Source organism: Papaver somniferum, chromosome 5, assembly GCF_003573695.1.
Source record: "Papaver somniferum cultivar HN1 chromosome 5, ASM357369v1, whole genome shotgun sequence".
Taxonomy (NCBI): Eukaryota; Viridiplantae; Streptophyta; class Magnoliopsida; order Ranunculales; family Papaveraceae; genus Papaver; species Papaver somniferum.
In genome coordinates this window covers 182,996,038-183,140,216 of record NC_039362.1, presented here as the reverse complement: position 1 = coordinate 183,140,216, position 144,179 = coordinate 182,996,038, and the positions used below count along the sequence as shown (strand labels likewise).

The 144,179-nt window shown below is 38.3% G+C and overlaps 4 protein-coding genes and 2 pseudogenes across 6 annotated transcripts; 3 read left to right on the top strand and 3 right to left on the bottom strand.

Annotated features, from left to right (window-relative positions):
• Window positions 1-35,705: 35,705 nt before the first annotated feature.
• LOC113280263 lies at window positions 35,706-39,803 on the bottom strand (annotated as a pseudogene).
• Window positions 39,804-41,510: 1,707 nt separating this feature from the next.
• Window positions 41,511-45,921, top strand: LOC113283880. 2 transcript variants are annotated; one of them, XM_026533262.1, is made up of 7 exons: window positions 41,511-41,875; window positions 43,794-44,128; window positions 44,258-44,475; window positions 44,556-44,589; window positions 44,675-44,743; window positions 44,822-44,878; window positions 45,458-45,921. In XM_026533262.1, exons 1-7 carry the CDS (start codon window positions 41,624-41,626, stop codon window positions 45,789-45,791), a joined length of 1,299 nt encoding a protein of 432 aa, XP_026389047.1. In that variant the 5' UTR covers window positions 41,511-41,623; the 3' UTR covers window positions 45,792-45,921. The 2 variants fall into 2 exon arrangements, with proteins under 2 accessions (XP_026389047.1, XP_026389046.1); XM_026533261.1 differs by having other exon boundaries at window positions 43,785-44,128.
• A 14,158-nt stretch (window positions 45,922-60,079) lies between these two features.
• On the bottom strand, window positions 60,080-79,517 carry LOC113280262 (annotated as a pseudogene).
• A 16,235-nt stretch (window positions 79,518-95,752) lies between these two features.
• LOC113283878 (asparagine--tRNA ligase, cytoplasmic 2-like) lies at window positions 95,753-98,526 on the bottom strand. Its single transcript, XM_026533260.1, has 8 exons — window positions 97,981-98,526; window positions 97,659-97,895; window positions 97,010-97,588; window positions 96,731-96,916; window positions 96,596-96,660; window positions 96,387-96,516; window positions 96,220-96,278; window positions 95,753-96,136 (listed from the first exon to the last, which is right to left on the bottom strand). Exons 1-8 carry the CDS (start codon window positions 98,443-98,445, stop codon window positions 95,953-95,955), a joined length of 1,905 nt encoding a protein of 634 aa, XP_026389045.1. The 5' UTR covers window positions 98,446-98,526; the 3' UTR covers window positions 95,753-95,952.
• Window positions 98,527-98,867: 341 nt separating this feature from the next.
• Window positions 98,868-103,376, top strand: LOC113283877 (30S ribosomal protein S1 homolog). Of its 2 annotated transcripts, XM_026533258.1 has the most exons (10): window positions 98,868-99,225; window positions 99,424-99,583; window positions 100,099-100,160; window positions 100,856-101,015; window positions 101,116-101,236; window positions 101,332-101,413; window positions 101,508-101,611; window positions 102,170-102,248; window positions 102,347-102,397; window positions 102,547-103,376. In XM_026533258.1, exons 1-10 carry the CDS (start codon window positions 98,932-98,934, stop codon window positions 102,628-102,630), a joined length of 1,197 nt encoding a protein of 398 aa, XP_026389043.1. In that variant the 5' UTR covers window positions 98,868-98,931; the 3' UTR covers window positions 102,631-103,376. The 2 variants fall into 2 exon arrangements, with proteins under 2 accessions (XP_026389043.1, XP_026389044.1); XM_026533259.1 differs by lacking the exon at window positions 99,424-99,583 and having other exon boundaries at window positions 99,096-99,225.
• A 13,734-nt stretch (window positions 103,377-117,110) lies between these two features.
• Window positions 117,111-118,461, top strand: LOC113283876 (dCTP pyrophosphatase 1-like). The gene is made up of 2 exons (XM_026533257.1): window positions 117,111-117,433; window positions 117,730-118,461. Exons 1-2 carry the CDS (start codon window positions 117,146-117,148, stop codon window positions 118,063-118,065), a joined length of 624 nt encoding a protein of 207 aa, XP_026389042.1. The 5' UTR covers window positions 117,111-117,145; the 3' UTR covers window positions 118,066-118,461.
• The last annotated feature ends 25,718 nt before the right edge of the window (window positions 118,462-144,179 follow it).

Here is a 144,179-nt window from a genome sequence, read left to right as displayed (position 1 = left end):
TGTCATCCATAAATCCATCTTCAACTGTTAGTCTTGTTTTCTTTCACTTGTTTGTTTTACCTGCATTTTCTGTTTTGCATTTTCTTTACTACTTGCTTCCCCTCCTGCCACTTCTGGCATTTCTTCTACTGTTGCAATTGCTGCTGCAGCACTTGTGCTGCTGTGCTTTCCCTTGCTGCTGCCAATCCACTTCTGTGGCTGTTGCATTGCTGCTGATTGCTTTGCTCTCCAAGGCTCACTTCACAACTGAGTCCAAGGCCCTAAGCCCAATTCACAGTTGAACTGTTGAGCCCAAAGCTCAAATCAGTTCACTGAAACAAAGCCCAGCTTTCAAAGATCAAGCCCAGTTTCTAAAACCAAAGCCCAATTACTGTGAAAGACCATTTCACTGTTAAGGTGAAATTGAGCCCAAAGCTCAATCAAAGGACCAAAGCCCATTTGCACTTCAAAGATAACTGAGCCCAAGCTCAGTTCATTTTATCTTTAACAAACTCACTAAGCCCAATTCATTCAAAGGGCATTCAAACCCATTAGCACTCAAAGCCCAATCTAAGCCAAAAGGCTTCTAAGCCCAAAGCAAACTAGAAACCCAATTAGCTAAAACACTTCCGAAACACACCCGATCTCTGTGGATCGACCCGTACTTGCACGAGCTACAACTGACGACCGTGCACTTGCGGTATTACTGTAGGCCCGTTTTCATTGCATCATTTTTACACACTAGTCCGGACCTGCCAGGTACCCATTAACCTGATAGTAGAGCATATTGCAGATATAGAGAGTTTTTAATTTGGGTTGCAGAGGATAATGAGGTTTCCAGTAGCTATTTGAATGATGAAAGCAGGCCAAATAGAACTATGAAGTGGATGGTCGAGTGTGGGTTTAGTTCTATAGATGTGGAAGAAATAGGTATTGTAATTGCTTAATTTACTCCTAGTTTCATCAGTGAATATTGATTGTGCTGATAGGTTAGTGTTTTTTGTGATAGAATTGTCTCATGTGAAGCATGTGATGTTTAGGATAGCATAATTGTGATATGTGATAACTGTGAGGATTGGTGTATTGTGAGATGTAATAAATATGATTTCACTGAGTTTCTGTTGATTCATTGTGAGAAATTGAGGAAAAGGGGGACTAAAATTTTGTTTCCGGCATGATTTCCGATTGAACTCCGGTCAGAATGAGTCGTTGAGGAGGAAAAAAACCGAAAAAACGGCTAGAAATAGCCGGAGAGAATATAGGAAATGGCTGATTTCAGGACAGCATGAGAGAGAATGAGTGTTGATGGAGAGTTCATGGGGTTTGGTTGGAAGACATTGGAAGATGATGGTCAAAATGTTGTTCATGGTTAAAGTGGCGATGATAATAGTTCTTAATATATCTATGTGAAACATCAAGAACGTGAAAGATATCTCACTAAAAAAAGACTTAGTTTTCTTTTTCTTTTTTAAACCATGGACACGACGAACAACTCAAGAATAGTTGGAAATCAAGTTTAACCAAGATTAACAGAGATTGTTTATTGAAGTTCAAGTTATTTTAAGTTATTAAGGTAGAATAGGATATTATCTAGAAGCATGTTTTTGTTAGGAAGGTTCTGTTTTTGATAGTAGTAGTGTAAGCAGGGCTGTTAAGCCATAGTATTCGATCATCTGAATTTCTTTGCTTAATTGTATTCCTTGTTTTATTTTTTTTATTTCAGCACTTTTGTCTCTTTTGATTTCAGTCTATAAGATTTTATCCCTGGTATCAAAAGCCCCAAGATCTTGGATTATTTTTACGAGGAATATGGCATCTAGAACAGGTTCGATCAAAGTGCCAGTATTTGAAGGAAAGAATTTTGAGCATTGGAGAATTCATTTGGAGAATATATTCGCGTACCAGGAGGCATAAGATATCGTATCCACATGCTAAATGGAATCCACTGAGGGTGTTATGCCCAAGGATGTACAGAAAACGATTTTAGAAAACCGGAAAAGGAATGCTAAATCGACGTATATTCTTCATCAAGGGTACATGATTCAAACCTAGATAGAATCGTGTACATCAAGGAATACGAAAAGTCTTGGGGTGTTTTGTCAAACTATTACAAAGTTTTTGACAAGGTAAAAAAGGTAAGATTGCAGACTCTTAGAGGAAAATATGAACTTCTTCAGATGGAATTGACGGAATCCTTCGCTAATTTTTTTTCCACAGACACTGAGCCTTGTTAATGAGATGCGATCTAACGGTGATAAGATAGATGATCTTTCGATTGTAGAAAAAATTCTTCATAGTTTATCGGATAATTTTGAATCAAAGGTGACGATAATTGAAGAATGTAACACACTTTCTCATATGAATTTTGATGAATTGTTGGGTTCGCTACAAGCTTATGATCAATGGATGAAAGAGAAGTCCATTGTGAAGCCTATTGAAGAAGCACTCTAAAGTCACATGAATTGGAATAATGCAGTTAATTAAGCTTAATTGCAACAGAGGTCAAGGAAGCAAAAACAATAAAAGGAATGTTGACAAGTCTAAAGTTAGATGTTTTAATTGTCAGTGGTTTGGTCATTATCAATCTGAATGTAAATTCCGGAAGAAAGTTAATGCTAACAACAAAGCAAATCTGGTAGAGACTCGAAATAAAGAGTCTGATACTGTATTGTTAGCATGTCATCCCTGATGATGGTGGTTTTAAGCCTAGGGTTAAAACCGTAAAATCCCTCGCCTGATATGACGTCACTCTGTAAGGAAATAAAGGCACGTGTGCTGGACTCTTCACTGGCGTATTATTGATCCGCGCTCAATATATCTCTACCCATAACGTTCTGTAAACTCTGGCACCTCGCCGACACAAAAAATCACTGAGTAATTTCCTGTGCTGTGTTCCCTGGCTGAACCCTTAACATTGGTATGGCATGACGGATTTATGTTCACTCACGGCATAAAAGCATGAACCTTCGAAAAAATAAACAAGAAGTATGGTCACGCCCCCTAGCTGGGCGGCCAACGCTCCAAAGTCGCCCAGCGCGCCAAGAAGCATGGTCATGGACCTAGCTGGCCGACCAACTTACCTTCGGCCAATCAGGTCGCTTCAAAGTCGCCCAGCGCGCCAAGAAGCATGGTCACGTCCCTAGCTGACCTTCCAACTTCCCTTCGTCACTCGAGACTAAAACCTTGGTCTCCTTTGATCAAAGGTCATGCTCCATCTTGGGGTACAAATCCCAGCCGTCCAAGTTTACCGCTAACCGCAAGACTTGCAAAACTGTTGGAACAACGTCAAACCCTAACTGACAGCGCCTCCTCCAGCATGAAGCCATGCCTCGGCCTAGTCCGCATGCCACATGCCACGACTCCGCCAGCCTGCCAAAGCTCCTCCAACATGCCTCCATGACTCGGCCTCGTCCGCATGCCGCATGCCAAGGCTCCGCCAGCTTTCCAGAGCTTCGCCAGCATGCCTCCATTCCTCGGCCTCGTCTGCATGACGCATGCCACGGCTCGCCAGCTTGCCAGAGCTCCGCCAGCATGCTACCATGCCTCGTCCGCATGCCACGGCTCCGCCAGCTTTCCATAGCTCCCCCAACATGCCATCATGCCTCATCCTCGTCCGCATGCCGCATGCCACGGCTCCGTCAGCCTTCCACAGCTCTGTCAGCATGCCCCCATGCCTCGGCCTCGTCCGCATACCGCATGCCATGGCTCCGACAGCTTTCCAGAGATCCGTCAGCATATCGTCATGCCTCGGCCTCGTCTACATGACGCATTCCACGGCTCCGACAACTTCCCAGAGCTCCGCCAGCATGCCTTCATGCCTCGGCCTCGTCTGCATGCCGCATGCCACAGCTCTTCTAGCCTGCCGGACCTCCACCAGCATACCGCCATGCCTCGGCCTCGTCCGCATGCCACGGCTCCGCCATCTTGCCAGAGCTCCGCCAGCATGCCGTCATGCCTCTTCCTCGTCCGCATGTCGCTTACCATGGCTCCGCCAGCCTACCAGAGCTTCTCCAGCATGCCTCCATGCCTCGGCCTCATCCGCATGCCGCATTCCACGGCTCCGCCAGCTTTCCAGAGCTCAGCCAGCATGCCGCCATGCCTTGGCCTCGTCCGCATGTCACATGCCACGACTTAGCCAGCTTGCCAGGGGTCCGCCAGCATGCCGCTAGCGCGACGCCACTCCACTATGCAACAATATGTGGCCGTAATCAAGAGTCATCCTTCTTCTTCACAAGATACGATCTCGGCCGTCAAAGTTCGCCACCGAGCTGGTAAGCTCACGACAACTCTTAGGCGACTAGCCAAAACGAGCCTAGCATCACGCACTAATCACTTACGACAAGCCTCTCGCCTTTGGCTTGTCCCACCTAGCAAAATGCTACACGTTTTCCGAGAAAACACTCAAGACATCAAAACATGTCATAAATTAGGGATGTTCATCAGGGTATTTGTATGGCGGTCTACAACGCGCGACGTGCAATGCGCCCGTTACAAGAAAGTGTCATGAAGGAAGGTAATTAGTGGTGTTAAAAGTAACGGAAAGTCATTGATTCCCGCATGCATAACTCCTGGGAGTTAAACGGCTTTACTCCCCTCATAATGGACGGACGCATGCATAACGTCTGGGGGTTACATGACTTTATCCCCTTCATGATGGACGCATGCATAACATCTGGGGTTACTTTTCTCCACCGCTCAATTTCACAACTTCCCATGAGATCGGTTTTATTTGCGACTTGTATAAATAGGTCTTACCTATTTCTATCAAAGACGAGCCCCTCGGTCAGGAAAAAACTTCATCAAACTCACAAAAACATCTGGCAGCTTTTCTCATTCAGCTAGCCAGTCTATCTTCCTGATACAAGTCGCAAAAGCGTTCTCACTTGACAGAATCAACTATTCTGATCTCATACTTTCTTTGCTTTCCTCCCTAAGACCAACCCTTCTCTTTCACTTTGTGACCGAAGCAAACCTTGAACGGCAATTTTCTTGGTTTAGGCCAGGGTTGTACATATTGATCTATCGAATCAAAAAATACTCCTGTGCAGTACATTGTTGAAGGTTTATATCCATTTCTCACCCACACACACAAAATTACCGAAATCAGCAGAAACAATTTTCACCCATCAACAATTGCCGATGCACAGTGGGAGATTAATCTCTCGGTTACAAGTTCAACTCTCGTTTTCATCATCCTATCAGCAAGCTCCATACCTTGAATCGCACTGTCCGAGAACATAGAAACTTCAGGAGGATCGAGTCTGACTTTACTACGGATTGACATGAAGATGTTCCACCGTTAATAACGAGCTGCTGGGGACTTCTTATCGCAAGAAAGACATTACATAAAATCCGGATTTGCTGCCTGAGAACTCAATTCTGGTAAAAGACCCTAAAACGAGCAAGTTTTCCAGGTGATGTTTACATGGCTTAAGATTTGGATTTTCACATTCTTCATGAAATCCGATGACCCAGCCTTGCCTATCCTTTTCCCTATTATGTAAACTTTACGGTTTCACAACCTTCCTGGAATATTTATGCTACTAGCTCCTTTGCACTTTGGAGAGCCGCCTGTTTTATCTTCAAAATTTTGGACAACCTTCCGATTTCCGCTTCATATTGATTGAACACATTCGCGGAGGGGACTTCGGTTGCCTCAACCTGCAACTTTTGGATCTCGGTGAAACCCTCAACAAATCAGGGAATGTTGAACTCAAAGTTCATGCACATGTCCCGTTGGAACTCCCAACTCGAGATTACATCCTCGGAAACTGTCCGGAGCAGCAACACGCCACCTATCAACACCAGCAACATGGAGAATGTTTCTTCAGGCGTTACACCTTCGGTTACCAGAGCCAGGGCCTCTACTGCAAAAAATGTTCCTTCAGGTGTTGCACCTCCAGTCACCAGAGCCAGGGCCGTAGCTACCTCCAACGTTTCTTCAAACGTGACATCTCCAACCATCACCAGAAGCCGCTCTACTTCAATGTTTTGCTCTAGAAAACGCTTCAACATCCTCTCGATAAGTCGTTCCGTTTCTAAAGCCAGAAGTCGCTCCGTTTCAGCATTCTCTCCATAAACTGCTCCAGGATCTGAAGCCGAAGTTTCAGCGTTTTTCTCCATAAGATTTAGCGTCCTCTCCAAGAGTCGAAGCCGCTTCAACGATATTCCTCCCAGTCAAGTATCATGATCACAACCAACTAAATCAGCGTCATCGTCACCCTTCGAAACAACACCACGGCTCCATCACTCTGTGATCAAAACAGTGCCATCTCTGCGCGTTATACCTCCGAGCGCCCAAGCCGCTTCCGCCACCTCAACGTTTCTTCAAGTATGACAGCTTCGACCGTCACCCAAGCCGCTGCTACTCTACCATCAGGACAAGAAAATGGAGAAGTCAGAAGAAGTCGACCTCCTTTTACTACTGTTGATTTGATGGAAAGACAAAAGGTTCTCGTAAGGCTCAGACAGCATGATTGTAACTCAGAAAGAGATACATATATTCCTCAAGACACTGACGGAGTGCCCACCACAAGAGTCACGTCAACCCCGGATGGAGATGACAAGGAATACTTTTAACAGCCGGCGCACACACTTCAGCAGGACGCACGTTTATAGATGAAGAGACTCGTTTTTCTCTTGAACGCCTGGTAGAGGAGAATCAGCAATCCAGTTTCATAACACGCCAAGATCAGGAACGACCTCTCCAAAAACCGAGGAAAAGAAAATTAAAAACTCTACTGAGTTCACAGAAACCCTCTTCCCGTCGGAAGCTTCATGATTTCCGGGGACTTCGCCCACAAAATCGTTCGGCCTATGATGGAACATTTATGTGAGATTCTATACTTCTCCAAGACACAACGTCAAGACATATTTGCAGCTCTCAACCACACTGCATCAGGATAGCAGCTGTTTCCAGCCATGGAAGCCGATTCCAAACCCCAACCTCTCCTGGGAAGCACGATTAATATGGAATTGGGGACTCCTAACCAGTTTTCGCTTGAAGGGTTTGAGTTTGACAGCACGCTGATTGACGCGAACTCCAATTTCAAAAATTGTAACCTTCAAGGCTCTGAGGGTTGCAAGGGAAAACCAGAAGAAGCGTATTCTTTCCCGTGAGAGAAAAATACGACCTGCCAACCAACACTATTTGTGTCGTCTTCCCATATGCCATGTCATATCAAGTCGTTTGTCGAAGCCAAAGGTTAATAGCGCCCTCACTTGAGTTTCTCCAAGATCCGTTTCGACATTCTCCGACAGCAGGATCCGCTTCAACGTTCGATCCAACAGCGGCTCCGCTTCAACGCTCTCCAACAGCAAGATCCTCTTCAACGTTCGCTCCAACAGCGGCTCCACTTCAACGTTCTACAACAGTGGTCCTCTTCAACGTTCTCCAACAGCAGGATCCGCTTCAATGTTCGCTCCAGTAGCTGCTCCACTTCAACGTTCTCCAACAGCGGCTCCGCTTCAATGTTCTCCAACAGCGGCTCCGCTTCAACGTTCTCCAACAGCATGATCCGCTTCAATGTTCGCTCCAGCAGCCGCTCCGCCTCAACGTTCTCCAACAGCAGGATCCGCTTCAATGTTCGCTCCAGTAGCCGCTCCGCTTCAACGTTCTCCAACAGCGGCTCCGCGTCAATGTTCTCCAACAACGGTCCACTTCAATGTTCTCCAACAGCAGGATCCGCTTCAATGTTCGCTCCAGCAGCCGCTCCGTTTCAACGTTCTTCAACAGCGGCTCTGCTTCAACGTTCGCTCCAGCAGCCGCTCCACTTCAGCGTTCTCTACATAAGCTTCAACGTCCTCTCCAAGAGCCGAAGCCTCTTCAATACTCCTTCCTTCCAAGTTATGGAAAGTTTACTCGCTTACGCATCCAGCCAATCCCTTTGCTTCCATGAATGCCATGCAATTCATGCTGACCTATTTTTGTCTCCACGATAATGTAGTCTATTCGGATCACATCTACTTCCAAGAACTATTGTTTCTCATTTGTCGATACCAGCCAGAGGTTTACCATAACAACATCCACTACAAAGGTAATCCTTACTTTTCCATTTTAGTTTCACATGGAAGAAATAACGAAGTCACCAGTATGGATACAAGATGGCAGTATATTTATCATGGTCAACCCACTGACCATACAAGATAAGAACATGTAAACCATACTTAGGGACTGAGGCTCTACACAGGATCCCTTCACTGTCAAAGCTCAAAAGACACGGTCAACCAAAAGTCATATCCACGACAAGGTCATCCACCCTTCAAATGTGTAGCGTAAGAATATCATCACCCCTCTGTCTAGAAGGCGCCTACAACATTTTACGAGGCCATGGTGGATCCCAAGCCTGCTCAGAGGAAACGACTTCAGAAACTAAAGAAAACTGCGAATGGGGACTGCTCATCACAGTCCATCCGACAACGCAACCACAGTATCCAAGGTTATCCCTGACATGACATTGCCGAGCATATATTTTGTCAGTCCGTCCCAAGAATACGATGGAGTTTGGTAAACTTTGGAATCCACCGGAGAGACACTACAGACGAAGGAACAGATCCAGGCGAGCAACAAAAAACATAAGAGAGTCAATACTTCTTTTCATACGGGCGGAGTATTTAGAGTTTGAAAAGAATGAAAATTCCTTCTTGTTCCATGGATGGGAATAGATGACTGGACGCGACTACACCATCTTGGCCTCGTAACATCTCTCTTGGATTCTTCATGAGTTTATTATCGGGCTGTTTTCACCTCCTAAACGAACTCCAAAACTAAAAATTCCATCTTAGGGAGATAGGAAATACTTTTCCGGTCGAAATAGAGGTGCGAACCGTCAAAATATGAGTTTGTACGAGAATTGTACAACGATTTTAGTAAAGGGGCGCTAATTGGGGTTTCAGCATGCCAAACCCTAATTTAGACCAAGTCGCTTTTAATCCACGGAACTGAAGCCAAGCTCCTTCTCCGTCGCGTCGACCAAGCTCCTTCTCTGTCGCGTCGACCAAGCTCCTTCTCCGTCGCGTCGGCCAAGCTCCTTATCCGCGTCGGCCAAGATCCTTCTACGTCGCGTCGACCAAGCTCCTTCTCCACGTCGGCCAAGCTCCTTCTCCGTCACGTCGGCCAAGCTCCTTCTCCGTCCCATCGGCCAAGCTCCTTCTCCTCGTATCCAAGCTCCTTCTCCGTCGCGTCGACCAAGCTCCTTCTCCTCCGTGTCGGCCAAGCTCCTTCTCCGTCGCTTCGACCATGATCCTTCTCCGCGTTGGCCAAGATCCTTCTCCGCGTCGGCCAAGCTCATTATCCTTCGCGTCGACCAAGCGCCTTATCCTCGTAGGACAAGCTCCTTCTACGCGTCGGTTAAGCTCCTCCTCCGCGTCGGACAGCTAACACCTTCTCCGCGTTGGCCAGCCAGCATCTTCTCCGTCCGCATGCCGCCATGCCACGGCCTCTCCATCATGTCGCGGTTCGCCAACATGCTGCCATGCCACGGCTTCGCCAGCATGCGATGGCTCGCCAACATGCCACCACTCCGCGGACTTTCCAAGTTAACCATGCCGCGACCAAGCCGAGTCAGCCAACATTCCACGGTCGAGTCGCGCTGGAAGATCCACGTCCAAGTCGATGCCAGCTTTTCACTCCCGACGAGTGTCATTCACCTTCCCTAGCCAGCAGCGCTACAAACTACTTCTTAACCAGCACGATGCACTAGTGTCAACACTCTACGGCCAATACAAGCTCATACAAAAGATGCCAACATAAAGATCACGGTTTCTTCGTGTTTTCCTCCAAAGGTTAGTCACACTTCCTCGGCAATTTCTTTACGTCTCGCTCTTTCGATTTTGACGCATGTCTGTCACAATCTCATGCTTACACCGCAACACGAGCCACTGCTACGTGCTAAGCAGGGGAATTAATGTTGATGGTGGTTTTTAGCCTAGGTTTAAAACCGTAAAATCCCTCGCATGATATGACGTCACTCCGTAAGAAAACCAATCCACGTGTGCTGGACTCTCCACTGGCGTATTATTGAGTCGCGCTCAATACCTCTACCCATAACGTTCTGTAAACTCTGGCACCTCGCCGACACAAAAACTCACTGAGTACTTTCTTGTGATGTGTTCCCCGGCTGAACCCTTAACATTGGTATGGCGTGACGGATTTATGTTCACTCACGGCAGAGTAGCATGAACCTCTGAGTAATACGGTTAAGGTCATCGCACTAAATGTTCAGGATAAAAAATAAACAAGAAGCATGGTCACACACCCTAGCTGGCCGGCCAACTTCCCTTCGGCCAATCAGGTCGCTCCAAAATCGCCCAACGCGCCAAGAAGCACGGTCACAGCCCTAGATGGCCGGTCAACTTTCCTTCGGCCAATCAGGTCGCTCCAAAGTCGCCCAGTGCGCCAAGAAGCATGGTCACGGCCCTAGCTGGCCGGCCAAGTTCCCTTCGGCCAATCAGGTCGCTCCAAAGTCGCCCAGCGCCCCAAGAAGCATGGTCACGTCCTTAGCTGGCAGGCCAACTTCCCTTCGTCCAATCAGGTCGCTCCAAAGTCACCCAGCGCTCCAAGAAGCATGGTCAAATCCCTAGCTAGCCGGCCAACTTCGATTCGGCCAATCAGGTCGCCCCAAAACTCTCCCAGCGCGCTAAGAAGCATGGTCACGACCCTAGATGGCCAGCCAACTTCTCTTCGGCCAATCAGGTCGCTCCAAAGTTGCCCAACGTGCCAAGAAGCATGGTCACGGCCCTAGCTGGATGGACAACTTCCCTTCGGCCAATCAAGTCGATCCAAAGTCACCCAACGCACCAAGAAGCATGGTCACGGCCCTAGCTGGCCGACCAACTTCCTTTCGGCCAATTAGGTCGCTCCAAAGTTGCCTAGAGCGCCAAAAAGCATGGTCACGGCCCTAGCTGGCTGGCCAACTTCCCTTCGGCACCCGAGACTAAAATCTTGTCTCCCATGATCAAAGGCCATGCTCTATATTGAGGTACAAATCCCAGTGGTCCAAGTTAACCGCTAACCGCAAGACTTGCGCAAACTCTTGGCCCAATGTCAAATCCTAACTGACCGCGATTCCGCCAGCTTGCCAAAGCTCCGCCAGCATGCCGCCATACCTCGGCCTCGTCGGCATGACGCATGCCACGGCTCTGACAGCCTTCCAGAGCTCCGCCTGCATGCCTCCATGAATCGTCCTCATCCGCATGACGCATGCCACGGCTCTGCCAGCTTTCCAGAGCTCCGCTAGCATGCCGCCATGCCATGGCCTCGTCCGTATGACGCACGCCACGGCTCCGCCAGCTTACCAGAGCTCCGCCAGCATGCCGCCATGCCACGGCTCCGCCAGCATGCCGCCATGCCCCGGCCTCGTCCGCATGGCGCATGCCACAGTTCTGTCAGCCTGCCAGAGCTCCGCCAACATGCTGTCATGCCTCGGCCTCGTCTGCATGCAACGGCTCTGCCAGCTTTCCAGAGCTCAGTCAGCATGCCGCCATGCCTCGGCCTCGTATGCATGCCGCATGCCACGGCTCCGCAAGCTTGTCAGAGCTCCGTCAGCATTCCGCCATGCCTCGGCCTCATCCACATGACGCATGCCACGGCTCTGCCATCCTGCCAGAGCTCCGCCAACATACCTCCATGCCTTGACCTAGTCCGCATGCCACGGCTCCGCCCTCTTTCCAGAGCTCCGCTAGCATACCGCCATACCTCGGCCTCATCCGCATGCTGCATGCCACGGCTCCGCCAGCCTACCATAGATCCGTTAGCATGCCGCCATGCCTCGGCCTCGTCCGCATGCCACGGATCCGCCATCTTGCCAGAGGTCCGCCATCATGCCGCCATGCCTTGGCCTCGTTCGCATGCCGCATTCCACGGCTCCGCAAGCTTTCCAGGGATCCTCCAGCATGTCGTTAGCGCGACGCCACTCCACTATGCAACAAGATGTGGCCGTAATCAAGGGCCATACTTCTTCTTCACAATATACGATCTCGACAGTCAAAGTTCGCCACCGAGCTGGTAAGCTCGCGACAAGTCTTAGGAGAATAGCCAAAAAGAGCCTAGCATCACGCGCTAATCACTTACGGCAAGCCTCTCGACTTTGGATTGTCACACCTAGCAAAATGCTACACGTTTTCCGAAAAAACACTCGAGACATCAAAACATGTCACAAACTTGGGGGTGCTTATCAGGGTATTGGTCTGGCGGTCTACAGCACGCGGCGTGCAATGCCCCCGATACAAGAAAGTGTCGTGAAGGAAGGTAATTAGTGGTAAAAGTAACGGAAAGTCATTGATTCCCGCATGCATAGCACCTGGGAGTTACACGGCTTTACTCCCCTCATAATGGACGGATGTATAACGTATGGGGTTACTTTTCTCCACCACTGAATTTCCCAACTTCCCATGAGATCGGTTTTATTTGCGACTTGTATATATATGTCTCACCTATTTCTACCAAAGATAAGCCTCTCGGTCAGAAAAAAAACTTCATCAAACTCACAAAAACGTCTGGCAGCTTTTCTCATTCATCTAGCCAATATATCTTCCTGATACAAGTCCTAAAAGCGTCCTCACTTCACAGAATCAACTATTCTGATCTCACACTTTCTTTGCTTTCCTCCCTAAGACCAACCCTTCTCCTTCACTTTGTGACCGAAGCAAACCTGGAATGGCCATTTTCTTGGTTTAGGTCAGGGTTGTACAGATTGATCTCTCGAATCAAAAAGTACTCCCGTGCAGTACATTGTTGAAAGTTTAGATCCGTTTCTCACCCACGTATACAAAATTACCGAAATCAGCAGAAACGATTTTCACCCATAAACAATCCCGTAAAAAACAAAGTCATCACATCTGGTTTTTAGACACTGGGTGCAGCAATCACATTTGTGGATAAAAGAAGTTATTTGTTGATTTGGATGAGATAATATATATTCAAAGTGAAATTTGGGAATAATAACACAGTTCCAGTGATGGGAAATGGAAGAATTAGCATCATTTTTAAAGATGGCTCCCAGGCATATATATCGGATGTGTTTTATATTCCTATCTTGCATCAAAATTTGTTATGTATGGGTCAACTTTCTGAAAGATGCTACATTATGAATATTTCTGATGGAATTTATACCATCCACGACCGGAAAAGGGGCCAAATCGTAATGGTAAGAATGACCAAAAATCGTTTATTCCCAGTAAACATTCAGTACCAGAAAGAACAGTGTTATATTTTTGGTGTTCATGATGACTCTTGGTTATGGCACATTAGGTTAGGACATGTTAACTTTAATAGTCTGCAATTACTCGTAAAGAAAGAGATGGTTTCACGCTTGACGATTATTTATTTTCCTGAAGAAAAGTGTGAAGATACTGCATTTTCGGAAAGCAACACTGAGATCCATTTCCCTGTAGGAAAATATATGAGAGCAGAAAAACCATTGGAGCTGATTCATTCTGACTTATGTGGTACAATAGAAGAAATATCTCAAGGTGGTAACAGGTACTTTATTATGTTTATTGATGATTTCAGTAAAAAAAAACTTGGTTTACTTGTTAAAACAGAAAAAAGACGCTTTTGATGCATTCAAAAAATTCAAAAGCGCATGTCGAAAATATGATTGGTAATCGTATTAAGGTGTTTCATACTGATAGAGGTACCAAATACATTATGCTTAATAAATTTATGGAGGTGAAAAGGCGGGGGTATAACAACCACCCAATAATTCGTTCGGCAATATGTATGGACTTGTAGTTGGGTAAAAATTGATCTTGGATAAATCTGGTAAATTGGGTATCCTAGTGAGAAAAGAATCTAAAACCTAAAAAAATGTACTGCACGGGAGTACTTTAGATTCGAGAGATCAATCTGTACAATCCTGGCCTAAACCAAGAAATAGCCTTTCCAGTCTTGCTTCGGTCACAAGATGAAGGAGAAGGGTTGATCTTAGGGAAAGAAGCGAAGAAAGTGTTGAGATCATAATGATGAATTCTATGAAGTATAGTTTTATGACTTGTATCAGAAAGTAAAATTTGCTTGCAAAGTGTAAGTTGTGAATCCTGGATGGTTTCTGAATACTTGTTTTGATAACTGATTATCCTCCTGGTTGAAATAGATTGAAAAAATCTATTTACACAAGTCATATTCGAACAAACTGATCTCGTTGGAAGTGGGAGTTGTGAAGTAGTAGAGATCGTGGGTGAATGATGAAAAACCGTGTATGATGGTTATGGGAAGACTGAGAGGTTTGTATTCCCTCTACTCCTCTACCTGTCACATATCCGCTATTCCATACACTTTCTCTTAATAGACGTGTTGCACGCCGCAATGCTATAAACCGCCAGAAGAAAACCCTTATGAACATCTCCCAGTTGTGACATGTTTGATGTCTCGAGTATTTTGGTAGAAAATAGCACTAATTCATGACTGGCATGATTTATATTACTAAGGATGCCATGTAAAATCCTACTTATATAAAAAAAAATTACCTGGATAAGGCCCATATGTCTCGAGTAAGTCAGGTCATAATAATGGGAATTGCTGCGTGTCAGCTGCCAGGAGTTGTTTGTATAAATTGGGGACGAGATGACCGGTCCTCATAAGAGAAGGACGACGGTAGACATTATGACATCTCATTGGTCAACTCAAGTTAGATCTAATCCGATTAAATCATCTAGCCAAGTTGGATGATTGAGATGATTTGCGGCAGCTTATGTTAATTCGTGAAATTTCGTAATCAGAAAATTCAGATGTGAGACCCGTACTAAAAACTCCTGTAGAATTCTCATACGAACTCGGATTTTGATGATCCGCCCCTCCATTTTTATCAAAATTTTTTTTATCTTTCTACGCGGGAATATTTAGGTTTTGAGCTCGTTTAGGATGTGAAAACATCCCGACAGTAAAACTCAAGAAGAATTCAGGAATCATGCAGTTTACGAGAGTTCTGATTGGCTGGGATAACAGAAGGCCGTCCAGGAACATCATGGAACTTCTTTAGTCACGCCAGGAAGGGTCCAAGCTTTCCAAATCCACCGGTCAAACCACATGACCGTGATCGTTTCTTGCTGGTTTCCCCTTTTCTTCCTGGTTTCCGGTTTTTGGTAAAATTGTATTTCTACTAGCTCCAGGGGCTGGTTTCCTAGCTTTCCTAAGTTTAGTCTCGACCAATAGTGATCGAGATATCTTGCATGCTTCTTTTTGGGCAAAAACGTAATTTTTAAATTGACAAAATGTTAAGTGCATATTTTGCACATATTTAGTGTCAAATTCATGCTAGTAATTGCTTAGTTTCTTGCAAATTATTGTATATTACGTTTGTTTTGTGTTATTTATGTTTTGCTAGGTGAATCATCCAAAAGAAGCGAATATGCACTTAATTTCTCAAAGAAAGAAGTTAGCCGCAAGGGTAGAAGGTTCAAATACCAAGTGGAACTCATCTAAATCGAAGAGTTCTTGATATCATCTCAAAGAGGACGGAAAGGAGAAGCGAACGGCGAAAGCATGGAGTCGTTCCGACGTATGTATGAATATTTTGTGGGCATTTGAAGTAAGCAAAGGTGTTGAATTTCTTAGTGCACGGAATTTATAAAGGCACACACCTCTTTACTCGGGGCTGCCACCAGCATCTTCCTCAGCAAGCCTCACGACCAGTTCTCAGGCAATTCTCATACGGTTAGTTTATATGGATTAATTAAGGTTGACTTAGTTTGAGTGATTCTAGATATCGAATGGAGCAATGGGTTAGATAAAGATGATGGCAGCAATGAAGAGAGAATGGATGATGCTGCCATTGAAGACTGATATGAGAGACTGCTAGCGTTATTGGCTATTTTTATTGGCAGAAATGAAGAAGATGAAGAGCATTTATAATTGCTGCCATTATCGGAGATCAGTGAAGATAAGTCAGGCAAGAATACGGTTCTGTGGTATTGGTTTGAGCTGCAATCAACGAAGATCGATGGCAGTGACGAAGGTAGCTGCTAGTATGGGTTGTTGTTAGCTGAGATGGAGAAGGTAGAGCTTGAGCTTGTTTCCAGGATCAAAGATAGAGTTCGACTAGAGAATACAGAGAGTATCGAGTTGTTGCCAGCAATTGATGGAGTTGATCGAAAGATTATCGATGGCAGTTATCTGAAGAGAGGATGGAATACATCAGTTGGCAGTGAGAATGAATGATGGAACTCAGTTGAGGAGAGAAGCTGATGCTGTGGTGATCGGGATGGAGTTAGAGCTGCCAGATATTAATGAAACTGAATGGTCGATGACGCTGTGAAGGAGAGACTTGGTGACGAATATCAATGATGGAAGTGATGGCGACATGGAAGTGCATGGAAGTGATGGAGTGAGTAACAGCGGGAGATACTCGATTCTGTGTTGGCAGTAATGATGGTGGATCGAAGGAGCTCGAGATGGCAGAGTATGGTATGCTTCCAATTAAACTCGAGTTGAACTGGGAACTGTGGTTGCTGGAGTTATAAGAAATCACGAGTTGGACAGAGCTTGGAATAATGACTGCCATTGATGCAACTGCGAAACAGAGGAGATAAGTGGCTGTGGTGGTTTGCTTCTGATGGAATATGGAGGAGAAAGAATATAGAAGCTGCTGGTGAATGAAGAAGTAATGGCGATCAAGAAGAAGTCTGTGATTGAGCTCGTAGTAATGGAGTTAGTTTTTACGAGAAGGAAGTACACAAGGATAAGTAAAAGGTGTTGGAATTCAGGGATACTTACGGTGTGGTATTCCACCGTATGTAATTACAGTTCAACATACGGTGTGGTACTCAACCGTATAGAACAACTGATGAACATACGGTGATGTTTTCTCACCGTATGCAACTTCAGATGAGCTACGGTGTGCTGGTTCACCGTATGCAACTACAGGCATGGTTACAGTGTGATATTCAAACTGTATTCAGTTCAGGGAGACGTACGTAACAACAAATGAAGTTACAGTACGATATTCTCAATGGACAAAATTCAGGGGAAATGAAGGGTGAAGATTTTGACTGTCAGTCTCAGCCAATGACGAAACGGGCTGGACCTTAACAGCTTTGTTGATGGGCCCATTAGCTGGGGATGAGTTCCTTTGCACGACAATTTATGGAATTGAGTTATTTGGTGCGTTTTTGGCAAGTTGGCATATTATTTCGACCGGGATTCGAGCACCGGCGCAACCATAATTTGGATATCTATATAAGAGATATTTCTATCTTATTAATTTTTTACCAAGCCATTGGAGAGGAGAACTCAAGAGAAAAAATCTAGGGTTTGGAGATATTTCCATCACCGTAACTATTTCTTTACCATTTCATATATGAAACTCATAGGTTTTGGTAGTACCATGAGTAGCTAAACTTCTTAGTGATTGGGGATGAATTCTAAAATCTAGACAGGATATGAGTTATTATATAAATCTATTTTGAAGTTCTTCATATGATTATTGATTGTTTATAATAATTAGAATACTTAAGATTGATTGATGAATTGTTTAGGTGGCCAAGTGAATTAATTTGTTAATTCAATCAAATGCTAGTATTGAGTTAGGAGATAAGTAATAGTCGAATAATTCATACAAAAGTAGAAAACACAAGACCTTGCAGAGGGATTCTGTGTAGCGATTGTGTGTATAAACAACACTAGAAAGTGGACCTTGAGCTAAGAGTCTAACTACTAGGATCAATCTATAATTCACAAAAGATAAAGCATTCAGAAAAATTACACCTTGAGTGAGCTACTACTAGGTGGTTTAGACGAATAGTATCTGGTATTGGAGAGCTTCCGTACGCAGTGATATAAGGGATTTAGGGGATAACACTAAGCTAGATTTTATTCCACGATTGGTAATAATCTGTGATTAATTGTATTAATGGATAAATATAATAACTTGATGACGGTTAAGTAACGAAGAAGGATTCCCTGATTATATTTTTCTCCATTGCTTGCAATCTTAATTACTTTCATTGTTTTTTTATTTTTTTCGTTTCAAAATTCAAAACAATCCCCATTGTGATACTTTTGACAACTAAAACTCCCTGCTCTTCGTGGTAACAAATCTTATTTACTGTTATATTATTCATTAGTAAAGTAGAATATAAATTAATTAATTTGAGCACCTACGACACGCATCAAATTTTGGCGCTGCTGTCGGGGAGCATTCGGTAGCTTTAGTTGTTACTTCCTTTTTTTTATTTTTGTTTTTAGTCTTCTTTTAGTTTTTGATTTAGCTTTTGAGAATTTTGTTTCAAGTACTTAATCCCTGGCACCGAAAGATTGTATTATATGAGGTGCGGAATTCAAACTCGCAGGGGAACAGTACTACAAGCACGTCCACAGTTGCAACCGGGACCTTCTACAGAAAAGATGGTTAATACAGACGACGAGATGGATCCTCCACCTCCGAAGAGGAAGTTAGGAGAGTTGACATCTTCATGCTTAGATTCGCAACCACTATGCATTATAATCAATAACCCAGTGGAGCTGAAGTCGAATCTACTTCATCATCTACCAAAGTTCAAAGGACATCCAGGTGAAAATCCAAATCAACACCTTCAACAGTACCAGAACACGATGACAAGCCTAAGGCATGCAACTGCAGACAGAGATATGGTTATGCTACAAGACTTTCCGTTATCATTCTTAGACTTAGCAGAAGAATGGTTGTATTGTCTTCCTCCAGGGAGTGTTACAACATGGACTTAGATGAAAAAGCTATTTCTGGAGAAATATTTTCCTGATTCCAAAGCGGCATCCATTCGTAAGGAGATTAGTAGCATTCTACAGATGTCTGGGGAGTCTCTATATGAATATTGGGAAAGGTATACGGAGTTGTTGGCAAGCTTCACACACCATAATATATCCCCAATACTTATTATTCAATACTTATACGAAGGATTACTTCCAGAACAGAGGAATCTGATTGATGCAGCTGCCGATGGTTCACTTACTGAGAAGACAATCTCGTAGGCTACCAGTTTGATTGAGAGTATGGCTTATAATTCTCAACAATTCTACACTAGAAACAACTCTAATGTCAGAAGAGTTAGAGAAATGGGGGAGTCTGCACAGTCAGAGCAACGGATGAACAACATAGAGAAGGTAGTACAACGAATGGCAGCAGTGATTATTCCTTCTTACAAAGAAGAGTCTGAACAGGTGAATATTGTGTTCCCTAATCAGATGCCAAGGTATGATCCCTACTCTAATACTTATAATCCAGGTTGTAAAGATCACCCAAATTTCAGTTATGCAACTCAGCATGCTACATCTCTTAATCCATATGGGAGACAAAGTGGTTTTCAACAACCACAGTTCCGACCACAACCTCCACCTCAGCCTCAACAACAGACTCAGAGTTCTAGTTTAGAGGAGATGATGAAAATGATGATGCAAAAGCAATATTTCAATGCTCAGCATCAAGATGCAATCCTGCAGAAATAAGATATGGCTATAAAGGACTTGCAACTTCAAATGGGGAAGTTGGCTATAGACATGAATAAAATAAAGGCACAGAATTCGGCAAAGTTGCCATCACATCCTTTTGTGAATCCAAGAACGAATGTCAATGTTGTAACTCTAAGAAGTGGGAAGCAAACAGAAGATCCTGAACAACAAGAAAAGGTTAGTCACGACTTGGAAGAGGATGTAGAGGTGGAAACCGTTCCAAAGGAAAAGCCAACCTCAACTGGCCAACCTAAGGACACAGTTCCTACTTTTACCACACCACCTCCTTTTCCTAGTCGATTTTCCAAGTCAAATAAGCAAGCTCTAGACAAGGAGATTATGGATATTTTCACCAAGGAGCATATCAACATTCTATTTATTGAGGCCATCAGAACGGTACCCAGGTATGCCAAAGTTTTGAAGGATTTGTGTACAAGGAATGAGAAGTTGATTGCTAACGAGATCACTAAGGTGGGAGAAAGTGCTTCAGCCATGTTGCTAAAGAAGATGCCTGCAAAGTGTAAAGATCCTGGTGGTTTTACAGTACCAATTACTATTGGTGACAGACGGTTCGAGCGTGCTTTGCTTGATTTTGGATCTTCCATAAGCGTGATGTCCGCCGATGTTTATGATTCATTGAATCTTGGACTTTTAAAGGAGACAAAGATTATCATTCAATTAGCTAATAAGTCTAACATATATCCTAAGGTTCTCGTGGAAGACGTGTTGGTGCAAGTGAATGAACTAATTTTTCCGGTTGATTTATTTGTAGTGGATATGCATAATGGGGACAATTGTTCGTCTACTTCATTACTTCTTGGAAGACCATTTATGAAGATTGCTAAGACGAAGATTGATTGTGATACTGGAACACTCACTATGGAGTTTGACAAAGAGGTTATACGCTTCAATATTTTTGAAGCTATGCGTTATCCAAGTGATATCCATTCCGCATTTTCTGTTGATGTTATTAGTTCATTATCAAAACAGATGTTTGATTTGAATAGAGAAGATGAACTTGAATATTATCTACAAAATAGCATTGATTTGGACGTCCATGGCATGCCTAACTTGGACGTTGATATTCTCAAGGAGTTTCTTGAGACATGTGGTGCTTTAACGGCATTACAAGAAGTTAAAACAAGTAATATTTCATATATCTCTTTACCTATAACTGATGAAGTTCCTTTACTTTCTGTTGTGCAGGCACCTAAATTAGAGATGAAACCTTTACCTGATCACTTAAAGCACGCTTACTTGGGTGATGGGGAAGAGCTTACAGTAATTATTGCAAAGAATCTCACGGTTGTACAAGAAGAACGCCTCCTTAGGGTTCTGAGAGCATAAAACGGCTATTGGTTGGACAATGGCTGACATCAAAGGCATTAGTCCCGCCATGTGCATGCATAAAATCCTTATGGAAGATGATATCAAGCAAGTACGTGATGCTCAGCGTAGGATTAATCCCCCAATGATGGAGGTCGTGAAGAAAGAGATCCTCAAATTACTAAGTGTGAGATGATTTACCCAATTTCTGACAGCAAATGGGTTAGTCCAGTGCAAGTAGTGCCTAAGAAATCAGGTGTCACTGTTGTTAGAAATCAAGATGATGAACTTGTTCCAACAAGAGTTCAAACAGGATGGCGAATGTGCATAGACTACAGAAAGCTCAACTCGGCTACCCGCAAGGATCACTTTCCTTTGTCTTTCATTGATCAGATGTTAGAGAGGTTAGCGGGACATTCACATTATTGCTTTTTGGATGGTTATTCGGGCTATAATCAAATTGTTATTGCGCCGGAGGATCAAGAGAAGACTACTTTTACTTGTCCTTTCGGTACATTTTCATATAGAAGAATTCCATTTGGTCTTTGCAATGCGCCTGCCACTTTCCAGAGATGTATGGTTAGTATATTTTTGATTACGTGGAAAACATCATTGAGGTATTTATGGAAGACTTTAGTGCTTATGGTGATTCATTTGATATTTGTTTAAATAATCTTGAACTTGTGCTTAAAAGATGCATAGACACTAATCTTGTTTAAACTGGGAGAAATGCCACTTTATGGTAAACCATGGAATTGTCCTTGGACACATTGTGTCCTCTCAAGAGCTCGAGGTAGACAAGGCAAAGATAGACTTAATTAGGAACTTACAATATCCCACTTCGGTGAGGGAAATTCGCTTGTTTCTTAGTCATGCAGGTTTTTATAGGAGGCTTATCAAATATTTCTCCAAAATCTCAATGCCAATGTGCAAATTGTTGCAAAAGGAGGTTTCCTTTAACTTCGACCAGGAGTGCAAGGATGCCTTTAATAAATTGAAGGAATTGTTGAATATTGCACCAATTGTTAAGTCACCTGACTGGAGTTTGTCGTTCGAGTTAATGTGTGATGCAAATGATTATGCAATCGGAGCTATTTTAGGTCAAAAACTAAACAAGAGGTCACATGTGATTTATTATGAATCAAGGACCCTAAACAATGCTCAAATCAACTATTCTACTACTGAGAAAGAGTTGTTGGATATAATATTTGCATTAGAAAAATTTAGAGCTTATTTGGTAGGTACCAAGGTGATTGTATATTCTGATCATGCAGCACTACAGTACCTATTGAAAAAGAAGGAGGCTAATCCAAGACTCATACTTTGGATTCTTTTGCTACAAAAATTCAATATGGATATTAGAGATAAGAAAGGTGTTGATAATACAGTTGTTGATCATCTTAGTAGACTTGTTGTTTCCGAAGAAGAACTCCCCTTACAGGATCGTTTTCCGGACGAACAACTTTTCTCGATTGAAGAATCAACACCTTGGTATGCTGATATACTGAACTATTTGGTTACAAGGCAAGTACCTAGTACGATGTCTAATTTTCAGAAGCTAAATCTTAAGAAAATAGCCAAGCAGTATGTGTGGTATGATCCCTACTTGTGGAAATATGGTGCTGATCAGATTATCCGCAGGTACGTACCAAACTCTGAATTTCAGACAATTCTATCTTTTTGTCATTCTTATGCTTGTGGTGGTCACTTTGGTGCAAAACGTACCGCTCTCAAATTCCTTGAGAGTGGATTTAATGGCCTATCCTGTTTGAGGATGCATATGTTTTTTGCAAATCTTGTGATAGATTTTAACGAATGGGCAATATAGGTGCTCGAAATCAAATGCCACTCAATCCTATTATCACTTTCGAGATTTTTGATGTGTGGGGCATTGATTTTTTGGGTCCTTTTGTTAATTCGAATGGGAAATTTTATATACTTCTTGTTGTGGGTTATGTCTCTAAATGGGTGGAAGCTAAAGCCACTCCTACTAATGATTCTCAAGTTTTTTGTGAGTTTGTGAAGGAATATATTTTCTGCAGACATGGTATACCACGAGTGGTTATCAGTGATAGAGGCTCGCACTTCAAGAAATCCTTGCATGCTCTCCTCAAGAAGTACAACATTACACACAAGATTGGTACGCCGTATCACCCACAAACTAGTGGGCAAGCTGAAATTTCAAATCGTGAGATTAAGTCCATCCTTGAGAAAACCGTTAACACTACACAAAAGGATTGGAGTTATAGGATTAACGATGCACTTTGGGCGTATATAACAGCATATAAGACACCGATTGGTATGTCTCCATATCGGTTGGTTTATGGAAAAGCTTGTCATCTTCCAGTTGAACTTGGGCATAAGGATTTATGGGAAGTAAAGATGTGCAACATGGAGTATGATAAAGCAGGAAAACATAGGCAACTAAAAATCAATGATCTAGAGGAGATACGTAATGATGCTTATGAGAGTTCTCGTATATACAAGGAAAAGACTAAGCTTTTCCATGACAAGATGATTTCTCAGAAGAATTTTTGTTGTGGGACAGAAAATTCTTTTATCTCGTCTTAAGTTATTTCCTGGTAAGCTATGGTCCAGATGGATTGGACCATATGTTGTTACTAATGTTTATTCTCATGGTGCAGTTGGTATCACTAGTCTTAGAGATGGGACTACTTCTAAGGTCAGCGGCCATAGATTGAAGCCAAACTACGAAAACATCGCTTATGTGAATGTGGATGAGATAGAGATTCGCCATTTTCTCCCTCTGGAGGAGTAATAAGGAGAATGCCAAGTCGGTCTGACGACTTTAAACCAAGCGCTTAATGGGAGGCAACCCATAGGTTTTGTATCTTAAACCCTTCTGTTTTTTTGTTTTTATTGTTTTAGTATCATATTTGTATCCCCATGTTTAATTTCATTGAGTCCGGAATCTATCTTAGAAGAGAATTATGACGAATACCTTTTCGTCAGAAAAATTCAGACTGCACGTAGTTCAGTCCAGAGACCATAACTGTCAGATAGTTTATCGAAAAACTGTGCCCTTTTGAAACTTTGTAGAAAACACGTAAATGAACAACTTTTGTAAGTGAAATTTTTCCAAATTCCTTACCAATTTGCACAATTTTTGCGTTTTATCTGTTGTTACGTCAGAATTCAGATTTTTCAGTTTTACACATTGAGGACAATGTGAAATTTAAGTGTGGGGGAATATTTTGCATACAGATTTTTCACCTTTTTGTACATATTTGAATAAAAAATCTCCAACTTATAGAGATTTTAGAGTCACTAGAAAGCTTCTAGCTATGTTTACATAGAGATTCTGACCGATATAACTGAACTTGGAAGTATTAGGGAACTACGTTCGGATTTCTTACGAATTGGAGTGTTATATAATGGATTTAATCATGCCGGTGATGCAAATTAGGAACAGGGAGAAATGCATTATTAGAGTTGTTGATCAATCATTAGTGGAGACTACCTATTTTCAAATCAACAGAGGCACCATACCAAATTTATTTATAGCTGACTAAAAAGCTTTCTTTTGAATGTGTGTCACCGTATATTAATTCCGGGTAGAATGGTGAGCTACTCTTTTGATCTTTTGAGTGATAATTTTTTCAATCATAAGGGTGACGTCTATAGATGAAAACCACTTTCTTGTAGTTTGATTTGCAGTTAGCACCATTCTCTCTCTCGCCAACAACAGGTCCATAGAAACACATCATCATCAACGAGGGAGTGACCTCAAAATCTACAAGGAAAGCTGAAGACGTTTGAGGTTTACAAGCAATAATACAAGGAAGACCAAATTTCATATCCAAGTAAAGCAACATACGATGAGCAGATTTTTATATACATGTTGAAGACTTACATATAAGGAGCGAAATTCTACATCTAAGCATGAAGACTTAATTACACGAGCGAAGAAAATCAAAAGATGAGTTATTGAAGTTTATGATACGAAGACAATACAAGTTGTGAAGAAAAAAGTGGTAAAGTACTTATTTCATGGCCATGTTAATTTAATTTCATATTTATTGTTTTAGTTTCAATCTCTTCAAATGAAAAAAAAAAAGAAAATATATATATAAAATAAAAAGAAGAGATTTTCATATAGGTTGTTATTTCATCAATAAGGCCATGTGGAAGAAAATATATAAAGAAGTTTCAAGCAACAAGGAATAGAGGAAAAGAGTTACAATTGTTGAAGTTCTACGAAGTTCAAGAGTTTATCATCAGTAGTTGAAGACCGAAGACGAATACTAAGAAGATGAAGAAGACAAGCGGAAGGAAGGAATACGTTTCTATTGAGCAATACTTTTGGAGTAACCGATATTGAGTTTCCATTTCTGGCCAGTAATAGCCAAGGCGTTGAAGACGACGATAGAGCGTTACTACCAATGTTTGTCCGCAAATTTCGCCAGGAACGCGGTTAAGTTGCAACTGTGCTTCTTCATCTCCGAGACATCTTGACAGGAAGCCATCCGGGTTTCGATGGTATAATATACCATGAAGCATGAAGAAATTCAGCAGGTTTTGAGACTGACCTTTCCTTGAGAAAGCGAGCCAATCACAGGTTTCAGTGCCCTTGCTTTGCGAAAGTCATGTTGACTCTATTGTCCTCCTTCGAACTGCAACTTGGATGCTAGTGTGGATAAACAATCGGGGTGCCTGTTGTTGCTGCGGCCAACATGAGTTATGGTTATACCAGCAAAGTAATTTAGCAACCTTTGCGCCTCAGATCTGAACGGGTCCAGTGTTACCTCCTTCGACGCATACACTCCATTCATTTGATTAACTAGTAACTTAGAGTCACCTCTTATTTTCAAGCGTGTGACCCCTTCTTGTTTGGCTAATGACAGTCCTATGAGGAAAGCTTCATACTCTGTTGAATTGTTGGTGCATTGAAAGTCCAGCTTGAAGGAGTGCGATAAGACTTCACCGGTTGGAGGCACTAGGACCACGCCTGCCCCTCATGTGTTATTTCTATCAAAATATAACATCCACGCTTCTTCTTTGACAACAGAGATGTCTGGAAATTCTCCAGGAAGGTCATCGCGTAGTGCAGTAGTGCCTTCCCCATGGAATGCTTCTAGTAAATACGCAACTGCTTATCCTTTGATAGCTCTCGGTGATGCACACGTTATGTCTAACTCTGACATTAGGAGAATCCACTTGTACGACCTTCTCATCAAAACCGGTTTTGAAAGAAAAAACTTCGCGGGATCAGATTTAGATAAAAGTATCACCTTGTTGGATAACAGGTAATGTCTGAACTTCTGAATGGAATAAATTAGGGATAAGCATGCCTTTTCCGCCTTGGGATATCTGAGTTCAACATCTCTCAATATTCGACAGAAATAGTATATAGGATGTTCGATTCCCTCGTCATCTTCCTAGACGAGCAAAGCCCCACCCGCGGTATCACTAAAAGAAATATAGAGGCATAGTGGTCTTCCTTGAACGGGAGACTTCATGACGGATGGAGATGACAATATTCGTTGAATCTTTTGAAACGCTTCTTGTTGTACTGCAGTCCAGACGAAACTTTCACCTTTCTTCAGCAAGGGGTGAATGAAGCAAAGAGCTGAGCTAAACCAAGTATAAAACGTCGAATGTAGTTCACCCTGCCCATGAATCTTTGGATCTCCTTTACAGTTCGCGGTGGCGGCATCGTGAGGATAGCTTGAGTCTTGGATGGGTCCACTTTGATCCCCTCAGTAGTTACCTGGAATCTCAGAAATTTGCCTGAAGAGACTCTGAATGCGCATTTCAAAGGATTCATCTTCAATTTGTGTTCACAGCACCTTTAGAACACTTTCCGTAGGACTCCTGTGTGGTTTGCCTAAGCTTTTGATTTGATTACTATATCATCCACGTAGTCTTCGACTTGCTTATGCATCATGTCGTGGAAGATTTCCGTCATAGCGCGTTGATACGTTGCACCGGCATTTTTTAAACCAAAAGGCATTACAATATAGTAAAAATTTCCAAGAGGAGTTAGAAAATCTTTATTACTTGCGTCATTGATTAAGATTTTTGATTGTCGTTGTTGTAAATAGGATTCGAACTATAACATTTGTGAAGATTAAATTTAAAGGTTTAATAAAATTATATACAAAAAATATTAACAATGGTGAGAGGTACTGGGACTATGAATTTCACCAAATTCCATTCATGTGATTCAAATAATAATTCCATGCAATTATAGTTCAAATATTAAAAATATGGACTCTTATTCTTTGCCAATTTAGATTCTCAAAATATCAGTTATAAATCGTAAGCATGAGACATCAAACATTTAAGCAAGCATGACCCATCAAATAAAATGATAACTAATTAATTCGAATCATAAATCAATTAAAAACAAGTGCAAAATTCATAAAAAGAATTATTAAAATTACTACATGAGTGAAATAGGGCTCCATCCGTCGTCCCAGTGTTGGGATTTAGCTTCTCATATTAATCACTTGCTCAAAATACATGTTTGTTTCTCAAAATTTGATTAAAATGATAAAAAGGAGTAAAACAGTGAATGTACGACCCACAGAAAGCGTCACAAAAAGAACGATAACAGAAAGGTGCTGCTGATTTTGAGACTGCACTGCGACCCTCGATGTGCGTCTTAGACGCTGTTGATTAACGACTGTTTACGCGAGTCTGTTCTTCGTGTTCTTGGTGTTCTTCATCATCAGCAGCAGCAGAAACAGAGTTTGATCAACTCGTGATTTCTTGCTCCTGAGCTATCCTCTCGACCTCCAACTCTCGACACCCCTTCTATGTGATACCAGCAATCTATTTATACTCCTCAGACTCATTTAATCACGCCATAACTCAAGATAATTATCTCTTTACTCGGCTTTGATGAAAAATATTCTGGGAATATTTTCTTCCCTGATTTAGCTTGTCACTCGTTTCTACAGTTGCAAAATCTCCTTATTTATCTTTGTCAAGGTCCAAAGTGTTGCTCGAGTCATCATACATGCGCAGAACACGTTTAAATTCTCCAAAACTCATGCAATCCCGTGAAGTGTTCCTCTCATGCACGTGCTGCCCTGTTTTCTTCTCACGGATTTTTCAGTCAAATTTGACCGACGAAATCAACCTTACCAAGCCTGTTAAGACTAGTCACGTCATCCCAGCAAATTTCAGTCATTGAATCACTCTCTAGCTCGCTAAAAAAATTAAACCAAACTCTGCATGCACGCTGCACATTTTTCCCGCCAAAATGCATTTCGAATTTTTGAGAAGAAGGTGGTCGCCCCTTATCCACTCCTGGGGTCCCTTTAGCACTTGCCTTATGGGATGCAAATAGTAATTTTTTTGGGCGTGAATAGTAATTTTCTGGGGTTTCTACGGAACATTTTTGGGGAGCTTTTAACACTCCTCTGGGGTGTTTCCTGGGTTCCTTTAGTACTTTATCCTGGGGTGTAAAACACCACTTTTCGAGCCAATTTTGCCGCAAGAGCTTATTTTTCCAAAAACATCTACAAAAACATAAAATAACACAATAAGTATTTAATCGAGTCTAACAATACAGAACATTGAGAACAAAATAGACACATAAATGCGTCTATCATTCATGCTCATACATCCTTATCTGATTGTAGTCGTTATATCCATCCATGAAGGAAAACATGTCGTGTCCGCTAGTAGCATCTACTAGCATGTCGATGTTAAGTAGAGGAAAATGGTCTTTGGGGCAGCATTTGTTCAAGTCTCTGTCGAGCAGCACCTGATCTGTCCGTTTTCTTTTTTACGGGACCACATTAGCCAACCAGGTCGGATGATGAATAGGCTTAATGAAGCCGGCAGCTAGCAACTTCTGAATCTCAACCTTGATTTTCTCTTCTACTTCATGCCTGAATTGCCTCGCAAATTTCTTGACCGGCTTGGATCCAGGTATGACATTTAGATGATGGATGACCAATTTTTCATCTAAACCGGGTATTTCTTCATATGTCCAAGTGAATATGTGATGGTATTCTTTGAGAAGTTCTACGAGATTCGTGCGTTAATTCGTACACAAGGTTGAGCTGATGGAGATAGGCCAAGGAGATTCTCATTCCCGATGTTAATAATTTCGAATTCATCAGTTGTGGAGTTGGTGTCATCTTCAGTTGTCATGGAGCATCTAAAACTTCTTTTTGTGGCTCGTTGTTGTAGCATTTCTTTGGACGGAGAGACTGGGTAACAGTCTCCCCAACTAATTGCTAACAACGGCGTCGGTACACGGTTTTCCCTTTCTGGTCACGGCATTCCACGAAATTTCGTTCCCTCTTAGTGTGAGCGTGGGTCGCGGCTTCACATGATGAAGAAGAGTTGGGATGCCTTGTCAGCAAAGATGCATCATGGGGCTTAGCCTTCAATGATGCAAATCGGTCCTCCACATGTATTGACGCCCACGTGGGGAGTGGGATGCAATGAAATTTGTCTGATTTTTCACGCGGAGCTTCTCTTGGTTCGAATAATTCCACTCCGCATATTGGTGCGTAAGGAGACAGTGATGCAGGAATACGAACGACTTCCTTATTCAGCATAGTCTTCAGGCATTAGTGATACGTCGAGGGGATGATCCTATTGTCATGAAGCCATGGTCTCCCCAGTATCATATGGTAGTCCGGCTCCTTTTCTATGACTTCAAATTTCACCTTTGATTGGACGGGCCCTACAGATAAATTCAGATTGACATACCCATATGTGCTGGTTTCCTTCAAAGTCTGTCATCGTGGTAGGCTATCGAACGATCTTGCTTGTGCGAACCTTGGCCGTCCTGAGTGTCTTTAGAGTAATCATATTCGAAGACGCTCCTGTGTCAATGAGGGCCCTCTTGAACTCTGAATCCTTGATGCGTGCACTAACGTGTAGGGCCCGGTTGTGACCTTCTTCCGCCATCATGTCTTCTTCTGTAAACGTAACATTATTCACAGACATCTCTGGTGTTTTTGAGGCTTCTGGATGCAAAGGAGTCAAATGCACGTCCAGGGCTATCTAATTGATTGCAGCAAACGTCTCAGCCCGCTGATTCTTCGAGAGGAGAAAAAGCTCGCATAAACTTTCTACAAGAAAATCCGCTTCCTGGTCCACCGGCCTCTGGTTTATAGTGAAACTATTGACTTGATGAGGATCGTTGTGAGGATCAGTTCCCAGTGTAGAAATCTCCGTGACAGGAGAACCACTCATATATGATGTCATCTTGATGAGGAGATCAAGTATGCCGTTTATTGTTTCTTTGATCAGGTTCATGTTCCTCGTGTGAATCTCCTGCACCCGTGCTAACTCGATCAATGTTGGGATTTTTCCGGTTACACCATCAGATACACCGTTGGGAAGAGGGGTATCTTCGTTGGAGGAATTTCGACCGGGATTTGAAATTGTTTGGGGAGTCCTAAGACCAACCTTTTTAAAATCAGTCAAATTGGATCTGATATTGAAGAAATTTACTTCACAACCGAGAGATTAATCTCCCACTGTGATCGCCTGTTGTTTATGGTTGAAAACAGTTTCTACTGGTTTTGGTAAATTTGGGTGTGTATGGATGAGAAACGAATCTAGACCCTAAACAAATGCACTGCACGGGAGTGCTTTTTGATTCGAGAGATCAATCTATACAACTATGGCCTAAACCAAAAAATGGTCGTTCCAGACTTGCTTCGGTCACAAAGTGAAGGAGATGGGGTTGATCTTAGGGAGGAAAGCGAAGAAGGTGTTGAGATTGTGAAGGTATTGGTTGTTTATGACTTGCATCAGAATATTGAACTGTCTTGCACAATGTAAGCTATCAATTCTGGGTATTTTCTTGATACTGTGACAACACTTGGTTTTTTTCTGTGTTTGAAAATAGGTTGAAGAACCTATTTATACAAGTCATTGAGCGCAACCCTCATCTCGTAGGAAGTGGAGGAAGTGAAGTGATGGAGTAGTGGGATCGTGTAGGATAATGATTGTAACACGATCACGTCTTTTCCCACTTCCATCATCATCGTTAACCGTCCATGCTTCCTGACAGGTTCTCGTGATGAGCGCTTTACACGCTGTAAACCGCCAGACTAATACCCCAGTTTGTGACATGTTTGATGTTTCGAATGAGCGGGTCGAATCGTGGGACCCATCGCAGAAATAACATACGGTCCTATTAAGTTAAATAACTAAGTTATTTAAGGAATCGATATTCATGAAATATCGTGTATTCTCGATGCATGTAATGCATCGTTTTCAAGCAAGCAGCTCGAAACAGTCGATATGCATGAAGCATCGCTGTTTTAAAGCTTGACTGAGTAAGTCGCGGATTAAGCGTTTTAAAATAGCATCACGTCCAACCATCTTCGAGTGATTGTTTGGAGGCCGCATGGGCGAGCCACCATCTGGTCGATCGCTCCATGTGACAGAGTGTCGGGCGATGATCATTGAGGCGTTTCATTGATCGCCTAACTCTTCATCTAAGTCGTCCATCCAAGATGGCAAAGTTGGACGGAAGAGATGATTTACGGAACATATTTGCTGTCGTTGATGAATTTTAGGGTTTTTTAGAGGTGCGCAACATCCCCTCTTTGGCTTGATCCAATTCAAGCATGGCGCTCATTTTGGTGGGACCGACCGGTCATGCATGGAGACGGCCCGTTGTTGTGCATGTATACACCTCTCGGTCCCATGAAGGTTCGACCTATGACACTCAATTTGACTGGAAAAGATGAGTGGTCGTGATCGATTTGCGACAGAAATCCATTGCCGCAAAGGATTAAAGGTCGCGCGACATGCCACCTTTGGGTGTGCGTTTCGAGGCGCCTGGCCATAGTCTGCCTAGGTCGACCGGTCACACGTACAGATGGCCCCACGGTGATCACGTCGACATCCTTGGGACCTCTTGAGTCTATATCTACACCCTTTGTTTAGGCTGGAGAAGATGGATGGACGCGATCGAACTACTACAGATGTGTGTTGCCCTAATTAGGGTTTTGAAACGGTCACACACACGTGACTTTGGCTAAACGATTTAGCAAGTTGTGCTTCTCCTTTGGGGAGATCGATCGTGTGGGGCCCACATTGGGCTGAGGGTGAACATATGTGCACCTTCCTGATGGTCCTGGGTGCGATCTAAGCCATCCATATGTGTTGGCTAAATTGCATGGTTGTGATCGATTTAAGATACTAATGGAATTTCCGCGACCCTTAGAAGCATCATGCCTGTCATGTTTTGAGCAAACGTTTCATTGCTCCATGTATTTGCCATGAGAAAACCAACGTATGTGTTAGCATTTCCCTGATCATTCGCGGGATGATCTAATCCATCCAATCAGGCTGGCGAAGTTGGACGTTTGTGATGATTTTAAGACTGCCTTGAACAGTCTTGCTCGTTCGAGCCTTTCCCAAAGAAACTCGGTCATTCTTCTTTGGGTCGGCGTTTGACAGGCGTTGAGGAGTGTATTGTGGTGTTCGACCGGCTAGGGAATAAGCGGGCCCGCCGTTGGTCATCATGGTGATCGCCTACTCCTGTTAGGGTTCGGCTAGACTGGTTAAATCATGCGGTCAACTTGCGTGGCCGTTATTGTTTCTGAGACTGATACGGACAGTCTAGATTTCCCTTAGAAAATTAAGTATGCTCGATCAGTCTAACCAAAGCGCGATACGAGATTCTCTTTGTTAGAGAATGGTGTATCATGTACGGGTATTTCGTGCACATCTCAATATTGACACTTGGATATTCGTGTTACTCTGCTGAGAGTAAACACTCAGTCGTCATGCCATGCCAATAATGAGAGTACTGCTGAGAATAGCACAGGAAATACTAGGCAAATCATGCATTACTTAATAATGCTAAAAATTCATAGAATATTTGGGATTGTTGCTACATGCACCATTCTGGGTGAATTTTGTATATTTATTGAATTGCTTCGAATAAATAAAGCGGAGAGGTTTTCTGCACTCATCGCTTATTAAACGGCTTTACCCTTTGTAGGATGTCAGCAAATTAAATTTGGTTTTACAATTTTAGTCCTGAACTAAAATTCACCATCAACAGATAGGAACATCTTCAAGGCCGCACATCTAATCCCACCTCCTTTCAAGCCAGTATAATTTTGACGCATTTCTGTTTCCACAAACGAGGAACAAAGCGTCTTCCAATTATTATTTGACTCCCATTCATCTTGGTTGAATGGTGGCGGATCTCCCCTTCCACTTGGAATTCCAACAATGAAATACAAATCAAGGGGAGTAATTCCTATTACAAGTATAATATCACTACGATTAATTCTTTTTATTTATTAATAATTATTTAAAATATTTAATTTAAGTTAAGTTAAAAAAATTTACCAATTTCGAAATCCATAAAATGGAAAGTATGTGTCGTCATCCACCACCTTTGTACCATTGCTTCGGATTTATTTTTGTTATGATTTCTAAGCTTCATTCTATAAAGGACACGCCAAGGATATTTGTCAACCCTTTCTCGGAATGCAGACAGTAGACCATCATAAATAACATTTAATTCTGAAAATCTACCTCTCGTGATATAATAATCCTCATACCGTTCACGATGCCTCGACACATGACCAGGGACTAATAATGGAGCAGCAACTACATTTGGCGAAGCAAACTCTACTTCTCAAGTTTGAGTATAATCTACACTTGTGTGAGGCAACAGTGACGATTCATTATTCCAATCTCTTTTCTTCTTTATTCTACTCGACGCTCTTCTCACTATGCTCATATAGTATAGAAATTTTTGATTTAGAAGAGTTTTTAGAAGAAGGAAATGGAAGTGGTGTGATTGAAAACGAAATCAATAAAAGGAATTTATAGGTGATGAAATTCGAACGTTGGAAATATAGGCGTTAGATAGTCGACCGTTAGAGACATTGTTTCTAACGCCCGAGTCCGAATAACAAGCGCCAGCGTCTGGCATTCAAACTCCCGCGTTTTGTATGATGACGCCGGTGTCACTATTTAAGCCACGCGCCTATTGATCTAACTCGCACTACTTTACCATAGCGGAAAACCTAGTTTGTCCATCCACCCAAATGAACAAAATCTTGTCTTTGTTCCATAGGAATTGTTCTGAGTTTGGAATGCAAAAAAAAAAACAAAAAAAACAAAAAATGAGAATAATTAAAATCATGGAAGTATCATTTGTCTGCTCTTCAAAGGCAGATGTGTTGAGCAAGGAAGTGTCAAACTCATCATTTCACGAATATATTGTCCAAACTACACGATATGTATGCGCCATTTTGACGGGTAGTGTTAAAGATATTTTTTTTTGTTATATATTTCATGTTGGGGTATATATTTAAAAACATAGTTTTGTAATAATATGCCAAAATTAGAGAGATAGTATGGTGGCATTGTTTTGAGCTCACACACTATAGGCATGGGTTTAATTCCCACCCCACACAATTTCACTAGGGTATATACTATTTATACTATATATTATATTACATTAGTCCGGGAGCGGGGCCTTGGGGGTCTTGGGAGGTCTGCTGATCCAGAAACAATTTTTTTTTGCTGTTTTTAACTTAAATTTTCAAAACGTATTAAGATAATTATATCATGATTAATTACAGTTAATGTTGAAATTTTAATACGGCCGTTTTTTTTGCTGTTACAAAGAAATTTAATTGGCATTTAATCGAAAATTAATTTTCCATTAATTCCATTGATTCTTTTTGATTATAAAAACTGGTTTCTGGAAGAAAAGAGATAGAATGTTATTTTTATTTCGTCAAGTTTTTCTGAGCAAGTGTTGTTGAAAGAGTTATTATTGATTCGATTTCTCAGTGCAGAGAAATCGAAAGAGATAAGCTGTTTTATCCCATAGGGTTTCGACAAAAAAACTGACTGCTAGCACAATCAAGAGGCAGAGTCGCGAAACACCTTAAAGATAGCGACCTAGTACGCGACTCAGCGGTTTCTTTGTGTAATTTGATTATAGTGCTTTGTTTCCAACATTTCAGATCTTGTATTCCGAGTTCGTGTGTTATTGTAAGTCAAAATTGTTCATATTCGTAGAGCCTTGGGCCAAGTATTTGTAAATACGGAAAATGGGTCATTTGTCCAAATATTTTTAAAATACGGTTCAAATGAACGAGTGAAAAATAATTTGGGTGAAATGGACAAAATAAAATAGCAAGGATGAAACTAGATTCATCCTGACTTAAATTTAAAAATAGCAAGGATGAAACTGGATGCATCCTGATGTAGATTAAAAATAATAAAAAAAATATTTGAAAATAGGTAGGATGAAACTGATTACATCCTGGCTATTTTTACATTTTTGTCCATTTAAACAGTATCAAAATCTAACTGTTCTTTTCATCCAGAAATTTTTGATTTTGGTGTTTTTAACCAATTTTATGTTGTAAATATAAATACCTACGTAATTGGAGTTGTAAATCATAGATTCACAATCTTCTTAATAATACGAAATAAATGCTTAGTCTTCACATATGTAATTTTGCTTATACCTCCATAACTTATATCATTGGTAAAAAAAATGTGGAGCTTATTTATATGCGAACCGAATGCGATGCACATTCTCAGTTGGATGTATTGCGTCCCAAAATACATATTTGCTCGGGTCCGTGCACGATAATATGCTTTCTGCTCTACATAAAGATGCAAACTCATAGGCACCTGTTGCATAACATCCTTCGTGCGCGTTCTCAAATCCTACCCTAGGGAGGCACCCACCATGCAAATATATATAAAAAAAACAGTTAGCCCAATGTAAACAACCAATCATTTGTAAGATTGTAGTTGACAAATGGAGAATGAGATATTAAAAAGTAAAATTCACCGTATAAATCAGGATTTTGAATAATATCAAGGACAAGATTATATATGTCCACATGAATTAATATGATTCTATCGAGTTACTTATCTAAATTTTGAACCAAAATTTGTAACGTATCATTAAAGTCCTTACAATCTTCATTGGCATCTTGTTTGCACGTTCTTTCTACGAAATTAATTAAAGTCCTTCCTATGGTAGGCAACCGCCAGGAGGAATTCCTGATAATAGTATTTTTCTCGCCCCCAATCCATAAAGGTCAGTAAGGAATGTTTTTGCGATGCCTATGAGAAAGTTTGTGTATTCATCAACCATGAATTGGATCGATCGTCCTGGCACAAAGTAGTAATTCTCTAAGAAATCATTAGTTCCTACACTCACCATATACAAGGATTCTCTTATTGTCTCTATCACCTTATCCTGACCAACAAAGGCTATTAACTTGTCCTGGTAATCTTTGAAGTATTCTAGTTCTTTTGATAGAGGTATACACCCTGCGCATAAAATTTGATATAGTTAAGTATATGTATAACAAGAATAGTTTCTTTCCAAGAAGATCAACTTACAAACACATTAGACTTAGCGGCATCATAACCAGTTCCAACTGAAGCAAAGGTAACTCCGGAAGCAAAATCTTGTATTTCATAAGCCGGATCCAAATATGTTGGTATTAATCTTTTAATCCCTAGTATCTCCGACAGGAAATCAGTAGTTAACCGACTGTTGTATCAGTTACATCGTATATATGAAATTTCCATTAACCTTCCATCACAGATGCTAACCTCTGCATTAGATTATGATCCGCTGAGAATAATCCAGTGGGAGAGTATGAACTAGTTACAGCGCAGTATGTCACCTGGTACACGTCGATTGCGAAGCCTGTAATTGAGAGATACCACATGCACATCTATGGGTTTAATTTCCCAGAGTTATCACGCCTGGCTCATAATTTAAATATCGTTCCTAGCCAACCGCCTCCAAAACATCCATACTTTATGACTTATCCCGCTACATGTGAAAGTTCTTCATCATCTTCGTCAAATATGTCCGAAATTCGTTGGGAGATGTCAAGTATTACTTCACAAGATGAGCCAACCACAATCCCCCATTGTTTCCCAAGCTATGAAACGTGATTATCCTTACTACAACGTGTTTTTCAGTAACGAAGAGTTGAAGAGACAACTTAACGATATGTATCGGCTGAATCGGAAAATGGAGGCTACACACTTGGGTGCGTGTCGGAAATGGAAGACGGAGACAATGTTTGAATTGATTCCAACTGTAAATGATGATGAGCTTTCACAGTCTTCCGATTCTACCAGGAGCAACAAATCATGGCACAAGAGTGATAATGCAGTGGTGGGAGAAACACAAGTACGACACAGTACTTACACCACAAGTACGGTACAGTACTTCACCACAAATTTTGCATGTATCTCAACCTCAAGTAATTCAGCCAGATCCTAGGCGCATTTCATCTTCATTCTCTCCCTACAATCCAAATGATTTTTGTTACATTGTTATACCACCACCACAATAACAAACATCTTATATGCTTGGAATACCAAGTGATTTCCAATCGCCTAGTGTTCTTCAACCAGTTTTTTCCCTTTATGGAAATTTAGAAAATATATTGACAAGTGGGGATATGCCAGGCCTTGGAGAATGGCTGAATCCAGGCCCCGGAGATAACAACTAGTGATGTTAGAGAGATTGCAATTTTAATTCTGCTACATTTGTAATTCTAGTTTTAATCAATTAAAAATACGACAGCTTGGTTAAATGAAATTACGTATGTTTAAATTAAGCGTTTTACTTTAGCTTCACTGAATTACATATATTTATAAAATTAAGAGTTTTACATTAGCTTCACTGATGAGAAGTACTAGATGGAATAACAACTACAAAGAAGGGGTTGAAATTGTTCAACTCCTTAAGGATTTCGAAATATTTTTCGATACGAAAAGCCCCATTTTTCCATATTCGCCATTCAGCCAAAGATCTTGTTACCATCTCAGCATTTGTTTCACCTCTCAGTCTATACAGATTGTCTTGCATAGTTAAAGCTACAAACTCGCTTACTTCTTTCTTAATTATACGAAAACGATTTTCTATTTCGCATATAGCGCGACGAATCGGATTACGGGTGTTACTGCAGAGCCCGTCGTGAATAACCGCCCAGAAATTCACCCATGGATAGTTTTCTGAAGCAAGTTGAGTAAATAAAAAATTATAGTTTCTGCAAATTGATTCATCTTATTCTTCAGTATACGGAGCTCGCCGAACTAATAAGGGCCAAGACATCTTCTTTCGACAAATTTGTTGAACTGAAGAATTGAAGAATCTTTTTTAAATTAGGAGAAGAAGAGTAAACAAGACTAGAGGTGTAGAATGTGTGAATTTGGAATTGAAATGGGGAGTATTTCTAGAACTCAAAATTCTAGCCGTTGGATGACAAGAGTTTTCAGTCGTCCAGAATTAGTCGTTGGCGGTTTTGGATCACACGCTGGAGGATTCACCTCAGACGCTGGCGTGTGAAGGAAAAACTGGCGGTTTTGGATCACACGCCGGCGTGTTTGATATAACTGCCCGGTTTTCCATCAAGCGCTCGTCTGTTCTACTGTGCCTCACTCAACAAACCAACAATTCTGTTGGTTTTCCCATCCGTTTTTCATGTTTGTTGAGTCCATAATGGAAGTAAAATGAACAAACTTCATATTCGCTTAGTTCATAGGAACTTCTCTTAGGCATTTATACTCCGTGGTACTATTGTAAACCAAAATTGTTAATACTAGTGGGCCTAGTATCTGTAAATATAAATACCTACGCAATTGGAGTTGTATATCACAATCTTCTTAATCAATAATACTTCATCTATTAGAGAACCAAAATCGAGTCTTTACACCTGTAATTTATAACCAATACCGATGGTAATTTTCTTTGGAGCTTGTTGCAGTATGTGCGAACATAAGCTGTGATATTGTAGATAACCTACAACCGAGACGCAGTTATATTCAACAGTTTATTGGTCCAAATGCGATACATCTTCTCAGTTGGATGTATTGCGTCCCAAAGTACATATTTGCTCCGGTACGTGCACGATAACATACTTCCAGCTCGACATAAAGATGCAAACTCATATGTTCCTGTTGGCTGTTGCACAGAATCCTTCATGCGCGTTCTCGAATCCTACCCCCACGCAAGCACCCAACATCCATACATATAAGAAAAACAGTTGGCCCAATGTAAATAACTAGTCATTTGTAAAACATTGTAGTTAACAAGTGGAGAATGAGATATTAAAAAGAAGCATTCACCGTATAATTCAGGATTGTGAATAATATCGAGGACACATGATAATATATGTCAACGTAAATTAATATGATTCCACCGAGTTCCTTATTTAAATTCCGCACTAAATTTTGCAACTTATCATTAAAGTCTTTACAAGCTTCGTTTGCATCTTCTTTGCACGTTCTTTCCACGAAATTATTTACAGTCCTTGCTATAGGTAGGCAACCGGCAGGAGGAATTCCTGATAATAGTATTTTTCTCGCCCCCAATCCATAAAGAATGTTCTTGCGATGCCCATGAGAAAGTTTGCGTACTCATCCACCGTGAATTGGATCGATCTTCCTGGCACAAAGTAGTAATTCTCTAAGAAATCATCAGTCCCTACACTCACCATATATAAGGATTCTCTTATCGTCTCCATCGCCTTATCCTGACCAGCAAAGGCACTTAACTTCTTCATATACTCTTTGAAGTATTCTAGTTCTTTTGATAGAGGTATCACACCCCGCGCATAAAATTTGATATAATTAAGTATATGTATAACAAGCATATTTTCTTTCGAATGAGATCAACTTACAAACACATTAGACGTAGCGGCATCATAACCACTTCCAGCTGAAGGAAAAGTAACTCCGGAAGCAAAATCTTGTATATCATAAGCCGGGTCCAAATATGCTGGTATTGATCTTTAATCCCTAGCATCTCCGACAGGAAATCGGTAACCAACCGACCATTACAAAAACGTCCAGTGGGTTTTCCACCTTCAAAATCCTGTCCATACGGTGGAAAATTAGCTCTTACCATGGTGGGGATTTGGTTGGTATTACCCGCATCAACTGAGTCTCCAAATAAATACATGCAGGAAACTTTTTTGCCTCAACGATCTCAACTACGAACAAAGGATGCATGTGAAGAACACACAGTAGGAGACTGCATCGACCCATCGCCTAACTAGAAGATAAAGAAATGATTTTAAATACATGCAGTGGCATTCATTTTGGCTTCCTATATAGGAAAAATCGGAAATACCAATTGACATCCCCACTTGCAAAAACATAAATTCTTGTGTACTAATACCTATGATTAGTAAGGAATTTATACCAAGACCTCGTATTGTTGGCCTAATACTAGGCTTTTCATGGCAGTGGCATTGAGTTGTGATAAGAAATCATGGTACGAATTGGATACAGTTGTGACAACTAACGAACTTATGTCCTCCAACCCCCACATGAACCAAATTAACACCAAAGTAAAAATAAGAACGATTTTTTAGGAATGATAGTTTTTTTTTTTTCGAGGGACCATGGTTTTATTAGGCCATCTTCCCTATAATTATAAGGGACGTCCTAAAATATTGAAATGACTAACTTACCTTTAATCTAATTTAATTTAAAACCACCTAATAACCATCTGTGTATATATATAACCACCATCTTCTCCCACCACCACCGCCGATTACCACCACCTCCTCCAATTATCACCACCACCAACCACCGATTACCACCACCACCTCCTGCCACCACCACTTCCGATTACCACCACCACCAACCATCACCACCTCTATATATATATAGCTTAATTTAAATCATTAACAAAGATATTCTCACAAACCCATTACTTGTCATTCATTTTTGGTTGAAAAATGAGAAGTAATCATCAAAATGAGTTGAAAATGGAAGTTGCAGAGAGGTTTAATGGAGGGGTTTTTTTTTCCATAGAAAGGTTCTGTTACGTCGCCAAAAAAAAATCTCATCCGAACTTTTAGTTCGGTTACGTCGCAAAGCATTCGGTTTCGTCGCAAAAAGTTCGGTTATCACGAATAAATTCCAAAGTAACTGAACATGTGTTAATTCCATATATGCATTTGCAAGTGCAGTTCGGTTGGATCGCAAAAATTGTTATGTTTTTACTATAACCGAACTGTACCCTCGATACGAAAAAACAAAACTGTTGAAACTTCGTAACCGAACTCTACCTAATTCGCCAAGAAATAAATTTTGTAGTAACCGAACGTTTGCCTAATTGCATATATGCATATATAAGCTCAGTTTGGTTGATTCGCAGAATATGTTGAAGTTTTCGAACCAACCGAACTTCTAACACTAGGTTACTTTTAACTTGCAGTTCGGTTGGGAACTTAATTGCGTTAAAATTTGCGAACCAAATGAACATACCTCTGTAAATCTTATTACTAAAGTTCGGCTACCTGCGTGTTTGAAGAAAGAAACCGAACTCTGTGTTTGGTTATATGTTCTTGACAATTATTAACCGAACTACGTGTTCGGTTACCTGTTCTTCACACTTGGTAACCGAACTACCTGAACCTAACAGGAAATTTTTATAAAAATTTACAGTTTTATAAATATTTGGACCAATTCAACCAATCTTATCTAAGTTTGAAGCATACGTGGATACCCAAATACTCTTCCACCGGTTGTGGTTGGTAAAATCCATCATTTTCAAACTTAGTGAATTGGAAGAAAAAAATTATTTTCCATGTTTTTCTTCTTCATCTTCTCTAACTTTACTCTCTCAATAATTCTACTTCTTTAGCTTAATTATTTCACTAATCATTATCCAAAATTAATCAGGAGGGTAATTTAGATATTAATAGAAATATCTAGATAAGGGGTGACCTAGATTTACTTATAATATCTTACCCAAAATAAAACAATGGTCAAAAAAAAAAAAAAAAGTGGTGCCCAAAAAATTTTCTCTTCAAAATTGGAGTTGGAAAAACCAATACCTAAATTCTCTTCTCAAATCAAACCCCCGTAACCCGTGGATGGAGATTTCTTCTGTTGCTGCAAATTAGAATGGCGAGAATCATCAAAAAAGCTGCTTCATCTTTAACCCCGGTATTACTGGCGTATACGAGGAGGACTCCTTGTAGAAATTACAGCTCTTCATCCATCTTCAGCAATCCGCAATTGAAGAACAACATAAGCCGTAGTTTAATTTATAGACAAGATCGGCCTCTAAATCTTCAGTTGTTCTCTTCTCACGCTGAGAATAATAAGGGACCGTCCAGTTCCGATAAAATCATAGCTGAAGATCTTCTTCACAAGGTATGTTCTTTCTTCTAATTAATTCTATCAATTGATGTTTAGGGTCCAACAAACACACATGATTTGAACATCTCTAGACTCTATTAATTCCAATTTTGCCACTACTGTTTTCAATTTATTTGTCCATCCTTCTTACCCAACGTAACAGCCTTAGATGTACTTCATTCTTTAATAACATCTAGTTTGATTTATCTAAGATACTCCGTGATGTACTGTGGTCCTAGTGTTAAGCTGTTCTGTGAAAGAATTTGTGATTAAGTGGAACAGATGCTGAAAGATGTAAGAATAGAAATCTTAGATCAAATCAAAGACGCTCTCTATGTAGTTGGCATAATGTTTTTCTCCATAATATAAAAAATGTCAGGGACAAACCGAAAATGCTTCCCACCCCAGAATCTTCCCCCAACTTTCCCCAAGACTCATACAAGTGCCCTCTATTTTCTCGAGGAGTGCGAACGCAAAGCAAAACCTAAGGTGTGGATGATGCCACCTACTAGAAAGAAAATTTGGGGGTGTCAAGCAATTCAGGTGAAATCTGTATAGCACGGACACTAGGATTTTGGGGCAGTGTCCGCGTCAGATGTTTGGATGTGCTCGCCAGAATACATGCGTGAGCCACAAACAATTCTAGTATAAATCTGCTCAAATAATACCCAAATTTTTGGTATGTAAGTTAGAGGGCAGATCCACTCACATTGTTATTCTCACGTTATCTCACACTTTAGACGCCACTATTTTTAGTTGAGTGCATTCTGAAATATCAAACCTATCTACTAATCTTAATTTCATCTATTGATAATTGGTTGATTTCTAGCTGATGCTTTTCGATGTTGTAAATGGTGGTGTTGTACTTCTTGGAATTTGCTCATTTTTGTAGGAATGTAGAGCTTTGTAAAAGAAGTATACCCCAAAAATATTAGCTTCAAGCACGTTATCATTTAAGTTTTTTTAAAATAAAAAAATGGCGTCCAGAATGTGAGATGTTGTCTGAATAATAATGTCAGTGGATCCGCCCACGTTTACTACATTAGTACTTTTGCTTTTATACTTACTTATTCACGAAATAATTTATCATCAACAATTTATTTCTTGAGATATCCCATTCATAAAGTTTTCTATAGGTTAGGCGGGGCCATAACCCCTACAGTAAGAAATCTGCTGAATTTAAGAAACTACACAATTCAATTGATCCTGACCATACTTTATCTTCCTCTCAGTATGATTGGTCATGGCTGTCCTTTGTCTTCCACAGTTAGATTAATCATGGCCATCCCTTGTCTTGACATAGATTAAATCGATCATGATTGTCTTTTGTGTTTTTCGATTGATGCTGGCTATCCTTAGTCCTTACGTAGATTAATGCATCTTCTTTGTATAATACAGGTTTTAGTGGAAATATTGTTGATTTCTTAACATGTCTCCATCTTAGTTTAATGAGAAATTAGCCTGTCTACGTGTCCATTTCTCGTGTCTGCTTTACAGTGGACAATACGAATACGTCACTAATTAACACAAAAAATAGGATTCATTAAAACATTTACTTTTTTCTGACGTTTAGAGTCATAACATAGGTATAAATATGAAGGTAGAACTTGAGATACAAATAACAAATTTACCGTTTTAAATTCCTTTTCGCCAAGTATATTTGCATCTGCATGTGCTTATGCCCAATAACAATCAATATTGACTATACATTTTTTTTTATTCTAAAAAGTTCACTAGTTAAGGTGAGTATCTGCCAGTGCATGTGGCCTACACCAGTAGATGTGAACCTCCACTTATATCACCTCAAATAGAGTTAAAGTGAGTGTTGAACACCACGAACTGCTTTGTAATAGTTATTAAGCAGTAATCAAGATTTGTATTTAGCAGGAGATTATGAAGTGCGATGTCTTTATGCGTTTGTTAGGTTGTGCAGACACCAAGTGATTTTCCCTTCAAAATTGAAGATAAACCTGGAAGGCAAACCGTAATATTGACTAGAGAATACCGGGGTGATGATATCAAAGTCATAGTTCACATGCCTGCAGGTTGTTCCTCTACTGTCGAAGAAAGAGGTGATGAATACAAGGATACTGTAAGTGATCCACAATCCAGCATTCGCCTAGTTGTATCTCGTACGAATCATTTCTGGACTACTTTGGAGTACGGTGTCATTGCTTATCCAGATGACTTTTCGATAGACAGTTTCTGTATCAAGTACGCAAATGCTCCAGATGAAGAAAATATCTATTACAGAGGACCTGCCTACGCGTAAGTACTAGAATTATTGATTGCTAGGTTTGATGTTATATATGTACTCCGATTACTATCAGTTATTGCATTCCCTATATCTTCTAGCATTATTGGTCTCTTATTGTGCATCTTTTGTATTTCTTCAAGGAAACTGGATAAGAACTTGCAGAAAGAATTCCACAGGCGTTTGAAGATCTTAGGGATTATACCGAGCACCACCAGATTCTTACATGAGTACATGGCTAACAGGGACATGTGCTCGTCAGATTCAGCCAATTCGCCTCCTCCTACTGATCAATCTACTCCCGAATCCATTGAAACAACAATCATTAATGATGAAGGGATTCCTGTCCACTATGTAGTTGGTAATACTATTTAATGTTCCGATTTTGGAACGAGTATATATGTGTTTTGAATCTTACTAAATTTATTATGGTTTATGTAGAAGTGTATAGACAAAGAGGACATCCACTTGTCAGGTACATAATATTATCAACTCATAGAGTCTAAAACACTACTGCTCTTGTTATGAATTGGTGTTTTCTTGGTTTTTGTTAATGGCAGTGCTGACGATATCCGCAACAGTGGAAAGAATCCCAAAGACTTCATCTGGATTCCTTATCCACATACTCGGTAGGTATTAGTTATTTTTATTGGTATCATTATTGTTGTTATTGAGTCAACTAAATTATTTTGTTTTTGTGCCAACAGTAGTGAGAAGCTATTGTGGATTGAAGTTCCTAGCGAAGGTTTCTTTGCTTCCGAAAGGTATACTATTGTTTTCACTCACATTTACTATGTTTTCTATCCTAGTTGGCCAGATGAATACTATTAGTGATACTATGGTGGTTAGTTTATTAGGCCTTGTTTGGTAAAACTTACGATTACCTATTTATGGTTATCTATAACCATAAATTGATAAATGATTTTGATAAATTTTTAAAATAAATTTTTCCAAATACTTTTTTTCAAATAATTGATTATCTTAGAATGAATATCTCAAAAAAGAGATGAAAGAAAAATGATCTAGGATTTTTTTTAGTCCTATGTTGTTGTTTCTTGTCTCTCTCTCTTGATAGTTTAAAGAAAATAAAAAAGAAAATTTTCAATTTGAATTCTTTAGAAAAAATTATTGATTATAATAAATTTTCAAAACAACTTTTTTTTGTTTATGGAAATAATGGATTTTTTCAATTACGATTAAAATAAGCAATTATTATAATGGTTACCAAATGCATACCATTATAATCTGCATAATAGATTATGAGCTGACAGTTCATTAAAATAATGGTTTCCAAACAGCCCCTAAGAATACAAATTAACTAGTTTGTTCTCTATTCATGGCAGTGAACTTCAAGAAGACACTGAACTTGACATTGCTATTGGGCGTGAGGAAGATTTATTGTTCCTTGATGGTGAAGATGACAATCCTTATAGATGTTTACCTCCCAAAGATGCTTGGGATCCCCCTGTTTTCTCAGAAGAGATGGATAAGATATTGTATCCTGATCTGAAACATATGAAAGATGTGCCTGATTATGAGAAGGCTCGGGAAAAATGCAGAGTTGCCCTAAAAGCACACCATGATGAGATGGATAAGATAATGTATCCTAATGGACGTCCGCCTGTTGTTGAAATGAGTGATTTAGAACTTGAACATTATCAAGTATGGGATATGTAAATTAGAACTCGAACATTATAAGAAATCTCTTCAAGCTTTGATCTCTCAGTATGAAGGATCTTTCTCAAATATTAGCTCTCCAGATCCAAATGATGATTTATCTGATAATGAACATGTCAATTTTGAAGTTTCCCCATCTCCAAACTCTCATACTCCATTTATTGGGAATGTTTCAGAGCAAAACCATTCTAAAAGGTTCAAGACAACTGATCCAAGCACTGATGGCCAGGTAGTTCCTTCTCTTTTATCATCTCAAAACTTTGATTTTTTTAATTCCTCTGATTTGAATTACTCCCGTCCCTAATTAGATGAGCTATTTGGTTTTTAGTTTTGTCCAATAATAGATGAGCTATTTCACTAATCAAGGGGATATTTCTAAAACTATCCTTTTAATTGATTATTGTTACTATATGAAATATGACACAGGCTGTGGTATTGGTATTATTTTGTGCATACTCAAATATGACATTTCTATGAAGGTGTGAATGCCTCATAAGAGTTATTAGTCTCCAGATATATAAGATAGGAAACTCCGAGAAAAGGTATCGGTACAAGGTTCAGTAAATATTTGTTGCTGCTGGTGCTAGTGGCCTAGTAGATAAAAAAGAAAGTCCCCCCTTTGTATTAACAAACCCAGAAAAGAACGTGCTTGCAAGGATTTTCAATTTAAAAACAAGTATAACACACACTTGGCCTCTTGGTGAATTTATTTTGGATTTTTTTTTTATAATTGGTGAAGAGTTTGGTGCTAGCGAATTTCGAACTAAGGTTACCGTTATTATCATCCAATAACTTTACCACAGTAGTATAACACACACTTGGCCTCTTGGTGAATTGATTCTGAATTTTTATTACATTTTTTTATTATCGGTAAAGAGTTTGGTGTTAGCGAGAGTTTTGAACTCAGGTAACCAGTATCATCACCCAACGACTTTACCACGGTATTATGATGACACTGGCTGAATTGATTCCAGAATTATCGGCACTAATCATGTATTCTTTGCGATTACGACTTTTGACTTATATTATATGATCATGGTTAATTTATGAACCCTTGCACAAATGGAAAAAATTATACATAGATAGGCTATGAAATTAGATAGACTGATAGACAGGTGGAAAAATTTATATAAAATATATACTTCTAAGAGTCCCAGCACCTTCAACAGTTGATATTTCTGAGATGCCTTATAATTCTTGGAGTCATTAAATTGGAGACCTGGTATACGGAAATCCATTTCTTCAGGTGAGGAAGCAGGTCCACCATTTTGAAAATCCTGCGAGATTGGAGCATGTGGTGATCTTGCAGGCACTTGATTACCTTCCAGCAAGTATGGGTTAAACTTGTTAAGCACCCTCAGAATGGTCAAACAAGTTTCATGCTGGAAAATCGGTTTGTGGGATCTTTGTCACTCTTCCTGACATGTTCGTTCCACATATGGTTCACAATTCACCATTTTTTTGTTGCGCCACATATATGATCGAAGTTATGTATTCACTAGCAGCCGCTGAAATTGTGTGAAAACGATGAGGCAGGCCTTCGGCATCACGATTATTGATGTTACCGGTTTCTTCACAGAATTTTTGTAAAATATTTCCATAAAAAGTATTATTTTCTTGATAAATACCATTTATTTGCTTTAATGTAAATAATATATAATTCCTACAAATTGATTCATCTTCATCCATCGTATAGTTGACACCAAGAATTCTAACGTTTCTTGGTTGTGATTGTTGTGTTTCTTGTTGTGTTTGTTGTTGTGATCGTTGGGATGAGGATGCCAAATTTGTTAGTTATGGAATTTATAGAGATTTTTTCTGATAGAGATTGAGTTGATATGAGTAGGTGTGTTTAAAATGAAGGAAAAGTGAGTATTGAGATGGTATGAAACTATAAAATTTTGAGGTAGGATGAAGAAGATGTGAGTTATAAGTTTGAAGATGTGGTGAATTTATAGGGAAAAGAAAGGAATAACAGTCGTTGGATGACGAGATTGGTAAGTATCCGTTGGCGGATTTGGATCATACGTTGGTGGATTAAACTGCCGATTTTGGATCACATGCCAACGGTTGTAGATCACACGTGCGCCAGCGTGTTTGGTATAGTCGCGCGGTTTTTCATTAAGCGTGCGTTTGGTATACTGACGCTCTCAACAAATCCTCAATTTTGTTGGTTTGTCCATCAATTTTTCATGTTTGTTGAGTTCATATTGGGAGAAAAACTAACTTCAAGTTTGTTGAGTCCATGTGAACTGCTCTTACCGGACGTATCTATTGATCGTGAAAATTGGCAAATTTTTTACGATAAATATTCTAGTAAAAATAGCCACCCTGAAATAATGCCGGCAAAAAATACCTACAACTAGTAATTGATTATTGGTGAAATCCTATTAAAAATAATTGTATATAAAAAATTATTGATAAAGATTAATTTAGACCCTATCGAAAATGTGAAAATTTAAATCTTATCTAAACTATTAGTTAACAAGCTAAGAGCCAACATCGAATCGTACTGCTACATTAAGTTAACATGTTGTCGTGCTAGCCTACCAGCGAATCTAAGATACTTTCACACACAAAATTGTGCATAACTTCGCTAGAGTACCTGTTAGAAAAAGATTACATATGTTAATTTTTATTTTTATACCTAACTAATAAGTTCCTCGGTAGGAAAGTGGGTCATCTTTTGTACCATTTTTAAGGGCTGCCGAAGAAGGCTTGGGACTACATAAATACCAAGTAGGACATTTTGAAGTAATTTTGAAAACTCATCATCCACCTATTTTAGCTATCATTAACTGATTGTATTAATTATTCGATTAGTTTAGTTATAACCAATTTATGTTTTAATTTTTTTCCATAAAAAAGATTTATATATTTTTTTTGGCGGTGATTAAATGCAGTCTTAGTTTTGACCATTTACAATCCACAACTACGGAACAAAATACGTAGTAACCTTAGTGGCGTGGGTGATAAATTTCATTGTTGCATTTCTTTATTGATAACTGGCTTTCTTCATCTGTTCGTCGTTCTTCTCCACCTTTTGTTTTTTTTTCGTTAAGGTTGCCGATCAACGATTGCTTTTCTGGAATAAGTCTGCAAATCTTCCTTCATCTACTTCAAACTACAAAAATTAACTTCATTTAAAGGGAAACGATAAAATAAAAAACCCAAACCCTAACCTAATTCATTTCAATTTTTGTTGCGGTCGTAATAACATTAATATATTTTGAATATATGAGCGATTCTTTTCTTTGATTCTACAAGAATCATATTATATAATCTCATTTATTTGTTGTGGATACCTATGTGACTATGTGGAAAGCATTTTTTTCTAATCACTGACTGGATACGAGATTAATTATCGACCCATAAGTTCATTATGAACCATCAACATGGACGTGAAATCAAAATATTATGACAGCAGAACATGGACGTGAAACCAAAATAGTACGACGGCATAAGAATAGGATGATGATGAAGAAGGTAAATTCTCAATAAGGGATATACACCATAGCGTAAGGTTTTTCAATTAGACTTAGTGGAAGTGTGGGTGAGGCCGTGGTTCCATAAAGGAAGTTGGAAATACCACTTGGTTCGATCAATCCTCACCTAGAAAGGAAGTAGGTGAGGAAGGCACAACTTATTTATATCATCAGAAATCATCTCATATAATTGTCTCGGAATATGTCCATGAATCAAACTGGAGGACGCTCCGAAGTTTAATGATTCCAGTAAACAATGACATCCCAAGTGGATTATGAGAATGTGCAGGAGTCAATGGAAAGATCGTGCGAGCATATTGATGATTAATTTCATGTACACTTTCTTAAGTAAATAGAGAAATATGAGATCGAACCATGCTACTTGTTGCTTAATGTCAACGAATAGCATATTTGGCCTATACAATCCAGGTAGAACTTGGTTCTTTGACAAATATACAGGTATTTGGTGTGGTAGTGCTAACCAACCAAGTGTAAAGCCTATTGTACATACATGATTAATTTTTCATAAATAATAATGAGAAGAAAGAAGTCTTAAAGTATAAAGACTCGTCTTTCGCGAGGTTTCTCACAAAGCCATGGAATTGTTTTGTGATGAACTTCATAGTGTTCAGCAACTCGTTTAGCTTGGTAATCTCAAAAGGACTTGAAATGCAGCATGTGTATGTGGTTGTTACGTATCTCTGAAAGAATCAAGAGACAGAAGATATTTTCAAAAGTACTTGATAACCTTTTGTTACCCAAATCAAGTGAATCTGAACCACAAATTTCGTTTACAGTTAGATAGAACGCTCACTTATAGATAGAAACAATCAGGCAGATGTGGTATACCCGTCTAAGTGGCTATTTGATTTGGAGGGGATAGAAAAGTAAGTTATTTTTCCTTGCGTATTCACAAGAAAGTTCTTTATTTTGAATTGTACCTATATATGTCGATGGTACAGACACAATGGGTGCTCTTATATAATAAGAGACCTTAAAATCTATTTGCAATCCGAATTTGAGATGAAAAATCTGGGGAAAGCTTGACCGAATACTGAGCTTGTGGTATATTATTCCACCAGTTTGCATATGTCTAAAGTTTTCAGGCAATTTAATAAAGACATGCATCCTGATAACACTCTCATGATTAGTCGAGGTTCAAACGTAAATAAGTGACCATTTTGTCTAAAGGAAGATGACGAAGATGTGTTGGGGATGAAATTCCCGTACCTATGTACAATATACGCGTTGTTGTACTTAGTATAGTAATATACTCGATTAAATTTTACATCCTCATGGAACTTGTTAGCTAGATATAGCTCAGCGCTAACGCAGCTTCATTGGAATGGTGTAGTGAATGTAATCATGTACCTGAAAGTAACCATTTGCATAAAGTTTTCTTATCCCTGCAAATACGTAAAAAGGAATGCTAACGAAAGTGCAATCCAAAGATTGTTGATTATGAAAGAACAATAATCTCTTCTCCAACGAAATTAATCATGGGAAATGTGGTAGATTATTTTTTAAGTCATTACCGATATTCAGTTTCGAAAAGTACATGACTAAAGGAATCTTCTGAAACAACTCTGAAAGTAATTAGGGGTAGATGCTGACATCAGGGGAAGGATCTAAGGATATGATGTCGGCATATTTTACTTCGAAATTGAAGTTGTGTTGTACTCTTTTTCCCTTCGATCGAGAATAGTTTTTTTCAAAAAGGGTTTTGCTACTCGATAAGGTTTTTAGCGAGACAACACTAAAAACATCAAGTATGTTAAACGTTGAAGACATAAAGATCGCGTTGATATTACTGAAAATATCTGGATCAAATAAATGAAACGCGATAGTCTGTTAAGCAACGTAACTTCCAGAATCAACAACAGAGCCTTATAAACATTCAAGTCACCAAAGTAAAGTGTGATAAACTCCTTTCGACTGCATTAGACTAATGAAAATTTTCTGACATCATAGGGAGCATCTAATAGTATGCTGAACTATTTTACTTCACCGAGGTTGCTTTTTCCCACAGGTTTTTTTTACTCGGAAAGGTTTTTAATGAGACAATAATAAACATCGGGAATCTAATTTCCCAACTAAGGCTATTGTATTTCCCATGAGGATTTTCTTCCTTAGGAGTTGTGAAGCAGCTAATTAACTTCAATGAAGCAAAGTGATCATCTGCAAAAGATCACCTTTACTTGCATCTGTCACGTTGTACTCTTTCCCTTTCTTCAAATTTTTGTCCCACTGAGTTTTCCTGTCAAGATTTTAATGAGGCAACGTATACGCATCCAACTATGTTCTAAGTTTACTTAATGTTGTACTCTTTTTCTTTAGTTCAGGTTTTGTCCCTCTTGGTTTCTCCTGATAAAGTTTTAACGAGGCAATTAACTTAGACTTGTCGGTCTTTGAAGATCGTGTTGCATGTGATGAACTACATGTAAAGTACGAGACAACATGTGTAGAGTTTTACCAAGGTTTTATCCCACTGGGTTTTTCCTTGTCAAATTTTTAATGGGGCAATTGATTTCGGCACAAGTCATCAAGAAGAGGACGACATTTGAAGACTTACATTCGAAGCACTATACGTGAAGCACTACAAACGGAATTTTATTGGACCACACAAGGGGGGTGTTATAGGGCCTAAGGTCCATGGGTGTGCGTCCCAACTAAAAGCTTAAGGATTTCTCTTTACGTGTATATAAAGGATACTTTACCTATGTAATATACGCTAATCAATAGAATAAATTTTTCCGGTCCAAGCGCTATTATTTTATAGGGGCTATACTGTATGTGTCTATGGGTTAGCCATTTTCTCAAACTTATAAAAGTCCGAATTTTTCTAGTTTTATAATGTGAAAACTACAGACAGACCCATTTTACAGATTCTTCCCACAGTGAAACCCACGCTCAAAAAAACACAAGCGCGTACCCATTTTCTACGACAAAATATCTGCCAAACCCATAATTCCCGAAATTATGTTTCAGTCTTTTTTCTTCTTCTTCTACGATTCGTATCTCCCTACTGCTTTCGTCCCAATTCTTCATTGGAGCTTCAATTCACAAGTAAATATCAACATCTTCGTATTTGGAGGTTGAAATGGGATCTAAGCATCATTTTGAGCTTTTGCAGTTGAAATGATATGGAGACATCAAGGATTGATTAAAGCAGCGATGACGAGAATGGATCTGTGGTGTTTGGGTTTTGAATTTCAAGTCAATTGCTTCAATTCTCTCAATAACAACGATTGAATTTGGAATTGATTGGTTGTGGATTGATTGCAAGTGGTATAATTTGGGCTCTGTTGATTGAAGAACTGGTGTTGTTCGACTATTCGATTTAGGGTTTCTGCCATCGATTCATGGTTGTATACGAGAAGTTTATGCAACATATTTTGGGGGGTTTTGAAGTTAACTGAAATGGGTTCTGTATTGAGTTGTTGGATGAATGAGATGGATCTGTTGGGGTTCATTATGGTGCTCGATTGAGAGAGAAATTATGAAGGTAGTGGTGGTGTTTGCAGGTAAAATTGGTGTTGATTTCCGTCAAGTATTCTCTGGATATAGACAGAGTTTGGCGGAGTTTTGGTTATGCCGGAAAACCAGCTGAAATAGATGCCACTGCTGCTGTCAATTGGGGTTTTGTTGTGGCCTGAAATTGGAGGTTTGTAATTGAAAAATCAACAGTACCTGGCAGAAACTAAAATGGGGAATTCTGGTTTTGAAATGAAATTGGGGGTCTTTGGTTAATTGAATCGATTCCGTGGAGATGGGTTCTTACCTATTTTTGTTCTTGATTAAACGATGGTTGTCGGGAAGAATTGCAGACACAAATGGAGAAGGACTCGAGCTTCAAAGCCAAGTAATGGTTACAGGGTGGCAGTAAAGATGCAAGTAATGCAGCTGCAAGTAAAGGAATGTGCTAATGCTATTACAGGGAATGTGAGCTGTGGTTGAACCAAGGAAGCGGAGACTGGAAAGAGAAGAAGTGGAAGAAGGTTTTGCTGGTAATGAGATTCAATTGCAATTTATGATTTTTCAGTCACGCTTTTGATCAAATTGCAATTTACTTGGATAGAACTTGAACTCAATTGTAAATAGTGGAATTTGTTTTACATTAGGAAAGTATTTTACATTCGTATAGTTGATCGAAAAATATGTTATTCAGCTATGGAATTGATTGCATAACCTATTATGCATCTACAAAATTTATTGCATAAATTGTTATGCAGTCCAGAAAAAGGTTACATAACACGTTATGCATCATCTTTTTAGTCATTATTGAAACCAACGAAAACAAAGACTGCATAACTTGTCATACACCTAGAATAATATCTGCATAACATGTTATGCAGTCGTGAAAAGTGATGCATAACTTGTTATGCATCCGAAAATATGGATGTATAATACATTATGCATCGAGAAAATTGTTGCACAATCTTTTATGCATCGAGAAAATTGTTGCACAACCTGTTATGCATCCGAAAATATGGTTGCATAATGCATTATGCATCAATTTTTTATGTACGTACTAAAATCAACCAAAACAACGGCTACATAACTTGTTGTAGATGCATAATTTGTTATGCAATCGAGAAAATGGTTGCAGAATTCGTTATGCAATCGAGAAAATGGTTGCATAATTCGTTATGCGTCTGCAGAATGTGTTATGCATCTTTTTTGGTGGCTGCATAATGGTTATGTATCAAGTTTTCCAAAAAAATTCCTAAAATGATGATCACCTACGATTTTTTTGTGACAAACAAAAATTTGATATTCTTGTTTGTACTCGTTGCATAGCTCTCTTAAAAATATTTCCAACGATATAAAATTTGTAAAATTCCAAGGCGCGGATTTTTAGATATGTTATATCCAAGTTGCGTTGCCAATTATACTCCTGAAAAATTAGGTTGCATAACGAGTTATGCCTGAAAAAAATAGTATGCATAGAGAGTTATGTACTGATTCTTAATAATTTCAGATAATTTTAGGTGTCACAGTATCTAAAATTAATTGTGGGCCTGACAATGAGACTATTATTTATTTTGGGTCTCCCCCTAAGTTTCCCTTTTATAATTGGGATTTTTTTGCAAATTAGTTTAGAACGATTTTTTAGGGACCATCCTTTTTTTGAGGGGACCATTGTTTTATAAGGACATATACCCTATACTTATAAGGGGTGTCTTAAAGTGTAGACATTACTAATTTTCCCCTAACCCTAATTGAGATTATAACTAAACTAATAACTATCAAAATATAAATTTAACCTAATCTAATCTATTAACAAAAAAATCAAAATCAGTTTCACCCTGCCCTACCCTAGCCGCACAAACAGTTTTTTGTAGAGAAAAAAAATTCTTCTTCTTCGTTTCAAACTCGTCTTCATTGATTAATCGTCGATTCATAAAATTTTCATCGTCGATTATTCAATCAACTATATAAATGGTTCGTCGAAAGCAAACCAAAAGACTCACAGGAACAGGTCCACCATTAGGACATCTAGCTAATCAACCAAATGAAATTGAGGAAGAACTTGAACCGGAAGGTGAACAATTGATTCGGCGTAACAGTCACAAGAACAACCCCGAGTCTGCCATGGGACCGATTCGCAGGTATTTCTTGACAAACCTATTACTTTTAATTTGATTTTCATCGATTCAATTGATTAGAAATCATCAAAATAGGGTTCAAATGGAAGTTACAGTGTAGAGTTCGGTTAGAACGTGTTTTATTGTTGCCCTAGTTTCTTAACTGAACTCCGCTAAATGAAGAACACCAAGAACAGTTCGGTTCTATAGGATTTGAAACAAGGTTACCGAACTCATGAGTTCGGTTGTTTAGCAAAAATATATTGAGCTGCCATGTAACCGAACTCTTGCCATATTACCCAAAAAACAAAAAATTGCAATGTAACCGAACTGTTTTTTTTTTCCTATATGTTTAGTACCCATACAACCGAACGTTTTCTAATCTGTTCGGTTATTTCGTAAAAAAAATTGAAAATGTCATGTAACCGAACTCTAGCCATATTACCCAAAAATAATAAAATTTTCATATAACCGAACTGTTTTGTATTTCCCAAAATGTTTAGTACCCACATATACGAACTTTAGCAACTCTGTTCGGTTGTTTCGCATAAATTTTTAAAATTTCCATGTAACCGAACTTGACCCGTATTACAAAAAAAAGAATTTCCCATGTAACTGAACTGTTCTTTTTTTCCCTATATGTTTAGTACCCATACAACCGAACGTTTTCCAATCTGTTCGGTTATTTCGCAAAAAAAATTGAAAATGTCATGTAACCAAACTCTAGCCATATTACCCAAAAAAAATAAATTTTCCGTATAACCGAACTGTTTTGTATTTCCCAAAATGTTTAGTACCCACATAACCGAACTCTAGCAAATCTGTTCGGTTGTTTCGCATAAATATTTAAAATTTCCATGTAACCTAACTTGACCCGTATTACAAAAAAAAAAGAATTTCCCATGTAACCGAACTGTTCTTTTTTCCCCTATATGTTTAATATCTATACAACCGAACATTTTCCACCCTGTTCGGTTATTTCGCAAAAACTTTTGAAACTGTCATGTAACCGAACTCTACCCTTATTTGAAAAGAAAAACAAATTTTCTGTGTAACCGAACTTTACTGTTTTTCCCTATATGTTTAGTTCTTTTTAAACCGAACTCTGTCCAATATGTTCGGTTTGATCGCAAAAACCCATGATAAACCGAACTCTTGGCTAGTTACATATATATATGGAGTTCGGTTTTCTCGCAAAAATATTTGAGTAACCGAACTCTACCCTGGAACACGATATTTATTCTTGAGTTGGTTTTTTCCCGTGAATTATTCCTTATTTCTTTTGTTTTTTTGTTTAGTGGCATAGGTAAGAAATCCAAACAACTATTACCGGAAGAGTTGATAACTCCCCCACCTCGAGGGAATGTACATTGTGGTGCCGGTAAGCGTGGAACCAAATATTTTAAGAATGGAGTTGGGTCATTACCGGGTGTTGTCATCCAAGACGATGTCAATAGAGATAATGTTGACAATGTGATACAACAAGTTAATCAAGAAATATTGGAAGACATGTGTAATCAAGAACATGATCAAGGAGGAGAAGAGGAACCAGCTGAAGTGATGGGTGGAAATGAGGATGATGGGGATGACAATGAAGAAGATAATGAAGATGGAGATAAGGATGGAGACGATGAAGATGAAGAAGCATAGGACGACTTGGGTGAAAAGGAAGTTGAACAGGAACAAGTCAAGAAAAAACATAGACAGGCGGCTAAAAAACCTTGTACTAGATATGCATACATTCCTGATGAAGATTTGTGTTTGACACCAAAGAACCCAACTTATGGTACTCCAAGAGATGGAGGTGAGATCTTGTTTGGCTACAAAAACTCATGGGATGCTAAGATCTATTCGACAAAGGTATTGAATCTTAACCATGAAGATTTCTCAATGATTTTATTATATTTTGACATATATTTAGAAAATGGGTGTGATGAGGTCTGATTGGCGGTATATGATTGTGTACTTTGGAACGCGATACAACACGCGCACCAAAAATTTGATGTTGTCATTGTTACTGCATTTGCCGAGAGGGCTTATCCAGAGACGGATACCTTTCATCTACCGTTTGGCGAGATGGCAATAACTCCGGATGATTGTTTTAGAATCACATGCCTACCAATTACGGGAACAAGTGTTCGAGAAGGCTATGACCCCTCAATGAGTTATGAAAGTCTTGAAAAGTTGGTCGAAAGGTGTCTAGGATGGAGCTCTACCAAAGAACAATGTGAGTTTAGAAGAGCTGCAAAAGATCCTAACGAAGGTGATGAGCATAATCCGTTTAACAAAGACCGCACATACAAGAAGATGTTGAAAAAGATCAAGATGACAACCTTGTTTGATGAGTTTAGTGGTACGACAATGTTGGTTCTTCAAGGAAAGTTGGTGATGACCGAGGAGAAGATTAAGCACCATGTGACTGCTTATTTGTTATATCAACTAGGAACCATTTTCTTCCCCGACACTTCAGGTCACGTGGTAAATGCCCACTACCTCCAGCTATTGGACCCCATTGATGAGGTAAACAACTATTGTTGGGGAATTGCGGTTCTTTCGTTCATTCAAGCGGAGCTCAGAAAAGCATCAAGAATTAGGAGTGTTTTCTTTGGAGGGTTATACACCCTTGTCCAGGTACGCCGTTATAAACCCTTCTCATTCCGAAAAAATTGAACTTTGTTTTTCATAAGTGAATGAATGTGTATTGTTACTAATCATACTGCGAATGTATTATTCGTGGGTTCTTCTCATAGGTTTGGGTGTACGACCACTTCCCTAAACTGAAATTGTCTCATGCTCACAATCTTTGGCCTTATGGGAAGCCTACAGCTGGTAAATATGAATTTTTGAACTCATAGGACAATAATAAGGAAGAGAAGGTGTTGAAGTTGAGGGAGAAATTGGATGATTTAACGGTTGAAGATGTAATTTTTCATCCATACACCCTTAATGAAGATGAAGAATAAGAAGATGTTGATGTTATTGATTTCTCACCCGTCGCGGGTTACAATGGACCGTTCTTTTATCCTGGCGGTTTTACAATGTACAACCCTCGAAGAGTATTGAGACAATTTCGTTGCATCCAAATTGTCCCAGAAGCGGAAAAGTTCAACTTCAAGGTGATGAAGCGGATGAGCAATGAATAGATGAGTTATTTCTTCTTCCGGACCTACCTTCTTTTGAGCCGCGTAGCCTTTCTCTTGAGCCAAAAACAACAATTGTTGCATTACTTGTCTATCATTCCATTCATTCCTTTTAATTGTCTCAATTGCATTGTAAATGGTGGACAAAGATGATACGTTATCCGGGTCATATTCCTTTAATAAGCGAAGCACAACGGAAGGTGGAATACTCATTTTCCTATATCTAGCAATTTTTTCCATTTCTTGAGGAATGAGCCTTGCGGCCATTGCATGTCCTTCAGATCTTCCAGACGAGAGTGGTTATGACTACCTACCACCTTATCCATAGCTAGAAACCATTTATTCGTTAATTTTCTCTTGCTAAATACTAGCTTGAACGGGAATTTAATTTTCTTTGAGCATGTTGTGTTCTTCCTCGTCGTCTTTCCCTTATACTCATAGCCCTTCCTCTTGTGACTAACATCGGGATCTCCACTTCTCTCACAAACCATTTCAAATCGAGTTTGGATTTCTTTTCCATTCAAAACCAAGACACACTTGACTCTCTTAGCATGTTCTCTAGATCAATTCTTCGCATCAATAGGTAAGTTGAATTCCAACTCATTAGCATAGAGATGAGATGTATCTTCGAACAACATATTAACAGGAGAAGGTTGATCATCCATTGGTATAGGTTCGGCTTCCATGTACAAGAAATGTAACAACATCAATGGGAATTACATTCGAGTTCGGTTACTTGTAAAATTTATTGCAATAACCGAACTCTGGGTTCGGTTCTTAAAGCAAAGTTGACATGTAACCGAACAGATAACAAATAAAAAGTTCGGTTACTTCAGATAATTTTGTGTTTGTTAAGTTCGGTTTCTTATGCTGTTGTGTCGAGTTTGCGAAACAACCGAACTTAATACACTTACTATACTCTTATATTATGTAAAGTTCGGTTGTCTAGGTCGTAAAAATGCATCTATGCGAAACAACCGAACTTTGTACACTAAGTTCATTCTTATTTGTACTTAAGTTCGGTTAGTTATCGGTTAATTCGTTGCGAACCAACCGAACTTTGTACACTAAGTTATATCTATTTTTTACGTAAAGTTCGGTTTGTTAATTTGTTGCAAACCAACCGAACATAACATTGGAATCCTAGAAATTTCCATTAATGGAGAGTTCGGTAACCTTCGTGTTTGGACAAAGTAACCGAACAACACTTTTAGAATAGTTCGGTTACTTGCCTGTTTAGATAAAGTAACCGAACTACACTTCCAGATGAGTTCGGTTACCTGTTCTTCACATAGGAAAATCGAACAAGCCCAAATCCACTTGAAAATTTTACATTTTTAGGAAAATTTTGACCAATTCAACATACATTATCTAAGTTTGAGCATACCTGGACACTGAAATACTCTTCCTCCGGTTGTGGTTGATAAAATCCATCATATTCATCTTGAGATTGAGTTTGGGGAAGAATAGAATCACCATCTAAGAAATAACTCATATCCGGATCATTGTGAAGATTAACAAATACTCTAGGAGAGGATGGAGATGAAGAATCAGATGAGTTTTCATCACTTGAATACCCAAAGTTAGTGAATTGGAAGAAAAAAAATTATTTTCCATGTTTTTCTCCTTCATCTTCTCTAACTTTACTCTCTCAACAATTCTATTCATCTAATAAAAAACCCATCTTTTAATTTAATCTCACTAATTATTTTTAACTAAATCATTTCAGTAATCATAACATAAAATTAATTATAAGGGTGGTTTAGGTATTAATATAAATATTAGATATGGGGTGATCTAGATTTTCTTCTAATGTCTTTACCCAAAATAAAATCATGGTCCCCAAAAAAAAGGATGGTCCCCAAAAAATCGTTCTTAGTTTATCTGTCCATTAGGAAAGAAGCCCAGAAATAACTTTTCCCAAACATATAAAAATTGGAAAGCAGACCAGCTCGACTCAAAAGCGAACTAGCTAGGCTGTTTTAGCACTTTCCAAAATTTGATACTTGGAACTGCTTAAGAGTTCTCAGGGATTAAGCAAAATTTCCGCTATATGCCGTTTGAATCATGATGGCTGGGATGCAAAATTTTCGAGCTCAATTTCATATAAAGAAATTACGAACAAACAAGAAAGATTAACGTCCAAGACACATTGGTTAAGACAATCGTGATTATACATTGAATAACCACCCCTGCACAAACTAAATTCCAGATATACAACTTCTTGGATTCTTCGGATTAGGTAGAAAGTGTAATTGCCTGACTTGGTGGAGTAACAAAGAGTGAATGGGGTTATCAATTGCCAATCAGTCAGTCAGTCAGTCCTTGACATCAGCAACACCTTCTGCGGATATGTGAAACCATGCTTCAGCTTCTGCTAAACATGGAGAGCTGATTATTTTAGAGATACGCTCCTCGCCCTCCCTTTACGCAGTGGTAGTCTGACATATAATTTTTGTTACCGTCTGTATAGTATTATTAATCGGAAAAAATGCAGTTGAAAGGTATAGAGACCCATCATAAAGAACAAACCTTGTTGTAGAAGCATGAGCCATCATGTTTAATTTGTGTCCCAGCAAACATAGCAGAACCATCAACTTGCGCAACAGCTTGGTTGGTAGTAACTACAGCATTACCGACCTACAACAACAACAGAGCAGCAACCCCCAACAATAACTGTTAAGAGAAGATCTCTCAGATACTAAACAGAGCAGTCCCCTGTAACAGAAGGATAGATTTCTATGAGGAGTTGCAGTTATGGGTTCTACCTCAACAGCCAACTTCTGCAGGCTCCTTAAAAACTTCGCAAGATGCATTTTCTCCCTTCCAGAGAAATCTGTCCTACAAAGAGCACAATCCACAATTACAAGGGCAAACCTGTGACCCACAAAAAATCTGTCAAGACATTGCATAAGTCATTCATTTCAAGAGCGAATTTAGGAGAAGGCCGTGCAGAATTTCTTCTTCTGAAAGGTAAACCAAATCAACGAAAACCCCAAAATAACCTTATTGGGATGTGAAAACTGAGGGCTGACTCGTGCAACTCCTCTGAGATTGACTATCATTGATGACGAAAAATATACTCTTGGCACTACAACAGCCTGCCCTGTCTTGTTATTTCAACAAATCAACATATTCTCTAAAAAAGGAGGAAAAAAACAAATTTTCTCAAGGGCTCAGAGGGAGACAAGGATATATGCCATTCTGAGCTTGACTTAACGAATTATGCACAGGTTACCACCTTCAGTGGCTCATACTGTATATTCAATCATGAGAAGTTCCTCCAACATGCAAGCTATCCAGACCTGACTGGGAATCGTAGTTGGAGGGGACCACTGAATTGGGACCATAAGGAAATACGTCGAAATAGCTCTTCTGAACCGCTTCTTGTATTGCTTTGGCGAGACTACAGTGGGAAGGACTCATTTTTCGAACCTCCTAAAAAAACCTGAAGCACTTGACCCATGTTTCAAGGTGCTTGTCCAAAGTGTACTTCCTTGTAAAATCTATGATGCCATGGACACGCTCTTCTCCTCGTCCACACCCACCAGTAACGAGTAATCCATCACATCAATTGACTGCCACAAAAATATAGTCAGAGTTCATATCATCATCGGTATCATTAATTTCATTACTGAACTGGCTGTTAGTTGATAGGCTTACTGTAAGAAAGGGGGTATCATTCCAGACAGCTCTTCCACGCGCTTTTTTTCCAAGAAAAATCGGAGAAGTTGGCATCACTTCAATCAGGTTCTGATCCGGATGAACCTTATTGCTCCCACTTGCATCTGGATTATACCATAACCTGGACGATCCTTTCAGGTTATATAGACGATCCTTTCAGGTTATATAGCCTTGTAACGTTGCGTTTGAACAAAAGCTTCTCCACAACCAAACCATCCACTTTCTGTTCCTTCCCTCCTTCAAGATGCTTTGATGTAACCTTCCGAGAAACAAGAGATGAAGTTCAATAACTCATAAATAGTAATATGAAGTGATGGAGATACTATCTATAGCCAGAATTTGTATAACAAAAAAAAAAAAGAAATAGCAAAATTGTCAGTTTCGAAAGACATTGTTATTTCAATGCAGGATAAATATGAAGTGTTAACATTTGCTATTAGCTCAAAGGTTTTGCACATTCAACAGAGTCATCAGACTTACGAAAATCGTTTGGATAGTTAACGCTCATGACCAAAGAATAGGATGAGTACAGGATGGTTGAGATCACTCGATTGATTAATTTGAGCTAAGACTAAGAATGTTCCAATTGTTGAGATGCTATAGTGTAGAGTGTAAGAATTTCTCAGCTTCAAATACTGAATTCAAGTCTTAAATTGGCACATTTGTACCAAAATAGGAAGAATAAATCTAGACCCTCCCTGGCGTTCCAATTCATAAAAATGAGACATTACAATCATTGAGAGGCGAAGCTAACATTTTAAGGAAGCATCATCCTAGATGAGTTATGTTCAACTTATGGGTTATATTGAAGTTTACATGACACTAACAGTACTCCGATGAAATTAAGAGTTACAGAACTTACCTTTAAAGAACACAAGTAGCAATTTCTATCATCCCTGCCCACAACTCCCCGGTGCTAAGCCTGATGAAAATTACGGTTCAATTTGTGGCCAACTAAAGACAGCCCTGATCAAAATCATAGCTTAAAATTAGAAGTAGTAAAAAGAAACAGAATTTAGAAACTATGAATTAAACCGACTTAAGCGAACTTCTAAATCTAAACTCCGAACGCGTAATGATATTATAAAAGCGTCTCTTAAACGGGATTAAGCAAACCACGAGCTTTCCAAAACAACAAAAACAAGAAATTAGTAGAAATTGGGAATTCAACTTCACAGGTTATAAATCGGAAACCCTAGCGAAGAAAAATCATCATCTGAATGTAAATGTGGGAATTCCTCATCAATCATCATCTCTGTTACCGAAAGAAACCATTGGATTTTTCAGATCTTTGTGTAGAATATTAAGGTTTCTTGATTCGTTTTCTTCCCCATCGTCATCATCTTCAATCATGATTTCTACTGCAACATGTTCGTCGATGCCTACAATCTCAGTGCAAAGAAAGGTGATTTCTTCTTCTACTTCTTCATATTCTTTGCCCAGAGTCATATATCTTCCTGCATCTCCATCGCCGTCATCTTTAATTGGTTCAACAACATCATCTTCGCTGCTTTCTGCCAATTCGTTACAGATTGCATTGATATCATCTACCGTATCATCTTTTTTCTGTTCGCCCCAAATTTCATCATCAAAATCATATCCATATGATTCATATTTGTCCTGCGACTACACTAAAATTTTCAGAGTTCCCACGTGTCGTGGAAGTTAACGAACATTGAGTTATCTGTTCCTGGGTCCACGATCCGATCCAATCAGAGCTTTAACTGGATCAGTGCCGCTACACGGCAAGAGATACAACGGCTCCAGGTACGCATTCAAGAGCTTTCCGTTTCTTACCAAGCCACCATTCTGGTTACCACCACCATCTCACGAGTTGAACTCTGAAAACGTGAAATTCATCATTAGAGGTCGATCGGCTAAGAAAGGTTGGTATAGATTGACAGCCGATTCTAGTCTAAAACGTGAAGAAGTTACTCTCAAACTTATAAGGGCCGGTGGAGGATTCCTAATCCGGGATTCAGAGATGAATCCGGTTTGTACCGGAGAAATCATGTTTTCAAAAGATTTGGATTATGATATAAGGGCATATGAAATGTTGATAATAGCGTCTGCTCTGGAAACAATTGGGAGTGCATGGTTCCCGCTTGAGATTTCTTCCCTTTGTTATCGGTATTTTGAGAAGTGACACATTGTGGCATCTCAGGCACGATCTGAAGTCGCTTTACAAAACCAATCTTTGCAGCGAGAAATTGTTATGGATCTATCAGAAGATCATGCTGACAATTGAAGCTCAGCTCATTGTTTCACATGGAAACGAATCTGGTGAGAGGTGGGGCTGGAAGGATATTAGTTTCTCTTCTATGCCTATGGAAGCTAATTATGGGGCCGACTACCTGGCAAATACTGTCCAGGTAGCTGGAGATTCAGTCATAACAGTTCCTAGGCCAGGCTATCAGTGAATTCAACATCAGAAACTCCATGTGCTACTACAAGAGATACTGGAGAGAGACTGTTACGAAGGATTCGTACACTTACCAGCGAAGGGAAGGAAGAGTCGTAGTGATCTGAAGATGTTATCTGTGATTGCACGAAATTTCAAGGCAACAGGAAGCGTTGCTTTTGATGTGGTTCTGTCCATTACTTACTTCTTATTATAGCATCATCCTACACATCTTAGTGCTACTCTGGGCTAATTACATGACTACTGCTAACAAATGTTTTTTTTTTGTTTTCCTATTTATTAAATTTCTGAAGTATATCCATTTCCACCATCAGTTTAGGGTCTTGTACTGTACTGTACTATGTACCAGTTTTACTGTATGCTCTTAACAGCTAATGAACTTTCTTTCTTGTCAATAGTAACAAAAAAAAATATCAACTTTCTTATCTACCAGTTAAATGTTTACGCTCAACAGCTTTATGTATACCAGTTTACGTCACAGGACACCTTCATGTTGTCAAGTTCAGCAATGCTAGGGATAGACTTGAAGAGACCAAGGAAGCAGGCGACCCGAATCACACTTCCATTTGCACATTCTGAGGAGAAAAACCTGTGTGTTTTTACAGAAAGTAAACGAGAAGGATATACAGTTATATATTCAAAGTGATATCATTAGCGGAACATCTAGATGACAGTGAAACATCAACACTAACCGGGTGGTAATATTGAGCTTTACGTAGTTCATCCCAGACCACCACGACTTCTTTAAGGCATCCCAATATGTTTCCATATTAGAGCCTTCCTGGAATGCCCCTAAAGAGATTCTGCAGCCAACATTCCTATAGAAGTTCCCTAGTTGAATAAAATGCTGTCAGTTCACTTTTAATCACATAAAACATGTTGACGTATCATCATCATTAATATCATTGAACTTAATAAGCTGTTAGTTGATAGGCTTACCGCAGGAAAGGAAGTATCTTTCCAGACAGCTCTCTCAAGCAATCTCTTTGCTTTGTTTCCAAGAAAAATCGGAGAAGCTGGCATTGCTTCAATCAAGTTCTGATCCAGAAGAAGCTTGTTTTTCCCACTTGCATCGGGATTATACATTGACCTGGACGATCCTTTCAGGTCATAAAGCCTTGTAACATTGCGTTCGAACAAAAGGTTCTCCATAACCAGAACGTCCATTCTCTGTTCCTTCCCTCCTTTAAGATGCTTTGTTGTAACCTTCCAAGAAACAAGAAATAAAGTTCAACAACTCCACAAAAATAGTAATACGAACTGATGAAGATACTATGTATACGCTGAATTTGTATAACAATAAAAGAAGTAGCAATCGAGATTCAACATCAATATTATCAGTTCGGAAGGACATTGTTATTTTAACGCAAACGAAAGATAAAGTTTGGCATTAGCTATTAGCTCAAAAGTTTTGCAATTTCAACCAGGTCTTGGCTACATTGTACCATCACACTTACAAAAGTAGTTTGGATAGTTAACACCCATGACCAGAGAATAGGATGCGTACAGCCGTACAGTATGGTTGAGATCACTTGATTGATTAATTTGACCTAAGAGTGTCCAAATGGTTGAGATGATGTACAGTAATTCTAAAGCATGATTTGCAAATCATCAACATAACATGTAAGTTTTTCTCAGCTTGGTGTCAAAAAACAAAAAAAAAAGAACTTTAAGTTTGTAGTAAAGGATGTTGAATTTGAAAAAACAATGAACGTACCTGATAGACCCCCAGATCTTCGCCAGGCAAGTTGGGCTTCTTGTGCCGTTTGATTCAGATAGATACTTAAAATACTCTGGTGCAAGCTTGATAAATGACTCTAATTCTGTCTTGGTTAGCCCTTTGATGATAAACCGATCATCCAATGATTTAGCAAAATAGGCGTTGCTCTTACCACCCTGAGCATTCCAATCACTACAACGACTAAGGGACCTTAAGAAATCTAGCTCAGATGGGCAACATGCCCTCCTTAAGGCTTCAAACCCCTTTGCAAAGTAACAAGTCACAGCATACTTCACCCTCCCAAGTGGACCATCGTCACTGAATGTCACTCTAACATGCGAGGCCTTTGTATACACGAGTGGATCTGAAATCATAGAGCTCCGAGAACCAGACATGGATAAAATGGTTCTGCACATACAAGAAGTGCCGGCAGATTCATTGCTCAAAGGCGAAACAGATACAGAGAGGTTAAAGTTGGAAAAGTGTTTAGAAGACGAGGTTTTCACCAGTCCATGCTGCATCGAGGTTCGCTACAATCAAAACTGACCCTCCGATATTTCCCTCCACACATGTATCTTAGTTTCTAAAGGTTCAGCTGGGGCATTCATCACATTTAAACTTAAGCTTGAAAAAAGATGTGGCCCTGTGGTGTTATGATTTGGTAAGGGAGCCACCTGCTCACCACTTCCTTCCAGATTGGAATTTTTATCACATCTTGCTTGGAGTCAAAACTGGGAGTCTTCACCACCTTGCTTGGAAGCTGAGTTTTTGGATACAACTACAGAGTCCTCCGTACATTTTTGTATAGAGCTGTTGACCGCCTCCTGGAGGCTGCTGCTATCTGGTTTTGCTGCACGTATCAGTCGGTGGTCCCACACATATGAACGGCTCGCAATCAATTAATTTCAAGTAATGCCCGATATAGAACTTTCTGGAGAGATTCCTGTGTCATTGTCAGAACAGAATGTTCAGTGAATGAAAAGAAAAGATAGGAAACAGAAGATTTGCGGTCTAAATAATTCCATGTCAGATCAGGCCAGAAAATATACAGTGGGAAACGAGAGAAAGGTCACATTTCTTCCATGATTAGCAATTTATCACTTTTACTTCAGCCAGAAATCAAACTCCTACATGACCTGAGTAGTTAGAAAAACTATCGTACCTCAAATTCTACCTTCTCCTTCTGAAGCAACTATTCGAGATCTCCAATGTGACGTCTTGACTCTGCCACTTTTACTGATAAGGTGCCTATTCTTTTTATTGCAATCTTCCGGAGCGCATTAAGTATTTCAGTAAATAGAAGTCATGCCCTGTCAACCACCTGTCACAGACAGCAATCAGAGAGTACCTACTTCAGTAACGACAACTTTAAGTATACGTGTGGAACCTCAGTTCGTAATAACTGTACCTGATTGACCTCGTTCTGTAACCATTCTGGATTTCTGTAACCCCGAATAGATTCAGATATTACTACTCTACGAATTGCTAGTGGGAACCCATTGGTAGGAGAAACTCCGCAAACTTATCGTGAGGCTGCCCTGTCGATGAGTATAAGAATGAAGATGTGCTTCTGAAGGCATCTCACAGGAACTGCAGTGGTAACTCTTAACAAAAAAAAACAAAGTCTTTAATCAGTCTCCAGTCATGAAGTTGGAGACGCAAGAAGAAGTAAAACAAAATACCAAAAGCCGATATTGAGAAGATTACCTGAGCAAATAAATCGTCTCTTGCAAACCTCCTCAAGGGCTTGTCAAAGCTGCCATAGTATGTGATACGTAAGAGATGAGCCCATTTAAAAACGATCCCTTTCCACACACTCCGGATTGATAACCAAACCAAGATGCTTTGATGGTCCGAAGGGGACGGAGGAAAATCTTCTTTGAAAGATCCTGGCTTGTCAAGGTGATTACGGTCTTGCTGAAAAGATGTTGATTTAAATGTGGCGGTTTCATTTATATGGGATCACTAGCTTCTTTTCCCCCCAGCAGCTCAGCATTCTTAGCAAGAGGAATACCACCCATTCCTTGGAAGATATTTGGTCTCCATAGAATCTCGAAATTTTGTTTTCTGTTTCACCTCATATGGTCAATATGGCGGCTCGTTTCGCAATATTCCAGAGACATAATTCGTCTGAGTAGGTAACAATGAAGAAGAAGAAGAGAGATATACCATTAAGCTGGAGGTTACCTCTGTGTATAGAGAAGTGGGGAACTTAGACAAACCGGATGATTGGGGAAAAAAGAAAAAGCTTCTTTTGCAGGGAGCGGCTTCGGAGGTTATCTCGGATATTGTGAAAAAAAGTGTATCCTGTCAGATTGTGAATCAGTATTCGAAGAGATCCCTGAGGTTTGGATGTGGTACAAACCGCGAACGCAGCTATAGTAGATATTGACTTACCAAGACTGGAAGCTTTATCGGGCAATGCAATAGTTAGGGGAGACTTCAATGGAGGTTCTGGAAGAGAGGCACCTTCATCAGCAAGAAAAGAAATCTCCAATGCCAAGTGATACGCTGCAGAGACCCAAACTGGAGAACGTGTTTAACTTTTTTCAGCTCATCGCCATGATGCCTTTTAGAAAGATCTGAAAATAAAATGTCCACTCGAATCATACATGATTTTCAGTGAATAGAAGCTAACATTAAGAAATTCAAAAATCATCATTCTAGAGGCATGAATGGGGAAACTGATGCACACGTCAAAGAAAATTTTCTGCTCCATATTGGGTTTATTTCAACAGTGAAAAAAAAAATTCTAACATTATCCTGATCAAAGGTATAGGCATTTTAGATGTGTTATGCTCAAGTTATGGATTCCATTGAAGTTTACAAGACCCAGACAATATTCCGATAAATTAAGAAAACTGAACTGTAATAAGTTACAGAACTTATAGTATAACCCAATGGCTCGGGGCACCCTTCAAAGAACATAAGCATCTTCGCCAATTTCTCTCCTCCCTGCCCAGAATTCCCATCCCATGTGCTTCAAGGGACTTCTCCACATGGAATGCATCACAATAACCCGGCTTTTGAGATGAAAGATGATCAACTATTTGTGGACCTGTGCAGCGGGCTATATGCTCTAACAGAGGCCTCTTGATATTGACAACAAGAAATATGCTCTACCAATAAGACATTAGTATGATAAGCAACTATCTTTTCTACTGCCATCTTCAAATAATCCGTTTCCTATGTAAAAAAAGTGAGAAAATAAGAAAAAAAATTCAAGGAAACAAAAGAAGAAAAGAAAATACCAGTCCATATCCACAAAATATGGATCTAATCATAACCAAACTCCAACACAGGTACCAAGTGTTAGACACAATATCTGCAGATACTGAATACATGCCCATATGACCAATCCATAAATTGTTTTGTTTGATTTTACTTTTATCCAGAAGATCATCTGGATTATATTAAGATCAAACAACATAAAAACTAACTAAAAAAAAGGATATCTAATAATAAAAAAAATCACTTTAGAAGGTGATCTTTCTATTATTCCCTATAAGTTAAACTGATGAATGATAGCAAAATGTAAACGGTAACAACCTGCTGCAATAGCATAAAAAATTTGATAAATGATTAGACACTCGTTGATATTCATGAGCTCTGCCAAGGATAAGAAAGCGGGGCTTCTCAAGGTTGGAAACATTTTTCTTACAAACAACTCCTTTAACAACAAGACATGCAACTCACTGTGTGGGGAGCAAAAAAAGGGCAAATCAAGGGGATTTCTTATGATAACATCCACAACCTTTAGGAGCTATTGGCCTTAAAACACAATTCTATGGAGATCCTAGGATAAATGTTTGTAATTTGAGCTAAGGTTATATTCATATACTTTACCATTTCATCTAACAATCATGGAGACATTTTAGAATCAATGTCTAAATGTGAATTTACTACATGTGTCTGAAATTTTAAATCTCATTTACTTAAAAATGTTAAATCTCAAACTAATCGTTGTTTCTTTCAGTAGTTACCAAATTCTACCAGAATCATCTCACAATCCAAAATCAAATTTCACATCAAAGAAAAAAAAAAATCAAAAATAACCACAAATCAAATTCAATACCTGGTTTGAAGAAAAACTGCCAAACCAAAAATCAACACACGATCTATGTCCAGTCAAATGATCTGTGCTTGTCTTCGTAGATCTTCTTCAATATCATCATCTTTATTTACTGATCAATTTTCATTTCATTTGGCTATCATTGATTTACAAGCATATTTCTCCTGCAGCTGCTTTTTGTGATTAGATAGGCGTACGTTGAGATCGAAAATCCTCCTGGGGTATTGATTTGGAGTATGTATGCCATTTCAGACGGCGGTGGTGGTGGCGGCGGAGGTGGGAAAAAATTTTGAGGGAGAGGAAGAGAAGAGGATAAGTAAGGGTGGGGAAAGAGAGTAAAGTAGCCGTAGATGGAAACGATGGAAGATGAACTTCTAAAATTACTCAGTTACCCCTTACAAGGCAGCACTTTATTCTCGGTGTCCTGCTGAGTGCTGACCTTTTGAGGGGTGTGGGTGCCTAGTTAGCAAATGGCCGAATTGAACGCGAATTTGTCGCGAACTTTTACGTAGCAAACGTTAGCGACTTATTCGGCCGTTCAATTCGTGCGTTTTCCTGATCATCCCGGGTTATTCGCGTTTGTGATGTACCGAATAAGAATCGGACGTCTCAATTCCGCTCATTAATCACCTGACCAAGTTACTATTGGGCCTATTTAATAGCATTTTCAGAGGCCCAACTTACGGTTCCCCATTTTCTTCAAAAAATCAGGGGTGTGCAGCGGACGGACGGATACGGATTAGGAGTCACCCGCGTCCAATCCGCAGCGGACGGACGGATACGGATTAGGGGTCACCCGCGTCCAATCCGTCAAAGTTGTGGATTTGGAAAATCCAACTGTGTCCGGCCTAATCACCCGCAAATTTGACGTCCGCGGATCAGCGGATGATATGGATCGGATGCAGATTAACCGCGGATTTAGTAAAAGAAAAAAAAATAGCTACCAGAATTCGTGTTCTATGACCAATTCCTCGTTTGCAATTGGTTTACCACATTATGGTCACTTATTTGATGGCAACTCATCTCTTCCAACACCATAACAGGTCCCTTCTCTTTCACTCTTTGTTTCATCAGTAATACTATTTGATAGTTTGATTGGATGTTTATTGTTTCAATTTGCTGGAGTGCATGTGTTTGATTATCACTGAATTTATTACGATCTACACAGAGGTACATACAGTGGCGGAGCCATACTTTCCAACTTGGGGGACAAATATATAAAGGAGAAGATAGCACTAATGGCGGTCGGAGGTCGCCCGAAACTTTTTGAGTCTTTTGCGATAAAAAGAATAGAACTTGTCTCAAGACTCCACAAAATATAATCAATACTTCATAGAACCTTATAGTATGTAAGCCTAGTGCTAGAATTTTTTATAAGAAACTTTGAAATGTACGTAAATAGTTACACAAATGAAGCATATTATAGTAACTTTGTAAAATCCAGGGGGACAATTATGAAAAGCTTAAAATAGTCACATTGTAAATTCTAAGGAGGACAACTGTCCTCCCTAGCCCTCACTCAGCTCCACCCCTGGGTAGTTTTCCTCCCTAGTCCTCACTCAGCTCTGCCCCTGGTATATAGACAAAGATGACATCCACTTGTCAGATATTATTATCAACTCGTTGAATTTTTTTCTTTTATTTATGAAATCTTTTCGTCAGGCCTAAAAGCATCTCCAATGCTAGTGTCGTAGAATCTTACCTGATATTTGGTATAAACAGGCTAGAAAGAAGGGGAAAAACACTGGTATAAATTGCAAAATTTTCGCGGTTTTTTTTTTTGTTTTTTTTTTTTGGTTTATATGTCGTATAAATGAATTGAAAATAAAACTTTGGCAAATATGCATCTTCGTTGGTAAGGACTAAGGCCTATTCCTATGGGTATGCCAAAAAAAACTTGTTTGGCATACTGGATGGCATGGCAAACCAGTTGTGTTATTATGGGAAAACCTATAAGCGATAGACATTCTAGCGAGCGATATTAACAATAACGCCAGCGATAAAGTCTTTATCCCCGGCGTTTAAGTCTATATCGCCAGCGATTTTGATTCTTGCGCCAACAGCTAGTTCTTTATCGCTATAAATATGCAACTTTCAAACTCAAAACTTACCCCAAATTTTTTTACAAAAAAAAAATTCTCTTTTACTCAATCTTTCTCTATTTCTCAATCTAATTTATTTCTTCTATTTTCTCCAAATGGCACAATTAACCAAACTTGATTCTGCAACACAACTTGATTTTTCTGGAGTAGTGCTTGAAGTTGTCGTTGAGAAGATATGTGATATGTTTAAAGAAATAAGTAAGAAGCAAAGAAGTCTCCAAGTTTTGGATATCAACCAAGTCAAAACCACAACTAAGAAAAGGCAAAGAAAGGTTAAAGGCAAGGAAAATCAAGGCAAAACTAATTTGAAGCCAAAGAAGAAGATAAACAAAGGAGACTCCGTTCATGAGCGCATTGATTGGAAATTTGGTGAAATGAAGAAGATTAACAAGATGAAGAACATTGTCCCAAATTTTTATTTTTAAAGTTTATATTTCAAAATATTATTATCTAATTTTATATCTTGTAAAAAATGACTATCTAATGATTATATTGAAATTTAATGAATTTGAGAATTTAAGATTAATTCTATTCTTAACCTAATCTTATATTTTAATTAGAGATACATTTAAACAGATATTAAAACCTAATACTTAGACAATTTTCAAATTAGAACATAAGAACTTAAACTAATACTTAGACAACTTAAATATTAAAACTTAATATTAAGTGGAAAATCGAGAAATGTATTACATAAATATTGGACAATATTTTAAAATGTTGAAACAATTTTCAAATCGGAAATCTTTTTTCGTGGATGCGACGATATTCTGCACGACACCTACGTCGAAGTTCCATCATAGTTTTACCATCCACACGACACCTTTGTTGAAATTCTATCATAGATCTCCCATTCCTCAAATTTGGACCTTCTTGATGGAGTAAAGCAACAAATCTACTAACTTCCTTATTGATTGTACTGAAGTGTTGATTCAATTCTGAAACATCATGATTGTTGAGATTCATTGTTTCTTCTTGAAATTTTCCAAAAATCATTTGCCATAATGTTTATGATGTAAGGCATTTCCTAATGCAGTATCCTCAATAGAAGAAACATAATTCCTGCAAATACATCCATCTTCTGCAACAGTGAATTTTGGTTTCCGCCTTATCTGACTTCTCATATTTTGACTTCTCATATTTTGATTTCTAAATCTAATTTGACTTCTCCAAATTTCATTATCCACATAGGCACGATCAACAACTCTTCGATTTGCGACAGCATTATGTTTTGCTACGAACTCAGCAGTGCTCATATTGTCATCCATACTCTTTGAGGAATTGGAATAGTGATGAAAAGAATTGTAGATTGAGAAGAAATTCTGGTGTGAGTTGAAATGAGATTGAAATTAGGTGAAAAAAATTATATATTAAGAAATTCTAAAGATATTTAGAAATTCTGGTGTGAATTGAAAGGAGATTGAAATTAGATATTTATAGGAGGGAAATACTAATCGTTGGATGAAGATCTGATAAGCAATGATCTAAGAGACGAGCGACAGATTGACTAGCGTCATCGATTTAATGACTAGCGAGCGATGGCTTGACCACCGAGTTATGGACACTCTATCGCTCGGTAGAAACTCTGTCGTATATGCCTATATGTTATTCCACACATATTGGCATATGAGTTTGACAATTCGGCATGCCCATAATGGATGCATATATGTCAAAAACCAGTATTTGGCATATGCATAGGAATAGGCCTAAGGATGTATTTCCAAAACAATTTGTGCAGATCAGAGTCATGAAGGAATTACAAATACAACTTCTACTTAGCCTTCTATTCAAAATGTTTTATTAATAACTCCCAGATATAGGATGCTAGCATCGTGGAGTACTATGTTTTCAAAAAGGAAAAATAATTGTCTATCGTCATTAATTGGTATTTTCTTGTTTTTCATTAATGGCAGTGATGGGGATATCTACAACAGTGGAAAGAATCACAAAGACTTCATTTGAATTCCTTATTTATATACTCGGTAGGTATCACTGTTATTATTTTAGTTACTTATTTAAAGAAGAGAAAAGATCTGGGTTTTCAGTCTTCCGAAAATCGCCTCTTATTATTGTTATATTATCATCTTAGTTACTCCCTCCATCCCACTATTAAGTGATCTACTTTATGTGTTATTAAGTAGATCACTTAATAGTAGGACGTAGAGAGTATTTTTATTATAATTATTATTATTACTACAGAAAAACCTTTATATAAGAATACTTTATAAAAAATTAAATTCTACTATATGTATAAAAATTTACAATTTCAACTTACGAATATTCGTAAGGCCATTTTTCATTAATATTGTTGTTGTTTTTCGGAGTCAACTATATTGATTTGTTTTTTTTGCCAATAATAGTGAGAAGTCATTGTGGATTGAGGTCCCTCTTCTACGATTCTGAAAGGTATTGTTATCATGGGTAACACTTTTTTCTTTTCTTTTTTTAAAATCCTAGTTCATTGGAAGATAAACTTCTATACGTCGAACGTTAGAAGTTCGAGTTCCCCCATTGACCGTCTTTGAAAGAAACGAGATGCCTAACTTTGGACGGTAGGAAGCAGTAGCAAATACTAGTCGCCACAAATAGTATTCCCAAGTTTCTCAATATTATTTAAAGTGAAACCTTGTTCATGTAGTATGTCTTTGGTTCGCATGAAATTAAGCGCCTACTATTGAATTTAAATAAATAAATAAACTGACTTTCTCATAAGATCTCCATAACCTCAATTTATTCTTATCTTAGTATTTAGAATCACTATGATGTTGATCAAGCTAATACTAATTCGACTTAAAACCTTCTGATTTGTAGTTGGACAAAGGGCCGGGGCAAGGAAGAAAAGAGAATGAGGGTGTTTCATTAGTCACTTTAACTTTCTAATGACGTTTTATATTTCTGTATTTTACTTTCATGGTTATGAAATGATTTATTCTAATTCCATGGTTATGATTAACAAATTAATTCTTTTAAAATGCTTATCGGATTACTTTTACCCTGTGAAATATTCTTGTTCTCTTTTTCTCTCTTTTCCTCCTTTCTTTCCCTGCCAGGTCGCCGTATACATCCGGTATTCTTTCCGGATGAGTACGCCGACACCCCATTTTAATGTACTGGGTCGTTTAGAAGTATTTGGAACACCCTTTATCTAAATGTTTTTCTTAATTGTCAAAATATCTTTTTAATTTTATTGTTATTAATAATTAAATTAGTTAAGATAATAGATTATGTTAGTAAGATTAGATTATATATTTGATTTAGTATTAGTGTAAGCAGAGCCGGGCCTGAAGGTGTGCAGGGTGTGCGACCGCACAGGGCCCAGCTCTGTCGAGGGCCTTTTCCTCCCTAAGCCCAACTGTTTATTCCCACGAAACAAAAAAGAAATCTTGTTTGTCTTCAAAGAAATTCGAACTCCTTAACTAAAAGTCTAAAACTAATAATCCAAGTAGTGTTGGTTAATGCATTATCCACCGAGCCAGTCTATTCATTGTTTTTTATTCTAGACGCGCTTCGTATTTATGATATTATTACTACCTCCCAAGACCATATATATAATACATGCGGCGATATTATTGAATTTTTCTTGCGTATTCTTACTCCTGCAGGTGTATCTCAACAAATTAAAGGTTTCAATCGATTTTTTTTTTTTAAATACACGTTAATAAACCAGTTAAGTGTAAAAAAAATCTAGCGATTTCATCCATGAAAAAAATATTAACATTTTTTTTTTTACAATTGTTACAAAATATTCGACACTATAAAAGGCCCTACAAAAAAAATTCGCACAGGGCCTTTCTAGACACAGGACCGACTCTGAGTTGTAAGAGAATTAATGTTAAAGATCATTTGAATGAGAAGAATGGAGAAGAATAGTTTTTGGAAGATTTCTTTTTCAAAAACTAGGTTTTGAGATTCTTGTATTGAAAATGAGTGATTAGAAACTCAATTTGAGGAATGCAAATTTTCATAACGATTTGGTAATGAGTGACTTGTTGAAATGAAAACTTTTAAAGGGTAGGTCAGCAAAGAAGTTGAATTTTTCTAAAGGAGAAGTAAAGTTATGATGACGTTGATATCGAGTAAAGTTTTGATGAGGTGGATGTTGAGGCTTATTTGAACCACACCCACTTTTACCAAAATGTTGGGGACGATTACCACCCAGAAGACTGACCAAAGTATTGAGAACAATTACCACCGGATCTAGGAGATGAACCAAAATGTTAACTTTTGTTACCACCAGAGCTACCAACACCTGAAAAATTTCGAAAGGGAGGAGAATTCTTCTTTGTGTAAAATGCAGATAGAGCATTTTTGAAGTCAAGAACAACAAAGGAATCACGAGACTTACTCTGTAACCACTGTTCTTGATGAATTAATTTAGATCATATAGCTCATTAGACTACTAAGGAGTCTCACGATGTTGATCAGTAACAACAAAGTGATCAAACTTTAAAACATGTAACATAATATCATCATCAGAAACTCGATCATTTATAATTACTAAATTATCAACAGTCTCCTTTATAGTACTCAAGAACTCTAAAATAGAGGAATTACCTTGTTTGATCGAGTAGAGTTGACGACGGAGAAGAGATTTACAAGATATAAATTGATCATAAAACTCCATTCTCAGATAATCATACATCACTTTCAAAGAAGTCAATCCAAGAGTACTGGAAGAAATACATCTGGTAAAAGTGGCATTAAGACATGAGAAAACAATAACACCCATCGAGATCCATAAAAGGTACTCCGAATTCGGAAACATAACAACAATCTCACAAATCATGCATGACAAGCATAAGATCCTGTTGGAAAAAATGGGTCAAAAAATAGAGGATGAAAAATAAATAGAAGAATCGTGTACCCCTGGATTCAAGGCTATTTAGATTCTTTTAGACAATAAAACGAATCTCGATCTAAGCCAATAACAGACAAAGAAGCATACTCAGCAAGTGATGAACTGGTTACGATACCATGAAATCAAAAACAATTGATATAGAATTTGTAAGGCTAGTATTCTTAGTTATGAGTCGTCATTTTACTTCTATACCCGCGAGTATCCCGTGTCCCCCACGGAAATCTTAGCGAACATAGTGTAACAAATTCCTGACACAGCCGCTAACGTGGCAGCAGATATGCCAGGGATGCCATTAAGTCTGCTTGATCATCAAAGGTGAGCAAATATCCCTCCCTTCGTTGTTATTGGTTGAATTATTCGAACTTTCCCTATTAACTTCGTAAGTACAACAAGTCTCTCGAATTATGCCTTCAGGATTCAATGAAGCCCTAACATTGTAATCGAATTCAAGATTGTACTTTCTTGACCCGACCAAGAACACACTGTTTAAGATTCTGGCGATGCTATTAGAGAAGAAGAAATAATAATGTTTAAAAATATGTTTTCAAGAGAAACAATCACCGCTACTTATAGGGATTTTATATCTCTTGGAGGTATTTGTTCATCACCAAACGACACCTTCAAAAGGTACCAATGGTGGCTCTTGGCAGAGAAGCGTCTGTTCAAAATTTCAATGAAATTTGAATTAGGTTTCCAACCTAAAACCGGAAATTTCTACGAGGCATACAATTGTCCCATAACTAATTGGTTTATTAAAGAAATCAACATGGCTTATTAAAGAAGCTCAACTTGACTTATTAAGGATTCCTAATGGTTTACTAAAGAAACCAATTCTAGCTTATTGAGGAAGCCCACCAGATTTATTAACGAATCCAGGTGGTTTATTAAAAAAACCAATTATGGCTTATTGAGGAAACCCAACCACACTTATTAAGGATGCCCGGTGGTTTAATGAAGAAATTGGCTCTGGCTTGCTATGGATTCCCAATGGGATTATTTTGGAGGCCCAATGGTTTGTTATGGAAACCAATTTAAGATAAATACAAATTTCAAAAGAGATAGATATGTATTTTTGGGATAACTATAAATCTTGAGAAGATGGACATAGATCTTTCAAGATGTGCACAAATATTGTGAAGATAAGCATGGATATTCCAGGATATACATAAATATTGGGGAGACAAGTACAAATCCAGGTGGTTATTTGAGTTAACTACAAATCCTATGGGATAAAGATAAATTTAGGTGTTTATTTGAGATAACTATAAATCATAACATCTAGATTTGTTTCCTGCCTATAAATAGAGGCTAAACTCCAATTCAAAAGCTACATAATCACATTTACTTTTCTCCTCTAAAAACCTGTACAGAGCTCTCTCTGACTTAAGAATATGAGTGTGTTTGCAGGTACCCTCTCAATTTCCATCTACGTTTTCTGGGGAAATATAACAACGATTGAGATTCCATTATCTTAGGGAAATTCCTATGGAATGAACAAACATGAAGTTTGCTCATTTTACTCCCATTATGGACTCAAAAAATGTGAAAAACGGATGGACAAACCAACAATTTTGTTGGTTTGTTCATTGCGGCCCAACATGAGACGCCAATCTCATTTAAAACCGCGCGGGCCAAGAAAACCCGCTGGCGGATGAAGTGAAGTCTCGCGGACTGTGATGACCCGCCAGCGGTTGATGTCAACCCGCTAGCCAAACACCAACGACTACATATGAACGGCCATAAACTCTCATCATCCAACGGATAGAAATTTTGAGATCTATAAATGCTTCTCACTGCAACTCCAAATTCACACATTCTACACCTCTAGTAACTTTACTCTTCTTTGAGCTAAAAAATAAACTCTTCACTTCGATTTCTCGACCGTTGTTAGTTCGGCGAGCTCCATATACTGCAGAAGAAAATGAAACTATTTGCATAAACTATATTTTAATACAACATCAACTGGCTTCGGTACATAATACAGGTTTGAAAGGCTGTCTTCCGCGAGTCTTCCGCGAACATCTTGATTTGGTTATATCCGCTAAACCCATCCACGAAAGATAACATGTCGTATCCGCATGTGTTGTTCACCATCGAATCGATGTTCGGTACTGGGAAGTCATCTTTAGGATATGCTCTGTTCAGATCTCGGTAGTCGATGCAGCATCGGACTTTGCCATTCTTCTTTTTAACTGGCACCACATTGGCTAACCACGTCGGGTGTTGTATTGGCTGGATGAAATTGGCTTGTAACAGCTTCTCGAATTCTTTTTTAATCGCCAGATCTATCTTCTCCGGGAAATTGCGTCTCCGCTGCTTGACAGGTTGGTATTCGGGTGAAACATTGAGGTTATGCGCGATTAAATTACTATCAAGGCATGGCATCTCATCATGCGTGAACGCGAATACATCTCGGTATTCCCGTAGCAGGCTGATCAATCTCGACTTTTCCTTTTCTTCCAAATGTTTTCTAATGCGTACGTACCAGGGACTATCCTTTGTTCCAAGATTTACTTCCCCCAGTCCATCGAAAGTCGGATCAGTTTTTTCCTTCTCTTCTAGCAAGGCCTCTATAATTGCTTCTCCATTGCTAAGTGTTTCCTCATCTTCAATCGTTGGGATCGATTCTGGCATTTCTTCATCTGCGGATGACATAGCACAGTGTTGTTGGATAGAAGCTTCCCCGGCTAATTTCTATAAGCGATAAACATGTCCTCCCTCCGGTCGGGATAAACGCTTAAACTGACTGTTTTTTGTTTCAACGACAGCTCTTTTGTTTCAAGTGGCAGGGCCCATCCGGGATGGACTAAGGACTGATTTAACCTTCTCCTTTACTTGTGTTTCAGGCTGGAACTCTTCCCATTTGGGGAGAGTAGTGAAACGCTTCGATTGCTGTCCTTGGTCCATATCGGGTTGTGCGTAGAAAACTGTGTCTGCCATATACGCTTCTTCAGGACCAAATGGATTGCTTGTGGCAGGGATCCCGAACTGCCTTCCGCCAATATTTGTTTTGACACATTGGTGGTACGTGGATGCTACTACTTTGTGTTTTAATATCCATCCGCGTCCTAGCAGAACGTGGAATGTAGTATCATCTTCTAAGACGTAGTAAGGCGTGAGCGCTCTGATGGGACGGATCTTCATCATTAGATGTACTATTCCCATAGCTGTCTGGGTTTGCCCTACAAATCCTCTTAAGATCGTTGCACGCATTTTTATTTATGCCCTCGGCACTCCTAGGGACTACAGTGTGTGAAGAGAGATCATATTAAGGGATGCTCCACCAACTATAAAAGCTCGCTTAAGCGGCTGCTTGTTGAAGTGAGCTGTGAGGTACAAGGGTCGGAGGTGTTCCCCCGGATAACATATATCTTCATTAATAAAATGTGATTGCTTCCCTGGGTAAGGGGTTGTACGCTTTTCCGGATGTGACGGCTGCGATGGCCTTGAATGCTTCTCGTATCTGTTTCTCGCTAAAGCCAAGAGAATCAAAGAATTGTTGGGATAGTATAGTTTGAGCGAATTTACTTGCAACTCCTTTGGTATCTGAGAAAATGGCCCCTCTGCTACTTCGCAGGCTTCTTCTTCTTCCACGTCTTCCCATGGTTTCCATGTCTCGTCTTCTGTCGATTCGTGAGAGATCATCATGACTTGGTGCTGGGGAAGTGGGTTCTTCTGGATACTCTGCTCCCCTATCTCCAGTTCTCATCTATTCCGCTTTCTTTGTACGTTGTATCTCAAAGAGAAGCATTCCATTGTCGGATGATGGACCCTTCGATGATAATGACAGTAACTCTCATGCATCTTATCTGCTGGCGTAGGCTCTGTGATCACGGGCGGTAGGCTTTCCTCCTTATTGGCTATCCACTGCTCAAGAGTCCGATTATTTTCTCATTACTGCATGGCAGTGGAGGTGGCGGGTTCGATCTTCCTCCGTCCGCTCTTCCTCCTCTCCTGCCAGATCTCCTCCTCGATATGTTGCTCCGCATTTTCTCCTGTCACTTCCTTGATCATTAAATGCAGCGTTAACAGAATGCGACTGCCAGTTGTTTTCACCTGCTCCCGAGCTGACAGCGTCTGCGCAGTCTGATATTCGAGCGGCTACTTCCTCAACTTCCACAAACGTCTGGAACTTGAAATTTGTTAAGTTCAAACGAAAGATGGTGTTCATCCCTCGGATACATATTTCCACTAACCGTTCCTCGGGTATATCTTCATGACACTCTAGTGTAAAATCACGAAAACGGGTGATATACTTTCCAATCTCTTCCTCCACTCACTGGGTGCACCTTCCTAGGTCTATTGAAGTGACCCTTATTTGCGCTGAATAAAATTTATTCAAGAAAAGTTGGACCAACGCGAGCCATGACTTAATACTTCTGGGCTTGAGGTTGTCATACCAGGAGAAGGCAATGTCAGTCAAAGATTTCAAAAATTCTCTCATACATAGGCTCTCGTCCTGCGCGTAAGTGTTCATGGATGACATGAAGCGGATCATATTCTCCCTTGCGTTTCCTTTACCTCCATAGGTCTTGAATTTCGGCGATGTGTAATCCTCCGGATACGAGTAATCTGTGACTTCCACAGGATATGGAAATTCCAGCGAATCGTAGGCGTCATGCTTCGTTACTCGATAGTTGGCTTCTAAATATCTTGCGATTGCGTCCTCCGTTGCGCCCGGGTATGTGCTCTTAAAGTTGATCGTTTTTGTCGCGCTTAAACTTTGCTCTCTTGCTCACTTCAATCGTCCACGCAATTCCTGTTGTTTCTTGATAGACGCTTCTAACTCTTCTTGTATCTCAGACATCTCTTGTTCGCTTGCCTCGGCTGCAGTTTTGTCTTTGATATTCATCCCTTTTCTTGCGTATGTCGTTGCACCTTGAGATCCTCCTGTTCCTTGCACGATCGGCGTAGCAAGCACCGCTTGAAAGCGTACCTCTTCATCACTTTCTTCCTGGATGTCTTCAACAGTAACGTGATCCGGATTAGGGTGTGCAGCTCCTGCTGGTACTTCTTGGATCTCACTTGGGAGTATCATGCTGGAAATAAGCTAAGAACCTCCCACTGTAGTCGCAATGTTGATGGATAGAAATTCGGGTAGGAGGAACTAGCTCTAATCACAGAAAGTACTCCCAAGAAGGGGGCGTGGTTAGGAAGTAATGAGAGAGATAATGATGCCTTAAGAGTTGTACATTCTTTTCCTTTTATAGTGTTCTCCTTATGGATTAGTGCCCATAAGGTTGGAATATTACTAAACTGCCATTTTCATTTCCTTAAGTTAATCCTAAACCCTAAAGGGCCTCTCCTCCAGGACCAAAGCCCAATCCTTTCTAATTATGGCTTTATGAAACTAGAGATAACCAATCTTTATGGGCTAGGTCTAGCCCCTTAGTTCCTCTCCTCTACGGGGAACCTAGATTGGCTAAGGGGGTCATTTATTTATGGGCTAACTATTTCCATTTATCAACAGACTCAATCCAAAAATTGTGTCTGTCTGCCATTTCCGACATTCAGTCAAGTGTATAAACCCCATTTGTCGAGCCATCCAATACATATTTTTCAGTTGTCTCTTCAACTCATCATTACTCGTGGACGGTTTCTCTAAATCCTCTCGTGGGTTATCATCGTCCGCCGTATATTTTGATCACCTGCTGGTGAATTATTTTAATCCACACGTTTCATCACCCTCCGCTCACTACTTTCCCCGTAGTGCAAAACTCTATTCGACCATTCACCTGACTTGGCAACTACTTTCCCCGTAGTGCAAAACCGTATTTGACCATTCACCTGACTTGACAAAAAATCTTATTTGTTGATTGCTATAGGGATTGCCCTTATATACATCTTGAAGAATGTTGAGGCAATTAATTTTGCACCAACAGTATCCTCTACAGGATTAATACGGCGAAATACTTTGCTAACCGGCAAATAATACTGGGCTCGGTATTCCTCACTATTCAGAAAACGGCACGGGCTTACATCTTCGCCGATCGAAAGAAATAAAACGGCACAGGCACAGTTATAGTTCTCGACTTTTCGTGGACATCATCCTTATAATTAATCGTCCATGTTGCCATCACTGAAGTAGTCACTTACCCATCACCATGCTGTACCCCACCACTAGCGAATTCCTGTCTGTTAAAAGATAAAATATTTTGATGGAGGATTTCCGTATTTCCAGAGATAATTGATACTACTTTCATTTCTTGATAGGTAGAGTAGGAATTTGGTTGTCAAGTGCCTAGTTAGCAATTTGGGATTCGGTAAACATACGAAACGGTAAACGTACGAGTATTATGCGGTTTTTTAAAATCCAGATTCGGTCCAAAATTCGGTCAACGGGACGTGATTCGTCAGTAATTCGGAACGGCATATGTACGTGTATAATTCGATTTATAAATGTGAGTTCGGCTCTGAAAATTCGGTATCTATATATAACAAATAATTTGTATTTATAAGATCATAGACCAATTTTTATGCATATGTGTGAGTTATTTAAAGAAAAAATAAACTTAATATGATGATATTAATAATATATACAACATTAGTTATCCAAGAGGACGTCGTATGGTGGTTTAGATGTTTGGTTAGTGAGTTTGAGATCTCTCTCACCTTCACCTTCAAATCTCTTCAGTCGTTTTTGTTTCATAAAAATTACAACACGTCTAATATTCGGTCGTGTATGCTCGGAAGGCAATAAAGCCCAAAAAATGGAGTCCTTGAAAAGTAAAAGCTAAAGAATTTATGGCGAATTAAGCGGACGTATCATTCGGAATACGTAAAATTCGTGAACGGTTCGCGAATAATCCGGGAATGCCACATAATACGCGACTTGGGTTCGGAGTTGCAAACGTACGCGAATAATACGTTAAAATTCGTGATACGGAAAAATTCGCGAATGATTCGCGAATCATTCGCGAACTTACTAACTAGGGTCAAGTGATCTTGGTTTTTTTGATAGATTAATAGGCCTTCATGATAGTACTAAATGCGACCAGAAAAGCGAAAAGTCACTTTGAGAAATCGTTGGTAAAATATGTGACAAAAATGACCTCTTTGTGTTTCAAAGGATAAAGCGTCACGTGATGGTCCGGATTGCATGAATCACAGTTGCACTCGCAGTACTGAGTACACCATGTAAAAAGTGCTTAGTTGTTGATGAGGAACGAATACTGATGATCCGAAATAAATGAGTGATTGCAAGCCTCTGGAGGTGGCCAAACATGTACCAGAGTACTAGCTGCGTAAAAGCTTAAAGCTCAAGCTTTATTTATGCCTATACTGCTTAGGAACTAAATCACATGAACATAATTTTACCTGAAAACTTACATGATTTGTGTGAGACAGTTATTTGATGTAGACTCGGAATGTTTCGTATTGATCGTTCGATCACTTGAAAATTTCTTATAATCTAATAGTTTGTGTGAGACAACTATTGTCGTCTTCTAAGAATGTTTCAATTATTGAAATGGGAGTTAAGAGCTAAAACCCATGTATGAATATATTACGGTTTGTGTACTTAATGTAGAAACTGTTTTGACGAAATTCAGGAGCGTAAGTTTGCATACCCGTTCGCAAACTTATTCAACTGTTTAAGTCAGGGTACTTAATTAAGTTTGCATACCCGTTCGCAAACTGATTTAATTGTTGAAGTCCGGGAACCAAGTTTGCGTATCCATTCGCAAATGGTTTCAACTGAATTATGTCCGGAGCTAAAGTTTACAGTATCCGTTTGTAAACTATATATGGGAGAACTCTAGAAACTGGGAAACCTAATCCCTACACCTCATATGTGATACTAGTTGCGACTAGAGTCGATTCTCCTTTAACCTAGGTTTTTCCTAAAACCATTATAGGTTAACGACTTAAAGAATTTATTGGGATTCTGAAGCCAGACCCAACTATTTTCTCTGTAGTTGCGTGTTCAGATCTTACTTTGTTCTATGGTATAGAGTACTATCTTCTCTAAGATTTTCTCGAGATTTATCTCCGATAGGTAAGATATAAAAAGTAATCACAAATCTCTTCGTCTCATTCTTTGTGATTCCACAATAACTTGTTCTACTACCATATAGTTAAGTTATTGTTAGGTGATTGATATTTCTAGGTTGTTCTTCGGGAATGTAAGTCTGGTATATCAATTGGTTCCAGTTCACCTTGATTTATCAAAAGACGGAACAAAAACTTCATAGGTATTTCTGTGGAAGACGGATTTATCTATTCAATAGAATTTTCTGTGTGAGACAGATTTGTTTATTAAGTCTTCGACTTTGGGTCGTAGCAACTCTTAGTTGTGGGTGAGATCATCTTAGGGAACCAAGTGCGTAGAGTCCTGCTGGGATTCAGAGGCATAAGGAACGCGACTTTACCTTAATCGTTGAGAGATTGGTTAGGGCTCAACTACATTCCAGTCCGAAGTTAACTTGTAGTAATCTAGAGTCTATAGCGGGTTAATACATTGTGGTGTTCAAATCTGAACTAGGTCCCGGGGTTTTTCTGCATTTGCGGTTTCCTCGTTAACAAAACTTCTGGTGTCTGTGTTATTTCTTTTCTGCATTATATTTTCTATATAATTGAAATATCACAGGTTGTGTGTAGTTCAATCAGTTGGTAAATCCAACATTTGGTTGTTGATTGAAATTGATTGACTCTTGCATATTGTTCTTTGGTACCATCCAAGTTATTTCTCATATTGATCTGACTCACATATTCATATCTGTTCGGTTGCAGATTGATTTGAGAAATTGAGATATAACTCTTGGATATATTTTCCTTAATTGAGTCTGACTACCTAATTGATTCTCTTGAAATTATATTTGAGTTAGTCCATACAGATTGCCTAAACGAAATATTGGGTGTGGTTATTAGACCTCCGATTTTTCACATATGCAGTCCTACTGATGGTTATCCCATTCTTTTCTACCGAAAAACATGGAGCATTGTTAGAATTGATGTACTGAATATTTTCAAGAGTCGCAGGAAAAAGATTTCTTGACTGGGGTCTGAAAATCATTTTTATTGCTCTTGTCTCTAAGAAAGACACCATAGAGGAGATTGAGGATTAAGACATATTAGTTTGAACAATAAATTGTATAAATTTTTTCCAAAATTTTGGTAGAGAGGTTCAAGCTTTCTTTACCTCATGTTATCTCCCATCAACAGTCAGCTTTTATTAAGCAAAGACAAATTATATATGGGGTTCTTATAGCTAATAAGATTGTTGATTTAACATTTAGGGTGGGACTGAACTCATAGCCAAAATTTGTACCGAACCGAACAATATGCATCCCTAAATATGGGTATCCATTGTTTTCTACCGATAAACTAGGAGCATTATTAGAATTGATGTACTCAATATTTTTTGGACTAGCGGCTGAAAAAACTTTTATTGCTCTTGCCTCTAAGAAAGACTCCTTAGAGAGATTAAGAATTGAGAAAGATTAGTTTGAACAATGAAGTGTATAAATTTTATCCAAAGCTTTGGAAAAGAGGTTCAAGCTTTCTTACCCCATGTTATCTCCCAACAACAATCAGCTTTCATTAAGCAAAGACAAATTCTAGATGGGTTTGTCATAACTAATGAGATAATTTAAGAGTTAAGGTGGGATTCCGATAATTCTTTCTAAAATTGATTTTGAACAGACTTTTGACCGTGTTAACTGGTTTTTTATTGGTAAAGCTTTACAAAAAATGGGCTAGGATACAAAATAGAGGAGGTAGATTCAGTGTTGCATCGAACAAGTAAGATTTTCTGTTCTCATTAGTGGTTCTTCGTAAGCTACTTTAAAGTGGGAAAGGTATCAAACAAGGTGATTCTTTTTTCCGTTTCTTGTTTTTAATTGTTGGATAGGCTCTTTGTGCAATGATGTTGAAATCTCAAAATAATGGTTATATAAATGGATTTCAAGTCTTTAATTCTGGTACTAGGATTAGTTACCAGCAATTTGCAGATGATACCTTGATTTTTTTAGACGTTAATATTGACCAAGTCAGGTTTCTTAAAGGCTTTGTTTTATTCCTTGAGCTTCTAACTGGTCTTATAATAAATTTTTCAAAAACTCATATGTATGCAATTAGTTTTGATGGAGATATGAATGAGTTCACTTCTTTGTTGACATGTTACCACTCTACTCTTCCTACTTCTTATTTGGGTCTTGTTTTAGGGGACAAGTATAAAAGTGTTCACAAATATAAGATAAGGTAATAGATAGATTTGATGCCAAACTAGAAGGTTGGGAAAATATGTTGTTGGAAAAAGCAGGTAATCAAGAATGTTTTATCTAACTTACCCATTTATTTCATATCTTTATTTGAAATGACCAAATCTGTTGAAATGAAACTAGAATGACTTATGAGGAACTTTCTATGTAATGATGCTAGAGGAAATAAGAAAATTCATCTTGTGAAATAGAATTTCATATGTAGAGGGAGAAAAAAAAGTCGTCTTTGTGTTAAAAAATTTAAGGCTACGAACAATGATTTTCTAGTTAAATGGTTATGGAGATTTACTAATAATGAATCTGGTGCTCTTTGGAGATGTATTATAAAATAGAAATATTGTGTTTATGAGGTTGATTGTTTTCCAAGCATCCTAAAGGTTCTTATGGTTATTCTTTATGGAAGAGTATTATGCAGAGGAATGATTTTTTTCTTCAAAACTTTCAGTTCAAGATTGATATTGGTGAAAGAACAAGGTTCTGGGTAGAAAAGTGGATTTTAGATGATGCACTTTGTAATATTTTTCCTTATTTATATACAGTCTCAATGTTATAATCTAAAAATTTGGTCGAAGTTTGCTCAAGTACTATGTCAGATGTTTTCCAAAGTCATAAGCTTCCTAGAAGAATTTCGGCCATTGTTAATGGTGAGTTTGAGATAATTCAAGAGAGCCTCTCTATATTTGGCCTCAATCACGATGTTGAAGATGAATTACATTGGAATTTGATTAAAAAAAAATTTTACATCGTCAAGTACAATTATGATAAGCTTTTCCATACAACGGTTTCACCAAGTCAGGATACTTTTAATTTTATATGGGAACAAAATTATAATCCTAATATTGGATTTTTCATCTGGTATATAATTGATTTTCGACTAGCTATTAAAGATTCTCATTGCAACTCCTACTACTTGCTTGTTTTGCTCTCAAGATGAATTTACTGCTCATCTCTTTCTTCAATGTGGGTTTGTTGTTCCACTTTGGCAGTATTTTATGGACAAACTTCATGTGTGTTTCATTATTCATGCTTGCAACTGCCACTGCTGCTCTTTTGTCCTGATAGATGAGTTTTGATACAAAGCAGAAGAGGAAGATACAGAATTTATTGGCATCTATGATTCTATGGTGCACTTGGGAAGAAAAAAAATGATTGTTTCTTCGATGGTTAGGATTAGAGTTCTAGTTACATTGTCCATATGATAAACTACAACTTGTTTAACTGGGCATTGGATATTAAGGAGTTCGAAGATGTGTCTTTTGATTATGTTACAATTGGTTAACTGTGTATTTTGATTCTCCTTACCTTTGTTGGTTTTTATTTTATTTTATTTTTACTTGATTCTTGTAATCTCGTTGTTCAAGGAAAAAAAACACAATTAACATAAAAAGAAAGCTAAAAACCAACTTACAGATCAACCAAGGGAAGTGATAGACGACAAATGGTGTAGTAAATCACAAAAAACAAGATTCCACATATATCAGTCATTTTACAATGCATTTCAATGAGCTTTAATATTTAACTGCTTGAAATTTCAACAAAATATTACCAGTTTAAAAGTTATGCATATGGAGCTTCTCCATATTGCTCCTTCATCTGCTAGCGCATACTTTTCTCTCACATTATATTGCACTTTCACCTTATTCAATTATTTTTATATCTACTTTTCCCAATGCTTTCGTATCTACGTAGAAAGATTGACAATTTTTCTTTAAAAAAAATTATGTCAAAGAAAGGATACGAGTATGACTAAAAGAAAAAACTTCACCACTACTCATCAAGACGTACAAGTGGTTGCGTATAATTATGGGAAAATGACAGGTATTCCTCCTATTCCACCAGGTTCTGATTTCCGATTTTCTTTAATAACCAAATGTAAGTCCTTCTTTCCCTAAATTCAAATATAGAAAAACATAAATATCAACCCAAAATCCCAATTCAATCGAAAAGATCACCATCGCAGGCTAGTGACATACAAGGTAGTGTTGGAAGCTCACAAAACTTTTCAATCCGCCAGATTGAAGGCCACATTCTTTACGTCCATTAGAGTCTGATACAAAGTTTCATTTGAAAAGACACCATAATCAAAATGAAATTATGAAAACTTAGTACATATTTAGTTATGTTTCTTGGCACTTTTCTATACTACAAGAATACATACTTCAATCCACACATATTTGTTGGGTTTTGCACAGTTCTACATAATACAGTAAAACCAGAATACTCTCATATAAGAAAAAAAAATGGCCCCGACTTAGGCCAGCTGATATTATAATAAAAAAAACACAAGTTTTGTTATAATACATCAAAGTTGAATATGTAAAACTAATGTAAATTATTTTTTCATAAGTATATTTTTGTATTTTTAAAACATATGTTCAAAACATACACACAGACACACACATATGTATATGTCAGTTTTCCTAAGGTGTATATATAAGAATAATTGACATCATAGTAATAACAATATAAGTATTGTCATACATTAAAGTCTAATACGAAGAAAAAGATTTATCTACTTGGGGAAACTTTCTTGCTATGGGCCTTGACCCGCTGTTAACTCCTTACAAATTTCCCCTGCAAACAACTTTCTTTTTAAATTGTACGGTAACATGCATGACTATATTCTTGCAAGTATCTATAGTTTGAATTATAACATGCTACACATTATAATATCATTTCTTACAACCTTTTAAATTTGTAAATAAAGCACGACATTTTAACGATGTTGTATACTTCAAATAATATCTTCTTTATAATTTTAAGATTTTGGAATATTATATTTAAATTTCTTACATTTATATTATTAAGATTTTGAAAGATAAACAACTAATGTGAAAGTTATATGTGTGGAAATGTTGAACACGTACTTAACTCGATCAAGTATAATATTATTCATATTTATTTCTTTGATATTCAAATCTAAGATCTTGATTAATATTGTGAGAAATATTTTCGCATCCAAGGTTGGAATCGATGTTAACGTGCTTTCATTTCTCAGAGGATTACACATAACAAGTTTTCTAATTTAGCCAAGTAAAAGGATTTTCACTAAGTAATATTAGATATCACTAGTAGGATTTCTCATTTGTTGCAAAGTATTCTGAGGATTTTATTATAACACTGTATATTAGAGCTTCTCCAATGGTGGATATGCATGTTTCATACATGGCATCACTTTTTAAGACATCCCTTACATATAAAATCTTGAATATTAGGGGGAAAAAAGTTTTATCTCCAACCCATAAAGTTTGTTATAATTCTTTTACTTATTTGTATGCATACAATTTGGAGGAGAGGATCTACTAACGCTTCTATTCTCACACTATCTCACATTTTTGGCGTCATATTTTAAAATAAAACCTAGACAGTAATGGACTTGAAACTGATATTTTGGGGATATGTTCCTCTTGAAAAGTTCTACATTGCTATTAAAAATGAGCACATTGAGAAACTTATAACACCACAATATACTACTTTGAAATCAACCGTTGAAATTAAGGTTTATAGATAGAGAGGTTTGGTATTTCAGAATATACTCATTTTTGGCAGGTATGTAAGTTTTGTAATGAGAGCATATTACAAAAGTATTAGCTTTAAATACGTTATCATTGAGGTTTTATTAATAAAAACAATAGCGTCCAAAGTGTTAGACAGTGTGAGATTAGAAGTATCAGTAGATTCTTCCTCCACAATTCGTTAAAATTATTTCCATTCTTTTCAATGATTTTTATTAACTACAGTGTTATTAGGATATGAAGACATCCTTTAGGTGAATGTCCAAAACTGGAGGTTCACCTAAAGGATGTCTAATTTTCTTTTGTCACATCATCCTCATATCAATGGGTTGGAGATGATTATTTATATATATGGTTTCGGATCCTCTATAGATTAATACTTTTTTTCTTCACACAGAAACTCTTAAGAATATCGAAAAAATGTCAAGAAATCATTTTTGGAAATACCGTATATTGCATATCTTTGAGAATTTTCTAAATTATTTTTCTTGTTTTCCAATCAAGCCTTAGTCATAATACTATAAGTAGTGAGGATTATATTCTTACAAACTCATCTCATTTTTCACAAATTTGTTGTGAGATAGTTGTTAATCAACTAGTGACGAGTAAGCTTTAGAAGCACCGTTGTTTGTAGGGAAGCTAAGCACTGCATTTTAGTTTTTGTTAATTATTACTTGCTATTGAACTAACTCGTTTAATTATAACTATCTTCCAGATAAGTTCTTGTTTATTATATAATCTTTCTCCTATGATATAAGGTCATTCAAGACTTTGAAGATTTGACCGTCGCAGATATAAATGATTGTATATCTGCAAGACAGAACTATTGATCTTGATACGGTAACATACTTAATTCTTTGAGACAATTCATTAGTGAAATCAAGTGCAAGTTGTTATTATTGAAGATTAAGAAGATTAATGACTTTGAAGACTTGAAGTTTTCTTGTATTTATGATTTTGTCGTGATTATCTTCTTCACTTGATTTTCTGGGACAAACAAGTTATTTATCTTTAAAAACAAACTACATATAACTTCTCATCAGTCAAATTGAGCGTCACAATCAATATGTCCTTTGGACTCCAATAAAGAGTTTCATTTGCAAAGACACCGTAATCATATTGAAAATGACGCCGAAAAAACCTTCGTACGTATTCTCATACGTTTGTCTATCCATTATCACTACCAAGAGGGCATACCTCGACGCAAACAATAATGGGTTTCCCCAGTCCCGACATAATTAATTCTAACAACCTTGACGAAGATAACCAAATATGCTACATACATAATCCAGACTCCTACCATTGTTAGATTCTGGAAGATAACATACTCCTTGGTGATATGATTGCAAATACAAGCACGGTGAATAACATACTCCTTGGTCATAGGATTGAAAATACTAGCACGGTGAACAGATGCTATGTCGTGGTCCTCAAGACAAATCAAACCATTATGTAAATCAATAGTACTATTACTATCAAAACGGAGGGGTGAGATTGATGCTTGTAATACTAGGTACCTCATCATGATTCTCACTACATCCAAGGAAGTGAAGTTGTTGATGATAGGGTAACAGTTAGTGTCCTGGTGCTAAACCTCTGTCAATGTAAGAAAAGTTAACTTAGCGTCATGATCATCAAGGGGATGGATTAAGTGCATTTGAAAGAAAGATAGACGATGATAAATAAGATTTCTCAAGGGTGCATACTAATTTATACTCTAATACTGATTTTGTTGGTAACCTAGTTAAAATATCTTGTAAGATCTCTGTTAGGAGATTGTTTAACTTCCCCATCAAAAGCACAGATGATGTATGAGAGTGATGGCTTGGGGTTGGACTATTAGGGCAGACTTAGTCTTATGGTAATTCATAATTCAACATTTACCGCCAAAAACGTAGGTGAAAGTGGTGATTCAAGTTGTGGGGTCAAGCAATCGCTTGAATGCGATCTTGAATCAATTTTGTGACGCTAAATGTTTCGGCGCTGCAAAATTTACCTTTTGCATCAAATCACTTAACATCCGAGTCATTAGATTTTATTTTAAAAGTTAAAATCTAACGGTTTTTTTATTTGCGCCTGGTAATTGGGTGCTTCTGTTATTGACCACTGGATTTGTTTCAAATATTCAAATCTAATGGTTCCAATCTTTTGCGTTAAACCATTTGGCGCTTCTATGATTCAACCTTAGATAACATAGAGTATGTCTTTAAATCAAGATGACATGGCTAGCTGTAAATGTTGGATTGTGAAGGATGGTAAGAGTAAGCCTTGGAAGAAGAAGATGGTGATGGAAGACTGAATTGGGTTTTCAGATATATTGTAGACTTTGTAGTAATTGTACGTAGGGAAAATTAGGGGGAGACCCAAAAAAAAATATTCTCATTGTCAAGCCCACAATTAATTTTGGGTACCGTGACACCCATAATTATTTCCGTGACACCCATAATTATATGAAATTATTAAAAATGTCTGCATGACGGATTATGCATCTCCATGACGGGTTATGCATCAGGGGTATAATTGGCAACGCAACTTGGACATAACATATCTAAAAATCCGTGCCTTGGAAATTTACAAATTTTATATCGTTGGAAGTCTTTTAAAGAGAGCTATGCAACGAGTACAAAAAACAATATCAAATTTTTGTTTTTCACGAAAAAATCGGAGGTGATCATCGTTTCAGGAAATTTTTTCGAAAACTTGATACATAACCATGATGCAACCACCAAAAAGGATGCATAACGCATTATGCAGACGCATAACGATTTACGCAACTATTTTCTCGACTGCATAACAAATTATGCATCTATAACAAGTTATGTAGCTATTGTTTTGGTTGATTTTAGTGCGTACATAAAAAATTGATGCATAATGCAGTATACATCCATATTTACGGATGCATATCAGGTTATGCATCTATTTTCTCGATGCATAAAAGATTGTGCCACAATTTTCTCGATGCATTATGCAGTCATATTTTCGGATGCATAACAGGTTATGTATCCATTTTCACGAATGCATAACATGTTATGTAGATATTATTGTAGGTGCATGACAAGTTATGCAACCTTATTTTTTGTTGGTTTCAATACTAACAAAAATGTTGTTGTATAACGTGTTATGCAATCATTTTTGGGACTGCATAACACGTTATGCAACAAATTTTGTAGCTGCATAACAGGTTATGCAACTGTTTTTAGAGCTGCATAACAGATTATTCAACCATTACGGACAACAACAACACCAATACATTTGTAGCTTTCCAACCGACAACACCTATCCCTTTATTTCAACAACTCAACACCACAGAAGCAACCCAAATCTTCACAGATCATAATAACCAACAGCTGCAATCCATAACACTAATCACAGTTACCACTCCAGCAATCCATGTACCAGAGTATACCAGCAGGTCTATCTCATGACTCAACATCCTTAGCTTGCATCTCAGATCATTTACAACTCATTTAACCACCTCTTCACTTCTCATTGTCAGTCACTTCCATTTGCAACCGCATTCCACTCCAGCAACCAAGCCATTCCAGTTATCTTGGCAGCAGCACAACAACAAACAACACCAGTTCAGACTGGCATATCTCAAGCACCTTGACACAGCCACCTTCATCACTGCAACAACATCTCTTCTTCTCTTCTTGGAAAGCATCTACTTCATGTCCTGAGTCCTCCAAATCTAAACATAATTTATAGCAGCAAACATGTATTAAAATGCTATCGAACAATGGCACAACAACAGTTCCATTTCGTGGCTGTCTGCGTAAAAACTTATCCAAAATCCCACGTTCTCGAGCCATTGTTTCAGTCTTCTTGTTTATCTTTCGAACCGCACTTGGTCCATCTCTCTTTTACAGGCCAACACCAGACAAAATCACATTCTGCAGATTACCTCAACAACTTGCAGTATCACCTCCTTCATGTGCAAATTAAAAACTCCTTGTGGCTGCACCCATCTGAGCTCCAACAACATCACCAGCATGACCAATTGCAGAACATCACCACCAGTACAATAACTTCTTGTTGCTGCAACACAGCAACACCTACATCTGTTCAGGTCACCTGCATTTCATTCACACACAGCACCATCTTTAACTGTTTTCTTAGCCCATAATCCTGACTCAACAAGAACAACATCAACAACATCTTCTTATCTTGTAACTTGAATTTCTTCCATTTCAGCTCTATCACCTGCAACACAATTTCCCAGCACCAACACTGATAACTGCAGCCATTAACCATAACACCTATCCCTCTCTCTTCCTTGTAACCCCAACAATAGCAGTAACTCCATCCCAGGTTCAATTAAGCTCCCCCAACTGCAAAACAGTACAAGCTGCATCACCGAGTTAAAACCCCATCATCCATTAAACCTCAAACCATTTCAACCTTGTGTCACTCTCTTTGCTTCCAAACTAACACAGCAATAACTTGAATCGAGAAAAAACCCCTTCTCGTGAGTACTTCGAAACCCTAATTTCTCCTCAGATTCAATTTACAACATCCATCATGTTTTATCTCTGTTCAAAATCAAATCCAAACAAAAGCAGTCCTGCTGATGCTTAATCCAAACATAACACATCTCTCTAAACCCATGAAAGTCATCATATCACCTTGAATCAGCTCTGAATTCCTTCACCTACACCACAAACCCATTCTCTCGATCAGTAGCATCATCTTCTCAATTGGTTGTCACCATCCAACAGCAGCAGCAACTTCAAATTCTACCATGATTCTTCGTATGAGATCTCTCAATCATCATCTCCTTGAATTTCTCTCTCAATTTCACAGTAGCGGCGCTTCAACTCAGGTGTTGATGAAGATTTACATTTCAGAAGAAGAAGAAAACGAATTGAGAAGTAAGAATTTTCTAAATTACGGGTTTTAGAATAATTTTCTTCGTGAAAATGGGGGCGCACATGAAGTTTTGCGCCCGTGGGTTTTTCTGTGGAAAATTCTGGAAAAATGTGTCTCCATGTAGTTTTCACTTGTACATACATAAAGCGGGACAACTTTCTGCTGCTATGGGCCTTGGCCCATTGTTTTTAACTTCTTACAAATTTCCTCTTGCAAACATCTTTCTTTTGAATTTACTCTATGTAGAACTGTTTGTATTCTTGCTAGTTTTACGAGGTTGTATGTATACTCCAAATAATCTCTTCTTTATTATGGTTTTTTGACGGTACAATGTACATGTTGATAGTATAATTTATAAACACAAATGAAACCCCGAAGTTGCATAATAGAATAGAATGCGCCCATCGGTTTACAGTAATTAAGTAAGAAAATGTATGTCAGGCTCCTTCCTGTCAGGAGGAATCAGAAGCCGCAGTGCATGGAGTCTCAGAATCTCGGATTGCCGTAACTTCTAGGAAAAGGGATGACGTCTCTAATGTCGGTAAGGCCAGTGGAGAAGAGAACCATATGATCGAGCTTTAGATTGAAGCCTGAGTGTTTAATTGTTCCGTTTCTGCGAAGCTCCAGATACCACTCATACTGTTCTCTTGGCAAACCTAGTTCGTTCATCCTGCATAAACTTGCATTCAGCCAGTTAGTATGTAAAAATGCAGCTACGCTATGAGCACAAACAGGATTAAAATGAAAATTCACCTTTTGCTGATAATATCGTAACGCTCTTCCTTTTGGCTACCTCTTATCAAAGTTCCCGTCTGCAAACAAAGCTTAATCAGTTTGCAGTGATAACTCATTAATGAAATATGCTATGCGAATGACAGGCATTTCATAGATCCACTTGAAATGACAGGCTATTTACATACCTTTGGTAAGACCACTTGAAACGTTGCACCAGTTCGCCTATCTTCATTTAGACGGACGAAGAATGGGTTAAGTCCTTTCGGGTGATTGTAAATTATTACAGGCTTTTTGTACATCTCATCAGCCAAGTAACTGCACCCACAAAACGATTAAGTTATAGAAGACCTCCAGAGAAAACGGTGTAAAAATATGCAGGATTAATTAGGAGTACCTTTCTTGTTCTTCAGTTAAAGCTACTCCCCACTCAATCTTAGATTCAAATTTCTTATCTGTAACCTGTTATATAAAATGGAATTAGTCAAGTCGCATTTCGTATAAAATGCGACATATGAATGTTTTAATTTACCTCTTGCAATAACTTTATAGCATGTGTATAAGTGATCTTTTCAAACGAGCTTGACGATATTAATTGAAGGCGATCTGTAACTTGTTTGTCAATTCGTTTTGATGCAAACACCAGGTCACTGGAGCATTTATCTAGAACCCATTGACAGAGAAACTTCAAGTAGTCCTCGGCGCAGTTCATTACATCCTGGAAGCAGAAGCATTGCAAAGACATTTTTTAAAATTACAAGCGAATTAGTCATATTGCAAAATGTACTGCACGAACTTAAAACACGCATACCTCTAAATCGGCGAAGCCTATTTCAACCTCAACCATCCACATCTCAGCCAGATGCTTCATCGACTGAGTTTTATCAGCCGAAAACGTAGGTCCAATTGTATAAACACTACCTAGAGAATTCGCATAGCTCTCAAGGTGAAGCTGGCTCGAAACTGTCAGATACATTTGTCCATGAAAGAAATCGTCAGAGATGCCCAATGCCCCTGCTGAAGATCTATTATGCTTCTTTTCTCGTTTTTCCAATTGTAACGCTAGCTCATTCGCCTTTTTGAGATCTTGTACTGCAAGAGCTAATGATTCTCTGTTGCTTTCACTTCTCTTTAACTCATCAATTCTGTCAGTTTTCTCCTGAATAGCTGCCTGAACTGCTTGAAGATTGATATTTCCAGTGTTGACGTCCATTACAAGCGCTTCGTGTTTCTCTTTTCCTGAATGAGTTGTGACATGAAACTTCTCACTGCAACCTTTCGAATCAATACTAGTGATAACCGGCATGTTCACGTGAAGGAACCCGTTGTTCTGGAGGAATGTGTGAGTTCCATGAGTCAATGCACTGCGGATTCTAGTAACTGACGCCAACTGCAGGACGAATAACAGTTAAGCATGTATTCTTATAGTCTCTGAAGCAGAAATGGGGGCATGAAATTACCGTAGTAGTTCGAGGACGGAAATGAGAGTAGTTCCTTAGGAAATCCAAAGGTAGTCGTGTCTTGGATAACGGATATTTATTAGAATCAACAAAACCAACATGTAGAAGTTTCTCCACTTGCAGCTCTATTTTATGTTTTCCTTCTATGGATGATTCTTTAAGCACGCCTTCTACGAATATCGAAGTTCCGGTAGATGTGAATTTGCTGAGAGTAGCAATTGAAGAAGGCAGCAACACCTGGAACGGATAGTACATAGATTATTAGGAATGCAGAAAGAAAATTAACCAAGACAAAACGATGAAATGCAGTACTACTTTGTACCTGAAGACTTGGAACACAAGAGCCATCACTAATTTGCAAATAAGCTTTTGTAGGAATAGGTTTCGCAGGAGTTTGATCTAAACCCTCTCTAGCAGGAGAACCAGAACCATTAGGCTTATGATTCAAAACCTTGAAAATTGTTCGAAAAAGCGGAATTCGAGATTGGAATATTTCAACACATGAAACATCTCTCTGGCTTGGTCTTGTCATCAATGTCGTTCGCAAGGAAGGAACGTCATGTAGCGGCACCACTTTTGATGATTTCACCCATCCTCCAACTACAACTCTTTGTCCTATCAATCCTAGACCTTCGTCACTTGGACATAAAATCGTTTTGAGAAGAACCCTTTTCGAGTATTTGTATTGTGGTGGTGGTGGTGAATTTGTTGATGTACTTGTTTGGCCGGCTTCTGCTGTTATTGGGTTCTGCTTCTCTAATGTTGTTTGAGCTTCTTCTACTGCCATTGTTGTTTGAAAAGAAAATGAGAAATGTAGAAGATTGCAAGTAGTGAATAAGTTTGTGTTTTGTGTTGTGATTAATGAGATTGTTAGAGGTGTACTTATAATGGTGTGGAGGTTTTAGGAAAATTGAGTATTCTTTGCTTGGTGGGTGTATTAGAGATTTGATTAAGGTGGGAAAGGAAAGGGATTGTTTTGAAGTCAGTTAAAAGGATTCTCTGTTGAAAGGCAGAGAAGTGGGTTTGGGTTTGGAATTCTTGATTGTTTGGGTATTTGTTATTTTGTGGGTTGACTTTATCTTAGGTGAACAAAACCTACCACATAGACTCTACAACACTCTTCAACACCCTTTTTTCTCACCCACGTTATTTTGTGGGTTGACTTTATCTCACACACCCATCTCCAGTTCCAAAACTCTCTTATCCATTCTCTGTGTCTCTGACCTATAACATCCAGTTGTTGTACAATCTTCACAGAGAAAAAGAAAACACAATGTTGAGTGCAGCAACTTCACCAGCAGCTGTCTCATTTCTTTGCCAAAATGAAGTTTATTCATCATCAAATCCTTTTCCAATCTTAACTAACTCTGTTAAATACCCATTTTCCAATTTCTCCAAAAACTACTCTCTATCTTCTTCTTCTTCTTCACAAAGACCCTTTTCTTGTACTGTAAAAGTTTCAGTCTCTGATGGTACTGAAACCATTAAAGATGAAGAAGGGATTAACCAAACCCCTAAAGAGGAATCAGCTTTAAATTCAATTGAAGAAGACATTCGGCAAACTCGGGTGTGTTCTTAATTCTTCTCTCTTTCAACTGTTTATAATTTATGATTTCACTTACAATGACCTAGAATGGGTTTCTCGAAATTAAATAAAGTTCGTTTGTGTAGCGCCTAATTGACGCCTAGGCAGGCCTAGGCGCCCCCTCTTAAGTCTTAAAAAATGTATTAGAATCTAATACTTATACTTTCTGCAAAGAGATAGAGGTCTGATGATTGGAAGGCGGCAAGAGCATATAAAGAAAAAGGATCCATCTATGAGGGTAGGGTTGAAGGATTCAATGGTGGTGGTTTGCTGGTTCGATTTTACACAATACTTGGATTTCTTCCCTACCCATTGTTGAGTCCTTCACATGCTTGTGAAGGTACTGTAACTTGTAATTTGAGGAATTGTGTTTCTATCTAATTCGGATTTTTAACTCAAGTCAGCTAGCAAGTATGAATTTCTAATAAATGATCTCGAAACTAAAATACTTGAGAACCAATTGGAACATGATATAGAACAAACAAGAATTGACCTGGTGTAGGACATGGTTACCTTGGATTTAAATTTCTTGCAAATTAACTGCTTACGGATTCTAGTAGATGCAAAAAAGTTAAATGAATGCTTTAGTTGAAATGTCAAGTATGATCCGAGCATCACTATTTTAGTGCGTTTGTTACTGCTTACAAATTCTTGTAGACAGAAAAAAGTTAACAAATGCTTTGGTATAAAATGCCAAGAATAAAGTATTATATAGTAGCACGAATTTATGCATCACTATTTGTACTTCTCTTACTGAATTTAATGAACTGTAGGTTGTGCAGTTTTTCCCTATTTGATTTAGGTTTATTTTAGTGGAGTTGAAAATTGTGTTCTTATTACCAACATCTTATGCAGAGCCCCGCAAATCCATGCAAGAGATTGCAAAAGATCTTGTTGGCTCACTTATTTCAGTGAAGGTATATTAACTACTCAGATTAGTGATGTTTGCTTATGTTATTTATTGTAGGCTTTTTCGTATCTAGATGCATTTGATGCACCTTGATTTATTGTTAAACAAATTGTAATTGTAATATATGTCCCGCTTGAAGGCACCTCCCTTACACTTGGTTACAACTGCAAGCAAAATAAAGCAAGGACATTTTGTTCTATTGATACAGCCTTAGAAGCATAGAAATCTCCGTTCTTCTTTTCACGGGTCGCTAGTAATATTGATGAGTTTTCAATTTGGGTCGTATCGACACCCTACGTCTTCACAGCTCTACTAGATTAGGAAGGCATCTAGCTGTAACAGTATCTTCTCGCACTCCTGAATATGTTACCAAGTAAGCATTTAGTAGTATCTCTTGTGAGGTCAAAATTAGCAGGTTAAATCTGGAATCATATGGTTATGTGATCTGTATGGGAGATACTTGATAACTTGTAAAGGATGATATTGCCTCCATTATATGTTTGATCTTTGCCCATACAGGTTTCTGTTGTCCCTATTCTTAAATGTCTAGGTTCCATCAATGTGGAATTTACAGAAAAAGGAAATACAGCTGACGGATAACTTAGATGAAAAAATGCTAAGTAATGATGAAATATGATCTTTATTTTACAAGGCCAACTTGATGCCATAGTTTGTTAAATGTTCATTGTTGTCTATCTTAAGGTAACCCAAGCCAGTGAAGAGGACAGAAAACTGATCTTCTCTGAGAAGGAAGCCATGTGGTCAAAGTATTCTGGAAAAATCAAAGTAGGGCAAATTTTTGACGCAAGGGTAGGATCAGTTGAAGACTATGGTGCCTTTGTTCACTTACTCTTTCCTGATGGTACTTCACTTGAAGTATTAGTTCTTTGTTTTTCTTAAATACACAATCTGCATGACTGCATCTTCCAAGTATGATAACAGGTTATATTTATGGCTTGCAGGCTACTATCATATTACTGGACTAGTACATGTCTCTGAGGTCTCGTGGGATTTGGTACAGGATGTTAGAGATATCCTAAATGAAGGTGAAAAAATTCGTGCCAAAGTTATTCAAATAGATAGGTGAGTTTTCACATGTTTAGAGTTACACTTTTTAATTGATATGTGCACAAATAATCCGGTCGCTTATCCGGATTTTGATCATCTACATGATACAGGGAAAGGTTGAGGGTTACATTGTCAATCAAACAGTTGGAGGATGATCCTCTTTTAGAGACATTGGACAAAGTGATTCCTCAGGTAGGGTGCTCGTATGAATGGTCATAGCAGTGGTTAAGTTCGTATTATCTCTTGAACATCAGAAATAAGTTTGTTCGCTAAATGTTCTTTACAGGAGGGCCAATCAGGGTTTGATTCTTCTACAGCATCCGATGATGTCAACATTGAACCTCTTCCAGGACTTGCTAGCATATGCGAAGAGCTACTTAAAGAAGATGGGTAAGATTTATTTATTTACTTTTTACTTGTTCACTTTTGACAAAATGTGTTCTCTGTTGACTTTGACTTTGTAGTACTTGTGTTACTTTTACACTATTTCATGAACTACAAAGTAAGTACAAGTACTACATACATAGTCAAAGTGTTTCGACTTTCAAATGCGTTTCAACATTTTCCGAATCCTTTTTCTGGCTGATTTGTATATACTACCCACGGGGTTGGTTCCGATGCACTTATTGAGATTCAATGGTTTACTCATATTTTCTTGGAATTTCCATTTTCCGTTCTTGTTTTCTTTTTCTTATTTTCACTTGTTTTCATTTGTTAGTATTTTGCTTTTGCATATGAAGGTCTCTCTTCGTGTGTTTCTCAGATTTAGTTGTAAGAAATCATTAGAAACCTAGTTCCACCATTGATGGACATGCTTAAATGATAACCAAGTATTGGAAACTATACCAGTATTATGAAAACCCAAAAGCTCACCCACGAAGGATGCTCGCATTAACAAAAATGTAGTTAGACAATATCTGAGTGAAATTTTATCCTATGTTTCGACAGAATAACTGATGTGAAGATCAGTCGGCAAGGATTTGAGAAACGTGTTGTTTCACCGGATTTACAACTTTGGCTTTCAAATGTAAGTTGCTTATTACGCTCTCTTAAATATGCAATCCAGTGAAATCCAGTACATTTTTAAACTGTTGTAAACAGAAATTTGTTTTCATTGTAATACAGGCACCTGCTGTTGATAATCAGTTCACCCTCCTTGCTCGAGCTGGCAGACAGGTAAAACTAATTGTTGGTTTTGTCTTATTAGCAAAAGCCTACTTCAAAGTGTTTTTCCGCACTACTCACCCTCTGATATGCAAGTGATTTTGTTTCTAATGGCCCCTTCAAACTCTAGATAAAGATAATTTTTAATCTCCCTGAATCAGGTTCAAGAAGTACATCTTGAGACTACACTTGATCTAGAGGGCATAAAAAAGGCACTGCAGCGAGTGTTAGAACGGGTACCATAAACACTGTCAGGTCCCCAGTTTTTGACGTCAACGTAGTCCTAAGTTGGTAAAAAAGAACTTTAGTGAGCATGTATTATTCGAGACTGAAAACTTACAGTCATTACCTTATTTACCGTATATATTTTTTTCTTGGTAAGAATCTAGTACAGTGATCTATGCTGTTACAGGCGAGCTCGTGGCTCGCCTGGCCATACGAAGTGGAAAGTGGATGCCTCGTCAATAAGACGCCCAAGGCACAAAAAGCGGGGAACTATCTTTTTCTGGTCGTCTTGGGCTTGGCGCCTCTCCTCTCCCCTCGCATAAAACAGATGGTTATTAGTTGGTTAGTAAGAAATCAAATTAACTGGTTTGCTCTTTACAATGACAGTGAACTTCAACGTGAAGATGAACTCCAACTTATTAATTCCCGTAAGAATATTCTTTATCCCTTGACGGCGAAGCTGATAATCCTTATAAATGTTTCCCTCCTAAAGAAGTTGGGGATCCCCTGTTTTCTCCGAAGAGATGGATAAGATATTGTATCCTGATTTGAAACATATGGAAAATGCCACTGACCCAATAAAGGCGTGAGAAGAACTTGGTGTTGCCCTAAAAGCACACAACGATGAGATGAATAAAATAAAGTATCCTAATGGACGTCCTCCTGTTGTTGAATTGAGTGATTCAGATCTTGAACATTATCAAGTATGGCATATGTAAATTTGAGATAATTCGCTTGCCATATCTACATTTTTATTTTTATTTCTTGTTTGGGTTTGTTTTACTTTTACTAGGAAAATGTTGCATGTCCAAGTAATCAATCTTCAAAACTTCCAAAATTTCAAAAACTCTCTTTTTTCTTTCAAATAATGTTCTCTTCAAAACAAAATATTTTATTGAAAAACTTACTTTTCAATAGAAAATTAATTTTCCTCCATGTTCAGAGTTCAGGGAAAAGAATTTTCTCTGACACTGCTGGATCAAATATGATCTAGCAGCACCATTGTCAAGCATTTGGCATTTCATAACACTAGTTAACCCATGGTTTAACTACAGTTGTGCAGTTATCTAAATATGGAAAATTTAAAACCAATAATATCCATTTCGATCAAGAACCGGTGATGATCGATACCTAACCGGAACCAAAGAGGAAAAAAAAAATCGATATATCCCCATGAACCTAATCGGGTAGCTAGTTTTCTCATGACCTTTTAATTTGGTTTGGTAGAAACTTAAAATCAATACGTTATGACTTTACACATATTTTTCTTCGGTAAGTATTCAAGCCATAGGTTAGAATGACGTCATAAGATGCCAAGTGTTTGGCGTTGTCGCTGCTAGATCATAATTCGAAAGGTATTGTTCGACGTTGGCGCTGTTTGAATTCCTCATTCCAGGTACTGTTTTCTACTTTTCTTCCTGTCCTGTAAAAGCGGCAGATGGATCTGGATCTCCTCTGTTATGTTCGGCCCAAATATAAAGTGATTCTAATAACCGTATCCATAAGGACGATTTTTTAGGGACCATGGTTTTTTTTTGAGGGGACCAGGGTTTTATTAGGCCACCGTCCCTATAGTTATAAGAGATGTCATAAAACGTTGAAATGACTAACCTATCCTTAATCTAATTTAATTTAAAATCAACCTAATAACCACCTGTATATATATATATATATATATATAACCACCACCTCCTCCCACTACTACCGCCCACCACTGCCGATTACCACCACCACCTCCTCCGATTATCACCACCACCAACCACCGATTACCACCACCACCTCATGCCATCACCACCGCCGATTACCACAACCACCACCAACCACCGATTACCACCACCACCTCCAATTACCACCAACAACAACCACCACCACCTCTATATATATAGCTTAATTTAAATCATTAACAAAGATATTCTCTCAAACCCATTACTTGCCGTTCGTTTTTGGTTGAAAAAATGAGAAGTAATCATCAAAATGAGTTGAAAATGGAAGTTGCAGAGATGTTTAATCGAGTTTTTTTTTCCAGAGAAAGGTTCGGTTACGTCGCCAAAAAAAAGTCTCAGCCGAACTTTTAGTTCGTTTACGTCGCAAAACGTTCGGTTTCGTCGCAAAAAGTTCGGTTATCACGAATAAATTCCAAAGTAACCGAACTATGGGCTAATTCCATATATGCATTTGAAAGTGCAGTTCAGTTGGGTCGCAAAAATTGTTATGTTTTTAATTTAACCGAATTGCACCCTCGATACAAAAAAACAAAATTGTTGAAACTTCGGAACCGAACTCTACCTAATTCGCCAGGAAATAAATTTTGTAGTAATCGAACGTTTTCCTAATTGCATATATGCATATATAAGCTCAGTTCGATTGATTCGCAAAATATGTTGAAGTTTGCGATCCAACCGAACTTCTAACACTAGGTTACTTTTAACCTGCAGTTCGGTTGGAAACTTGGTTGCGTTGAAGTTTGCGGACCAACCGAACATACCTCTGTAAATCTTATTACTAAAGTTCGACTACCTGCATATTTGAAGAAAGAAACCGAACTCTGTGTTCGGTTATATGTTCTTGACATTTATTAACCGAACTACGTGTTCGGTTACATGTTCTTCACACTTGGTAACCGAACTACCCGAACCTAGCAGGAAATTTTTATAAAATTTTACAGTTTTATGAATATTTCGACCAATTCAACCAACCTTATCTAAGTTTGAAGCATACCTGGGTACCCAAATACTCTTCATCCTGTTGTGGTCGGTAAAATCCATCATTTTCAAGCTTAGTGAATTGGAAAAAAAATTACTTTTCGTGTTTTTCTTCTTCATCTTCTCTAACTTTCCTCTCTCAATAATTCTAATTCTTTAGCTTAATTATTTCACTAATGATTTCACTAACCATTATCCAAAATTAATCAGGAGGGTAATTTAGGTATTAATAGAAATATCTAGATAAGGGGTGACCTAGATTTACTTCTAATGTCTTACCCAAAATAAAACAATGGTCCCAAAAAAAAAAACAGTGATGCCCAAAAAATCGTTCAAAAATAAAGAATGTAATTGTTTGGACCATATATAACTAGAGTGGCCTCAATAGGATCTTCAGCCCATTAGGATTAAACAAAAATCCTGGGTCATGGGTTGAAGCCTAAACCCATAAATGGTTGAGAACCAAATCTATTAACCTTTATTAAATGTGACTGCGTTCATTGTATCTTGGAAGGGGATGAATCTGTTCCAGCCAAGAAGTTATAATTAATCTAGATATGTATTTAGTCCAAATACATTATTAATCTGGTCATCCTGGAAGGAGGAATGAATAAAGATCAATTGTTGGGTCAAGTACATTTTTAATGTCTAGATACATAATTCTAGTTTTAAATAAAGGTGAAACTAGAAAGCATTTGGTCTGGGTAAATCCTCAAAATGAATTCAGACAGATAATTGACTGGATGCATACCCTCTATACTCTATAAATAGAGGAGGGATTTCAACCATAAAGGTACACATTTTCTAATCCTTTTTTCTCCACTAGAATCTGTTTAGGGCTCCTTACTCATTGAGGTATCAGAGTGTCCTTGCAGGTACCCCCTCCTTTACTTCATTCATAAAGAGTATTAGAAAGCCAAGAGCATTGGAGAGCTGAGTTGGAAATTTTGTCATCATCAAGAACGTATCACGAAGAAAATTGTGGATCATCTAAACGGTCTATAATTCATCCATCAGGTATAAATTTTGACTCATCCAACGGTTAAGATTATATCATTCAGTACAAATCTCAAGGTGTGTTGTAGGAACATTTTTGCTACAACATCTTTTGGCGCCAACCGTGGGGTAGAGAAGGAATCTAAAAAAAAAATAAATCAAGATCCATGACAAAATCACAGGAAAATCAAAATAATGGGAACGACAATAAGGATGCAAGAGTCTAAGGGAATCATAGCAACGTTGATCACCCACTTCATGAAGGAGTTGAAACCACACAAGCAACAACAACATCAAGGTGTACCCCTGCAAAAAATTTATCCCCACGGGATAAATAAAGGAAATCGATGGGTACGTATCGCAACTCCACCTTTAAGTGATGGTGCCAATTTGAACGTATCTCCAAGGGGTGGTAATCAACACCAAACAAGTACGCTAAACTCACGTCCGAACTCCCTCGCCAATATGGGCTTTCGTTTGGCCTCGCGTTTTGTGCAAGCGGATAGGACAGGGGTAACACCCGTGGATTTGACTTTGCGAGAAAGATTGCAAGAGTTAGAAAATGAAAAAAGACTACTGAAAGCATCTCTAGAAAAGAGACCACTAACTGGTAGTACCCAACATTCGGAAAATGTCACTCTGCACCGGCATGCACGACCTTCACATGAGGGTTGGCGGGAACGATGGGGGCGGAATAATCGCTACATGAGACATATATCATCCGAAAGTAAAGCTACTGAGGATCGAAGGCCGAATCACCGCTACAAAAGTAATCACTTCAACGAAGAGGCGGAGCGACAATCCGTACCTAGCAATTGGCAGAACAACAGGCGCGAAAGGGAGCAATACCTCAACGATCGAAGAAGAAAAGAGTACCTCGAAGGGAGAAAAAGGAAGGAGTATTATGACGAAAACCGACACTCGAATAAATATAAACATGAGAAAGCAAAATTTATGAAGAACGAGGAGTTAGTCAGAAATGAACGACTCCGTCGAGAAACTGAAGGTGATTCATCACAGATTGAGGAACTCAATAAAAGAAAGCTAAGTGAAATGATCGAGAAGGTGATTGATCAAAAACAATCCAGAGAAGAAATACTACAAGTTTTAGCAACGAAAAGGTCAATGGACTCTCCTTTCGTCGAAGAAATAAGGCGGTTCCGCCTACCATCAAACTTTGTGCATCCCCAGTTCAATGAGCTATTTGACGGCAAGAGTGGCGATCCTGTGGAACATGTTCAACATTTCCAATCATCAATGAGTCTATGGGGATATGATGAGTTGTTGTGCAGAATTTTTCCTGTAACACTGACAGGTAAATCTTTGACTTCGTTCTCCTAGTTGGAGTCAAATTCAATTGTGAACTTTGGGATATTGTCAGATGCATTTTTCGAGCAATATAAGATCAATATGGGAAGCAAAAAAGGAAACAATCACTTATTTGGATTGCGTCAAGAAACAAATGAAATTCTAGCATCTTTTAACTAGCGGTTTCGTCAAGAAGTTGGCGAGGTTGATGTTGGACTCATCAGTGAAGCATACAAGAATGCCTTGCCATATGAATTTGGGGTATTCAAATCCTTAATCGTACAACCGGTAGGAAACCTCAAAGAACTATATGCAAGGACAGATAGCTATGCAAGGGTGGACAAGAAAAAAAAGAAGCAAAGTTGTCACTGATGAACGTGACAACAGAAATTCCATCCAAAGTGAGACATCATCCGGATGACGACTCCAAGAAGAAAAATCGTGAGGGTTCGGAAAGCCTCACTGGATAAGAGACGCAAATAAGTAATAAAAGTATTATTTTACACCAGCGTGCATGATCTTCGCTTGAGAGTTCGCGAGCGCGACGGGTAAGAAGTGATCACGATATGACACCTGAATCATAAGAAAGGAAAGTTCCTGAAGCCAAGAGTATTAGAAATCCAAGAGCATTAGAGAGTTGAGTTGGAAAAAAATTCATCATCAGGAACGTATCACGAAGAAAATTATGGATCATCTAAACGGTCTATAATTCATCCATCAGGTATAAATCTTGACTCATCCAACGGTTAAGATTATATAATTCAGTACAAACCTCGAGGAGTGTTGTCGGAACATTTTTGCTACAACAGTAATTTAAGACTCACTGGGGCGGTTAAGAGTAATCACCCTCTCGTGTATTTAGAAAATGTATACGTACATTAGTAAGAACAAATAAGAAGTGCAAAAGTGTGTAAAATAGGTGCACCTTAAGAAATCAAAGTTACAGTTTAGTATTGATAAGAGACCCCTTTCATGATTTCATCGGATTTAATTTTACCGGGAGGTAATCAACCGACAGCGAAGCAACCCTGTAAAAGAGAATTGAAATGAATGTCATTCATTTTTTCTTGTCTATTTTGTACCATATACTGTATACCACAATTAGTATCATGCTTGCATGATTGTGTGACCGAAGTTCTTTCAGCCAGTAAGAATAGACCTTGGAGTGGTAAAATTTATGAGTGTAGGAGTAAATAATTGACAGGGCTAGGTGGAGTAGTCTTAACCATGTATCACCAGAAGTAAACAAGGGAGCGTATCATCAAATCATATTTCTGGGTATAGGCCCAATAAATCAAGGAGAAGCTCGGATGTGACGGGGAGACAACTGTCCAGCACCATAGCAATAAATGTACTGACAAAGTAGATAAGGAGATAAGAAAAACCTAGTCAAAGTGACACCAGAGACTAATAGCCCAAAGCTCGGTTCAGGACATAAAGGCGACATCAGATCACATGGCATCAAGACATCAGTATCGGGAAGAAGGATGTCGGGAGTTACGTTTACCAAGATAGGGCCAGAAGTATCAGAAGAAGTATCACTTATCATCCGACAAGAGAGAGCGAATTCGTGCACACTCCTTAACGAGTGTATATTTCACATTTCAATCTTCATCCTTGATTTAATTTAGGGAGTTATGTAACGAGGGTCGTGATTCTAAACATGAAGGGTAATGGGACCATCAGTTAAATAATCAACCAATCAGAAGAATATGTGAAATATACACTCGTTAGAGGAGTGTGAACAGATTTAGACTCCCGACAAGAACATCGAAGAAGATACACTGAGACCCACACTATAACTTGGTTGTATCAACACGTAGGTCTATAAATAGGAGAGTCATGTAAAGAGAAAAAGTAAGCAATTTAAGTAGAAAAAGAGAGAATACTAAGAACGTTGTAAGGAAGAGAAAAGAGTTTGTGGGAAGAATCATCACCTTGTAACCTTGAATCGAGTAATAAGATCATCATTTCACCTCGTGGATATAGGTAATCATGCCAAACCACGTACATTTTTTGTTCTTATCTATCGCTTGCTTATTTACTTATTATGCGTGTAGTTGTGATCTATTGGATGTAGTAATAGGATTTTCTACATCCACAATGAGTATGAATATGTTAATGCAGTGGCGGCAGCACGGTACTCATCGGACTTAATGTTATATGGGCAGCTTGACTTGGACAACTCATAGGTTTGACTTTAGATATTAATAGACCACGAAAATCAATCGAATGACTTTTCTCTCGAACCATAGGACTTGAGTTGCTGATCTAATAATTTCGGAAATTGGAGAGACGCCAAAGATGAGTAATGTTGTGAAAGGTCATAAGAAAAGAAAAAAGAGGTAAATCCACATGAAGTCAATATTGATCATGCATTCCAAATCCTAGTTAGCAATTCGGGATTCGGCAAACGTACGGAACGGCAAACGTACGAGTATTATACGGTTTTGTAAAATCCAGATTCGGTCCAAAATTCGGTCAACGGGACGTGATTCGTCATTAATTCGGAACGGCATACGTACGTGTATAATTCGATTTATAAATGTGAGTTCGGCTCTGAAAATTCGGTATCTATATATAACAAATAATTTGTATTTATAAGGTCATATACCAATTTTTATGCATATGTGTGAGTTATTTAAGGAAAAAATAAACTCAATATGATGATATTAATAATATATACAACATTAGTTATCCAAGAGGACGTCGTATGGTGGTTTAGATGCTTGGTTAGTGAGTTTGAGATCTCTCTCACCTTCACCTTCAAATCTCTTCAGTCATTTTTGTTTCATAAAAATTACAACACGTCTAATATTCGGTCGTGTATGCTCGGGAGACAGTAAAGCCCAAAAAGTGGAGTCTTTGAAAAGTAAAAGCTAAAGAATTTATGGAGAATTAAGCGGACGTATCATTCGGGATACGTAAAATTCGTGAACGATTCGCGAATAATCCGGGAATGCCACATAATACGCCACTTGGGTTCGGAGTTGCAAACGTACGCGAATAAGACGATAAAATTCGTGATACGAAAAAATTCGCGAATCATTCGCGAACTTACTAACTAGGTTCCAAATCAATAACGGCGTGATATATACATTTGTAACATTAGTGTTGAAAAGGAAAATAAGAAATTAATAAGAAATGGTCCGCGAGTTATAACCCCAAAGGTGTCACTATCCATCCACAAAAAACCCGCCAAAATAAAAGTAACACAAAAACCCCAAAAAGTAAAATTTTGATGAAACTTCATAAAATTTGACGAAACCAATTTTTGGTTTCATCATAAAATTTGATGAAACCAATTTTGAAATTTGGGGTTTTTGTATCAAGTTTTTAAAATTTGAGGTTTTTGTATCAATTTAGTTTAAGATGGAGTTTTAATGAATCTCGACATTTGAGTGGGGTTTTTGTACCACAAGTTTGGTCACCTTGGATTTTTATTACTAGTTTTGAATAAGAAATATACAAAATCTTTGACTTTGTCCACCATCCAAATCCATCTACTTCCATAGGTTCCATATACACGATGTTTTTTTGTTCTGGCGTTGACTAATTGAATCGAGTTGACATTATTCGTCAACCACCAAAACAGAATATACGCCCCATATATGAAGACAATTAGCCAGCAGTATAAGTACAAAGTTGATCTTCGCATGACCAATTCAATTCCGCCCGGCTGTATTGGGCATTACAATGAATCCTCGAGAATTTGAGAAGGTCACTAGTCAAAAAATGACCTCTCATAAATATTTTATGTCCTGTGGAGATAAACGTGGCCTTAGTTCAATTTGGGGACCGAGGCAGTGATATGGACCTTCATTCATCTTTGGGTCCGAGGAGAGGAATAAACCTGTGATGGGGAACTTTCATAGCCGAACATTTTTAGATATGGACCTTAATCTTTTTATCTTTTGAGACCTAGCGTGGCACGACCTCCATTCATACGTTATTATGCTAATCTTTTTCTTTTTTTTGAACGGTAGGCAGCTGTAGCGAATACTAAACCACTAGTTATATTCCCAAATTTGCAGATGAAAGTACCCATTACTAAACTACAGCCAGCCAGGCCCAGCCTTGCGTCAGGCAGGGCGCTCCAGATACCTTATATTATAACGGCGGCCACGGTTTGTTCTATCAAAACACCTAGCATTTGATAGCTCCATGTGACATGCACAGCTTTGTTAATACATTACATGACTCAACCAACTTGCAGTTGACATATGTGAAGCGAGACGCGAGTACTAGAAGAAGAAATTAATTTTAAAACCGTGTTAATGTGTTTGGTTTGCATGAAGTTAAGCCTCCTATTGATTTTAAATAGTTTGACTTTTCTAATAAGATCTTCGTAATCTTAATTTGTTCTTAGAATTAAGAAAATTAGAATCACTGCGATGTTGACTTCGCTAATACTACTAATTTAACTTTCCACGGTTTTGATTTGTAGTTAACAAAGGGGCGGGGCAAAGAAGAAAAGAGAATGAGGGTCACTTTAACTTTTTCTAATATATCTTAATGTTTCTTAAGATAAATTTGTAGTTTTTTAAGTAACAAAGCCATCTTCTATTAAAATAACAAGTAGTTTAGCAAAATCATTTGGGAATCAAATTTTGGACAACTCCAGTAGAATTTCTTGATATGAAATGATACTATATTCTAATTCCGTGGTTGAATTTGATTAACAAACTGCTAGTATTATAAAATACTTATCGGTTAACTTTTGCCATGTGACACATTTTCGCATTTTTATAATGCTTTTCATTTCTTTTTCCTCCGGGCGGGTGACTAAGTTTAACGCTGGATTATTAGCCTCGAATTTTAATCACCTTTCGGATATACGGAGGTTGTTTTTTTCTATTAGATAAACGACAAAGATTGTAACAATTACATCATTTAACACTATATATATATATATATATATTTTTTTTTTTTTTGCGTTTAATTAGATTATAATCTAAACCAACTTTCTTTTATTTTTCATAAGAGAGACGTACCTCAAACATATATTATTAAATCCGATTTGAAAATATCGGAATTGTTACGGTGTTTGTTCAAATTTATTTTACAGTCAACAAAATTAAAATATCTCCACTAGCTCTTGATCATCAAACCTATCTTAACAGACCCATCAATTATTTCAGAATTCCCAAGAAATAGTAGCACATCAAGGGGACAAACTGAAAATCAATTTGCAACACTGCATTAAGCAATGGGGGATCATCTGAAAATTCAACTAAGGTTTTGTAAAAATATGTAATCTAGAGGACAAAACCATATTAGGAGGCCAAATATGTTTTGTTTGAAACTAAACAAAACTGATTCGCACATTGCACATAGTAATGATGGGATCTTGAAAAGATCCAACCAAGTTTTGTCTAATACATGTAAGTCTAAGAAACATGAGTTAAATAAATCAAAGAAACAACATCTGAAGTAACGTAGGTCTTCTAAATCGGTCGGAAACTGTCTGAGTCGGTCTGAATCGGACCGAATATGCAATGGAGTCTTAGTATCACTTGTAGTAGTTGAAGAACTTGTTGATGAACTAGATCTTGAACCCGTTGTTGTTTTTGTTGTAGTTAAAGTAAGACTTGTATTTGCAGTAGATGTTGTTCTTTTAACAAGAACAAACACCCTTATCTTGATAATCATCAATTTTGAAGAAACACAAACATCGGCAGATTCAAATCTCACAAACCCTAAGAAAAACAATTTCGAAAAAGAAAAACAGATTAGCAGAAAAATTTAATAACTGATGCAAATAAAAAGAAAAAAATCAGCTAGAAGGGTTTAGGGTGATTCGGGTATGCTCAGATATATACCTATGGATAGGAACAGATCTGAGCAGAGAAGATTTCAAGGGTTTTTTCTGTTATCCGAGGGAAAGTGAGGAGAGAGTTGGTTCTGAACCCAAATCAACCTATCCAATAACAAAGATCTAATTAACAGGTTTGGGTTAAATGACCCTGTTAGTTTTGTTATGAACGCAACTAAACAAATAAACCAATGTATATAGCAGATGTGTTATGAACTTCAAAAATAACCATTTCTCAAGGTTTTGAATGATAATTAAACTATCTAAAAATGAATGAACTAATCTAAAGTGGTATCTAATTTCTGGAAAGGTATGAATCGGATGTCTAAGTCGGTCGGAATATATAATCGGCTGTCTAAGGTATGAATCGGTTGTCTAAGTGGTATGAATCTGTTGTTACCATTCGATGTAATGTCTTTAGCAGTTGCTGTCATTGTTGCATTATTACACATTGTTGTTTGAGATGTTGTTGCTGATGCTTCTTTAGAAGTTGAAGATGAGGTTCTTGTGAAAAAAAAAAACAGTTTCATCTCTTGAACGCCGTTATTCAACAATCCAAAGAAATAGAAAATCCATAAATAATATCTAAACTTAAAACAAGATTCAAAACCTAAAAAGCAGAAAATAAACGGCTTCAAAGAAGCAAGAACATGCATCTAAAGGGGATATGTAGATTAAGTTGATAGGGTGATTAATTAAAGGTTAGTTATCTGCCCGAATAGGCTTCATAGGGCATACTGAGTTTCATTCGGTGTTAGGGTTTGGAATCACATGGAAAGGAAGGATGGAGAAAGAGTATTACATCTATTAGCCAGAGTTTAATATATATTGGATTTGGTAATCTATGATAGATTTAATAACGCATCGTAGCAACCTTACATGCATATTTGGGTTCTTTAATATAGTAAAACCCTTTGGTGTTATATTCATTTTACATGAGTGCTAAAACGCCCTGGACAGAACCAGGAATTTTTTGCATCCACTTATAATGATTTTAGAGAGAACCCAAGGTCATACCGAACTTAAAGATATAAGCATAACATATGTAACTTAATACCCTATTTTATCGGTATTTAATTAACTATCAGAAAGATGGCTAACTAGTTTGACATTCTCAATTAGAGGTCAAGGTTTCCACTGTTTTTGGTTGTCATAGAAAAAATCGTTATCTATAAGCGTTTGTAGCGACTTCTTTATCTTTATTATAGAGATTGATTTTCTCAAATATCGTGTTATAAATTTTTTGCATATCACGGTGATCCTATCTGTATCTTCGGTTGCATAATGATCATTGAATAGCTGGGTGACAAGGTTTTCGTAGAGGAAAATGAACATATACATATACAATTGAGATCATATTGCAACCGAAATTCTGAACATATATATCCCAGAGGCAGAGAAAGTTATATATTGTAGACAAACTCATATGGAAACGACACCCAAATGGTATTTTTTCTTGCAAATCCTTTATTAAAACACTTAAAGAGAAACAACCTAGCACTACTAACAACACTAGAGACAACTTTCCTTGGAAAGGTTTTGGGAGATTAAGACCTAGTATCTAAAATCCATATCTTTATATAGAGAGTGTTGCATGATGGTTTAGCTTTATTTAAAAACCTAGGAATGCATGTTGTTAGTATCAATCAAGAATGCAGATTATGAGAGGACCCACTGAAGATATTGAACACATATTCTTTCATTTCCCGGTGGCTGTTACTCTATTTTTTGGTTCTCCGTTGGGTTGCAGAACTGAGCAGTATCTAGGACCGAGTAGTAATCAAATCATTGCAAGTTAGTTAGATGAGAAAGGAAACTATGCGGTATTCAAAATGGATAGTCGTGTGACTTGGGCCCTTTGGAAAAATAGGAATCAGAAAGTGTTCAATAGCAAAAACCGGTCTATTCAAATTATAATTCAAGAAGCCATTTTATGGTTTAATTACTTAATGCCTATTCTACCGGAGGAAGAGCACCGAGGTCATATTATTCACAACAAGAAGATGCCAGCAAAGTGGACTCCACCTGGTGCTGATTGGATCAAACTTAATGTAGATGCTGCCTTTGATAATTTCAAAAGTGGGTGGCTAAAATTGTACATTGGATTGTTTGAGCATTTCCAATACTAGGGATGGAGGTCATAAAAAAACATGTCACCTAAGATTGGTTTTATTCAAGGAAGAAGGAATGTAGAGAGACAAACCGAAAATCTAAATTGATAATAGTTTATTTTTATATCACAACAGCTGATCGATAAGTTGATACTGAGCTTAACCTCACGAAGGTGTATCCGAAGGAGAAGAGTCCCTTATAAATAATATATGAAAGTCCATAAGGCTATTTCAGTTATGTTAAATCAAATTAGATAACTTCTTAACAATTGTATCAACCGTTAATTATACATTCATCATCAATGGATAAAATTGCATATGTATTATCATCCAAGGGTTCTTAACCCGCTTGCTTATTTAGCTTCCTCGCAAAGCTGCATAGGAAAGCACTGCTCAAAATATAATATTAATCAAACTAACAATTGAATTGACCAAATTCGAAATCCTTGCAAAAAACATATTTGCAGTGTTTCACCAGATATTTACTGTAACTCGCACAACTTGGGTCATGTGGTTTTGTCTTTCATAAAATATAAACGCTTCCAAGGATATCTTCGCAAGGAGTGTTGAACAGCTTCAGGGATGACGCCAAACAATGCTGTGAGCTCAGACCATCCACGTAGTAGTTTAGGTAAACCAACTCGCTCGGGATGATTAGATATATGCGTAGGTAATATATCAGGACCAACTAGTTGTCTAACATTTTGCAAATTTCTTTTCTTTATCCCGGACCCAGACGCCATCAAATATTGCGGTAATAGATTTTCTTTGTTTTTGTCTTTTCAATTTCTTTTTTGTTGTCAAGTTGTTTTTGAACTCCTTTTCAAAGAACTTTAGCAAAAAATTCGCGTTAAGTTGCTCAGTGAAATAGAGAAAAAGAATTTTGTTTGAATAAAAATTAGAAAGTATGAGTCTTTTTATATACGGTAGAGCAGCGACCGTGGACGATCAAGTCTCAACCGAACCGTGCAGTCTACTAGCGATCGAGTGTCAAGTGCCTACCGCTTAATTGAGACTCCATTGCTTATCATTTTTAGCATAATGCTGGCCTGGCCTGGCATATGAATATGAGTGCGTTAGCCACCCCCGATGGAACCGGCCTCACTAGGTAAATGCAGCTTTAAGTGATGGGGTATTCGAGGCTTTTACAACGGTGGGGCTATTAACATTATTGGTGGATGAGAACCGTGTGGTCCCCTATAAATCCTACAGTCCACAACAGATCGAGATAATACCTGAGAGTACACGTGGCACTATTCATTCGTGTTCTAGACGTGCATAAATCTGAATCATCTGAATTGCCCCGTCTGGAAAGTCGCACCATAAACGCACGCTTTTGGGGAAGGAAAAAAATTTACGAATCTACAGAAATTCCACTACACCGGCATAGCAGAGTTTGTCCTCCGCACACCAATCTCAGCCAGCAGCACAAGATTCCATGCGGTTAGATGAAGAAAAAGTGTGCAAACAAAAACGCTACTCATCAAGTGGCGTCCTTTGGTTGAAGATACGTCATGGAGCATATGATCAGTCAAGATTTTTTTTGTCACAAAAGTGATAGGTGGCAAATCAAAACGTGCTGGATAGCTTGTTTTGCTGTTATATGAAACAGGGAAGTCTTTTGGTTGGTATTATAAAACACAATGTACTAGGAAAGTGCAGAAATAAGGTAAGAAGTTCTTTAAAACCCTCTTTCTTTAATCCAACAAACAAAAATTACCAAATTCCTAAATCACAGACCTCCGTGAAAAATAGAGAGATGACAGGAGAGGTTCCAAAAGAAGATGGCGGTGCTGTTAGTCTTGAGGATTTGAGGCAGAAAATGGTGGATTTTGCTAAAGAAAGAGACTGGGAAAAGTATCATAGTCCAAGAAATCTTCTTCTTGCTCTGGTAATAATCTTATCATACTATCAAGTTTTTTTCTTATAATCATCTTTTTTGGATGTTTTAATCAAAAACCCATGTGTCAGAATTTTGATTTTGGGTTTGAAAAATCATCAGATTCACTGTATTATTGCTCTGGAAAGATGATACTAGTAGATAAGAAGAAAGAAAAGCAGAGGCTTTTTTTTTTTTTACTATTTTTAGTTTTTGGGTTTTGTCCTTTGAAAACTCACTTTCTCTTGTACCCAAAACGATTATAAAGATCTCTTTTTTATCTCATTATCTGTCTCTCTGAGTTTCAGGTAGGAGAAGTGGGAGAGTTATCAGAGTGTTTTCAGTGGAAAGGTGAAGTACCAAAAGGATTACCAGATTGGAAAGATGAAGAGAAACAACATTTAGGTGAAGAATTATCCGATGTCTTGTTATATCTAGTCCAACTCTCTCATTACTGTGGGATTGATCTTGGTAAAGCTGCTCTCCGAAAAGTTCATCTTAATGCTATTAAACACCCAGTCAATCGATACATCAAAAGCATCCCAGAGGAGGAGAACAAGAAATCTGATGTTGATGAAGATGTTAAGATCACAAACCAAGACAGCAACAATAGTAATGGCATGATTGAAAATTTACAAAATTAATGGGCCATTGATCCTTTAATTAGGAGTATTCTTTTGTGTAATTTTAGGGATTTGATGAGGTTTGGTTTGGTAGGTTAAGGGGATTTTTTGCATGAGCACCATGATCTGTTTTGCAGGAATGGATTTTTACTAGTAGTTTTTTTTTTTAAGACATAATTGGAACTTGGAAGCAGAAAAATCCTTCTGGCAGGGATTTGGTGGTGATTTTCATATGAAAATCAAAACAAAATACAATGGATTAATGTGTTTTAAAGTTAACCATCAAGGTTTTCACAGATTTTGGTCTTGTGAAGATATAGTTTTTAATGTTTTATTGATGGTGAATTCTCCTTGATTGTTTGACTTTGGGGTAAGATTTTACTAGAAGATGATAAAAATCCTGTCTTTTACTGATTATTTTCTACCGGTATTTTAGAAGTTCAAATGACCAAATGAAATGCATCAAATCTTGGGTATTTTGGCTCCGCACGTTTCGAGTCATTAGACTATAATTTTGAGGACTGTCGCGGACTTTGCTAGTCTCACAAGTCAGTCTCCGTTGCTTTCCATATGCTTTTTGAGGATTCTAGTTGCAATAACACAGCAATGTTCCTTTCGCTTGGCTCTTTGCCTTCCCTTTAAAGTTTGGTGGAATATCTTGGTCCCAAATTCTGTATTCTTTTTGAGAAAGGGACGGTGCTACTGTGCTTGGAATCTCTGAATCCGCATCTCTGTATTGTTTTAGTAGTCACTGTTAAGGATACAGCTATCCTCACTCATTCAAAGCAGTAACTACAGTTGTTATAACTGTCATATTATGTTGACATTCTAATGTCTATCAATCTTGTATTTTTGGTATACAATCTTGCAATATCTTCTGTAATAATAGCCGTATACGGCTCTTTATATTGAATGAGAATCCACAATATTATGTGTGGAACATTTCACCAAAACATCTTGTCCTAGCTTGGTATCGAGTCTAAAGATCCAAAACTCACACTTCTTTTCTTTCACCATGGCTGAAACTTCAACACTTCATCAAATACACATCAACCATCTGATCAGTGTCAAACTCAATGACAATAACTATCTCCTATGGGTGACACAATTCAAACCTCTTCTAAAAGGTTACAAATTACAAGCTTTTGTTGATGGTACAATTGAAAAACCAGCAAAAACCATACCTGCTACCCAAGAAGGTGCACAACCAACTCCTAATCCTGCTTATGCAAAATATGAGGAACAAGACCAAATACTCTTAGGGTGGATTCTTTCCTCTTTATCTGAAGGTGTATTAGGTTGAGTTGCAGGTCTCTCAACATCACAAGCTGTATGGGAAGCCCTTCAAAGGAGATATGCACCAAAAACCAAAGCTCATCAAATGAACCTGAAAAGACAACTACACAGTCTTCGCAAAGGTAACAGCTCAATGCAAGATTATTTCTCGAAAAATAAACAACTTTTTGATGCACTTGCAGCATCTGGAAAACCTCTCTCTGAAGAAGATATGCAGGAATCAATTCTAGCTGGACTAGATCAGGCTTATGACTCCATTGTCACAGTCGACAAGATCGACATGGATACTTTTCAAGCTCATCTGCTTTCATTTGATCTCCGTCTTGAACAACAGTTAGTCGTATTGCAACAACCGCTAGCCAATGTTGCTGCCTCATCAAACTCCAGACCATTTCAAAAGCAAGATCAAAGGAGATATCCAAACAATCGTCCACAAAATCAATCCAACCGTCATCCTAGAAACATGTATCAAGGTGAAGGTTCTTGTGAGATCTGCAAACGCAAGAATCATGATGCTCGATTCTGCTGGTTTCGTAACAAAATGGACAACAACAACAACAAACAGTCAGCTGCATACTTGGCTCTCCCTGGTGGTCCTGCTGATAACAACTGGGTGACTGATACAGGTGCAACTCATCACCTGACTGCAAATCTGAACAATCTCAACATTCGGCATGAGTACGATGGCACTGAAAAAGTGTGCATAGCAAATGGTGAGGCTCTCCATATCGAAAATATTGGTAATGCTTCCTTTTCTCATAATAACAGATCCTTTCAGTTAAATAATATTCTCCATGTCCCTCAAATAAAGACCAACTTACTTTCGGTCAAAGATAATAACGTTTTCTTTGAATTCTATGCAACTTCTTTTTTTGCGAAGGAAATCCAGTCGGGGACAACCCTGTTGCAAGGAAGACTTAAGAATGGGCTCTATGTATTTGATGTTGTTCGAGAGATTCAACATACAACACCAGCTGCTCTACTATCCAATACAGTCCCTCTATGACATCAAAGATTGGGTCACCCAATGCTTCGCACTGTTTTTAGGATGATTAAAAATCTTTCCCTTCTTGTTTCAAATAAGAAGTTTGATTATTTTCAGTCTTGTCATATGAGCAAGAGTCATAAACTTCCATTTCCTACTAGTAGTACAATTATTGCTGATTTATGGGTTTCACCACATGTTTCAAAAGATGGTTTTAGATATTATCTTCTTCTTCTAGATGTTTACTCACACTATACTTGGATTTATCCAACAGTTAGAAAATCAGATGCCTTTCCCATCTTTATTCAATTCAAAAAGCTGATAGAAAATCAAACAGATCATAAACTCAAGGTTTTTCAATCTGACAATGGTGGAGAGTTTAGGAAGTTTACTTCTTTTCTTAATAATTCTGGTGTTATACATAGATTTTCGTGTCCTCACACATCTTCTCAAAATGGCATTGCTGAAAGACGCATTAGACATATTACTGAGTCCGGATTAGCTCTCTTGTTTCATGCCTCCATGCCAAAATCATACTGGGTAGAAGCTTTCTCAACTGCATGTTATCGTATTAACAGACTACCTGCATCCCAACATGAAGCTAAATCTCCACTCCAACTCCTATACAACAAAAAACCTGACTGCTCCTTTCTAAAGGTTTTTGGCTGTCTATGTTACCCATGCCTTCGCCCATATGTCACCAATAAACTTGAACCAAGATCATTACCGTGTGTATTCATTGGTTACAGTGGTGCGCACAAAGGATATCTATGTTTACATCTACCTACAGGAAGGTTGTATATCTCTCGACACGTCAAGTTCGTAGAAACAAGCTTCCCATTTGCTGCCAAGCAACAAGTATGTATCACCATACCCATTTCTAGGCCATCCACAAAAATATTTGCATCACCCACTTTTTCTAATTCATCTCATGAGAATATTGTTTCTCAACCATCCTCTACTCTGCCACATATTCCACCTATGTTGCCTGGTATGGATATTTTGCAGTCACCACCTCTATCTCCAAGTATGGATAATGTCCAGCCAACTTTAAACACAGCATCACCAGAATCTACTACAACAATCCCTTCTGCAGAGACAACCACTTCAGCTGCACTACAACCATCTATGTTGCAGTCGGTTCCATTAGCTTCATTAGCTCCACCTGCACCACCTACACAACATCATATGATCACTAGAGTTAAACATGGTATCAAAAAACCAGTCAACAAGCTTTGTCTTACAGCAACAAAGTATCCACTTGCAGAGGCATCACTCACCACTCCATCTTCTTATACAGAAGCATCGAAAAATCCAATATGGATACCTCCCATGGATGATGAGATTAATGCTCATATTCGTAATGGTACGTGGAGCTACGTACCACATGAACCATGGATGAATTTGATTGGCTCGAAATGGGTTTTTAAGGTTAAACAGAAAGCAGATGGTACAATTGACAGACCAAAAGCTCGACTAGTAGCTAAAGGCTTCAATCAAAGAGAAGGTTTTGATTATGATGAAACCTTCAGTCCTGTGATTAAACCAAGCACTATCAGACTTGTCTTGTCTATTGCTGTGGCAAATGGTTGGTCCTTGCGATAATTAGATGTTCAGAATGCTTTCCTGCATGGTGTTCTGACAGAAGATGTTTATATGAAGCAGCCAGTTGGTTATATTCATCCTGACTTTCCAACTCACGTTTGCAAGTTGAACAAGTCAATCTACGGCCTCAAGCAAGCTCCACGCACTTGGTTTTCAAGGCTTAGCACGTACCTAGTTGAGCTGGGTTTCAAAGGACCTGTTGCAGACAATTCACTATTTATCAAGAAGAATTCAGATGGAGTAATTTATGTCTTAATATATGTTGATGACATTATCATCACAGGTTCCAATTCTTCTCTTATTACAAACCTAATATCTGCTATGAATTCTGTTTTTGCAATCAAAGATTTAGGTGACCTCAGCTACTTCTTGGGGATACAAGTTATTAAGCAAAAAGATTCAGTTTTGTTGAGTCAACAAAAATACATCATTGATCTGCTTAAACGGACCAAGATGGATGCTGCAAAACCAGTTGCTACTCCCTTGGCTGTGAACACTAAAATCAGCAAATTGGGTACACAAATATTTGAGGATCCAACGCTTTATAGAAGTGTCTGTGGAGCATTGCAGTATCTACATCTCACTCGGCCTGATATTGTTGTTGCAGTAAACAAAGTATGCCAGTTCATGCAAGACCCTTACATTGAGCATTGGGAACTAATCAAACGCATACTCAGGTATCTCAAACACACAGTTCTACATGGTTTGGTTTTACGAAAATCTTCAGATATTAGTCTTCATGCCTACTCTGACTCTGATTGGGCTGGAAGTCTCGATGATCACCGATTCACTAGTGGATACTGCATCTATTTTGGAAACAATCTTGTATCTTGGAGCGCAAGGAAACAGAAAACTGTTTCCAAGTCGAGCACCGAAGCAGAATATAGAGGCATAGCCACAGCAACTTCTGAACTAATCTGGCTTCAATCTTTGCTAAAAGAACTTGGTGTTGAAGTAAGAGCTCCGTCAATCTGGTGTGACAATTTAGGGGCTACATATCTCACTGCCAATCCAGTTTTTCATGCTCGTATGAAGCACATAGAAATTGATTATCACTTTGTACGTGAAAGAGTAGTAAACAAGCAGCTTCTGGTACGATTCATCTCGACTAAAGACCAAGTTGCTGACATCTTCACTAAGGGTTTGTCAGTACCAAGGTTTCTTTATCTCAGGAACAAGTTGAACATTCAACAACTAATGTTCAACTTGAGGGAGGATGTTAAGGATACAACTATCCTCACTCATTCAAAACAGTAACTCCAGTTGCTATAGCTGTCATATTATGTTGACATTCTAATCATATTATGTTGACATTTCTAATGTCTGTCAATCTTGTATTTTTGGTATACAATCTTGCAATATCTTTTGTGATAATAGCCGTATACGGCTCTTTATATTGAATGAGAATCCACAATATTATGTGTGGAACATTTCACCAAAACATCTAGTCCTAGCCGTCACTTACCCATCAGTCATCACCATCCTACCACAAAATGGACCCTCAATGATGAATTCTTGCCGGTTAAAAGGTGAAATATTTTGACGGAGGATTTCCGTATTTCCAGAGGTAATTGATACTACTTTGGTGAGTTATCAAGTGATTGATGTATAGGCTAGGCCTTGATGGTCTTCCAAATGCGACCAGAAAAACAAAAAGTTACTTTGAGAAATCTATACACAGTGGTGGGACAAAAATGGATTGGTTTGTTTCTTCGGAGTACTCACAATTGCACTCACAATACTGAGTACATCAAGGAACAGCAACAGTAAAAAAATGTGTAGGCGCTATAAGCCTGTAACGGACTGCTCGTACTTGGCTGTCACCAGTTGATCTCCTTACGTCTGCCAACAGATGAGTTGCATGAATGGGATAGTTGTGAATCTTGTGGTTCTAAGATGACAATAAATGCACTTAGTTCTAAGCTTTGAATGTCTACGCTTCTAATTGTTCTTTTGGGAAGAATAATGCTACATGTTCTAACTTTCAACGTTTGTTAACAATATTAGTTAAAATTTAACATTTTCACTGCTCTCGCGTCCTGTGAAGAGTAGACATTCAATGAAGTTATTCTGATTGTTCTAGTCTACCATCCAAAATCTATCTACTTCAATTCCATATAAATGATTTTATTTTCTGGCGTTGACTAATTGAATCCAGTTGACTTCATTTGTTGTACTCTTTTATTTTTTTTGTCAACTACCAAAAGTACAGGATCAGGTGTATATTAAGGTAGTTTTAAACAGAGTCGTATACGAATATACGCTACGACTTCAGTCACCAGTATATATATATATGCATCAAAGTTGATCTTTAACATGATCCTTCTGGAAATGGTCTGGATTGACATTCTAACGACCCCTCGAAAATATGAGAAGGTTGTCACCAAATGACCTCCTCAATGAATTCGCAAGGTCCAATGGAGATAAACGTGGCCTTTAGTTTATGTTTGGGTCCTTCCGAGGCAGTGACATGACCGTGATTGATACAAAATGCCTAACTTTGGGTCGGATGGCCTTCGACATGACTTTAATTATTCACCTTTGAGTCCGTCCTAGCGTTGCAACAGCTCAATTCAGATGCTGTTATACCATTTTCAATTGTCTGGGTTTGTGATCTTCTTCTCATCAGCGAATAATTACGCCACGTGTAATTTCGGGTGGTGATCTCAATCTGTTGGATTTACTCGGGACCACACGGTTCTCATCCAACCTAAGCGTCAACCTGGTCAAAGTCTAATGTAACCCTTAACTTGAGGAAATCGCTGCCAATTATTTTGGTCGGTTAACAATGCCGGTATGTTTGAACTTGGTTTCCTCCAAAAGATTTTAATGCCGATGTACATAACATAAGAATAAGTCTTAGATCCGTTTGTGGTGTTTTGGGCGAGCCGGCGGGGAAAAAAGATGAAGAATAGAAAGGAGAAAAGGAATATGTCACGTGGCAAAAGGTAACCGATAAGCATTTTCAAAAGGATTACAATTTGTTAATCATTTGACAACGGAATTAGAATATATCATTTCTTAATCAAGAAATTCATGTGAGGTAGTAATTGAAGATTTCAATCGCAAATGACTTTGTTAAAATGAGTAATGAAACACCCTCATTCTCTTTTCTTCTTTGCCCCGCCCCTTTGTCCACTACAAATCAAAAATGGTTTTAGGTTTAAATCTGTTGAAAGCCGAATTAGTATTAGTGCATCACTCCGGTGATTCCAAACAATGATAACATAAGAATAAAATTGAGATTATGGAGATTTTTCTTTTTATAACAGAACCATAAGTATTTCATTCCAAACAGAAACGTTTACATAATGGTTTCCAAGAAGAACAAGTACATCATAATATGAAATAAATACAAAGAAAGATGCAAAACGTAAATAAATCGCGAAGAGAAAGAGCGATCTACAACGATAGCACACAAGTCTTGTATTTTAAGATTGGGAAGAAATGATACCCGAAATTATAATTCGACCATTTTGATAGATTTTCTTCTAGAAAAAGAGATGCTCCCATGATTGAGGAGTGATTTGCCCAAAAATTCTTCATATGAAGCGAATAATGATAGACACATTTTTGTGTCTAAGTTGTCCTCAATTTTCTGTATTGTTGGCACTCGAGTTTGTACTAATTTGGGTGTTTTATGTGTTTGTAGGCAACTTTAGAAAATAAACATTTTTTGGAAAATTCGGCTCGAAAAGTTGGTAAAAGCTCCCGGAGGACAAGTGTTATTCGGACTCTCGCTTTTGGATAAGGGGCACGTCAATTTATAAGGGGCACCTCAGTTGGACACCTTTTATTCGCACCCCCGGCTTGGTTAGGGGGAGGTCATCTTCAACCTCCAGTTTTGGCGGGAAATGGAGCTTTTCATGTGGCATAAATTAGGGTTGGCCTTTTGGACCAGTTTTAGGGAGACTAAAGAGCTGAAAGTGATTGGGTATGTTCCTATGGGATAGACAGGGATGGTAGAGGTTTTGGATTCGATCCAGTTTGGCTGGAATTCTCGCAAGAAGAAGTCAGAGCAACACGTACACCGTAAGAGATATTCACGTGATTACAACAAGTTTTACGTGTGCTGCTCGTGTTTGAATACCACTTTATCTCTGAAGAAGCGTGGAGAAGTAAAATAAGGAAATTTCAGAGACAGCAGACGCGTAGGAGAAGGATTTTTGGAAAGAAGATATTCCGAGAATATTACCCTTCACTGCCGAATAAAGAGAGATTACTGTGAGTTATTACGGAAGATTTTCTTCGCCTGTTGAGTATAAATATAATACTGGGGTAGCATAGAAAAGGTGTCGAGAGTTTGGGGAAGCTTTGGAGGCTACAGAGTGAAGAAATCACGAGTTGCAGGAATACCTTTCTGCTGCTGCAACTCAAGAACACGAAGAACATTACACTCCAGTGAACCGTCGTTTATCAACAGTGACAGCGACAGTTAACTGTGGGTCGTAGTTTTCCAAAGACTACTGCACTTCATATTTATCGTTCTTTGTAACGGTGTTATGCAACGATTATAAACGTTGCAAACACCCGATTTTCACCATTTTCTCTCCATTTCATCATTGTGAACCATTTTGAGCCATAAATAATTATTTTGAGAGCATTTTTACTATGATGAGCTAATTCCCTCGTAAACAAGGCAATGGAGGAAGCTATTTATGCAACATAAATGGGTAACTATTTTCTCTAATTTATAATTTATAATTCACTCAATCACTGCTTTTGCAGAGTTTTTTTAATTGTTTGCATAATTCTCTTCATTAGTTGTGATTCAATTAGATAGGTTATACTTTATTTAGATAATCTATGCTTAGGGGATACAGTTAATATTTGAGAATTTGCCTGATTATATGTGAATTAAGAAATAAGGGACTTAAAAGATAATTGGAGTTTTGGATCATTTATCATTCAATTTTGCGTAATAGTGGAATCTAGTGTCTTGGTTACCTCTCGCCCGCTTTATTAATATTTTTGTATATAATTTTATTAAACATTTAAATTTAATCTTCACAAATCTTAGAGTTCGGATCCTATTTACAACAACGACAATCAAAAATCATAATCATTTTGGCGCCGCCGACGCGGATTTGTGCTTCGGTAGAATTTTTTAGGTCTTTATTATTTTTTATTTTTCATTGTTCTTTTTACGTTTCTTTGGGTTTGTTTTTGTATTACAGGTTTGAAGTTGGATATTAAAGACCTTGGAATCAAAGCTTAAAGCTAAAAGTGAAGGAAAAACACAAAGCAAAAAAAAGAGCGAAAAAAAAGAGAGAGTTTATTTTTATATTTTTTAATATTTTTAGAAACTGTAATTAAGATTTTATTTTTGTAATTTTTGTTTATTTTTGGGCATATTTGGACTTTATTAATTTTAAACCATGCGGAAGGGTTATAAAAAATAAAATAAATATAAACTGTTTGCAGGGAATGACGACGATTACGATATCGTCTCGGCCCCTCGGGTTCGTACATGACATAGGAGTCGTGGCCCGAGTCGACTACAGCGGTTCTTTGCCCGTCTGGTACGGGAGGTAAGTATTTCGAAACACCTGCGAATCCCCTGTCAGCGGGTTTACTGTCTGCCTTAAGGTGAATATTTGTTGAGGACTGAACCGGCTGCTTTAATTTCCTAGTAAAGGGCAAGGACTGGCCATACAAGATAAGGGTTCGGATTTCATCACCGTTCTCTTCTTGCCCTCCTTAGGAAAACGACACCAAACGCGAACCTAAGCTTAAAATTTTGACTAGAACGAGACCGATAGGGTAACGAGCTTAACAGGAAAGTCATTCGAAAAATATTGGTTACTCTTTTAAGAATACTTCGAAGTTATTGATGGTTTCTGTAAGTTGAATGTGTGACTGCGCCGCCTTGTAATACCGGTGAGGCCTTGGGTATCAAAGCTCCACTGAGATTCCCTCGCCTCTATTCAACTTACTTTAACTCGGATTGATTCCAGAGGGGTTTGCTTGCATTGTAACGAATTCCCTTTCGAAGGATTAGAAGCTGGTCTAGAAACAATCTAAGTGGAGCCATCATGCTTTTTGTTTGCTAGATTTTATAGGTTTGATTTGGTCGAGTCAGCCTTGTTTGTGATTGTGTAGAATTCCCTTGCAATTAAGAATGTCGAACTGGTATGATAGAAGCCAATACAATGAGTATCGACCTGAATTTGAATATGGACATCATCATTTTCATGACCATGGTGCGAATAGTAGTTGGGAACGCCAACCTTTTCAAGGTTATGGTTCATACCATAGTGAACCCAGTTACTATCCACACGCGCATCAGTCATACGAGCAAGAAGATTATAATACTAGTTCTTCGTCTTTAGATGATACAATGAAAATTTTAAAAAGTAGTCCTTTTTATGATCCTTTTGTTCTTATTCCTTCTTTAGAAGAATCCCTTAGGGATTTAGCTGAGTCGACACGAAAGTTAGCTGAATCGACATGTAAGTTAGCTGAGGTGGATAACGTAGTTATGGACGAAAGGACTGCAACAATAACTGAATCTGTAGAAGATATCCTCAATAGATTAACTCAAAACTTATATCCAACACTAAGGGAACTTTCTTTGGAAGAGACCCTTGAGAGGATAGCTGAGTCGACACGTAGACTTGAGTTAGAGACGAACGAAAGTATTGCTCGAAATAACTTGAATTGCCAATATAATGTATCCAATAATACCCTTGAGAATGAAGATAGTTTTTCACATAATCAAGATAACGAGGTTAGAATTGGTAACACTACTTATTTAGATAAGGTTCAATCATCTTCATACTATTATGATGATGAGGATAGTAGTAATGAAGAATCTGAAATATATAGGCATAGTGATCAGGAATCTATTAATCCAATTGAGGTTTATAATGATTCTATTATTTCTAGTTCAAATCCAAATAATTTTTATGATTATTCACCTATTCAAAAGGACGAGGATTTGATTAGGGATACCACCGTTTTAGACGATGTAGTTTTTCTTTTTGATTACGAAAGCCGATAGTGCTTTAGAGGAACGGGTTTATTCCGAAAATACTGTTTTAGAGTCTAGCGAATTAGAAACAATAGTCTTAGACGAAGAAGATAGACCCGTAGAGATGAGTAAAGATGCACTACCTGATAATAACTTAGAAGAATCAATTGACCATTTTCGAGAACTTGGTGATCTAGAAATTAGGGAAATTGTGACTAGTCTATCTAGAGACACTGAAAACTCTAAGTTTGGGGGTGATTATCACCTTCCTAGTACCTTACCTTTAATTCTCAGAAAGTACCCTCACTTAGGACTTGATATCTGTTCCTCGACCATTTTACAACATTACCTTCATACTCGTTTTCCCGAACCAAATGATGTCCAGGAAGAAGTTCAGTCATTAAAAACCCATCTGGTTGATGTGGTTTTCCCAGGCAATAATACCAAGATTGGATTTGTTTTCCCACCAAACAGTTTTCTTCCAATTGTAGAAACGTATAAATTTCAAATGTGTCACTTATTAAGTTCTGAGACTAAGCCTAAGTACTTTAGGTAGAATCGACACATTTTCTTAAGAATGACCACTACTCTCATTGTGGTCAGTTATGTAAGTTAAATCTGATTGACTTAGAGGATCCACAATTATTTAGGTTATTATTATGTGCTTCTAAGTTTTTATTTGAGTTTTTCCATACTCTAGGACCTAATAATTTGGATCCCACCTATGAGGAAATGCATCAGAGAAAAATATTTTATTTAGACCCTTTCATAGAACCCGAACCTGAGCCACAGTTAGCGATAGTTATCAAGAAACTAGGTAAGGGCATGCTAGTCTTGTTCATTTTCTTGGTTTATTGTAATTTCCTTTGGTCAGCTCTATTTGGTTTTGAAGACCCACAGTTATTCCGGCTACTGTTATACGGTTCGAGTTGACTGATCCTTTCCTAAGTCTGGCTGAAGACATTAAATTTAGCACTTCTTGGGAGGTATCCCATGCTCATGCAACACGGTAATATCTTTCCTTAACTCTTTTGCTTCAAATGGTAACAATTTCTCCTTGTTCATGCTTTTAGTTTCATCTTTAGAACATTGAGGACAATGTTAGATTTAAGTTTGGGGGTATGTGAGAAACTTTTTAGTTGCAATAAATAAACTCCAGATCCTAGAGATTTATGTTTATTAAGGATGGCACTAACCAATCTAAGTGGATGGGAACATCTTGGTTGTAGGAGTTGAGGAACCAATCTGATTAGATGGAAACATCTAAAGAGTCTATTCATAAAAACACAGAGCTCAGGTGTTAGAATTACAAAAAAACATGGTAGTTTCGCCATATCTCATTGAATCCTAATCCTTATGTTTTTTTTTTTAAGTGATTTGGTGGGGCACACGATTCAAGTTGTTACCATTGCTAGGGTGGAATAGAGTGATTGAGATACCAAAAAAAAAAAAAAGAGACCAGACCATCAGACCAACATGAATAAATTCAATAAAGTCGACCACTGGTGCCCTTGTATATGCCAGTTATGTTGACCTAGAGTTAGGCTTATCGACCGCTGGTCCCCTTGTATATGCCAGATGTGTTGATATTAGTCAGACCGGTATCTTAGTCCATTAGGATAGGTACACCTTGGCAGAGGCCTTCAGACAGGTATGGGAAATACCATTCACTTTAAACCATCTCTTTATCCATATTCTTAATCTTTCCATGTGATTGGTTGACTCCGGTTATGATGTCCAGAAACTATCTGAGTAGAGCTCTGTCACTTTATATGAATTTTAGTATGCTTGAGTGAAAACTCGTGTACAACAATTGGAATTTCGCATCAGGGTACTTCCTCCTATAGTCAATGATTGTATGCCAACCAAGGAGATTCTTTAGTGCCTTCCAAGGTTCTGCGTAGATAGCTAGGGTTTGGAGTATAAAGGTTTTGTGGGTACACCTCTGGTAAACCCTCCGGAGACAACACTCCGCCACTAGGGCCACCTAGTGGTTTAACGACTTTCTGCACGTGCTAAGTGTAGTCATTTTATTTTCTAGATTAGATTTGCTCGAGGACTAGCAAATAATAAGTTTGGGGGTATTTGATAGACACATTTTTGTGTCTAAGTTGTCCTCAATTTTCTGTATTATTGGCACTCGAGTTTGTACTAATTTTGGTGTTTTATGTGTTTGTAGGCACCTTTGGAAAATAAACATTTTTTGGAAAATTCGGCTCGAAAAGTTGGTAAAAGCTCCCGGAGGACAAGTATTATTCAGACTCTCACTTTTGGATAAGGGGCACGTCAATTTATAAGGGGCACCTCAGTTGCACACCTGCTATTCGCACCCCCGGCTTGGTTAGGGGGAGGTCATCTTCAACCTCCAGTTTTGGCGGGAAATGGAGATTTTTATGTGGAAGAAATTAGGGTTGGCCTTTTGGACCAAATTTAGGGAGACTAAAGAGCTGAAAGTGATTGGGTATGTTCCTATGGGCTAGACAGGGATGGTAGAGGTTTTGGATTCGATCCAGTTTGGCTGGAATTCTCGCAAGAAGAAGTCAGAGCAACACGTACACCGTAAGAGATATTCACGTGATTACAACAAGTTTTACATGTGCTGCTCGTGTTTGGATACCACTTGATCTCTGAAGAAGCGTGGAGAAGTAAAATAAGGAAATTTCATAGGCAGCAGACGTGTAGGAGAAGGATTTTTGGAAAGAATATATTCCGAGAATATTACCCTTCACTGCCGAATAAAGAGAGATTACTGTGAGTTATTACGGAAGATTTTCTTTGCCTGATGAGTATAAATATAATACTGGGGTAGCAGAGAAAGGGTGTCGAGAGTTTGGGGAAGCTTTGGAGGCTACAGAGTGAAGAAATCACGAGTTGCAGGAATACCTTTCTGCTGCTGCAACTCAAGAACACGAAGAACATTAGACTCCAGTGAACCGTCGTTAGCGACAATTAACTGTGGGTCGTAGTTTTCCAAAGACTACTGCACTTCATATTTATTGTTCTTTGTAACGGTGTTATGCAACGATTATAAACGTTGCAAACACCCGATTTTCACCATTTTCTCTCCATTTCATCATTGTGAACCATTTTGAGCCATAAATAATTATTTTGAGAGCATTTTTACTATGATGAGCTAATTCCCTCGTAACCAAGGCAATGGAGGAAGCTATTTACGCAACATAAATGGGTAATTATTTTCTCTAATTTATAATTTATAATTCACTCAATCACTGCTTTTGCAGAGTTTTTTTTTAATTGTTTGCATAATTCTCTTCATTAGTTGTGATTTAATTAGATAGGTTATACTTTGTTTAGATAATCTATGCTTAGGTGATACAATTAATATTTGAGAATTTTCCTGATTATATGTGAATTAAGAAATAAGGGACTTAAAAGATAATTGGAGTTTTAGATTATTTATCATTCAATTTCACGTAATAGTGGAATCTAGTGTCTTGGTTACCTCTCGCCCACTTTGTTAATATTTTTGTATATAATTTTATTAAACCTTTAAATTTAATCTTCACAAATCTTAGAATTCGAATCCTATTTACAACAACGACAATCAAAAATCATAATCAAATAACCCGGAAGACGTAGTTCTATTTTTATGATGAAGAAGAACTTGACCTTACCATGTTGAATCGCCGATGTACTTGTAACAAGATAACCAAGCACAAACAAATCGTTAGAAAGAAACACTTTGAAAGTGTAGATAAAATCGCCCCTAATAGTGGTGGCTCTCTAAAAGAGTCACAAACTAATACCGCAAGTGCACGGTGTAGAACAATGCAAATACGGGTCGAATCCACAGAGACTAGGGTGTGTAAGTTGAATTTTTATAGGCTATTCTAGCTAAGCTAAGTGATGACAGTGAGTAAGAAGCAAAGAAACAAAGATAAACAAACCAAGGCTGTTAGCCAAGGGCAGTGACAGAACTGAAAAACAGTAGCATGTAAAGCAAGTAAACAGGAACATGGTAGGGCTTTTGAATCCACATCTTGATCCTAAACTAAGGCAGATCCTAATCAAATCATGTTCTTGTTTCATCTCAGGGAAGATTATGGATGATTTAACTAATCTTACTAACTTACCCCTAGCATCAACTGTCTTCTCACAGTACAGCTGATCACAGGCTTGTTTGCTCAACCAGTTATCTAGCAATCCGTATTAGTGGAAGGTTAATCCCCTAAGTTCTCTAGTTCACCCCTAGCATTGAGTGTCTTCTTACAACACACTCAATCACAGGTGCATTTGATCACTAAGTTTACTAACTTCCCTACTTCAATTAAGCACAGTCCTTCAAATGGACTGAATTCTTAACCATTATCACTCACTTACCCCTAGCATCAGCTGTCTTTCTACAGCACAGCTGATCACAGGCTTGCTTATTCAAATGGTTACTAGCAGTCCTAACTCATTTTTAGCACTACAAGAACAATGACATGATTACTAACTATCTTAACATACAATCAAGAGTTTCATCTAAACCCTAGCACATGAAATTAGAACATGATAAACATAAAGAGTAATTGAAATTGAAATTTAGAATTAGAATTAAAACAGAAAATTACAAAACCTAACAGTGGAGAGCACTGGCTAATCCAGGCCTCCAAAGGGTGCTCTGGCTAATCCAGGCATATCTTCAACACAACACCCAAAACCCATATTTATAGTTACAATCAATTCCTCCAAAACAGGACCAAAACAATCCCCATTAGGGTTTGGTGAAAATCAAAATTAAATCACAATAATCCTACCTAATGTTGATAACAACCCTAATAGACTAACCCATACCTCAATTTAACATTCAATTGATTTCCCCAAAAAAATTCCCAAATCAGAAAAATTAGGGTTTTAGAAATTAAAATTAGAAATTTACCTAATCTCTGACTCCAATCAAACTTCGAACCATGCTTAGAATTAGTCTTCTCTTGCTTCCCATACCTTAAATTTGCCTCTAGATCGACCTAATTTACCTATTTCACACTTTAGGGTTTCAGTTGAAAATGTGTGGAATAAGTAAAGTAGAGGGACTAGGGAGAGGGGAACAATGATGGGTTATCATTTTTTGACGCTGTGGTGATTATGGTGGTGATGGCGGAGCAGTTGGGATAGCAGGTGGAGGAGATGGTGGCGGACATGGAGGTTGCAGAGGAGGTGAGGGGAGAAAGAGAAGATGGTGTCGATGGAAAAGAGTGAGGGGTGTTTGGTTGGGTAGGAATAGGTTTAGGTACTAGGGTGTTGAGCGGATGTATCAGAATTCGATGTCCAGTAAGTTAAAGCGTTGGATCGAAACATCTGGATAGAATCTATCGGCTGAGATGGCAATGCTTGCAGAGACTCCGGGGTGTTTAGCACTCATCAAATACCCCCAAACCTGAATTTTACTTGTCCTCAAGTAAAACAAAACTAAGGAAATCCTAACTATACCACTGTCGCTGGTCTCTCGAATGCATTTAGCGTATGCACTAAGCCTTTTAAACCACTAAGTGTCCCTAGTGGACGAGTGAAGTCTCGTGAAGGTTTGCTTAGAACGTACCTACAAAGTTCTAGGACAAAATATAAGCTCAGATTCCATGAAATGTGACATGTGCAAGACAGTAGAAGCTCACAGCAAAATGGAGATGTCAATCTAGCTATCAAAGGCACAATCCTAACACTGGTAACAACTAAATACACGTGATAAGAGTGTAAAGTGTATCTACACATGTTTCTAGAATGACCTGAAGTTATGACTACTAATCACCAAGAGATAGTTTTTAGGCTAAGAACCGAATTCTAAGCCAAGCTAGCTGTCCGGCTTTACGAGAATTGTGAATGTTCACCCAATGAGTTGGTGATATTTCAGTTTACTCGCGTTATACATCGATGGATGCACCCTCCTTGCTTATTACAAGACTATTTACAAAAAAAATATGACTCTTTACATGACTCTTATTTACATTGATTACTCTCTTTTATTTTTGGAACAAGAGAGAACTATTGTCTTTAACATGACAAAACATGGAATAATTAAATACTTGATAATTTTTTTTTTTTTTGATATATTTTTTTCTTCTTTTTTTTTGATATATTTTTTTCTTCTTCTCTTTTTTTTTTTTTGAACTAGGTAACACTTTTGATACATAAGCAAAAATAAACAAAAAATTACATGACGCTTTGCAAGAGGTGGCCCTTATCGAATGCATCCGGTCAAATTCTATGGTTGCTTTTCTTAACGTATCCTCCAACTTCTATCCCAGCCAACCAAAGAACAAGCTAGTCAAGTCTCATTCAGTATTCTAAAGTGATTGGCAATCAAACTTCCTATCAAACACCTTGAAGATCGAGGCTATACATGTATTGGTAGATCGTGCGCGTGCAAGTTTCTTATCACTATGTGAATTGTGCTAGAATCAGGGGTGCCTAAATATCTAGACTAAGAATCCTAATAAAAATACATATTTGCACAAGAGTCAACATTTCAAGGTAAATGAGCTCCATTTTTATGTTTTTTTTTTAATTTTTTAAATAATTTGTTTTTTAAATTTAAATTTTTTCAAAAAGAAGGAGTTCTTGTTTTCAATTATGACATATTATCATGGTATCTACTCTATACCCCCAAACCTAAACTAAACATTGTCCTCAATGTTTCAAAAGATGTAAAGAATTATAATACAACATATGAAGAGGATTATGCTGAGTAGAGAAAAAGGAAAGAGAATACCCGATTTCGGCGAAAGCAATATTAGAACTCCGTTATTCAATACAAGAATCCAACATATGTCGACTAAGAGTCACATTGGATTAGCACAATATATACAAAAGAAACAAAAGATTTAACTAAGAAATTATCTCCTGGATTATATACAAGAAAATTCTACCATACATTTGGTTTTGTGGGAAACATTTGGTTTTACGGGAAATATTTGGTTTGTAGGGGTTTGAAAAACTTTTGGTTTTAATTGGGAAAAAGAGAAAGAAAGGTTTGGTTTTTAAATGGGTTATGTGGTGAAGCCCACTTAATTTGGTTTTTAAACTTTGAAGACAAAGACCAGGATTTGGTTTAAATGGGTGAGGCAAATGGATGTTTTTGAATCAAAAAGAGCCCAAAGTACGCAGCCCACAATTCAGTGAACTAGGCCCAGTTGGGTTTTCAGTTTGTTGAGGCCCAGAGTTCAGTTAAATACTAGGCCCGGATTTTGGTTTTCAAAGTTACAATTACAAGCCCACAGACAGTTTAAACAAGCTCACAGAAAGTTCAAATAAGCCCACAAACAGGTTTCAGGAGCCCAGTTGGGTATTTAACTGTTGGACTCTCAGAAATTCAAAGTACGAGGCCCACAGTAAATTCAAACAAGCCCAAAACAGTTTTAAACAAACTCAAAAACAAATTAATCAAGCCCAAAAACAATTAGAACAAGCCCACAAACTGGGTTCAGAAGCCCAGTGCACTAAAAACTTGGTGGCTCTCTAAAAGAGTCACAAACCAGTCCCCGGCAACAGCGCCAAAAACTTGGTGGCTCTCTAAAAGAGTCACAAACTAATACGGCAAGTGCACGGTGTCGAGGTGTAGAACAATGCAAATACGGGTCAAATCCATAGAGACTAGGGTGTGTAAGTTGAAGTTTTATAGGATATTCTAGCTAAGCTAAGTGATGACAGTGAGTAAGAAGCAAAGAAACAAAGATAAACAAACCAAGGCTGTTAGCCAAGGGCAGTGACAGAACTGAAAAACAGTAGCATGTAAAGCAAGTAAACAGGAACATGGTAGGGCTTTTGAATCCACATCTTGATCCTAAACTAAGGCAGATCCTAATCAAATCATGTTCTTGTTTCATCTCAGGGAATATTATGGATGATTTAACTAATCTTACTAACTTACCCCTAGCATCAACTGTCTTCTCACAGTACAGCTGATCACAGGCTTGTTTGCTCAACCAGTTATCTAGCAATCCGCATTAGTGGAAGGTTAATCCCCTAAGTTCTCTAGTTCACCCCTAGCATTGAGTGTCTTCTTATAGCACACTCAATCACAGGTGCATTTGATCACTAAGTTTACTAACTTCCCTACTTCAATTAAGCACAGTCCTTCAAATGGACTGAATTCTTAACCATTATCACTCACTTACCCCTAGCATCAGCTGTCTTTCTACAGCACAGCTGATCACAGGCTTGCTTGTTCAAATGGTTACTAGCAGTCCTAACTCATTTTTAGCACTACAAGAACAATGACATGATTACTAACTATCTTAACATACAATCAAGAGTTTCATCTAAACCCTAGCACATGAAATTAGAACATGATAAACATAAAGAGTAATTGAAATTGAAATTTAGAATTAGAATTAAAACAGAAAATTACAAAACCTAACAGTGGAGAGCACTGGCTAATCCAGGCCTCCAAAGGGTGCTCTGGCTAATCCAGGCATATCTTCAACACAACACCCAAAACCCATATTTATAGTTACAATCAATTCCTCCAAAACAGGACCAAAACAATCCCCATTAGGGTTTGGTGAAAATCAAAATTAAATCACAATAATCCTACCTAATGTTGATAACAACCCTAATAGACTAACCCATACCTCAATTTAACATTCAATTGATTTCCCCCAAAAAATTCCCAAATCAGAAAAAATAGGGTTTTAGAAATTAAAATTAGAAATTTACCTAATCTCTGACTCCAATCAAACTTCGAACCATGCTTAGAATTAGTCTTCTCTTGCTTCCCATACCTTAAATTTGCCTCTAGATCGACCTAATTTACCTATTTCACACTTTAGGGTTTCAGTTGAAAATGTGTGGAATAAGTAAAGTAGAGGGACTAGGGAGAGGGGAACAATGATGGGTTATCATTTTTTGACGCTGTGGTGATTATGGTGGTGATGGCGGAGCAGTTGGGATAGCAGGTGGAGGAGATGGTGGCGGACATGGAGGTTGCAGAGGAGGTGAGGGGAGAAAAAGAAGATGGAGTCGATGGAAAAGAGTGAGGGGGGTGTTTGGTTGGGTAGGAATAGGTTTAGGTACTAGGGTGTTGAGCGGATGTATCAGAATTCAATGTCCAGTAAGTTAAAGCGTTGGATCGAAACATCTGGATAGAATCTATCGGCTGAGATGGCAATGCTTGCAGAGACCGTAGGATTTTGAGACACAACAAAACTGATGGCTCCAGATGGAGTTAGGTGTTGTAGTGTTAGACAGGAGCTTCAGAGTTTGATGCACTGACGATGCTGCGACCGTAGGATGCTGAGATGATCCAATCTGACGGCTAGAAAGGGAAACGGGTATGGATATATGAAATGTATTTGGGTGAGGGTTTTGGGCCTTGGGTATGCCAAGCCCATATCTTCTCTAAGAACAATTCTTCCTCTTCAAGCCCACTTCTAGCCTTTTGGTCTTGTGCACAACATTCTTCGCGGCTTCCTTGTGTAATTCCTCCCGGCTTTTCACTACTTTTCTGCTCTTTTCCGCTCCACTATTCATCCAAACTTTATTTATTACCTAAAAATGCAAAATTAATTAATAAAAATATTTATTCTTGAAAACAATGAAAATACAGAATATGGGTTAAAATGGAGAATTAGAGCACAAAAGATGAGTTAAATGACAAGAAAAATATATATAAATATGCACTTTTTAGCACTCATCAAATAGCGAAGATAAAAATTGCTCTAATAACGAAGATATTATTGAAAACAACAAAATAAACCTTAAATCACTAAAAACAGACAAATCTTTGCTCAAATCTATCCCCTAAAGGACTAGATCTGAGCAAAAAAAGAATAAGTTTATGAGTCTTTTTTCTAGGTTTAGAGAGGAGAAGATAAGAGAAATTTATTAGAAAGTCAATGTATTCAAGTTTTTTTTTCTAGATTTTATTAGAAGGGTCATGTTAACCTATATACCCGTGTATATGTTAAGGAATAATGATTAGCTTCCTAAAGATCTCGGTAAAATAAATTACTTGTTATAAGGCTTTAGCCCACGGATGTGCAGACAGATATAGTAGTTAGGGTTCTATTCTTATTGTATATAAATGACTATCTATGTAAAACACTAAGGCTAATGAATAAAATATCTTCCTTTCTATGCCTCTTTATCTTTCCCTATTATCATTGCAAAACGTTATCAGCACAAATTCTTCCCTGAGCTAAAGAATTTTTTATTTTTTTTCAAGTTCTTATCAATCGTTTAGGTCATCTAAAATTGGGGATTTATAGATCTAGATATTGGTCCTATTAAATCTCATGTTCGAGGAGAACATCTCCTGTTCGTGGTGGATGATTCGACGCATTGAATCAGTTAGCACTCACGACAAACGATGCGTTTAATTTTTGTAAAACTCATAGCACACAAAACGTTATCAGCACGAATATATTCATGCAAGTTAATTTTGTTTCCACAAATATATTCATGCATATGCAAATACAATTAAAATATAAATAAAAATATTTTTATACATTCATGCAAAGTCAATATAGAGATAATTTTTAGTTTCCACAAATACATTCATGCACATATACAATTAGGATAACAATTATAATTATTTCGTATAAATATCATACTTATTTAAAAATGGTATCATTTAATTGTTTGTTTTATTTTTTGTGAAACCAAAACATTAAACTGCACTATTGGAGGAATCGACCCGGAGGTATGCTCACACCACCTAAAAATAGATCCTAACTTCAAACCAATCCGACAGAAGATGCGCCGCATAGCACCCGAGCTGCAAGCGACAGTGGGAGCCGAGCTGAAGAAGTTACAAGAAGCGGGGATTATCCGAAAGGCCCAGTATCCGCAATGGATCTCTAACATGGTAATAGTCCCAAAGAAAACCGGGGGAGTCAGAATCTGTATTGACTTCAGTGACCTAAACAAAGCTTGCCCGAAAGATAGCTTCCCGCTCCCGAGCGTTGATCAGCTAGTGGAGGCTATCGTAGGGTACAAGGTGATAACCCTAATGGATGAGTAATCGGGCTACAATCAAATCCCTCTGGCTCCCGAGGATCAGGAGCACACTTATTTTTTTACACCTAGAGGGCTATACTGCTACACTAAAATGCCATTTGGGCTAAGAAACGCCGGCGCCACATATCAGCGGTTAGTGGAGGACATGTTCGAGAACGAGATCCACAATACTATTAAAGTCTACGTAGACGACATGCTGGTCAAAAGCAAGGAAGCATCTAACCATGTAGAGGATCTACGAAGGATCTTTCAAACTATGAGAAGATACATGATGCGAGTAAATCCGGCTAAATGCACTTTCTAGGTCACGTCGAGAAAATTTTTGGGCTACATCATCACCTATAAGGGTATTGAGGCCGACCCCGATAAAATTAAAGATGTCTTAGAAATGCTGTCTCCAGTAAAAGTAAAAGATGTACAATGCCTAAACGGAAATCTGGCGGCATTAGGGCGGTTTGTTTCACGGTCGTCGGACAAATGTAAGGACTTCTTCGGAACACTGAGAAAGGGTGGAAAATTCAAATGGAGCGAAGAATGTGAAGAGGCTTTTCATAAAATCAAACATCATCTTGCGAGTTTGCCAGTGCTACAAAGGCCCAAGCCCTATGAAGTACTCACCCTATATCTAGGGGGGACGAGTTATGCTATGAGCGCAGTCTTAGTTAGAACTGTTGCAGGGGAGGAAAAACCTGTATATTTCATAAGTAAAACTATGAACCCGACCGAGAGGAACTACACCAGAATCGAGCAGTTGATACTAGCTTTGGTGTATGCAACACAGAAGCTACATACATATTTCCAAACACACAAAATTAGGGTGCTTACAAAATCCTCCATTGAATCAGTTCTCGACAGCGCAGCCAGGTCAGGATGAATATCCAAATGGAGTGCCCAAATTAAAAAAATTCGACATTTTTTACGAAATAAGGACAACGGTGAAGTCCCAATCCGTGGCAGACTTCCTAGCAGATTTCCCTCTCGATGAGGAAGAAGAAATCGAAGATATCCCGGGCATGGAGGAAGAACTCGAAGATCCATCCGACCTATTAGAGACATGCAACCCGACAAGATGGGAGGTGTTCGTAGATGGATTGTCGAATAAGGATGGATCGGGCCTAGGCTTGGTATTCACCATACCATAGAGCAAAAAGATAGTTCACTCCTTTAGGTTGGAGCTTAAGGCGACCAACAATGTCACTGAGTATGAAGCTTTGATCCATGCTCTACGAATAATAGTGGAAATGGGAATTCACGATGTAAGGTTAACAAACGATTCTCAACTGGTGATACGACAGCTTAACGGGCAATATGCGATACATGATCCGGTGCTACAGAAATATTGGGAGCTCTCCCAGTACTATATCGACCAGATACCAAACATAAAGTTTCGACACATTTGTAGGAAAGACAATCGATACTCGGATGCACTGGCATACATCGCCTCCATTTTGACAGATCCGACTGTTGAAGGTATCAAAGTCATGAGACTCTTATTACCATCAGTGCATGACGTAAAAACCGTTAAAGCATACATTGCTGTAACCACAGCCGATAAATATGAAATGGGCAGCTGGCGTAAACCTATTCACCAATACTAGGAAATAGGGGATCTACCGAAAGGAAGGCCTGAAATCAATAAAATCAAGAGAAAGCCAACATCGTACGAACTACGGAACGGTGTTTTGTACAGAAAGTCCTACTTAGGGACACTTTTGCGTTGCCTCAGTAAGGAAGAAGGCCACACAATCTTGAATGAGCTACATTATGGGGCAGCAGGTAATCATAGCTCGGGACGGAGTTTGGAAGCTCGAGCCAAGACCATGGGATATTTCTGTCCCTACATGAATGATGATGAAAAACACATGGCAATAATGCGATGAATGCCAAAAGTTTGGAAAAAGATACACGCACCTGTAGTAACTCTGAATTCGGTGATCAGCCCTTGGCTGTTTTCCAAATGGGGCATCAACATTGTCGGGCCACTACATGTCGGATCGGGACAAAGAAAATATTTGATTGTGGCTACCGACTACTTCACCAAATGCGTAGAAGCATCACCCCTAAAGCACATACGAGACAAAGACGTGTTTCATTTCATTTGGGAACACATCATTTGTCGCTTTGGCGTACCAGCAGCTCTCGTCTCGGACAATGGAAAACAACTACAAGGTAAGAACATCGATCTATTGTTCAATACCTATAACATCCGAAAAAGTAAATCGCGCCCCTTGACCCAAAGAGTAATGGGCAGGTAGAGATCACCAATAAAACGATAGCAGACAACATGCAAAAGAAATTGGATGGGGAGTATGGCGAGTGGTGAGAAGAACTATACAATGTGTTATGGGCCTATAGGACCACCATAAGAGAAGCAACCGGCCTATCCCCCTTCACGCTAACTTACGGAAATGAGGCAATCCTACCGACCGAGGCGATGATACCTACCACAAGGATCGAGGCGTGGCGATGAAACATCTCGGCAGATCTAATTCTGGCTAAGCTCGATGATTTAGAAGAAACAAGAGAAATGACCCATTAGAAGATGGAAAATTACCAACGACGGCTATAGCGCGAGTACAACAAACGGGTTCGACTACGAGATTTCCACCCCGGACAGCTGGTAATTAAAGAGTTAGCCAGCTACGAACTAGACAAAAAAGGTGGGAAATTGGCACCACAGTGGGGTGGCCCCTACACTATTGTAGAGAAAGTCGGAGAAGGAGCGTATAAGATTTTAAAAACAAATGGAACACCATAGCCGCGGCCATGGAATACGCAACACCTAAAGTTATATCATCCATGAGAGATGCGTGAACATGTATAATATTTTGTCATTTATCTCCTTAAACATCCGTGAGGGGTAGGGAAAACGACATTTGCGTCTAATGGTCATTCGTACTCGGGACGACGGCAGTGTGCAAGTGACGAGGTGACTTACACTCGAATGGTCATTCGTACTCGGGGCAATAGCAGTTTGCAAGTGCCGAGGTGAGTTACGCTCGAATGGACATTCGTACTTGGGGCAATGGCAGTGTGCAAGTGCCGAGGTATCTTACACTTGACGGGCTATTCGAACTCGGGGCAGTGGCAGTGTGCAAGTGCCGAGGTAGCTTAAGGGTCCTGGTGGTTGGAAACCAGAGGCCGACTATGGAAGCATGAGTATTCCATGGTCGAACATGCAACATTTCTCCCATCGCAAGTGGACGAAATCACTTACCCAAGAGAGTTAATCGATAACTCCTTGGGAATATCGATCCAATATACTTAGGACAGACAGAACACCCTACCACTAGATCTAAGTGACGGTGATGAGATACCTCTGTCAGGACATGGCATTGGGCCCGATGACCCTCCTTACTGAGTGTGTTCGACAGAAATGGAATTTATACTAATACAACACAAACTTTTCACTGTACGCGACAAACCAACAAATTAAACCAAGGATACGAGAAAAGTGTCAAACAACAAAGTACGACAAGCAAAGTACGGAGAATAATCCTTTGGCGACGCAGCACCCCATAAAACAAAGTATCTGAAACAAATATGGTGTTCAAACGAATTACAACCTCAAAGGGCAGAATAGTGGCACAACAATACAAAAACATGCTCATTGCTTCGGCGGAACTGACCCCGATCCATCCTTCTTCGCAGCGACATCGTCTCGCTTCTTGTCCAAGACAGCCTTCACACCCTCTTTAACTTTAGTGACAAGCTCATATTTGAATTTCTCCTGCTCTCCAACCAAGTCGAGAGCTAGCTGGGCCTCCCTAGCCTTCAGTCGAGCCACCTCAACCTCCAAGGATTTCACCTTCCCTTGTTCAGTTGCAAACAAACACACACGATCAACAACCAGCACGATCACACGTCAACACCAAAATATGACACATGATAAAATATAACACAAGCAACAACACCTTCAAGTGAAGGAAAAACTACTCTAAGGGATTCTTCGGACTTAAGTAAATTGCATTCAAGGGTCGAGATCTTGGAAGTCAACTCATTATAACTCTGTTCATTGAACTCATTAGAGGGGCAATGCTTCTTATGAGCACTCCAGTCGGCCTTCTGGCGATCATGCGTTACTTGTAAACACGACATCTGGGCTTGCACCCTCTCCAACTCCTGAGTTATCCGATTGAATTGCAGAAGCTTCTTCCTTAATTCTTGATTGGACTTCTCGGAAACTTCCTTTTCTTGAAGAATTCGCTTACGATCAACATGTAAATCTCTAACCTGCAGCCTCAACTTAACACATTGAATATCCAGATTATCGGCCAGCAGTGTTTTATCAGCAGCGGTCTTCTGAAATTGAGAAAGATG

Bases quoted from the DNA above. Each gene is read 5' to 3' on its own strand.
- LOC113283876 (XM_026533257.1), top strand. From the start codon at position 117,146: ATGAAACAGGGAAGTCTTTTGGTTGGTATTATAAAACACAATGTACTA. The intron at 117,434-117,729 runs GTAATAATCTTA...TCTGAGTTTCAG, and splicing joins GAAATCTTCTTCTTGCTCTG to GTAGGAGAAGTGGGAGAGTT.
- LOC113283880 (XM_026533261.1), top strand. From the start codon at position 41,624: ATGGCGAGAATCATCAAAAAAGCTGCTTCATCTTTAACCCCGGTATTA. The intron at 44,744-44,821 runs GTAGGTATTAGT...TTGTGCCAACAG, and splicing joins ATTCCTTATCCACATACTCG to TAGTGAGAAGCTATTGTGGA. The intron at 44,879-45,457 runs GTATACTATTGT...TATTCATGGCAG, and splicing joins GGTTTCTTTGCTTCCGAAAG to TGAACTTCAAGAAGACACTG.
- LOC113283877 (XM_026533258.1), top strand. From the start codon at position 98,932: ATGTTGAGTGCAGCAACTTCACCAGCAGCTGTCTCATTTCTTTGCCAA. The intron at 100,161-100,855 runs GTATATTAACTA...GTCTATCTTAAG, and splicing joins GCTCACTTATTTCAGTGAAG to GTAACCCAAGCCAGTGAAGA. The intron at 101,016-101,115 runs GTACTTCACTTG...TATGGCTTGCAG, and splicing joins TCACTTACTCTTTCCTGATG to GCTACTATCATATTACTGGA.
- LOC113283878 (XM_026533260.1), bottom strand. From the start codon at position 98,445: ATGGCAGTAGAAGAAGCTCAAACAACATTAGAGAAGCAGAACCCAATA. The intron at 96,517-96,595 runs GTACTCCTAATT...TTGTGGGTGCAG, and splicing joins TTAACTGAAGAACAAGAAAG to TTACTTGGCTGATGAGATGT. The intron at 96,137-96,219 runs GTGAATTTTCAT...AAGTTTATGCAG, and splicing joins TACGATATTATCAGCAAAAG to GATGAACGAACTAGGTTTGC.